Source organism: Coregonus lavaretus (assembly GCF_964263955.1).
Source record: "Coregonus lavaretus genome assembly, chromosome: 8".
NCBI lineage: Eukaryota > Metazoa > Chordata > Actinopteri > Salmoniformes > Salmonidae > Coregonus > Coregonus lavaretus.
In genome coordinates, this window is record NC_139995.1 from 53,620,868 (window position 1) to 53,727,176 (window position 106,309).

General features: G+C 42.4%; 5 protein-coding genes across 10 annotated transcripts in view; 2 read left to right on the forward strand and 3 right to left on the reverse strand.

Moving 5' to 3' along the window:
* Positions 1-2,301: 2,301 nt before the first annotated feature.
* Positions 2,302-13,966, reverse strand: LOC311133475 (mRNA (2'-O-methyladenosine-N(6)-)-methyltransferase-like). The gene is made up of 16 exons (XM_084166959.1): positions 13,900-13,966; positions 12,487-12,630; positions 11,808-11,932; positions 11,472-11,603; positions 10,841-11,001; positions 9,021-9,175; positions 8,157-8,304; positions 6,863-6,946; positions 6,287-6,386; positions 5,947-6,109; positions 5,508-5,677; positions 4,500-4,586; positions 3,974-4,158; positions 3,587-3,680; positions 3,131-3,306; positions 2,302-2,719 (listed from the first exon to the last, which is right to left on the reverse strand). The coding sequence occupies exons 2-16, from the start codon at positions 12,608-12,610 to the stop codon at positions 2,377-2,379; spliced, it is 2,247 nt and encodes a 748-aa protein (XP_084023085.1). The 5' UTR covers positions 12,611-12,630; positions 13,900-13,966; the 3' UTR covers positions 2,302-2,376.
* A 10,250-nt stretch (positions 13,967-24,216) lies between these two features.
* Positions 24,217-47,461, forward strand: LOC311133859 (phospholipid transfer protein-like). Of its 2 annotated transcripts, none has more exons than XM_084167463.1 (16): positions 24,217-24,304; positions 32,849-32,975; positions 37,329-37,428; positions 37,977-38,105; positions 38,417-38,572; positions 38,913-38,976; positions 39,283-39,346; positions 39,486-39,577; positions 39,948-40,124; positions 40,556-40,615; positions 41,143-41,307; positions 41,623-41,690; positions 41,776-41,818; positions 45,888-45,951; positions 46,115-46,191; positions 46,555-47,461. In XM_084167463.1, the coding sequence occupies exons 2-16, from the start codon at positions 32,864-32,866 to the stop codon at positions 46,648-46,650; spliced, it is 1,467 nt and encodes a 488-aa protein (XP_084023589.1). In that variant the 5' UTR covers positions 24,217-24,304; positions 32,849-32,863; the 3' UTR covers positions 46,651-47,461. The 2 variants fall into 2 exon arrangements, with proteins under 2 accessions (XP_084023589.1, XP_084023590.1); XM_084167464.1 differs by lacking the exon at positions 24,217-24,304 and adding an exon at positions 27,616-27,834.
* Positions 47,462-47,496: 35 nt separating this feature from the next.
* On the reverse strand, positions 47,497-65,516 carry ctsa (cathepsin A). The gene is made up of 15 exons (XM_084167466.1): positions 65,399-65,516; positions 65,002-65,162; positions 64,583-64,694; positions 63,757-63,807; positions 62,044-62,130; positions 61,517-61,672; positions 54,160-54,251; positions 53,858-53,942; positions 53,413-53,504; positions 51,451-51,529; positions 50,783-50,931; positions 50,238-50,313; positions 49,891-49,980; positions 49,520-49,621; positions 47,497-48,722 (listed from the first exon to the last, which is right to left on the reverse strand). The coding sequence occupies exons 2-15, from the start codon at positions 65,160-65,162 to the stop codon at positions 48,639-48,641; spliced, it is 1,416 nt and encodes a 471-aa protein (XP_084023592.1). The 5' UTR covers positions 65,399-65,516; the 3' UTR covers positions 47,497-48,638.
* A 10,127-nt stretch (positions 65,517-75,643) lies between these two features.
* Positions 75,644-87,417, forward strand: ncoa5 (nuclear receptor coactivator 5). Of its 5 annotated transcripts, none has more exons than XM_084167746.1 (11): positions 75,647-75,764; positions 79,552-79,841; positions 80,279-80,386; positions 82,084-82,150; positions 83,548-83,805; positions 83,915-84,018; positions 84,605-84,734; positions 85,092-85,294; positions 85,662-85,866; positions 86,060-86,145; positions 86,286-87,417. In XM_084167746.1, the coding sequence occupies exons 2-11, from the start codon at positions 79,670-79,672 to the stop codon at positions 86,963-86,965; spliced, it is 2,013 nt and encodes a 670-aa protein (XP_084023872.1). In that variant the 5' UTR covers positions 75,647-75,764; positions 79,552-79,669; the 3' UTR covers positions 86,966-87,417. The 5 variants fall into 5 exon arrangements, with proteins under 5 accessions (XP_084023873.1, XP_084023872.1, XP_084023871.1 ...); XM_084167745.1 differs by having other exon boundaries at positions 75,655-75,764; positions 83,915-84,024; XM_084167747.1 differs by lacking the exons at positions 79,552-79,841; positions 80,279-80,386 and having other exon boundaries at positions 75,644-75,764.
* Positions 87,418-93,687: 6,270 nt separating this feature from the next.
* LOC311134091 (solute carrier family 12 member 5-like) overlaps positions 93,688-106,309 on the reverse strand; it is a gene marked incomplete at both ends in the record, with an annotated part of 287,008 nt that continues 274,386 nt past the window's right edge. The window contains 10 exons of the mRNA XM_084167681.1: positions 93,688-93,779; positions 94,401-94,534; positions 94,860-94,874; positions 95,151-95,344; positions 96,273-96,401; positions 97,172-97,279; positions 97,754-97,885; positions 98,860-99,029; positions 99,426-99,621; positions 104,717-104,885. Of these exons, the coding sequence (XP_084023807.1) occupies positions 93,688-93,779; positions 94,401-94,534; positions 94,860-94,874; positions 95,151-95,344; positions 96,273-96,401; positions 97,172-97,279; positions 97,754-97,885; positions 98,860-99,029; positions 99,426-99,621; positions 104,717-104,885 (1,339 nt within the window). The remainder of the gene's footprint in view (positions 93,780-94,400; positions 94,535-94,859; positions 94,875-95,150; positions 95,345-96,272; positions 96,402-97,171; positions 97,280-97,753; positions 97,886-98,859; positions 99,030-99,425; positions 99,622-104,716; positions 104,886-106,309) is intronic.

Here is a 106,309-nt window from a genome sequence, read left to right on the forward strand (position 1 = left end):
TTCCAAACATAAAATCTGCTCTTACTAGAACAAAACAAACAAAAAAATGTATAAAAATAAACTCAAGGAGTAATTTTGCTGGTTACACCTTTGCCATTACTGATGCAATCATACACAAACCTACTTTTACATAGAAGATATATTTTTTTTCTTTTAATAACACTTTGGTTTAGATTAAAACAATTTCTATGTAATAAACTGTATAATACATAAACAGATATCTTAAAAAATTATGTTAAATGAACTCAAATTAAAAAATTAAAATAAAATAAAAACATGGAGAAACAAACAATACACTTATTTTTGTTTTTTCCATCAGAGCTCAATACAATTGTGTAACAGAGAAAAATAACACACTTCATACCAATTTTCTGTACAATATCTACAATTTGTTTTGCTGGTGACAGAAACATACTAGGTTCAGGGTATGCGACTGGTGCTCAATGCTCAAATGACAAAGAACGAATTGCTAGAGTTTGTATCCAGGTTCTGGGGCGCGATGCCAGACTTACTGTACTACGTATTATGTTCAAAGAGAAAGATGACCATCATATATTTGCAACAGCATAAACAGAACCTTGTCTTATCCTACAGCCTTATGCCTGCAGTCATTGTAGTTCTCTATAAAAACCTCACTACTAAGTATATACAAATGGGGCAAAGGCAAGTGATGCTATCTAGAAGAAACTGTCTAAGCTCATTGTACAAAGCATTCGGGCTATAGATGAGACCATATGCTGAGATGACATAGTAGTCAGTGTCTGATGATCATAGTTTACAAAGACAGAGAATTTGTCATACGATGGAGGAATTGTACAATAACATTTGTCTTTCATCTTATTTTTTTTATACATTAATTCTCTCCGCTCGATGACTGAGGCCGAGGTGAGGCACTTGGGCTGCGTCCGAAAGGGCACCCTATTCCCTTTATAGGGTACTTTTTTTACCAGAACCCTATGGGCCCTGGACAAAATGAGGGCACTACAGAGGGTATAGAGTGTCATGTCGGACGCAAGCCATCATGATCTTCTGTTTTGCCTTTTCAATTTTACATTCATTGTGCTGCCCAGTGATGCGTTCTAATCTCATACTGGTGTAAACATATACAAAAAATACAATTGCGATTGGAAGGATTAAAAACAACGTAACTATTCTATGTTTCTATGTCATACCACCCACTACAATGTGAAAACAACGCAACCAAGGTTGAACACAATCAATCACTGAATTACCCCCCCCAAAAAATCTATGTTTAAAGAGGGTATAATTTACATCAGATTTATTTTCATTTAGTGCTTTTCCTTATTTCAAAGAGGTTGATAGGGTTATATGCGAAGGGACGCATTTTGCTCAACAAGCCAGTTCAACTCATTTCGTAGTTTTGGACTTTGGACTTACATTTAGCGCAGGAGGAAAATAAGAATAGTTCTGCTGTTGTTCGAGCCAATGGTTTACAACATACTGCTATTGTAAGATGTATTAAAGGCCTGTATTTAATACATCTTTTGTAAGATGTATTAAAGGCCTGTATTTTGCATGTATTGATTTAAAAAAAATCTAAAATCCTTACTAACGGTTAACAGTTTGACGAGCTTTCTTCAACTGCAGATATGGAAACAGTGCATGGACTTGGTCAATATGGAAGTACTACTCTGTGGTATTTCTGACCTGTTTAACAGTAGTCCACAATGCAATGCAGCACTACAAAGCCGTGAATCGCTCTTGTTCAGTACTTACTGATGGCTGTCGTATGTACAAGGGTTGCCTCTAAACTGTTTTGTCGGCTTAAGGGGATTAGAAACATTACTGCCTTATTACCCAACAACACATCTCCATCCTGTACCTATTAAGGATTATAAGGGATTTGGACAAACATAACAATAAAACCTAAGTCTTTCAAAATACAAATTTTTCAATTCCACACAACAAAACTGACAGCAAAGCCCCGCTGCTTGGGAGCAGGTCACTATTTGTGCGTTCCAAATAGCAGCCTACTCCCAGGGTGCCATTTGGGACGCACAGTACTTCAAAAGGCCAATGAACAAGGACTAGAATTACCCGATAATTACTGACGACGACAGCACCAATAGAAAAAAGGAATCCTAGTAAACCACAACCACTAGCTACATTGATAAAAAGCAACGAGCGCTACTACAGTAAATAACGACCAGAATCATAAAAAAACCTAGTAGAACTAATATTAAATAGTCAAGAAAGTAAACCGATTTTAAGGGAGGAGGCCCTCCTTCATAGGCCACCCTAGCAGTTGAGGATCAAATCCTCACCCCCCACTCTCTCAGCACCATTTGTAGTCTTCACCCCCCACCACCACCACCAAAACGCTCCCTATCCTCACCTATGTCCCCTCCCCTGCTTTTAAACGCTGGCTGTCTCGGGAGGTGGTGTAGTCTTTTCCACAGGACTACTACTACTGCTGTTGTTGTCCTGGCTAGCGGGTGATGTGTCTAAACTGGCTGATCGCTCGGGTGCCGTCTTGGCGGCAATAGAGTCTTTGTCCCCCGACCCCCCTGCGCTGGCCGGCGTGGGCGTAGTGGGAGCGGAGGAGGGGCCTGGGGAGCCCAAGGCTCGCCTGCAAACCTGATAGGCTGCCAGCAACTCCTGGACACGCTCCGGCGTGGGCTCCCACTTGGCAAAGCCGGCAGCATTCTGCAGGAAGATGACCACCGTGCCATGGACGGCCTTGTAGTACATCTCTTCCCTGAGAGAGAGAGAGAGAGAGAGAGAGAGAGAGAGAGAGAGAGAGAGAGAGCGAGCGAGATACATTTAAACTCCCTTCATACACATTAAAATGCAACTACGCTTGTGTCCTATTTAGGGTGCATCTGGGAGCGTAATTTCCCAAAAAATACAGCAATGAGCACTTGGGCAGTCAAGTGAAAACACGAAGCACCTTACACTCGTTGGTCCTTTATGTCAAATATTGTAGGCTATAGCTTGTAAAATAAACAAATGTGACTCTGGGTGACTAAATAAGACTGTTTCAAGCATTTAGGACCATCAAGAAATTAAGTCTGCTTCCTGTTTTTTTCCCATGCCATGAGTATCACGATAATGGTATTGTGACAACCCTAGTCAGAACAATGGACTCTGCGGTGTTGGACACACTCACTTCTTGCAGATGTGCTGCGAGCCGCTGCGGTACTCGTGCTCGAAGGCGGGCACCGACATCTGGTGGCGGCGGAAGGCGCTGGTCTCCATGCGGTGGAGGGCCGGGGTCAGCGGGTCTCGCCACTCCGGGACGAAGATGATAAAGGACAGGGGCTCGCTGGACTTCTCCAGAAGTTTCTAAGAGGACACAGTACATTGTTCAATACAAACTCTCCCACGAATTCAAAAGTGAACAGTTCAGTTAAAAGTTAAGCTGGAGTTAAATGGTGCCAATTTTCCCCCATTCATGTAGGATTGAGGCCTGCGGATTTTCTCCTAATACATCTACACAGCACGTGGTATATGGACTCATACCACTTTCGAGGTATAAACACATCGGACAGACTTTGAATGAGGGGTGAACTGTCACTCTAAATGCGTTTTAACTAGCGATGAGGAAATGACTAAGGAGGAGCACCTCAAAGTGTGTCACCATGGCATCCATCAGCTCCTCACTGAAGGGAGGGTTGGCCTCAAAGGAGCCACTGGCTGGTGAGAAGTTCAGGAAGGGCCTGGGAGGCAAAGAGAACATTTTGGAACAGGCTCAAACTAGAGAACCATAGATAAACAAATGACTAAAAGTACACTGACCATGTCTGGGTGGTCTCGGTTTAGTTGTGATGGGTTAGACCAGTGTTTCTCAACCTGTTTCTTACATTGAAACTAGCATTGTAAAATTGACAAGAGTCCATGGACCGGAGGTTGAGAAACACTGTGGTAGACAACATATAATGATGTATCTTTTTTTGAATGAGAAGCAAACATTTTTTTAGTTTTTTGTGAGTCTCCCAGAACCTAAACCTACCCCCTGGATCCGAAAAAGCCATCAGTGTCGGGGAAGGCAGAGCAGAACTGCTTGAAGTAGGAGTTGAGCGGCGAGGCAAAACACTCAAAGGTCACCCCAAACTGCTTGTTGAGGGCCTCAAAGACCGGCACGGGGAGAGCCCCCTGTAAGCCCGTCCCCTCATTCACCCCGGCGCCAAACATCACCTGCATGACAAATAGTGACATCAGCACAATAAAGGATGACATCAGCACAACAAATGTCAAGACGTAGCCATACAGAAGAAATGGCGAGAAAGAGTAACGGGACAGTGGTCATCATCACGAAATGGAGGGAAAGTGGACTATAAGAACATCGCCTCCCAACAGATGGCTTCATACTTTGGCAGTGAAGACAGAGGACGAGATTTATTTATTTTATAGATAGAGCAGTGAGTCAAAAAGTCAGGGGCAGAAGGAAGGGGTGAGAGAGGTGAAGGAAGGGGTGAGAGAGGTGAAGGAAGCGGTGAGAGAGGTGAAGGGGAATCAACAGCAGGGGTCTAATTTACCTGGTATCTCTTGATAAGGCACCACACTCGTGACAGGAACTTCTGGAACCTGGGATCGTCGATGCAGCTGTATCGGTACAAGAGCTCCTGAAAGAAAGCATGGTGGGGATGGAGAAGAGAGTCATTTAGCAGAGGGAAACACCATGTGCCAGAAGGCAATGCTAGTCAATTATACCCACCACACCTTTCAGGATTACATCCTGGCAGTTTCTCAAACAGCTCAAACTTGAAGAGAACAATTCATCTCTCTGGTCATGTAGGACTTCTGATTGCATGCATTACAAACACTCAGTGGTACTGTGCAAGTATCAACGCTACTAAAAATGGTGTGTGTGTATATATACTTAATAATGTGAATGTCATGCATAACCATTGCCTTATCCCCACTACAGAGAACAAAGTTTGTGTAATATAGTAATTTCATTCAGGGCCCAACCAATGACACCTCAGTGCACCTACATACACTGAGTGTACAAAACATTAGGAACACCTTCCTAATATTGAATTGCACCCCTTTTTGCCCTCAGAACAGCCTCAATTCGTTGGGGCATGGACTCTACAAGGTGTCGAAAGCGTTCCACAGGGATGCTGGCCCATGTTGACTCCAATGCTTCCCACAGTTGTGTCAAGTTGGCTGGATGTCCTTTGGGTGGTGGACCATTCTTGATACACACAGGAAACTGTTGAGTATGAAAAACCCAGCAGCATTGCAGTTCGACACAAACCGGTGCGCCTGGCATCTATACCATAACCCGTTCAAAGGCACTTAAATCTTTTGACTTGCCCATTCACAATCCATGTCTCAATTGTCTCAAGGCTTAAAATCCTTCTTTAAACTTGTCTCCTCCCCTTCATCTACACTGATTGAAGTGGATTCAATAAGGGATCATAGATTTCACCTGGATCCACCTGGTCAGTCTGTCAAGGAATGAGCAGGTATTCCTAATGTTTTGTACACTCAGTGTATATTTGTACTTTTAATAATATACTATACAAGATATTATTCACCAGCTTGGCGAAGTAGCTGCGGTTGACCTTGACCATCTCTCCCTTGTAGCGCAGGCAGGCGATGTCGTTCTCAAAGTGCAGCTCCACGCGTGGCTGAGCCGGCGAGGGCAGGGCCAGCCGGACGGGGTAGCAGTACACCAGCCTGTCCTGCACCTCGGCTGCCTCTGGGTCTGGGAGGGATAACAGTAGAACAAAAGAGGAAGTTAGTATGTAAGAAAAACCACAACACAACCAGTCCACCATGGATATTGAACGGCTTAAATTCAGAGTAAAACCACAATATCAACGACAGAATTTGGGGATTTTCAAGTTGCATAACGATTAGAAAGGCCATCTCCATTCAGAGGCAATCGATTTCTATGGTTGTGCACCAATGTAATAAATATGGTCAATGTGGTCCTGTATGGTTCAGAGTCCGAGGCGATTTAGAACGTCTCACCCGACACGTTGCAGTCCTTCAGCAGCGCCTGGTGGGTTTGGTGAATGCGTCGCACGTACTCTGCTGATATGTGGTAGATCTTCGTACAGATCCCCTCCACAGAGTCTTTGGCCACTGCCGCTACGTGGGGACCACACTGTTTCCGCAAGTGATCCAGACGATCCTGAGAGGGGGGGGGGAAATTGTTTTGGGATCCTTTTTTTAACATATACATGTCAGTGTACATTCCATTGAGGTGAATTTATACAGCTATGGATTTTTGTTGTTGTTGGCACATATACACACAGTACACCACACTTCTAAACCACACACACTCTACTCCTTGAATATACACACACACCATGTAGTCCTCTTTACTGGCCGAGTGGTCTCTCCGTAGCCAGTTCATGGTGTCCTCCGCATTCCATTTCACAACCTTTCGGCTGTCTGGTGTGGCGTTTCTACCAGGACATAAGAGACACCGGTCATTCTCCAGCCAAGACAAAGTATTTCAAACCAAAGCACCGTTCAACTAGCCCAATCAAGCTCCCATACAAATGCTTTCTTTTCTTTCCAGTCACACAGTTGGGGAAAGAGAATGGACTGCTTTTGGTTTAGCATCCGAGTGCAAACCCGGAAACATGGCGGATTACTGAGACAATGTGTTGCTTTTTATGTTACGATCTGGACCTTGCCGTCAAAGCGGTGGTGTTAAAAAAATGCTGTGCCGTCGCTTGAGTCATAGAACTTACTGTATATATAGAATATATTCTAAATTGTCAAGGGGATTTACTGTAACGGTGTGCCAGAAGCCATCAGTAGCTGGAATTCTTAATGAGAGCTTCTATGACTTCATACTTTGAGCGATTTCAAAGAATATCAGGCCATATAAAAATAGAATATGGCCAATTAACTCTAGTGTGCCAGAAACACCTACCTCGAGTCAATCATTTTCTTGGCAGCTTCGGCATATTTGAATAAGAGCTTTCGGGCCTCCTCTTTGTACTTGATGCGGGACAACCTGGTGTAAGAAATGACAAAACAGTGGTCAATAAAACAAATCGTTGAGAGGAGCCGCTATTGTCCAAATTAACCATAAACGGGATGAATTGTTAAGACAACATTTCAGTGTGTTGACATTTCACATACTAATAAAATGCATCAGACAATAGTGATGAAAAAAATGTATTTAATTAAATCGATACAGTTACATATCGGGATATAATTTTTGATGATATATCGTATCATTTTTGACAATATCGCAATATTATTTATGCATTAGTTGGCTGTACCAGCACCAAAACTCAGTATTTTTCCTTCATAGCTTGTTCTCCATCTTATTTTTAAATAGGGAGCCAATTTGTTTTCAGCACTTTTATTTCCTTGACTGATCAAAACTTGTTTTCTCATGGCTCTCTTGGCCCTCTGCAGCAGACATATGGTGAGCAATATGTTTGGAACATCGAATCGCAAAACATTTTTAGTAACGTATCGCAATAAATATCGTATCGGCACCAAAGTATTGTGATAATATATACATTTTAGTCATTTAGCAGACGCTCTTATCCAGAGCGACTTACAGGAGCAATTAGGGTTAAGTGCCTTGCTCAAGGGCACATCAGCAGATTTTTCACCTAGTCGCCTCAGGCATTAGAACCAGCGACCTTTCGGTTACTGGCACAACGCTCTTAACCACTAAGCTACCTGCCGCCCCGGATAATATCTTATCGTGAAGTCCCTGGCAAATAACATTTGATTTGAATTCCCAGCTCTATCAGACAACATAATTCACAACGAAGAACTGAACGGAATCTAGCCACACCAACCATAGTGAATCAAGTCCATCCCAGGGTAGACTAGAATTGGTATCTAGAGATTCGACCTTGGTTCAAATAGTACATTTGAAATATTTTGAATACTTTGAGCGTTTGATTGAGCCTGCCTGGAGTGTCTGACGGGTGGGGTTTGCAGTTGTGGGACTACTGTGGTCCTCTGTAGCTCAGCTGGTAGAGCACGGCGCTTGTAACGCCAAGGTAGTGGGTTCGATCCCCGGGACCACCCATACACAAAAATGTATGCACGCATGACTGTAAGTCTCTTTGGATAAAAGCGTCTGCTAAATGGCATATTATTATTATTATTATTTATTCCATTGGTTCCTTTGCACCAGGCATGATCAATCAAGCACAGATTTAACCCTAGGACGGGTACAGATTCTCTTTCCCAGTGACCTGATGGGGATGTCGTTCATGACCTCTCTGAACATGGACGGGGAGATGATGGGGTCACACTCGCTGGGCAATAGAGGGTCGGGCCCTTTGTCCAGCACCTTGCGCTCCAGCAGCCAGCGGTTGAAGGACTCCCGTGGGGGCTCGATACCTATTAGAGGGGGAAAGATCATTGATCATCAAGGTCAGCCGAGAATATGAACCCCTGGGTTGTGTTCACTAGGGCCTGCATTAGGGAAAAAAATTTAATCCATTTCATAACGCTAAATGAGAATTTCAACACCTGGGGCCGGTTGCACCAGTTGGGCGTAAAAAAAGTTGTTCTTAAATGCTAGGTCGGGCGTAGCCACGTCTGACTTCGGGATCAGAGTTATCATGAAAGAAGATAGTCCCAATTTAACACCCTACGCCTGCTCCCTACTAGGTATAAAATATATGCCCAGGTGTAGCTCAGAGAAGGGCATCGCCCAGGTGGTGCAACAAGTAAAAATGTTAGGTCCAGCCTGCGCATTTTACGTCGGACGTAGAGTTACCGGCCCCTGGGTTGTGTTCACTAGGGCATGCATTAGGGATTTAAAAAAAAAATCAATTTCACAATGGAGAATGAGCGTTGCTTAGCGGAAAACTCCAGCTAGTCCATTGCCGTTTTAGTCTGTGCTCTTCCGTTCGGTGCCTAATGAACATGACCCTGGGCTAGAGTGAAAACCTGCTCACCCTGTTGCAGTCCACACTGGCGTAGAAAATATTGAGCAGTGACAGTCAGCGCTGTTTTCAGACAGACACTTAAAGCTCATCTAGAAAGCAAACGTCTAGCTGCCTAATAGTGCCGTTTGACTTGACACAATGGCAGTTGCATGGGTAACGTACCTTCTCGTTGGTAGCAGAGCTCGTGGTAGTGCTGCCGTAGCTTGGTGGTGAGCTGGGCGCGTTGGAGCTCCATCTCCGGGTGGGGAGGTAGATGGTTGGCGGGGGCTCGCTCTCTGATCACAGCGTTCGTCTGAATGTCCAGGTCCCAGTATATTCTACCACAGGATCCAGAGAACTGGTTATTTACCATACTTGCCATTTCAACTTGACAGAACTGTATTATCAGCTGCGGTGCTACATTACATCCAAAACAAGACTAAAAAGGAGACCCGCCTGCCCTGTATATTGCAGAGATCACACTGTAGTGAACTGTGGGTTCACTAAAGGCTATACAAATTAGGGATGTGCATCTTTCCCTTTCAAGACGATTCAATACGTATCTAGACACATGGGCTCCGATACAGTAATGATACGTTTTAGTTTGAAGCGATTAGATTTGATTAGAGAACGAATCAGTGCGATTCGGTTTGATGCACTAACATTTGTTGCATTAACACATTCATTTTCTAAATTAAAATCTGCTGCTGATGGAGCTCATTAGCTGGGCCTCTCTGAGCTGACTTCTATCAGAGCTGACTTCTATCTGAGCTGACTTCTATCTGAGCTGACTTCTATCTGAGCTGACTTCTATCTGAGCTGACTTCTATCTGAGCTGACTGTGTGTGAATGATGTATGTCTATAGTGTATACTATATAGGCACCTGATCTGAGCCATAAGGGAGACTAGGCAACTACCACTATCAGATTAGGGGGGGCAATGTAGCCTGTTTTTTTGTTTCCACTCTTTGGTTCTGAAATCACCATCACCCACTAATTAACTTGTCAGATTAAGTGTTAGAGCTAGTAATGTATCAATATTTATAATTTACAAATCAGCTACGACATAGCCAATGAATATATAGCATAACTTTGGTTTTCACCCCATCTCAAAATCGAATGGTTTTGACCGTTTAGAAGTTTAGTGAGCATCTTTTCTCCTCCCGCTTTGGCCATGCAGGGCGCCTCGCAAAAGTGATTCCTCGTTATGAAATTATCAACTTTACCCTGTATATCAAAACATCACACTGATTGTTTAAGCAAAACTATTGCTGATAGTGAACCTGAACAATCAAAAAATCCATTGTCTCCGGTAGCTTACTTTTATTCTGGTAAAACGCAATTTTCAACTGCGCATAGATAATAGCCTAGCAGATTACATCAGTTGTCACTCAACTAATGAAGCCTAATATCGAACAAGCCATTTTAGCATTTGAATGCTTAAGGTGCCGCGCAGATGTGCAAGATCAGGAACAGGCCACCCACCATGTGTTGGTCAGCATGCGAAGCTGGGCACAGTGCGCAGTTTGATTAGGCTACTGATATTCCCTAGGGTTGTTCGGCATGCAAAATGACTTGTAGCTCAACGACTGTCAACACAGTTACATGCTTAGTTCAACACTGAAGGAGAGGACGCATCAGTTGTCACAAAATATTAGGTATTTTCGAAAGGTAGAAAGAAAGTAATATGAGCAAAACATTTGAGTGAATCAGTGGTTTGTGACATTTGAATCAATTTTCTGACCAATTCATGCTACATTTGGATCGGTTTTGGGTCCTCGGACCGATGTAGTAGTATCTTAAACATCTGAATCTGGACCAATGCATATCGGTGAATAGTTACATCCCTAATTCAAATATTTACAGATATGAGCAGATCAGCATATTATGTTACAGCAGGACCCCCATTGCAACGCGTTTCGACCAATCAGGTCTTCCTCAGGCAGCGTCCATGAGATGTCTACATTTCAATTCCAGCGATTGTGAAATGTGGCTGTACTCACACGGTGGGACGGTATGGGGCCGGTGCGGGCATTGAGTGCTGCCCTGGCTTGTCCTCTGTGCCTGTGGTAGAGTTCCATGGCTTAGCCCCAGGGGTAATGGGTGAGATGGGAACTGTGGGGGTGGTTGGGGTGGTTGGGGTTACAGGTATACCAACCTCAATCTGTCAACGACACAGTCACATATCGGATTAGACTGACAATTAAGACAGTGGAAATATTCAAATAATAAATGTATGAAACAATCTACAGAGACAAGGGGCACACCATATGATTCCAGTAAAACATGACTTTCTTCATGTCAGGCAAGACAGCACTGCGTAGTCTAACAGATAAGCTCGAAAGTGAATCACTTTGGTAAAGAAGCGTGAAAATTGTCTCGCTTGTATAATTTTGTGGAATTGAAGTTGTAAGAAACGTGTTCTGCTCAATGACTCTTGAAAAAGAAAAGGAAAGCCTCACACTCTAGGAGCTCAGATGCAATAATTTAATATCCTAATAACCAACGTTTCGACAGACAAGCTGTCTTCATCAGGGTATAATCATTTTCAAGTGTTTTACTCCGTTAGCCAGCACCTCGCCTAAATAGGTGTGCGTTTCTTTCGCCTCTATATTTATCTGCTCAATGACTCACCTTGGGCCTCTTGAAGCTGTTTGGACCCCCCTGGGCGGCCTCCTCTGACAGGCGTCTCTTGCGCTGCCCGTTGCCCACGCCGGCGTCGCCTGTCCCCTCGGCTGGGGCAGCATTCAAACCCAGCGGGTCAGACTAAGAAAGACAGGAACAAATATACCAGACGCCGCGTTAGGAGCAGAACTGGAAAACAAGACAAGTGATGTTGATCAAAATAAAAAGGAGGTTCAGCCAAGCTCCATCAAGAGACAGAAAAGAGAACCTGAGGTACTTGTAACAGAACTTAGGATAATTTCCCCTCTGTCCCAAATTAAGCAGCTATACCCATTTTTCACTCACAATGACATCGTGCTGCCCCAGGACTGGCATCTCCCACAGCGACTGATTGGTGAAGCGGTTGAACCAGTAGGGCCGATTCTCCCGCTTGCTCCAGCATTTCGACCAGCCTGCCTGGACGAGCTCGTCTGCACAAACAAGAAAGGTGTCAGAAATGTCAAATCTATCTCCATTCAGTTGCATGTCGTCATAGACAGAGCCAGCAATCTTTCCTTCATCAGCACTAATTCATACCCTACATCTATCCGCATGGAAGAACTACATCTAGCTACGCAAAATGGCGTTGCGTAGCAAAACTATGGACGTTTGCAGCCCATTGATAACTTGATGCAAGAACTTAGGATCCCCATTTGGGGTAGCTTTCTTGCGTTACCTACGTAGGTTTTTAAATAATTGTATGAATGCTTGGTAAGCAGAGCTGTTAAGTGGAAAGCTGAGTTATGCCATATATCTACTGCTTGTTGTCATATCACCAGGACTATTTTCAGTGCTGGACTTGGGCAGGAGCTCAACGGAGCTGAGTACCGGCACCTCAAATGTTCTACTGCTTAGCTCCTGTTCCTCTTATAGAATATTAGCTCAAAAGTATTGTGGAGCTCCTGCACCTACATGTAAACAACACTGGCACCCAAAATGAGTACAGGCACCTATTTTAGTCCAAGTCAAGCACTGGCTATCTTACCTGGCAACTCTGGCATTGGTTTGCTGGTTGAAGGTGAAACGGGAGACCCCTGTGTGGCAGAGCCTGTGGGAGACATCACCATAGCGGTGTCCCCCTTCACTGTTGTGTGATTCTCACTTGTCATCTCTCCTCATCTGTCCTGTCCTGGAATTAAATGGTGGCAAATTAGTAAAGGGGTATTCAGTTCACTTTGCCTGGTAAAGTATATACTGTGTGTAAGCTACTTTTTTAAATGACAAGAGAACAGAACACTAACTAATTAGTATAATTTTTATATGATCAAATGTAAACATGTTCCACAATCGCCAAGGTAACCAAGTGGTGATTTGACATGCTTTCCGAAATATGAAAATCTTATCAAGCAAGTCTTGATCCTGCTGACATGTTAAGACCCAGACCCTAATAGACATTTCTGCAGTTACAGTCTGGTGTGAATGGTAGCCTACTACTACTCATTAATTCCCATTCATCCCAGACCCCTAGCGAGCGCGCTAACTGGCAAAAATAACAGTTGCTCGCGCGACATGGTTGAACATTTAACAGTGACACATTAATGAGTGCATGATTAGCCAGACTACTGTTTAGTCTACATTAGCGAGCTTGATTGTGTTGTACTTGCACAATGTGTTATTGCCAACATAGTGCAGACAAGATACCATAATATCTGGCTAGATAGTCAAGTCCCTACGAACGAGCAGAGTGAAACCAGCGGTGGTGAACATTATATTAGCTAGCAAACACGAATGTGTTATGTATGGGACATGTAGCTAGCGATACCCTATGCGTTCTAGCTACGTAGCTAGCTAGTGGTTAATGATTTATTTTTATGTGCTTTTGATTTAGATAGAACATTCCAAATTGACATCTTGGAGATGCGTTTTCTATCTTTGTCGTTGATTACACAAATTAGCTAAAGAAGGGCACGCATGCGCCTGCTACACCGCCCACCCCAGTTCGAGCCGCCCGAAAACAAACACGAAGGAGGGGAAAACGTCGGGTAGCTGCGCTACACAACAAAAGGCAACAGCATCATCTCGGAACCTAGGCGGGGGATACGTGGAATAACATATAAAATACGGTAGGATACTGTACAAAACAGGGTTAATGAGACATAAAAATGACGAGAGTTAGTAAGAGTACCCATGTATGCTGTCAAAATAGAGAACGGAGACGCAAGAGGCGTATCTGATCCCCTTTTATTTCAAACATACACAATTTTGGGCGCGCACTTGTGTTAAGACAAGATGGCGCGCGCTCTCCAGTCATAGCCACTGCACCCCTTGCAGACAATATTGTTTGTTTATTTCGTGCAATGACAATGCGTGCACATTTTGAGTGGATAATATGATACCCCGCATATTCCACCACCTGTCCATGCCCTTGCTGTAGCGCTAAAGTGATTATTCCCCTTACCTTGTAGAGGTTTGTTGAGAACCCTGTATAGGCTTTGCTCTAGTCAATCCGTACCCGCCTCCGCCTCTCCCTCCCCACCTTCTCCGCCATCTTGTATCGGGGACTCGGGCCTTGGTATTGCGCACGCGCCAGTTTAGTTGTCGTTCAAGGAAAAAGTTGTCAATGAGAAGTAGCCATATTTAGAAGGGCATTTGTAGGCAGGCATACAGAAATAGTTATTCACAACTTCGCTTGTGAAAGTAATCATGGAAAAACAAGTTTGTAAACTCGTCTGAACTGTTTAACCAGCAATAACTCCGATGGCATGTTTTGTGCAGTGCCTACTTTTCCCAATGATAGCCTCTAGCGACATGCTCAGTAGTCTATGTATTTATTCTCATATTATTATAACATTTTATTAGGCCTGTATGATATAATGTTGTTTTTACACAACACTGCACACGTCTGTTGTTTATGTATGTTGCATGTGAAGAATAATAAATGAACAACTTTCAATTCATGTTGCTGTTCTGTTTCTCTTGTTCCATTATGTGTGCACTGAATAGTAAATATTATAAAATAATATACACAGTGGTGTAAAGGACATAAGTAAAAATACTTTAAAGTACTACTTAAGTAGTTTTGGGGGGTATCTGTACTTTACTATTTATATTTTTGACTACTTTTACTTCACAACATTCCTAAAGAAAATAATGTACTTTTTACTCCATACATTTTCTTTGACACCCAAAATTACTTGTTACATTTTGAATGCTTAGCAGGACAGGAAAATGGTCCAATTCACGCACTTATCAAGAGAGCATCCCTGGTCATCCCTACTGCCTCTGATCTGGCGGACTCACTAAACACACACGCTTCGTTTGTAAATGATGTCTGAGTGTTGGAGCGTGCCCCTGGCTATCCGTAAATAAATAAACTAGAAAATGGTGCCGTCTTTGACTTTTGATACTTAAGTATATTTTAGCAATTACATTTACTTTTGATACTTACGTAAATTTAAAACCATATACCTTTAGACTTTTTCTCAAGTAGTATTTTACTGGGTGACTTTCACTTTAACTTGAGTAATTTTCTATTAAGTTATCTTGACTTTTACTCAAGTATGACAATTGTGGTCCTCTGTAGCTCAGCTGGTAGAGCACGCCGCTTGTAACGCCAAGGAAGTGGGTTCGATCCCTGGGACCACCCATACACAAAAATGTATGCATGCATGACTGTAAGTCGCTTTGGATAAAAGCATCTGCTAAATGGCATATTATTGGGTACTTTTTCCACCACTGAATATACATATTTTTTGTATATATATATATTTTGTCATTTAGCAGACGCTCTTATCCAGAGCAACTTACAGGAGCAATTAGGGTTAAGTGCCTTGCTCAAGGGCACATCGACAGATTTCCACCTAGTCGGCTCGGGGATTAGAACCAGCGACCTTTCGGTTACTGGCACAACGCTCTTAACCACTAAGCTACCTGCCGCCTTACATATTGTAAAAATAGAAACACGTTTTGGTTCTTGGTAAAATAGAAGTTACCTCTGGTTCGTTCAGCCATTCCTATGGGAGAAATGAATGGGGAAAGAATGGGGTATTGGGATAAACGCTGAGAATAAGGTTAACACAGGCTAAGGAGATCTTATACGTTTTTATTTATTTATATATTACTTTTACCCCTTTTTCTCCCCAATTTCGTGGTATCCAATTGGTAGTAACAGTATTGTCTCATCGCTGCAACTTCCCTACGGACTCCGGAGAGGCGAAGGTCGAGAGCCATGCGTCCTCCGAAACACGACCCTGCTAAACCGCACTGCTTCTTCACACACTGCTCGCTTAACCCGGAAGCCAGCCGCACCAATGTGTCTAAGGAAACACCGTGCAAGTGACGAGAAGGAGTCGCTAGAGCATGATGAGACAAGGACATCCCCTAACCCGGATGACTCTAGGCCAATTGTGCGCAGCCTCATGGGTCTCCCGGTCACGGCAGGCTGTGACACAGTCTGGGATCGAACCAGAGTCTGTAGTGATATGATCTCCTAAACCTGTGATCTCCTAAACCTGTGTTTACCACAGACCTTATTTTCGGCGTTTATCCCAAAAATATTTCCATAGGCTTTGTTCAACGAACCATGGCGGCGTTAGTGCCTTCAAAAAGACGCCATTACTATTTATCTCTATAGTCTAGATACATTTCAGAAGTTTCTAGCAACCAACGCTATCTGTTCCTTGCACATGATCTCAAGAAATCACTTTTTATGATAGTTACTGTCTCAGGTGTGACTGGGTTGTTTGAAATGTGTTGGCCTACAGGGTTACATATGACATAGCAAAGACGTCACTAGACATGGATTTGATCCCTGCGCGACCGAAATGAAGGCCCCCGCGCTGTGCTCTCCTGACTCCTAATAATTAACACTTATTATTATGAATTCAATGGCTTGTGGTCAGTAAACTCATGGAATATGGTGTCAATAATATTTTTAAAAAACCTACTAGCAAGTACAAAGTACAAGTGCATAACTATATCGTAATTTTCCATGAAGAAAAATTGTTGGGAAAAGTATTTATCATTTCGTTGCTATGTTTTCATAAACCATGTCCAATATTTGATTGGCAATAAAAAAAAAAGCCTCATGTTGATGTTGGTCCCAGTACTGCTAACTAATGTGAGCTAGTCATACTGCGCGCACTGTGCAGTTCCAAAATAATCCAAACGGTGGGAGCCTAAACCACAAATTAATGTTTTGTATGAAAAAATGTTCTCGTTACATGCAATATAGCAGGATTGGGATTTTAGACTGCCATCCTTTGGATTATGTTGGAACTGCATAAACTCACATTAGCAGTAGGTTTGTATTACAACTGTGGAGTGGGGGGGACACAATTTTTGCAGATAACATGTACAAACGCAGGCACCAAACACGCTTGAAAATCATGATTTTTATCATATTTGTGGTAACAAATCACAGATTCCAAGGTCAATTAGCTACAGGACACTATTTCTAACTAATTACACAAAAACAAATACACCCCCTCCAACACCCCTGTAGTAACAACACTTCACAATTTTACACACATGTACATACCAGCATACAATCCTTTCTCCAACTAAATATTCACAATATTTGCGAGCTATATTACACAGTACTAGGATGTTAGTCCATCCATAAAGATTAGAAATTAAACAAAATTAAACTGTAGGTGCAAACCGGTCTATGACTTCACTCTTTCCCAAGCGTGTTAGTATATCTTTGTCAATTGTCATGATGCATTCTATCTTGGGTCCTTGGGCTCCTAAGCCAGGTATGTAGATGTCTTAATGCACTGAAAGATCTCTCACAGCGGCTAACTGGGATGGTCAGCGCGGCCTGTATGATTGCCTTCAGTGATGGGAACATATCAGGGTCTAACAGTTTATACACACAGGACATGTCAGAATGGCATCTTTCTTTTTTTAGAGGTAATGTTTAGCAATAACTACTTCCTCTGGCTTGAGAGGAATATGCCATATTTGTCTTGTGTGGGCCTCCCCTCTCTCTATGTTCTCGCTCTGTCCTGTCTGCTCCCCTCTCTTCCTTGCTGTCTGATGTTCTGCTTTCCTCCTGGATCTCCTATATTATTACAGAGACGGAATAGTATCAGTGCCGTAGTAATATGGAGTATTCTGAACAGACAAACACACACATAAGCAATACATGCACTCACAAACAATATTTACATCAGGCAAATAATGTTTACCTGAATTGAGCTAAAGGTAAAACCTGGGATCATTTGTTCCTAATGATATTAGCAGTTCACTCAATCGTAAACCTGATTAACATTCAACTGTTTTAGCCTTCACTATCCACAATACCTTTGTTCTCTCTCTGTCTCTTTAGCAACAAAATCGAAATGCGTGCAACCATGGGGCAAAACAGATGAGGTTGGCTTAGATTGTTAACATGTAAGCTATATTTTGTCTCCAATGTTTAGTGAAAACAAATACATTTGCACAATTACCACTTGTTTCAAATACATCGTTACAGTTGTTGGTTAGCTAGCTAAAGTTAGCGAATTTTAGCCATATTTGCATTGACATGAAATCAGTCAAAACATGACATGGTATCAATAACATGATGAAAATTGCTGAAATTTACATTTACATTTACATCATTTAGCAGACGCTCTTATCCAGAGCAACTTACAAATTGGTGCATTCAACTTATGATAGCCAGTGGGACAACCACTTTTTTTTTTTTTTTATGGGGGGTGGGGGAAGAAGGATTACTTTATACTATTCCAGGTATTCCTTAAAGAGGTAGGGTTTCAAGTGTCTCCGGAAGGTAGTCAGTGACTCCGCTGTCCTGGCGTCGTGGGGGTTCCACCATTGGGGTGCCAGAGCAGCGAATAGCTTTGACTGGGCTGAGCGGAAACTGTGCTTCCATAGAGGTAGGGGAGCTAGCAGGCCAGAGGTGGATGAACGTAGTGCCCTCGTTTTGGGTTTAGGGTCTGATCAGAGCCTGAAGGTAAGGAGGTGCCGTTCCCCTCACAGCTCCATAGGCAAGCACCATGGTCTTGTAGTAGATGCAAGCCTCAACTGGAAGCCAGTGGAGTGTGAGGAGGAGCGGGGTGACATGAGAGAACTTGGGAAGGTTGAACACCAGACGGGCTGCAGCGTTCTGGATAAATTGAAGGGGTTTAATGGCACAGGCAGGGAGCCCAGCCAACAGCGAGTTGCAGTAATCCAGATGGGAGATGACAAGTGCCTGGATTAGGACCTGTGCCGCTTTCTGTGTAAATTAGGGTCGTACTCTGCGAATGTTGTAGAGCATGAACCTGCAGGATCGGGTCACCGCTTTGATGTTAGCGGAGAACAACAGGGTATTGTCCAGTGTCACGCCAAGGTTCTTTGCACTCTGGGAGGAGGACACAATGGAGTTGTCAACCGTGATGGCGAGATCATGGAGCAGGCAGTCCTTCCCCGGAGGAAGAGCAGCTCCGTCTTGCCGAGGTTCAGCTTGAGGTGGTGATCCGACATCCACACTGATATGTCTGCCAGACATGCAGAGATGCGATTCGCCACCTGGTTATCAGAAGGGGGAAAGGAGAAAATTAATTGTGTGTCGTCTGCGTAGCAATGATAGGAGAGACCATGTGAGGATATGACAGAGCCAAGTGACTTGGTGTATAGAGAGAATAGGAGAGGGCCTAGAACTGAGCCCTGGGGGACACCAGTGGTGAGAGCACGTGGTGCGGAGACAGATTCCCGCCATGCCACCTGGTAGGAGCGACCTGCCAGGTAGGACGCAATCCAAGAGTGAGCAGCGCCGGAGATGCCCAACTCGGAGAGGGTGAGAAGAGGAGCTGATGGTTCACCGTATCAAAGGCAGCGGATACGTCTAGAAGGATAAGAGCAGAGGAGAGAGAGTTAGCTTTAGCAGTGCGGAGAGCCTCCGTGACACAGAGAAGAGCAGTCTCAGTTGAATGACCAGTCTTGAAACCTGACTGGTTTGGATCAAGGTCATTCTGAGAGAGATAGCAGGAGAGTTGGCTAGAGACGGCACGCTCAAGAGTTTTGGAGAGAAAAGAAAGAAGGGATACTGGTCTGTAGTTGTTGACATCGGAGGGATCGAGTGTAGGTTTTTTGAGGAGGGGTGCAACTCTCGCCCTCTTGAAGACGGAAGGGACATGGCCAGCGGTCAAGGATGAATTGATGAGCGAGGTGAGGTAAGGGAGAAGGTCTCCGGAAATGGTCTGGAGAAGAGAGGAGGGGATAGGGACAAGCGGGCAGGTTGTTGGGCGGCCGGCCGTCACAAGTCGCAAGATTTCATCTGGAGAGAGAGGGGAGAAAGAAGTCAAAGCATAGGGTAGGGCAGTGTGAGCAGGACCAGCGGTGTCATTTGACTTAATAAATGAGGATCGGATGTCATCAACCTTCTTTTCAAAATGGTTGACGAAGTCATCCACAGAGAGGGATGAGGGAGGGGGAGGAGGAGGGGGATTCAGCAGGGAGGAGAAGGTGGCAAAGAGCTTCCTAGGTTAGAGGCAGAGGCTTGAAATTTAGAGTGGTAGAAAGTGGCTTTAGCAGCGGACCGCAGGGAGTCTAGTTTTCCTCCATTTCCGCTCGGCTGCCCGGAGCCCTCTTCTGTGAGCTCGCAATGAGTCGTCAAGCCACGGAGCAGGAGGGGAGGACCGAGCTGGCCGGGAGGATAGGGGACATAGAGAGTCAAAAGATGCAGAAAGGGAGGAGCGGAGGGTTGAGGAGGCAGAATCAGGAGATCGGAGGGAGAAGGATTTAGCAGAGGGAAGAGATGATAGGATGGAAGAGGAGAGAGTAGCGGGAGAGAGAGAGCGAAGGTTGCGACGGCACTTTACCATCGGAGTAGGGGCAGAGTGAGTAGTGTTGGAGGAGAGCGAGAGAGAAAAGGACACAAAGTAGTGGTCGGAGACATCGAGGGGAGTTGCAGTGAGATTAGTAGAAGAACAGCATCTAGTAAAGATGAGGTCAAGCGTATTTCCTGCCTTGTGAGTAGGGGGGGACGGTGAGAGGGTGAGGTCAAAAGAGGAAAGGAGTGGAAAGAAGGAGGCAGAGAGAAATGAGTCAAAGGCAGACGTAGGGAGGTTAAAGTCACCCAGAACTGTGAGGGGTGAGCCATCCTCAGGAAAGGAACTTATCAAGGCGTCAAGCTCATTGATGAACTCTCCAAGGGAACCTGGAGGGCGATAAATGACAAGGATGTTAAGCTTGAATGGGCTAGTGACAGTGACAGCATGTAATTCAAATGAGGAGATAGACAGATGGGTCAGGGGAAGAAAATATAAGCCACTTATGATTCCCACACATGGCAGTGTCATTCTTTCTAGCAATCTGGCCATCCAGAATCACAACAGGCTGACTTATGCCCCATGGAAGAGCCCACATCGTTTTCGTGACATTGTCAGCCAACTCTTGCAAATACAACAACCGTCTTTGTGTTTGCTGAGCTGTATCTCCAATTCCGTATGTCCATCTTCTATAAATTGGAAAAAATGTTAACAGCTACTATCCAGCTTCGTTTTTTCAACAGATAACATAACGCGCTAACGTTAGCTAGCTAATTGAGCTGACGTTACCAAAAGTAGCTAGCTATCTTTATTAGTACTTTTTAAGCATATTTGGACAGTACTTGATTAGACAGTAATTGGTTAGTTAGTGATACTTTGTCGGATGGTGAACAGAGCTCCAGCAGTTGGATTCAGTGTCCAGATAGCTCATCAATAAATGTACTGTCAAAACCCTGCTCATAAAATGTGCCTGGTTGCTAATGAAGCAGCACTGCTAGCTAGACTGGGTAGTCACTCACGTTAGTTAGTTAGCTTAACGTTATCTGTCAGTGCAGCTTTTGAATCAACATGTTGAAATGTAAGTTACTAAAATCTGGCTTACTGTGAGGTCAATAACTCTGAATAACATCAACATGGGCTAACAAAATGTGCCATAGTAATAGCAATCGAACAGAGTTCACCTTCTCCTCTTTGCGCTCTCTCCCTCAGAAAATGAACAGCCGACCCAGTGTTGCCAAATCCTCAGTAAGGAAAGTAGCTATTGGCTGTCCTAAAAGTCGCTAAATGACGTCATCGCCTAATTTGCATAATTGGACATGTGCATGTAATGTGATGAACGCTGTAGGAGAGAGGAATAACGTTGTGGGAGAGACAAAAAGTGAGTAAAAAGATGCGCGAGGACTGGGCCGCCTGTGAGTGCTTTGGGATGGGGGTGGGGCCCCCACGTGAGTGCTTTGGGACAGGGGTGGGGCCCCCACCCCCACGGCAGCACCCGCTTCTCGTTGAGAAGAGTAAGATCGATACGTGCTTTCACGTCAGAGTCTCCAATAACACCAGAAAAAGTCTCTAGATTTGTCGCTAGTCGCTTTTTTGAAAATGTGTCGCTAGAGGGGTCTGAATACTCGCTAAATATAGCGACAAAGTCGCTAAGTTGGCAACACTGAGCCGACCGTGCGCCGTAATAATTTTTTTGGGGAACGAATAAAAAATGCCTTTGGAAAACCACTTTGACTCCGCCCCCTAAAGTGCCACCGTACACAGAAATGCTGGTTTTAGGTCAGCACTAAAAAGGCAGGGCAGGCCAGGGCTCATGTTTGGAGTATTCATTGCAGTGTGTAGCCTAGCTTGTTTTACACAATTCCAGCAGGGCAAAATACTCGTGGCTGAGACAAAATCATTCAGAAAGCCCGGATCTGGTGACGTCAATGTGACATCATTCAACAGACAGGTCAGGTGAAAAGTAATGTCTAACTTGTTCACCATAAATTATGTAATCACTGACACCTGGTGATGAATGGATGATCTGTTCTACTATGGCCATTAAAGGTGTTACACCTAGAATTTCTCCCCTATGTGGAAGCTAGGTGAATTGCAACAGCACTAGGCTGCATTCACAACAAATCTCCCCCACATCCCATAACATGGCAGAGACTCGCATTTGAGCCCTTTACTTTTGGTTTTGGTCCACCATCTTCAAACAGCTTTAAAAACGATACTTTTTGTTATTTAAAAAATATATTTCACAGCGATTTAGATGGTAGAATGATTCCATACACTATTCAGTGCTTGTTTTCTCACATAAACTGAAATTGAGCGAACAGTGTAGAATTTTAGCAACCAGGAAATTACAGAGCAATTTCTACATTGGCCACTTGCTCCGATTTCCACTAAATATCACAGCCACAAAGTCAAAACAGCATTCCCATTTTGACAACACATGGCGGGTAAATAATACTTTGAAACACTATCATTACACTACTGCAGATATACTGTATTATGGCAATTTTCAGAAATTACAATGCAAAAATTCACCCATCACATTTTATGCGGTAGTCTACAATTGGTGCAGAAGCCTCACGCCATATACCTCATTTTTAAATATCCTCCCACTTCTCTGAACAGCTCTTTTATGTCAAGATATACATCAAAGAAGTGGGCTGAGCCATCATTGTGGCACAGAGTAGGGAACCACTATGATCTGTGTGGTCCAGAGACTATAATGGCACCATCTTAACGCTGTGAACCAACCCCGCCCCTGCTGCTCCCAATTTTCTCAGTGCATTCCTGCACAGTTCAGGAGTCTGTACAAAAGAACATGTGGCATGGCATAAAAGTTACCTAAATCGACATGACATAGCACAAAACGTACCTAACAATGCACCAGGGCAATAAAACTGATTTTAAAAAAAAGAAAAGAGAGATATGATATAGGCCTACAGTAGCAACCTATTTTGGGAAATTCTCACTTTTTAAAGAGTAGGCTACAATTATAGCCTACCACTGGTTTAGCCCAATCTTTCCAAGGGTTGGTACAAGCTATTTTTAGCATTTCACCTCAGTCAGAAGAATGCCAAGGCTAACCTAGTATTTAATGAACCTCGTGGCATGGAGTACCTCAAATTACCTTTGAATCATCATACTTTGAAAAAGCAAAAAGGGAATTCTAAGAAGAGAACACCCATTTATAATAGAGGTTCTCACACAAATTAAAGGACAGCCTTGCAAAAAAAGTTGTCTACTAAACAGAATCCTCATAGATGTTTCAGGTCATGAACATGAATCATGATTGTATATTTTGCATTCACACTTATTTTTCTCATGTGTATTCTGCAATTGGTATAGTATTTTACATTTTTAAATTTTTTGTCATTTAGCAGACGCTCTTATCCAGAGCGACTTACATTTTTCATACTGGCCCCCCGTGGGAATCGAACCCACAACCCTGGCGTTGCAAGCGCCATACTCTACCAATTGAGCTAAAGGAGGCCTATGAGGCCAGTATGTTGTCTGATAGTGATTCACTACTCAAGCGAAAAATAATTGTCCCTATACAATGTCAATTACTGTACATACATTTGGGTATTGAATGTTCTAGGCAGTTTACCATGATTGAAATCAGTGGTTTGGAGTTTTGAAAAAGATGCCCTGTGTCTGAAAAGTCTTGTATCACATGTTTCTATTACTGTCAAGCCTCCTTTTGGAGTGGCTTTTGACATTGCTCATCGTAATGTTATTTAAAGAAATTACCCACTGGGCACACACAGGTTGAATCAAAGTTGTTTCCACGTCATTTCAACGAAATTACATTGAACCAACGTGGAAAAGGCTACATGTTGAATTGATGTCAGTGTCCAGTGGGTACTGTCATCACAATAGCCACAAGAGTCATGTGACCTATGCAAAGAGAGTCACTCCCCTTTTCCCCCAACTTGCCTATATAGACAAAGGATGAAGAAAGATAGAGAGTTTGTGTGGATTAGAGAAAGAGAGTCACTTCATCCTCCCTCCAGTCACTGAAGCTGAACACAGGAACAACTATTTGAACCGGTGAAACCCTTGGGAGCTGAGTCAACTCATTTGCCACAGAGATATTGCCAATAACACACTGTAAGTATTGCAGTTTATTGTGTAAGCCCATTTGGGGGGAAAGGGGGGATGGGGGTATGAAAATAGATTTTAGATAATGAAAAGTCTGCACAAAGGTGGTAGACAGACCTAGCAGGCTCAGAATTCAATGTCCCCAGGATTTGATGATTTGAGTTGAGAGGACAAGGACTTTTCTTATTTCTTAGTATTGTTGCATTGTCGAGAAGGAACCTGCAAGTAAGCATTTCGTTGGAAGGTGTATCCTGTACATACGACTAATAAAACTTGAAATCTCTCTGTGTCAACTCCACAATGGCACAAGCAAAGGTGAGTGTGGGTTTGACTTTCAGGTACAGTCTACTAACAAAGACTTTAAAGAATTTAATCAAAGTTAGAAACGTATATCCTGCTGAGATTCATTTAGGTAATATGAGATGGAACAGAACACAATGCTGCACTTTTTCCAGACTAGTTTGGATTTGTGTTTTAGGATTTGGGATGACACAACAGAGCGAACTAGCAAGGCTTCACAAAAGTAAAGGGCTACAAACTGGTTGTTACCAGTCAATTCAAACAGTATTAAGTGGATGTTGAAAATACTGTTTATGTACACAGTGGTTAAGCAGTCTGTATTTAAATCCTATGGTTACTGTAATGATGTCTAAGTATGTCTTCTTGCATTGATTCCAACACTGAGATGACAGATGTTTGGTAAAATCTCAATACATTCTTCTGTGTTTCAATTTATTTTATGTGACTATGTAAGTTAAAGCTTAATTGATAAGGACCATTGATCACACCAGTGGAATTGAAGGTGCTGTGTTTGACTAATGATAAAATGCTAACTTTGAGATGGTCCATGGAAGATGTTGAAAGTAGACTGATCATTTGAAAAATAATTAAACGATACCCCGGCCCTAACCAAACACAGCAGTATTGCAGCTCATCTTTGCTCAACAAAAGTAATAATTTGACCAGCAAATTACAAAGCATAAGCCATGAATAACTTTGAAATAGCTATAGGCCTATTTTCCACCAATAAATAATCAGATCTATGCAGAAACAGAGAGCTCCTTTTACATATTCTTTTGGGATAGTCACCTGTTGAAGTGTCCTGGGTGAAGGAATGTTTTTTGAATTTTCAAGTCTCTCAGTCCAGCACCTGATTCCCTTTTTGTTCAAGCTGGGCTGAAGTGCATTTGGGTACACTTTTCCCCCATTGAAATAGGAGCTGGGGCTATGAGTCCTTACAGGGCCGGACCTAGCCTTTTGGGGTCCCTAAGCGAGATTTGGTTGCCCCCCCCCCCCCCCACCTCACTGGCAAAACATTTTAGTGGCCTCTCTTGACAACGGAGATAATTTTAGTTTAAACATTTCCTGCAATTCTTGACATTTTGCCATGGGGAGTAGAGAAGTTTAGCAATTTGATAACATATTCCAGGGCAATTCTACTCATTTAGCCATGGGGTGGAGAGAGAAATGTTTGCCGTTTTAAAGCTAATTTCCTGCAATGCTACACATTTTGCCAATACTTATGCTATGTTAATGATATCTGAATGAGAGTGACTAACAAAATCAAAGGGGGGCCCCTAGAGATCAGTGTTCCCGATCGGTGTGCCCGATCGGTGTTCGGCCATGATTACTACAAAGTTTAGATAGCTGGCTAGACTAACTTACCAATCTAAAAATTGTTAACTGATTGAGTGACTGTCAGTGACTGACATAACAAGAGAAAAACTGCTGATGCACAACCAAATTTTGAAATTGCACCTTGTGTATTCTACTATTCTAACACTCAACAGTAAATTGAGACCCTGAATGAGTTCATTAAAATATATGTTTAATTTTTTTTTGGGGGGGGGCCTAGCGGCCGGGGGCACTAAGCAACCGCTTATGTTGCCTATGCCTGGGGCCGGCCATGCATACACATCCTTATATAGTGGTGCAGCAGGTGCTGAATCAGTCAACTCTGACATGCTCTGCAGAATATCTTATTCAAGTGACGAAACTTGATGCAACACCTCAACACACTGTATAACATCACTAGTTTGCTTTGCTAGTTAGTTGACGGTATCTAGCAAGTTTGTTGTTTAGCTTCGTTTTTTGGGCTGCTCTTTCTTTGGGGGGCTGCTCTTTCTTGGGGGGCTGCTCTTTCTTGGGGGGCTGCTTTTTCTTGGGGGGCTGCTCTTTTTTTGGGGGGCTGTTCTTTCTTTGGGGGGCTGCTCTTTCTTGGGGGGCTGCTCTTTCTTGGGGGGCTGCTCTTGCCTATGTGTGCTGATTACCTGTAACTACATGAGTATGGTTAACTTTAACTAAACACAAAAGGGCATGAATACAGAACCTCTCATGAAGCACGATGTGGGTTGTTGTTTGGGTTAGGGTCTGGCACACACACGCACGCACACACACACACGCACACACACACACGTGCCCTATTCCCAGATCTCTTCACTCAGAGTTCTCTATTGGTCATTGGCCTGGATATGACCGTACACTTGTGTGTATGAACTGGAGTACCAGCACTCTCCTCCATTGCGAAACACTTGTTTCCTGTCAGCCAACATAGTTTATTGGAGGCAGATAACTGGGGGTGGGAGGAGGATATACAATAGATAACATGGTTTCAACACAATAACAGGAATCAGATGTTGGGAAAATAGCCTGTGTCAAACTGACTCTGGAACATGGACCATCTTGCCATCACCATTAATAATTCTCAAGCTTTGGCCACCAGCATTTAACCATTCATAAATGACTCAATGATTAATGCTTTTAAACACTTGGTGGTTTTATGATATGGGTGGTCACTGTTATTGTGAAGAAGACACTGTTTACGATCAGAATCACCTTTAATGCCAACTACATTTACACATACTTAGTGATATGATGCTGCTAGTGATATACAACATTTAGAGACAGAATACAGACAGGAGTTTACACATAGTTTCTCCCCCACACAAGCAACATTTCCTTCTGGGAACCCGCAATCTTTGACCCCTGTACAGATTCTGAGAAAGGGTGAGGAAATTGTAAATTGTCCTTTCAAGGGGAAAGGTCTTTAGGGAGATGAAGTGTTTGTTTAGTTTTTGTCCACTTCGATTGTTGAGAAACCGGTTCCAGCACTCCACACACATGCTGTTTTGAGCATTTGTATGAGGTTAGACTGTAGAGAGCTTAAATGAAATGGGGTTGGCAGCGGGGGTGGGTTGTCCAGCAGTCCCTCCTAAAATCTTATGGGTCAAGGAGCATCCTGCTCTCCTTCAAGCCTTTTAGTTCCTCACTGTGGGGGGTTAGTAGAACTCACCGCTGCCCCTGCGGTTTAACAGGACAAAGAGCTGTGCAGCTCCACACAAACACACACACACACACACACTCTCTTTCGCTCTTTCTGACTCACTTACTTAGCAACCATACATGCTACAGCAGGACAGGGAATCAGACTGCAGTATTTGACTTGCACACTGTGGAGATACCGTAAAGAAGACAAAACATTTAGGGGTTTTCTTTGTTTTTCTCTTTTACTTGGCTTCCACAGACCCTCAATTGTTGAGGTAAGATATTTTGGTGCAGGATTTTGTCAGGGAGGAGAAACGCATCTTTGAATTCTTGCTTGTGATGGCGAGTAAGATGGCTAAGAGCATGAGTGACGTACAAGAAGGAATAACTACATTGACATCTGACTTACTATAAAACATCTGTTAGCAAGGTTGATGATATGAATGTACAGATTAGCTTAAAATAAGATCTGTTATTGTAAATACAAGGAACACAATGAGTGTTATTGTTTGAGAGGACTTTATCACGCAGAGCAGTTCGATAGTGTGTACATTGTCCTAGTACATCTTAACTGCCTATCTTTGTAGAATTTAAGGGGGGACAATGTACATGTTTGTAAGCGACTAATAATCATGTCTGTCCATTTTGTTTTGGATTCTGTGCATTTTCACTGTTGCAGGACAATGGTGAAAGACGAACACTGAGATAGGCAGTGCAAATAGTTTCTCTAAAAGGCATTCATTACCTTTGACTTTAATATGAAATGTTGTTTGAAATGAATACCCATTTATTAGATGATATATACGTTGATGACCTGGATGACTTCTGAGTAATATTGTGTAATTCAGTCTCATGGAATAAAGTGTCAATAAGGTTAATAGGAACTGAATGAATTATGTTATCTCCCTAGTTTCGAAGGAGATTGATGCGACCCTAGAAACCTAGTAACAAACAATAAATTGCTCCTTTTATGACCGAGAGTGACCTATGGGATGTCTAGTATTGAGTCGTTTTACAAGTAAGGAAATACATACTCTGTTTGGGCTCTTTAGGTCCGAGTCTTGAAAATCGTGACTCAAGTCAGACTTGAGTCTGAGTTCTGGACTTGAGTAGTACAGAACTGGCCTGGGTTTCCTAAAAGCATCTTAGCACTAAGATCATCTTAACCCTAGAGTCGATGTCCGCTCCCCCGCGGGAATCTAATTTGAATTTTAAAAAATCCTCATAAAAATCTGTCTGTTTAAGCTACAGATATTTGTTGCATGGGCTGCGTCTCAATCCACCGCATACGCAGATGTCGGCCATTCACATCTGTGGTAAAAGGTGGCAGAGCTACAGCGGTGTTTGTCAGATGATGAGACATCCCAAAAATCGGTCTTCTCACGAAAACGTCCCACAAGCGTCACAAGACTCGCCTGAAGTCGGTACCGCCGATCTGCCAACTTCTGTCTGTAGCATCCGTACAGTTTGGGCTTGGTTGTGTTGCTCTAGGACACCCACAAGCCTCACAGGACTCGTCTGAAGGCAGCCCGGTACCAGTTTAAAAAAGGAATGGAAGCATATAGATGTAGTTTAGTGGCAAAAAAAAAAAAAGTGAAATATGTGTAAAACATTTTTAAACATAATTTCCTGACCTTTCTTATGTCTCTCAGATATAGGACAGACACTTCGAAACAAACTCCCTTTTAGATTTTTGACTAACTGTTTTTCCATGTATGAATCTGTTATTCAGTGCGTTTCTATGGGCTAATAGCGCCAAGGCCAAATTCAATGTTCCATCACAGACAGTACCAGTCAAAAGGTTGGACACACCTACTCTTTCAAGGGCTTTTCTTTATTTTTACTATTTTCTACATTGTAGAATAATAGTGAAGACATCAAAACTACGAAATGACACATATGGAATCATGTAGTAAACAAAAAGGTGTTAAACAAATCAAAATATAAATTTATTTTATATTTGAGATTCTTCAAATAGCCACCCTTTGCCTTGATGACAGCTTTGCACACTCTTGGCATTCTCTCAACCAGCTTAACCTGGAATGCTTTTCCAACACATATGCTGAGCACTTGTTGACTGCTTTTCCTTCACTCTGCGATCCAACTCATCCCAAACCATCTCAATTGGGTTGAGGTCGGGTGATTGTGGAGGCCAGGTCATCTAATGCAGCACTCCATCACTCTCCTTCTTGGTCAAATAGCCCTTGCACAGCCTGGAGGTGTGTTTTGGGTCATTGTCCTGTTGAAAAACAAATGATAGTCCCACTAAGTGCAAACCAGATGGGATGGCGTATCGCTGCAGAATGCTGTGGTAGCCATGCTGGTTAAGTGTGCCTTGAATTCTAAATAAATCACAGACAGTGTCACCAGCAAAGCACCACCACACCATCACACCTCCTCCTCCATACTTCATGGTGGGAACCACACATGCGGAGATCATCCGTTCACCTACTCTGCATTTCACAAAGACACAGCGGTTGGAACCAAAAATCTCACATTTGGACTCATCAGACCAAAGGACAGATTTCCACTGGTCTAATGTCCATTGCTCATGTTTCTTGGCCCAAGCAAGTCTCTTCTTCTTATTGGTGTCCTTTAGTAGTGGTTTCTTTGCAGAAATTCGACCATGAACGCCTGATTCACGCAGTCTCCTCTGAACAGTTGATGTTGAGATGTGTCTGTTACTTGAACTCTGTGAAGCATTTTTATGGGCTGCAATTTCTGAGGCTGGTAATTCAAATGAACTTATCCTCTGCAGCAGAGTTAAATCTGGGTCTTCCTTTCCTGTGGCGGTCCTCATGAGAGCCAGTTTCATCATAGCGCTTGATGGTTTTTGCGACTGCACTTGAAGAAACTTTCAAAGTTCATGTCTTAAAGTAATAATGGACTGTCGTTTCTCTTTGCTTATTTGAGCTGTTCTTGCCATAATATGGACTTGGTCTTTTACCAAATAGGGCTATCTTCTGTATACCACCCCTACAGTGGCTTGCGAAAGTATTCACCCCCCTTGGTATTTTTCCAATTTTGTTGCCTTACAACCTGGAATTAAAATTGATTTTTGGGGGGTTTGTATCATTTGATTTACACAACATGCCTACCACTTTGCAGATGCAAAATATGTTTTATTGTGAAACAAACAAGAAATAAGACAAAAAAACTGAACTTGACCGTGCATAACTTTTCACCCCCCCCCCCCTCTTTAAGTCATACCACAGATTCTCAATTTGATTGAGGTTTTGACTAGGCCATTCCAAGACATTTAAATGTTTTCCCTTAAACCACTCGAATTGTTGCTTTAGCAGTATGCTTAGGGTCATTGTCCTGCTGGAAGGTGAACCTACGTCCCAGTCTCAAATCTCTGGAAGACTGAAACAGGTTTCCCTCAAGAATTTCCCTGTATTTAGCGCCATCCATCATTCCTTCAATTCTGACCAGTTTCCCAGTCCCTGCCGATGAAAAACATCCCCACAGCATGATGCTGCCATCACCATGCTTCAGTGTGGGGATGGTGTTCTCGGGGTGTTGAGAGGTGTTGGGTTTGCGCCAGACATAGTGTTTTCCTTGATGGCCAAAAAGCTCCATTTTAGTCTCATCTGACCAGAGTACCTTCTTCCATATGTTTGGGGAGTCTCCCACATGCCTTATGGCGAACACCAAACATGTTTGCTTATTTTTTTCTTTAAGCAATGGCTTTTTTCTGGCCACTCTTCCATAAAGCGGGCTCCCGAGTAGCGCAGCGGTCTAAGGCACTGCATCGAAGTGCTTGAGGCGTTATTACAGACCCCCTGGTTCGATTCCAGGCTGTATCACAACCGGCCGTGATTGGGAGTCCCATAGGGCGGCGCACAATTGGCCCAGCGTCGTCCGGGTTTGGTCTTAACTGACTTGCCTAGTTAAATAAAGGTAAAAAAATAAATAAATGTTTTTATATAAATAAATAAAAAATAGCCCAGCTCTGTGGAGTGTACGGCTTAAAGTGGTCCTATGAACAGATACTCCAATCTCCGCTGTGGAGCTTTACAGCTCCTTCAGGGTTATCTTTGGTCTCTTTGTTGCCTCTCTGATGAATTCCCTCCTTGCCTGGTCCGTGAGTTTTGGTGGGCGGCCCTCTCTTGGCAGGTTTGTTGTGGTGCCATATTCTTTCCATTTATTAATAATGGATTTAATGGTGCTCCGTGGGATGTTCAAAGTTTCTGATATTTTTTTATAACCCAACCCTGATCTGTACTTCTCCACAACTTTGTCCCTGACCTGTTTGGAGAGCTCCTTGGTCTTCATGGTGTTGCTTGCTTGGTGGTGCCCCTTACTTAGTGGTGTTGCAGACTCTGGGGCCTTTCAAAACAGGTGTATATATACTGAGATCATGTGACAGATCATGTGACACTTAGATTGCACACATGTGGACTTTATTTAACAAATTATGTGACTTCTGAAGGTAATTGGTTGCACCAGATCTTATTTAGGGGCTTCATAGCAAAGGGAGTGAATACATATGCACACACCACTTTTCCGTTATTAATTTTTTAGATTTTTTTTCATTTCACTTCACCAATTTTGACTATTTTGTGTATGTCCATTACATGAAATCCAAATAAAAATCCATTTAAATTACAGGTTGTAATGCAACAAAATAGGAAAAACTTTTGCAAGGCACTGTACCTCGTCACAACACAACTGATTGGCTCAAATGCATTAAGAAGGAAATAAATTACACAAATTAACTTTTAACAAGGCACACCTGTTAATTGAAATATATTCCAGGTGATTACCTCATTAAGCTGGTTGAGAGAATGCCAAGAGTGTGCAAAGCTGTCATCAAGGCAAAGGGTGGCTATTTGAAGAATCTCAAATATAAAATATATTTTGATTTGTTTAACACTTTTTTGGTTACTACATGATTCCATATGTGTTATTTCATAGTTGTGATGTCTTCACTATTACTCTACAATGCGGAAAATAGTCAAAATAAAGAAAAACCATGGAATGAGTAGGTCTCCAAACTTTTGACTGGTACTGTACCTAAAGGGGTCCTAAAATTCTAAACCAAATAGCTAAATGATCCATGGTATGACCATCTTAAAACAATTCCATATGTTAGCTTAGTAGAACCCCACCCCACCCCCGGCTTAGACGCTACGGTGTTAATTTTTAATCCATTTGATTTCAATTTAATTATCTTAGTGCTACGATGCTTTTGGGAAACCCAGCAATAGTATTTAGTGTTTGAGCTTTGAGGTGGCTGGATCCTTTCCCACTCTCTCTTTGTCTGTCTGTTTTGACCCCCTGCAGGTTGAGTGAGTCGTGATGGCTTCCTGCAGTGTGTCTATCTACTTCCTATTACCACTCATCGCTGCCATGTCAGCAGCAGAGCCGCCAGGCTGCAGGATCCGGATCACCAACAGAGGCCTCGAAATGTGTAAGGAATTCACAACAAAAACACTCAGTGCCATCAGAAAGTATTCATGCCCCTTGACTTATTCCACATTTTGTTGTGTTACAGCCTGAATTCAAAATTGATTGAATTAATTGTTCGCAAATGTATTGAAAATGAAATACAGAAATATTTCATTTACATAAGTATTCACACCCCTGAGTCAATACATGTTAGAATGATCTTTGGCAGCGATTACAGCTGTGAGTCTTTCTGGGTAAGAGCTTTGCACACCTGGATTGTGCAACATTTGCGCATTATTCTTTTGATTCAAGTTGGTTGATGATCATTGCTAGACAGCCATTTTCAAGTCTTGCCATAGATTTTCAAGCCGATTTAAGTCAAAACCGTAACTCGGCCACTCAGGAACATTCACTGTCTTCTTGGTAAGCAACTCCAGTGTAGATTTGGCCTTGTGTTTTAGGTTATTGTCCTGCTGAAAGGTGAATTTGTCACCCAGTGTCTATTGGAAAGCAGACTGATCCAGGTTTTCCTCTAGGATTTTGCCTGTGCTTAGCTCTATTCTGTTTCTTTTTATCCTAAAAAACTCCCTAGTCCTTGCCTAAGACAAGCATACCCATAACATGATGTAGCCACCCACATGCTTGAAAATATGAAGCGTAGGACCGGATCACCGAGGTGGGACCCGGACCCTTCATTGATAAGTCTGGGAAGAGAGGCAAGCGGTGTTTAACCAAGGCAGACACAGGCGGCGGGGGGATACCCAAAGAACCTGGTCGCCCTCTCTCTTACTGCCTAAACCGAGTGAGGCTTGTTGTGACAGAAGTACCTCCAAGTGGGACTTCCAATCGGGGTACGTCACTGATTGCCGGAGCCCCCGAACCCAGAGTAGACGGGGCTTCAGGCAAACCTTGGCTCATAAACACAGTTGTGTCAACCCAAAGTTCCATAGTGTGCACGAGTGTCCAAAGTGTTGCGTCTCCCACATGTGGCTTCAATGAAAAGTGTCCCTTCTCCACATTCAGACACATGGTGGTCGTGAGTGGTGGAAAGGGAAAAATAACCAATCTCTCCCTTCCACAAGGTGGCGTCCCATCCCATCAGATGGAACTTGACGGGAGGTTCGCTGTCTGCTCCAACCAATGGTGCGCATGCGCAGTATTGCTCTGGATCAAGCAAACATTCTTTTCCAGCGCTGAGTGCTAGTCGCTCACCTCTCTCACAGCCTAAACCATTGGCTCCGGGTGTCCTCGTCAGGCCTACGGGCCCTGGCCCAGGGGTGAGATCCTCTGTTATTGTCAGGGGGCTCCCATGGTTTCAGTAGTACCCCACAGGGAGGTCACGACAGACGCATTCGCCCCGAGGGTGCGGTGCACTGTAAGATGGCAGAGCACACTGCATATCAATTACCTGGAGCTCCTAACGGTGTATCTGGTGCTCAGGCACTTCCTCCCGCCTTTGTCGGGCCGGCTTGTGCTGGTCAGAACCGGCAATATTTATGGTGGTGGTGCCATACATCAACAGACGGTGAGGGACTCAGTCTCTCTCCCTCCTAACCTTGGTTCTCCCCATTGCTGTGGAGCAGCGCTCACATGTTCTCGCTTCCTGCGACGCACGTCCCTGGTTGCCTCAACTCGGGCGCAGATCTTCTGGCCAGGTGGGCCCCTCTCTCTTAGGAGTGGTGGGTACACCCCTGGGTGGTCTCCCAGATATATGAAATGTTCGGCAGGGCCGACGTAGATCTTTGCTCATCGCAAGGAAGCACTCTTTGTTGAATGTTTCTCTCGATGAGGGACCCGAACACTTCATTGGGAACTGACGCACTGGAGCACCATTGGTCTCGGACCCTCCTTTACGCATTTCCCCCCATTGTCCACATCGACGGGGCTGTAGTGGAGCAGGTCGAGAGCTTTAAGTTCCTCGGTGTCCACCTCACTAAGGACATATCATGGTCATAACACAGCCACCCACTCAGGAGGCTGAAAAGATTTGGCATGGGACCTCAGATCCTCAAAAAAGTTATACAGCTGCAACACTAAGTACATCTTGACTGGCTGCACCACCTCTTGGTATGGCAACTGCTAGTCATCCGACCGCAAGGCGCTACAGAGGGTAGTGCGTACGGCCCAGTACATCACTGGGGCCGAGCTCCCTGCCATCCAGAACTTCTATACAAGGCGGTGTCAGAGGAAGCACCTCAAAATTGTCAAAGACTCCAGCCACCCAAGTCATAGACTGTTCTCTCTGCTACCGCATGGCAAGCGGTACCGGAACGCCCAGTCTGGGACCAAAAGGCTCCTGAACAGCTTCTACTCCCAAGCCATAAGATTTGTTAAATAGTTAACCAAATAGCTACCTGGACTATGTGCAATGACCCTTTTTACACTAACTTTTCTGACTCATCACATACGCTGCTGCTACTGTTTATTATCTGTCACTTTATTCCTAGTTATATATACATATCTACCTCAACTACTGCACATCGACTCGGTACTGGTACCCCATGTATATAGGCAAGTTATCGTTAATCATTGTGTATTTATTATTACTTTTATCATTATGTGTTTTACTTTTCTATTATTTCTCTATTTTCTTTTTTGGTTCACGGAGATAATTTGCCTTTTAGGCGGTGACCTGTGACAACTCCCGTTGTGCAGGGACCTGTTGTCCCAGGCGCACGGGCAGGTTTGGAACGCAAAGCCGGAGATTTAGTTTCTATCGGCCTGGCCCCTAAGAGGGCCAATCTGACGGCTAGAGCTAGAGGGTTACCTCCGAACGTTATTGCTACTATTCAGTCTGCAAGGGCTCCCTCCACGGGGGGCTGTATGCGTATTTAGTGGCAGGGGTTGGAGCTCTGGTGCCAAGATAAAGGGCTGGTTCCTTTTCAGTGCTATGTGAGGGACATCCTTATGTTCCTGTATGAGCTTTTCGAGCAAGGGCGGCCATTCTCCACACTAAAAGTGTACATGGCGGCTATTTCAGCATGTCATGTGGGAATTGATGGTGCCACTCCCCTGGCGGTGCGGTTCCTAAAAGGGTGTGCGCCGGCTCAGACCGGTCTCTAAACCTATTGTGCCCACTTGTGATTTAGCTTTGGTTTTGGATGCTTTGTGAGGCCCCTTTTTGAACCACAGGAGGCTGTGGATCTGCGTATCCTCTCCTACAACACCTCCTTGCTCGTGCTTTTGGCTTTGGATATGCGTGTTGGGGACCTCCACGCATTATCTGTACACCCTTCCTGTACTCAGTTCACCCCGGGCAACTCTAAGGTGACATTGCATCCAAATGCGTCCTTCCTTTTTCTAGGGGTTGATAATTTTTATGTTGTGGCAAATAAAGTCTAACATTTTAAAGTGGAAATCACTAACTTTAGAAGCCTTTATAAACCTTAATACACTACAAGGTTACGTTTCCTGCTGTGCAGGAAAATCCTTAGCAACAAACAAATTAAGATCCTACATCTCTATACGCATGTACATTGAGGGACCCGGGATATCCAGTTATGTGACCTGATTTTTGTCTGTTTTGCTAATCCAGCTCAAGGCAGGGCAGCATCTCCCGCAGGATTGTAGAGGCTATCTCCCTGTCGTATAGCAGCTAGCGGTGTATGCGCCGACTTCATTTGTGCTGCGTTGAGTTGGGCATCAACACACACTGTTGTGTGGTTTTATTGCTTGGATGTCACTGCTACCAGTGTAGCCCACAGTGTGCTTACAGCTGGGACAGAGGAAAATCACTAGGCAGCGCACCATGTGCAATACCCAGGTCAGGTCTGGGTGGTCTGCCATGGGGCGTTTTATTTAATATCCGTTGGGGTAGGCTTGGGTGGGATTCCATTTCCCCATAGTATGTTATACCGAAGTTGACTGACTGAAAGGGAACGTAACGTTATGACTATAACTACTGTTCTCTGGAGGAGGGAAACAAGGTACAGCTCCTGTTTGGCCCCACACAGCCCGTTCCTGGGCTCGGTGAAGTGCGGTATTCAATTGAAGGAATGAATCTGAGCCTCACTCTTATCACCTGTGGAAGACGGAGCTTCCAACGAGGCGCAGATTTCATTGGCTTTGTCAGGCGCGATTTTGGTTCCTTCAGCGAACAGTAGCTATAGTCATAACGTTACGTTTTCAACAGTCTCCAATGGTCTCCAACAGTACTCAATGTTCCTGGAAAGTCTTCAATGGTCAGTCTTGACCAAAGGAAGACATCACCTCCACTGCATTGCCACTATCAGGATTTTGCTCTACTTTAGCCTCTATTACCCAAACAATGCACCTTAATCCACTTAGATCCTCTTAGTTGTGTGGGCTGTCTTCGTAAGGCATTGGCTAGGTAGCTTTAGACTCTAAACTTAACTATTTCAAACCTGCCTTTCAGTGAAGTACGAGACCCAGAAGTTTGTGGTGGAGGAACTGAGCAACATCACCATGCCAGAGATGAAGGGCAATGAGGGTCGCTTCCAGTACACCATCAATGAGTAAGCCCTGGGCTGGGATCCATCCACCTTATCGATCCAATGTTGCTGCCGCTATGTTCCAATGGTTCCAGATCCTTTGATATCTGTGCCTATCAATGAACTGTGGGTAGTGTCTGTCTGGATAGATTTTCCAAGAACCTGGATTTCTAGAAGATGACCTATAAAGCTCAGCAACTGAATACTCCCTTTCAAAAGATAAAGACCAGATGGCTTCACTCACCACATGAAGTGAAAAAGAAAGGTGTGCAAAGTGATCTGTCTGGTCTACGAGGCTAGAACTTCTTCATCTTCTGTAAGAGAAAGTCCAGTAGCCAAGCTGACTTTATGGGTCATCTTCTAGAAATCCGGGTTCTTGGAAAATCAACACCAGTAGACAGCATTGCTACCCACTCACTGTTTCTGCTTTGGCCAACTTCAACCAACTGGCAACCAGGCTACAAGATTGCGGCTACTAAAAGGGAACTTCTGGTGAATTTCATGTGAATTTCTAGTGACTTTCTAGTATCAGCCCAAGCACTGATCCAAGTGTCTTCCTTCCTGTGGTTCAGGGTGAAAATAACTGAGTTGAACCTGACCTACGCTGACCTGGCCTTCCAGCCTGGTCTGGGTCTGCTCTTCGAGGTGCAGAACTCCTCCATCGCCCTCAGTTTCCAGAGACGCGTCCTATACTGGTTCTTGTAAGTCTTTCTCTCTATCCTCTATGGTCTCTCTAGTGCATTTGACAAGAAAATAATGGGTTTGTATGCAAAATAATGCCTGTGGTGAAATACTCACAATAGTATATTGTATAGCCTTGAGGAGTTCAGTCATACAGAGGTAGGCTAGATTGATGACTCATCTCCTTTGAAGTCAAACTTCAGAGATAATCGATGTCCAAGAATAGTTTCTTGGAAGTGCTTACCTTTTGATGCTACTTAATGTGGTTGAGATGATGACGTTGATGAGGATGATGATGATCTGAGAAGGTTTCTTCTTCATGGTCTTGTAGCTATGACACCGGAGCCATCAACGCCTCTGCAGAAGGCGTGAACATCCACACTGTCCTGCACATGACCAAAGATGAGTTGGGCCGTCTCAAGATCTCCAACATCACCTGTGATGCCTCCATCGCCAAAATGAAAATGAAGTTCACTGGCACCTTGGGGTAAATCCTGTTGAGAGTTTTTTGTTGTATGCTTGAGCTGCTTTCTTGATCAGTGGCCATATGTATCAAGCATCTTAGAGTAGGAGTACTGATCTAGGATCAGGTTCTCCCTGTCTATAATAATTGTATTCATTATGATCTAAAAGGCAGAGAACCTAAACTTGCGTGCAATGTGGAGCTATTAGTCGGTCTTGAATCAAGAGAGACTAATTGCAGTGATGTAGGCTAGTAGCAGTATTTTTCAGCTAGTGATTTTTTTGACATGAGTGGGTGTAATCAGAGCCATGTATTTAGATATACGTCTCTGGGTGTAATTCAACTCTGCTTTACTCCTTTGCAGGAGGGTGTATGACTTCCTGGCGACGTTCTTGACCACAGGAATGCGCTTCCTTCTGAACCAACAGGTTCTGACAGATCAGTTGATTTCATTCTAGAATGCTGGTTTACGACGACATGTCAACACCTACGACTAAATCCTCATTGGTTGAGCTGGCAAATCAGCTGTTTACTGAGCATGAATATGTATGATGACTGTCACGCCCACACTGTTCTGTTCAGAGTGAATATGGCAAATAGGGGTAGACATAAAAGCTGAATTATTATTTTTGGAAGAAAATGTATTTACCTCATCTTGTAATGAATTATAGGTCATATTTAATTGAAATGTGGAGCACTGGACTGTTACTTTAACATGTCTGCTGTTTTCATAGATCTGCCCTGCCATGAACCATGCTGGTTTGGTTTTAATCAACTCATTGTTGGAGACAATTCCAGGTAAGATAGTACAGTGGTTCATTGGCAAATGCCTTGAGAGATTGGTTATAAACATAACTAACATTTTTAAAAATAGTTTAAAATAACTTTTGCACGCAGAAAGAAAATGGTGTGCTTGTTTTGATTTCAACCCATCCAGTGCGAACTGAAGTGGACAAGTATGTGGGGATCGACTACTCTCTCCTAAGTGACCCAGTGGTGACTTCAAGGAGTCTTGACATGGATTTCAGGGTGAGTGAGATAGTCGATCGATAGCTAGCTATGCATTAGTTTCATGCATCATGGCCATATCATGTGTATATTATGTAGGTATGTTTTGGGTATTAAACCCTTTATTGGAGGGGTACCCAAGGACTTCATAACACACTCAAAACCACACATTATGCATTCATAAGCAGTACATATGACCGTGAGTTGATATTTTCGTTATGTCACAGTAATGTCACTGATACTGCAACAATTATCAACATGTGGTTGTTGACATAATTGAACTGCTTATGAATGTGTTATGAAGCCCTTATGTAGGTACCCCTCAAATAAAATGTAATCTATTTTTGCATCTCTCTCTCCCTCTCTCTCACCCCCCCCCCCCCCCCCACAGGGCATGTTCTTTGAGCTCGGGAACGAGAGCAACACCTTGGTCAACTATGCCGTCAACCCAATCGTGAGAGAGTACGACCGCATGGTGTACCTGGGTCTGTCCGAGTACTTCTTTGACAGCGGGTTGTACTCCTATTATAAAGCCGGCATATTCCAAATGAATATCGCCAACGAGCGCGTAAGTATGAGACCAGAGTCCCCCGTTATGTCTTGCAACCCTATTCCCTCCCCTGCATTTTAGCCTACACATTACTTAAGTTATTCTTAGCTCCAAGGTGTAAATTATTCCATATTGGCATATTGGCCTAAGAACTGGTGTCTGCTTCAGAGGTCGTGCCAGACATGTTGACACAGATTTTAATACGCAGTTGAGTCATCATTGGTACAGCACCTCTTTACATAATAAGGTGATCTGCCGCAAACCCAATCATTAAGCAAAAAAAAATACAAAATCTGTATAGAAAAAAGGGAGTCTGCATAGATGGAATTTCTGAGTGTTTCTTTTTTTTTTTTTTACAGCATACCAGTATTGTTCTGGTAGTAATATGACATGAATATAGTAATTTCAAATACATCCAATTGAATGCCTGTTGAATACTATGTTCTCAGATGCCAAAGGATCTGGAGCTGCTCCTCAGGACGACCTATTTTGGCACCCTTATGATGATGGTGAGGATATACACTACCAGTCAGAAGTTTGGACATACCTACTCATTCAAGGGTTTTTCTTTATTTTTACATTGTAGAATAATAGTGAAGACATCAAAACTATGAAATAACACATATCATGATGTAACCAAAAAAGTCTTAAACAAATCAAAATATATTTTATATTTGAGGTCTGAGCAAGGCCCCCCCCCCCCCAAACTGCCCCCCAAATAATAATAATTAAAACAATTATTATTATTTTTAGTGGGGAAACAGCTAACTTCCTACAATTCTACTCATTTTGCCATGGGGCAAAGAGAAACATTTGCAGTTTTATAGCTGATCTCATGCTATTCTACACATTTTGCCATGATGCTAAGGGGAAAATGCAGCTGTTTTAAAGCTAGTTTCCTGCAATTCTACACACATTATAATGCCATGGGGCAGAGGGAACAATTCACAGTTTTATAGCTAATCTCATGCTATTCTACACATTATGTTACACACGCGTGCACGTTTGTGTCTGCGTGCATGTGTGTGTATCTCAGAACCCAGCCCTGGTGGAGTACCCTATCTCCCTGCAACTGGAGTTGAACTCAGCCCCCAAGACTACCATCAAGACCTCCGGGGCCACTGTGGCCGTCACCGCCATCGTCACAGTGATGGTGCTACCGCCCGGCACGGCGCCTGTTCAGCTCAGCAGCATGACCATGGTGAGGTTTTGTCTTCTCATGTTGTTCATTTGTCAGTTACTGATATTTCTCAAAAAATAAGAAAGGAAAAAACTCCATTAGAATGGTTGATAATTAGACTAAGGATTAGTTCTGTAGGAACGGAAGGATACATATTGTTTCAAATGCATCCTTCCTTCCTCCGTTCGTTGAGGTAATCACTGATATGTAAGTGAGTGGATAGACTCATTTCACCAGTCTTAGCCTGTCAGATTAGTGATTTCCTCAAGAAAAGCAGGGAGGAAGGAAGGGTGAAGACCAACGCACTGATAAAGCTTCTCTTTCTGTTCCTTGCAGGAGGCCAAATTCAATGCCAAGGTGTCCATGAAGGGCAAGAGACTGGCTGTCCATGCAGACTTGAGGAGGTAAGCATGCGTATTCACACGCACGCACGCCATATCTCTGTAGCATCACAGGCAAATTCAGAAAGTATTCTGTTTTTATCGACAGGTTTAAAATCTTCTCCAACCAGTCTGCTTTGGAATCACTGGCGGTAAGATTCTGTGCGCCTCTCTCTCTCTCTCTCTCTCTCTCTCTCTCTCTCTCTCTCTCTCTCTCTCTCTCATATATACTGTATAGTGCCTTCAGAAAGTATTCCACATTTTGTTGTGTTACAGCCTGAATTTAAAATAGATACAAATTTTGATTTTTTTTGTCACTGGCCTACACACAATACCCCTGGCGGGTAGGAGCGTTGGGCCAGTAACCGAAAGGTTGCTGGATCGTATCCACGAGCTGACAAGGTAAAACTCTGTCATTCTGCCCCTGAACAAGGCAGTTAATCCACTGTTCCCCGGGCACCGATGACGTGGATGTCGATTAAGGCAGCCCCCCAGCACCTCTCTGATTCAGAGGGATTGGGTTAAATGCAGAAGACACATTTCAGTTGAATGCATTCAGTTGTACAACTGACTAGGTATCCCCCTTTCCCCATAATGTAAAAGTGGAATTATGTTTTTCGCCATTTTTACAAATTTATTTTAAATGACAAGCTAAAATGTCTTCAGTCAATAAGTATTCAACCCCTTTGTTATGGCAAGCCTGAGAAAGTTCAGGAGTAAAATGTGCTTAACAAATCACTTAATAAGTTGCATGGACTCACTCTGTGCAATAATAGTGTTTACATGATTTTTGAATGACTACCTCATCTCTGTACCCCACACATACAATTATCTGTAAGGTCGAGCAGTGAATTTCAACCACATAGACCAGGGAGGTTTTCCAATGCCTCGCAAAGAAGGGCACCTATTGGTAGATTGGTAAAAATGTAAAAGCAGACATTGAATATCCCTTTGAGCATGGTGAAGTTATTAATAACACTTTGGATTGTGTATCAATACACCCAGTCACTACAAAGATACAGGCCTCCTCCCTAAATCAGTTGCCGGAGAGGAAGGAAACTGCTCAGGGATTTCACCATGAGGCCAATGGTGACTTTAAAACAGTTACAGAGTTTAATGGCTGTGATAGGAGAAAACAGAGGATGGATCAACAACATTGTAGTTACTCCACAATACTAACCTAATTGACAGAGTGAAAAGAAGGAAGCCTGTACAGAATACAAATATTCCAAAACATGCATCCTGTTTGCAACAAGGCACTAAAGTAATACTGCAAAAACTTTGGCAAAGCAATTAACTTTTTGTCCTGAATACAAAGTGTTATGTTTGGGGCAAATCCAATACATCACATTACTGAGTACCACTCTCACGCTCCATATTTTCAAGCATAGTGGTGGCTGCATCATGTTATGGGTATGCTTGTAATCGGTAACATTACATTTACGCCATTTAGTGGACGCTCTTATCCAGAGCGACATACAGGAGCAATTAGGGTTAAGTGCCTTGCTCAAGGGCACATCGGCAGACTGTTCACCCTGTCAGTGACTCGAACCAGCAACCTTTCAGTTACTGGCCCAATGCTCTTAACCAGTAGGCTACCTGCCATCTGGGAGATGAATTCACCTTTCAGCAGGACAATAACCTAAAACACAAGGCCAAATCTACACTGGAGTTGCTTATCAAGAAGACAGTGAATGTTCCTGAGTGGCCAAGTGACAGTTTTGATTTAAATCTACTTGAAGATCTATGGCAAGACCTGAAAATGGTTGTCTAGCAATGATCAACAACCAATTTTACAGAGCTTGAAGAATTTTGAAAAGAATAATGCGCAAATGTTAAACAATCCAGATGTGGAAAGCTCTTAGAGACTTACCCAGAAAGCCTTACAGCTGTAATCACTGCCAAAGGTGCTTCTACAAAGTATTGACACAGGGGTGTGAATACTAATGTCAATGAGATATTTCTGTGTTTCATTTTCAATAAATGTGCTAAAATATCTAAAAACATGTTTTCACTTTGTCATTATGGGGTATTGTGTATAGATGGTTAAGAGAAAAAATATATTTAATCCATTTTGAATTTAGGCTGTAACACAACAAAATGTGGAATAAGTCAAGGGGAGTTCACTACTGCTTTAACCAATAAAACAACACCTATTTCCACAGAGAAAAGTAAAGAAGCATAAAGGGATTTTTTAAGAAATTAATTCAGAGAACATGGCTTGATAATGCAATTTTATTTTGTTTCTGTCTAGAATCAAAATGTATATATTTTGACAGGCATTTCCATGTCGTTTGGATTTACTTGGGGATGCCTTTGAAGCTCTCCTATGGCAGGGGTGTCAAACTCATTTTTGCCCCAGGGGCCGCATTCGGTCTTCAGCGAGGTCCAGAGGGCCGCACTGGAAATTGGTTATATTTCCTCGACGTCAACATTTTCTAAAAATAGTCCTGTATTTATCGTTTTTGACATTTTCGATGCTGCTTGACTATCAAGCTTTCATTTAGGTGATTATTAGCGAGCTGGACACAGTCAAGAAACTGTATGGATGTAGGTCCGTTATAATTTCTACACAGTTTCGATTTGGTTTTACCCATTTTAAAGTATATTTAAAGTTAGGTTCCCCCTCCCCTAAAAAAGTATTGTTGCTCAAACCACCCGCGGCCCAGATTGGACCCCTCGTGGGCCGCATCTGGCCTGCAGAACGTATGTTTGACACCCCTGTTCTATGGCATATAGGCCTACCCTTAAGGTGGTTCTGAGGAAAGAACACATTTTCAGGGAACAATGAGGAATTAAACTCTTTGTAGGAATAATCCAACTCAGAAATCGCCCTTTGGACATCTGGGCAGCAGTCATAATCAGCTGAAAAAAGGCCTTCCGGCAAGCCAAGGTCTGCTATCTCTTATCGTGACATGACTTACTTTAATGTATGATTGTTATTTATCGAATCACCTAACTATGTTTAATTGTCACTCAATTAAATTAATCATGTAACAATTAACTCATTAGGAATTTGGTGCACCACGGAAGAAGTTGTTTAACGAGTTACCATCTCCCGAATTAAACTCTTAGAAGATATATGTTATATATCGATAACAGTCACTTATTAAATAATTACCTCTTATCAGTCCCATTCTGAACGTCGCATAATCCTTGAACCTGCAAGAACCCTAACCTTATTGATGAATCAGCGATTCACAAATTGGCTTGATTATTTATTTACTAACTAACTAAATAATAACACAATACAAACACACCCACACCTAGGTTATTGATTACTAACTTAATACAATGAAAACAGGTCCCTAGGGGACTGGACTAGCATTAGCATGAATGCTTGGGTAGTGGGGGGGTCAGAGTGGAAGGGAGAGACAGATTCAAACTATCGTGGTTACTTTGGAAACTATGTATTTACGTGTAGCTGTTCTCGATAGTTAAGTTGATGATGTAGGACTCTGGTTTGCCCACCAGAGATCCCAATGTCCTTGGAAGAGTTTCAAGTCGTAGTGCTGGTTAGAATGAATACTTCAGATGTACCAGCGGTTGTCTGAGAGGGATTGTCCTCTATCTCATGTCTTTAGTGAAAGTTCTCTAGACGACTATACATGCCAGCTGCAGACTGAGATGATAAGGTCTTGTCTTCTTCTTCACCTCGTGTAGAGGTTGAGAGTTTCATAGTTTCTCCATTTCAAACGTGTGGACTAACGTCTCACGTTTTCTGGTCTTTCTGGTCTAACCATTTTGTAACGTGTAGCTTCAGCTTCACGCTTCTTGGGCTTATACCGTAGTATGCTTGGTCTTCCTTTTGTAACGTTTAGCTCACGCTTCACGTCTGCTGGTCTTGTAGATTGTCAACCATTTTAAGCCGTGGGCTTCCTGGTCTGGTAGAAATTCAACCATTTGCAACGTTTAGCTCACGCTTCACGTCTGCTGGTCTTCCTTTGGTAATGGAGTTGTAGTTTTAAACCATTTTGTAACGTTTAGCTCACGCTTCACGTCTGCCGGTCTGAGGTGAATTTCGGCTTTTTATGCACTCGGGGTAAAAGGGGCATTCCATCATGTTTGTGCTCATCTGGGCGTGGCCACTGACTGAGAACAAATCAATATGGAAAACAATAATCTCATCTAGAATGCTAAAATCACATTGTTATCTTCACAAAAGTATTATTATACTTAATCGTTCATTTTATACAACAATTAGATGTTCTGTCTCTTTAGCTTATTCCCCTACAAGGCCCTCTGAAGACCATGCTGCAGATCTCAGTAGTACCCATCATCAACAGTAAGTATCATTTTATAGCAGATCAGTTTAACCCCACAATACATCATCAATATACATAAATCAGGTAATTCAGGTAACAAAACCATAACCCCGTGTAATTCGTTATAAGACTGTTGACTTTAAACATTATATCTTTAATCTTTCATCCGTGATTCAATTTCAGACTGGACCAAGAGAGGTGTCTCGATCCCTCTTGCAGATGGTTTGGACTTCATAGAGGAAGTGGTGGAGTATCATAATGTAAGTCTCAAGGCTTCTGTTATGCAAGAACACCACATTCAATATAGTTCTATCAAATTGTGGCTGGTTCAATATTATCTGAAAGTAGAAATTATCATGAATAATTTTTTACAATCGTAGCCACCTACATCATCAACTTGACACCTCGGCCAATCACCAGAGCACGACGTCGTGGAACGTTCAGTTAGAAATAGGATATATTGTTTAGAACAAACCTCTCTGACATGTAGAATAAAGAATCACGTTGGCTCTATTCATAACATTTCACATCTGGAATGTTCCACAATGTTTGGCTTCTGAATGTGGCCCTGTTGATGTACAGCAGCCAATCAGCTTCTCCACCCTTGACCTTTCACCCTTCAGGGTTACCTCATCATCGGGGCAAACCTACATTTCAGCAAGGGCCTGAGGGAGATGATCGAAAGGAAAATCCAGGCTGATGCCGAGAACACCATCTAAAGAGGATTCTCCACCTGCAATAGCCAAGGATATACATCTTAGATTATAGATAACACTCCATCCAATCCTGCGTTTCAATGTCACTTCCCTGTTGAACATGTAGTGGACTTTACTGTAAGGATTCCAAACCACGCAGATCCTAAATATTTTTACAGCTCCAAGATAATACACTAGGCTACCATGTGTCCAATTTCTGAGATACAAATTGGACAATTAAAATCATGCTTATGTATTACGATCGCCATAATAATACCGCAACTTAAGTATATTTTATCCAGTTGCCATTTTGAGAAGTGCTTTAAAATATACTTTTATACTGTTGCCTATTTTTGATAGTGTATAGAGAAATCAACAAGGTTGACTTATATAGATTCAAATTGAAATTCTTGCCTCAGAATGGCACATGTGACTGCACTACTCAGAACAATACTTGACCTCTGTAATAATTGCCCATCGTCATGTCAATGCTCATTGTAATTTCATAGGAATTAATTGTGCAGCTCTGAACCATCCATTTAAAATGACGTTTAACTGTACAATATTCTCAACTTTAAAATAATTTCAAAATGTTTCTACAAACAAAACTACCTTCCTTTACCATTAGCCACAGAAGAGCTAGCTGGTAGGAAATACTGCATAAAAAAATGTAATGTTGAGTGAATGTAAAAAACAAAACCCCTTTGTAAATATGGCTTTATACCTGCAATCGGAGTATTCAATAATCAACATACTTTCCTTACATGTGTAACTACATTCAGTATGACAGTGTTTAATAAATCAGTCGACAATTAATAAAATGACAAAACAACAATTTTCTTGTCATCGCTGCAAAATCATACTCACAAGTGAACAAATTGGTCAAGTTTATTATAAAACCATGGCAGAATCAATGTGAATACAGCTAAGCATAGACATGTTCCCTTTTGTCAAAGTGATTACAAGTATTTATTTCTGTGATGAGGCACTAGTAGTAACAAACTGAAGTTATTATAATCAATGATTTACTGTACATCTAGGTGGTGTTTTCCAAAAGAAAAGAATTCCTGACCATGAACAGATCCCGACTCCATAGGCATGTATTTAAGGCAATTAAATAGGATTTGCCCCCAACTTCCACTTAACGCTGCAATATGGAACTTTTTGGGCGACCAGACCAAATTCACATAGAAATGTGCGCTATTTCTATGCTTCCCGGTCTTAAGTTTCATTTTTGCATCTTACTTCAGGTTTTGTACACCAGCTTCTAACACAGTATTTATGGTTATTGAAAATATATTTCACATAGGTTTAGATGGTACAATGACTGCTTGTTTTGTCACAAACTACATTTACACAAAACTATTCGAATTTTAGCAACCAGGAAATGGCGGAGTGATTTCTGCATATTGCATCTTCAATGGGATAATCCACTAATTCTTAAAATAACACTATATGGAGAACAATATGTGAACAAACGTTTCATTGTCATTATAATGAAAGGTTGGTAGCACCACTTAGTCATGCATTGATGTCAATGGGAGACTAAGTGAATTTTACTTGAGCAAGTTAGGATTCACCCCACCATTGCCTTGTGTACAATGGAACGCTGAATACATAACATCAACCAGTGCAAACAGCTGAAGTCAATGTGATGGTGAATAGAATTTCTCCTAAATCGACAAATACATAAAATCACACAATTGCCTTTATAATTCAATCTCAGCTGGCAGGTTACAGCAGCATGTCTTATCACAGCAGAATCAAACACCCGAAGCGGACACCATACAAAACACTAGCCCTGGTCCCAGATCAGCTTGTGCTGTATAGCCAGCCAACTCCCATGGTTGACGAAACGGCATAAACAGATCTGGGACCAGGCTAACAAAACACTTGGAGAATATGTCAGTGGTCGTTGGATACCAGCCAGTGCTTTTCACCATGAGCTAGTGCAAATCAAATGAGATGAGAAAGAGCCTTTCCTGCAGGCTTTGTTCACAGCAGGCCTCCGATCAGTAAGGCTGTTTCTTGATGAAGCGAGAGAACATGGTAAAGGCAGCGATGGGCTTGTCTGTGGGGACCATGTGGCCTGAACCCTGTTGATAAACAAAAGGAGAAAGTTGATTGGCGATCTGCCGGTGAATTGGGTCATGTTCATTAGGGAACGCAAAAGGAAAACACTTTAAAATGTTTTGCAACAGAATAATAAAGACCTCACAGTTTCAGTCCATTTTCATCCATTTGGTGTCTAATGAACACAACCCTGGTTTAAAGCACTTCCCATATTTTTCCGGACAGGACTATGAACATGTTCTCTGTAGCCCGATGCTACATGTTAAGATAAATGGGTGTCTTACCACAGTACCTGCTTCCAAGAGAGGAATGTCAGAAGCTTTTTACTGCAGTGATTGGAATGCAAGCTACAATGTACTGTATACTTGGCAGCAAAACACTTGTCTGGTCGGAAACATCTAGCAAAAATCCCCTACAATCCTCCATTCCTTTGGTCTAAGGGACAGGAGGAAGCGGTTTGGTGAATGTGACAGAGATTGTTCTGTGAACCATTGTCTTGCCTGAGATCTGAAGACTTGCCTAGCCTTTAGCTCAGTGAAGTGAGCTAATTCAAAGTCTTGTGGTGTTACAATTGCACCACCTACTGGAGCTTAGAGGAGCCTGCAAGATATTGCTGTTCACCACAGATCTGCAAACAGCCTAGGGACTAGTGGAGAGGGCAAGGGGTTATTAATTAATGACTTTAGTGTGTGTTTGTTTAGTGGAATTGTTTATGGAATTTATGTTCCAAATGATAGTCCTTGCAGCCAGAAATCTGTACATCCACAGGTAAATATGATAATGGAATACAGGTTCCAATTCTATTTGGTTGCATCGTTACCTTGACGGTGAGGAAGGCCAGGTTGGAGAACTCCTTGACGAAGCCGCCCACCTGCTGGCTCTCGCCGGTGTAGTAGACCCAAGGCCTCCTCTTCACCTGGACCTGGGGAGAGACGGGCCAGAGCCAGGGGTCAAGCCACAGCATAGAACGGAGTGGAGGGAAGTTGTTCCTGATCTTGCGTCAGTTTAGCATTTTCCCCACTAAAGGGATTGTGGGAGGGGAATCTGATCCTAGAGCTGTACTCAATGAAAACTTCACCACGGTGCACATAGAACCAGACATGACACCAGCAGCCTCATTTCTATTCAGTGTTCTGTTTTTCCATCCTTTGTCATGTAGTGTCTTGCAGAAGGTAAAAAAGGTTAATATACCTCCTGCTGGAGAGACTCCACGAACCACTCGTCCCCAAGGAAGTTGCAGGCCATGTCTACGTCTCCATTGTACACCAGCACTCTGTACTTCTACAAGACAGATGGACGACATGTCTATCACTACTGCCAAGACCACTAATCACAGTCAGACCTGGGTTCATACACACACACACACATACATACATATATATATATATACACACAAACACACCTCAAGTGTTGGAGCCTGCCTGGAGTGCCAGGTTTGGTGCAGGGTTTGCACTTTTGGGACTATTATATTGGCTCCATTATTCCATGCAAGCTTAGTCAAGCACAGCATATGGAAGGAAATACTTTAGCAAGCTCACCAGAGCTCCCAACAGCTTCAGGTACTGCTTCCTCACATCCATGTACAGCCGGTTGTAGTTCAGATTCACCTCAGCACTGTAACAGCAGAGATCAACACAACCAAACTTTTAGTCAGGATAGTTAAGACATTTACGTTGATGCAGTGATGGGGAAACAGGTCTGAACCACAAAGTGGTATCAATTAAACAATTTAACCCAACGCAAGTTTGTTGCTCTCCGAACCAATCACCTTTCATTGGCCCCATCGCTGATACCCTTTTCACACTATAGTGCCGATCCATATCACACTGGTTCCAACAACTATGGTGGACGCGTAACCAAGACAGTGCAATACAGCTCTGCCCCACTCACATTCTCGTAGGTAATCTAAAGAACGCACCAAATGACGTTGTACTAAACACCTCGTCCTGTAAAGGGGTCATTCATATTGGTCAATGTCAAGACCTGGATGTATGACCTGTATTATCTACCCACTGAACATTAGAGAGCCGTGAGTCAAGTTTCCTCATCCTTGTACCTAATAATGTAAACACCCCTCACTTACCTGCATACCACCCAGGGCAGAGCGGAGGGGGAGATGTGGAGGGCTGCTTTGACGTAGGGGTTGTTCAGGTACAGGGTAGACGGGGTCGAGTTGGTGCAGGGAGGGTCCAGCCTCACACGCTTGTACAGAGACGCCACACCCTTCAGTTTCTACGAGACCAACAGAGAGGTACACAACTAAGGCTGGATATACGGTCTACTTGACCCGGGTTAGGGTCAATTTGAAGTCAGTCAATTCAGGAAGTGATTTGAATTTTAAAATGAAAGACTTGATATGCCTTCAGAAAATATTCATACCCCTTCGAATTGGTCAACCCTGCACTACACATACTCTTCCCATACAGTGCTGTAATCATGCATCGTATAGACAGGTTCCTTACGGACATTTTGGTACATGTTTTAGGGTGCAACTATGCACGCTCTGGTAACGTTTTGCTACGGAGACTGCTTGGTGGAGTATATACACCCAGCCTTAATGAGAAATTCATACTAAAAAGGGACTGAAAAACACCAAACTAGAAATTACCATTGTGTACAACTAATACATAATTATAAAAATCAGCTAGAACGTGAAGATCCAAAGATTTTTTTTAAAACAACAACATTCAAAGCACACTTGAAAACAGGTCCTCAGCCCAATGTATTCCTCTACAATAAATTCATTTTTACCTGGTTCCACAGTTGAGTCCTTTCATGGTTGATGAAACTATTCCCCAGATCTCGAATCACCAGGTGCCCATTGTCAATGCTGCACAGAGAACAGAACACATTAACATGTCAGAGAACAGAACACATTAACACGTCAGAGAACAGAACACATTAACACGTCAGAGAACAGAACACATTAACACGTCAGAGAACAGAACACATTAACACGTCAGAGAACAGAACACATTAACACGTCAGAGAACAGAACACATTAACACGTCAGAGAACAGAACACATTAACACGTCAGAGAACAGAACACATTAACACGTCAGAGAACAGAACACATTAACACGTCAGAACAGAACACATCTGTAGTAGAAGCTACTGGCTTGACCTATGCAGAGCCCTGTACTACACACGTGGTGTGAGGAGTTATGAACTACTGTATGCAGAGCCCTGTACTACACACGTGGTGTGAGGAGTTAGGAACTACTGTATGCAGAGTCCTGTACTACACACGTGGTGTGAGGAGTTAGGAACTACTGTATGCAGAGCCCTGTACTACACACGTGGTGTGAGGAGTTAGGAACTACTGTATGCAGAGCCCTGTACTACACACGTGGTGTGAGGAGTTAGGAACTACTGTATGCAGAGTCCTGTACTACACACGTGGTGTGAGGAGTTAGGAACTACTGTATGCAGAGCCCTGTACTACACACGTGGTGTGAGGAGTTAGGAACTACTGTATGCAGAGCCCTGTACTACACACGTGGTGTGAGGAGTTAGGAACTACTGTATGCAGAGCCCTGTACTACACACGTGGTGTGAGGAGTTAGGAACTACTGTATGCAGAGCCCTGTACTACACACGTGGTGTGAGGAGTTAGGAACTACTGTATGCAGAGCCCTGTACTACACACGTGGTGTGAGGAGTTAGGAACTACTGTATGCAGAGCCCTGTACTACACACGTGGTGTGAGGAGTTAGAGGCAACTTTGGTCAGTTCAACCGGTACCAACGAAAGTGGTTCACCTTTTAAATAGGTACATTTCTATGGCAACGAATCCTTCAGAAGGAACCTAATCCCGGGCAGATCAACATCTCGGAGCCAACTCCATTTATCCTGAATGAAGTGACTGAGCCACGAGTTATATTAATATTGCGTCAGCATCCCCTTCATTTGAGGAAGATAACCAATTAAATATTTTATCAATCCAATTTGTGTTTTAAAATACAGATCACATTTAGTAATGACAATGTATTTGAAACTTCTCGCACAGTAAAACGTATCGTAGGAGTGGGGGGAAAAAGGTACTTGTGAATTGATAAGCAATGATACATTAACGATAAGTAATAAAATAAAGACGGCTCTTCTAAGAGCCTATTTTACACCATAGTCTGCTGAATTTGCAATATAGTGTTTCTTCTTTTTGATTTCGGCACAAATGAAAAATGTGGCACCGACTTGCCCATGAATTTATGTTTCAGCATCGTCTCAATGAGGAGTTACGCGTTTCACTAGCCACGTGCGACTCGCACGCACAGTTACAAGCCTGCTAGAGGTAGCGGCAGGCGGACGAGCAATAACCACCGTAGTCGTACGGATGGAGCCTGAGCTGGAATGTGAAGCTAACTGAAGCTGGCTAGCTTTAGAAAACCCAGCCTACATCTAGCCTCAAATCGTAGTGTACCCCTCAGGTCTGAGATGTTCGGTTTGATTACCATAGCTTGTGTGCTAAGCAGGTTAGGGGGTACATCCCATTTCAATCCAGTCAACGCAGGAAGTAAACTGAAAATCCAATTCCAAAATGAGGAAAATCTGGAAATGGAATTAGTTTGCTTCCCGAATTGAATTGACCGCAACTTTGGCGTTAACCCTTTGTTATTGCATTTTCATTTAGATGTTGAAGCAGTTAGAAAGATTTTCCTTGTGTGAAGACTACAGTGAAATCTGAGAAGTGGCTGGATAGTGGCTGGTCTTACCTGACTCTCTGGCCAACTCCTCCAGGACAGGGGGCGTACAGGTTGTAGATGTTCAGTCCAGAACTGTAGACAATCTCCTGCACCTCATCAATCTAGGGGTTACAAAAGACAATACCAAATAAAAAAAAGGTAGAAAAAAAAAAACACATTGGGGAAAGATTTAAAAAGTGGAAATGTGTCAGATTTACTACTGGTCATCATCTTTATTTGCCAAGTACATTTATATGTACCAGGAATTTGACCTGGTAAATTGGTGCTAACAACAATAAAACAGAATGTAGACAAGATAATTTTACACAAACTAGTCAACTACTGAATACACCTCTAGCCTTCAAATCATTACATGTACCTCGTTTCCATTGCGAGAATCAATGTGCCCGAAGAACAATGTAAATAAATCCTATAGAGCTATCAATGGAGAATCAATCATAGTAAATGGACTCACATTGCTGGAGCAGTTGGGGTTCCGATTGTTGTAGAAGTCACATTTTCCATTGTCGCAGCAATAGGCCTGCAAGTCAATCCACAACCTGCCAGGAAGACAGAACCACGTTACCAGTCCTCATTTATTCTGTACATTTGAAAAACTATAGCCTGACTGAGCGCTAGTCTGTCGGTGCTATCATGCCCAACATGCTTGGCAATGACAGAAATTAAGTTGGCAAGGGCACAAACAGATCTGGGACCAGGATATGACCACTCACAGATGACATTAGGGGAAGAAAAAAAAACACGCCATAACAGTACCTTGTCCCAAGGAGTCCATGGTAATAAGCAAAGTAGACGAGAGAGTTGTCATTCATCTCATAACTGGACATCCCATTGCCAACTGCAATACCCTGGGAGAAAAATATGTTTGTTCGTCTGATTATTTGTATTTATTAGGGATCCACTTAGTTCCTGCCAAAGCAGCAGCTACTCTACCTGGGGTCCAAACACATTAAGGCACTTACATTACACAAAACAGTACATCGTAACATTACACCACTACATATAAAATGTATAATACCACCATACAATATTACAATGTACGTGTGGGTAGTGTGTGTGCGCGCGTCTCTCTTCACATAAGGTGTATTTATCTGTTACCTGATGTGGAATAGAGTTCCATGTAGCCATGGCTCTATGTAGTACTGTGCACCTCCCATAGTCTGTTCTGGACTTGGGGATTGTGAAGAGACTTTTGGCGGCACGTCTTGTGGGGTATGCATGGGTGTCTGAGCTGTGTGCTAGTAGTTTAAAAAACAGACAGCTCGGTGCATTCAGCTTGTCAACACTTCTTACAAAAACAAAGTAGTGATGAAGTTACTCTCCTCCACTTTGAGCCATGAGAGATTGCCATGCATATTATTAATGTTATGCTATTCGTGTACATTTAAGGGCCAGCCATGCTGCCCTGTTCTGGGCCAATTGTAATTTTCCTAAGTCCCCTTTTGTGGCACCTGACCACATGACTGAACAGTAGTCCAGGTGCGACAAAACTAGGGCCTGTAGGACCTGCCTTGTTGACAGTGTTAAGACAGAGAAGCGCTTTATTATAGACAGACTTCTCCCCATTTTAGCTACTGATGTATCAACATGTTTTGACCATGACAGTTTACAATCCAGGGTTACTTGAAGCAGTTTAGTTACCTCAACTTGCTCAATTTTCACATTATTCATTACAAGATTTAGTTGAGGTTTAGTGAATGATTTGTCCGAAATAAAATGCTTTTAGTTTGAAATATTTAGGCCTAACTTATTCCTTGCCACCCATTCTGAAACTACCTGCAGCTCTATGTTAAGTGTTGCAGTCATTTCAGTCCCTGTAGTAGCTGACATGTATAGTGTTGAGTCATCCGCATACATAGACATACTAGCTTTACTCAAAGCCAGTGGCATGTCGTTAGGGTAGGACGATATATCGAATTAATTCAAATGTTTCTGCGCGATATTCCAAATGCCAGTATCGCAAGAATCAAGGTTTTGTTATTTTTGGTTTTTATGAGCGTTTGTCTGCGTGTTCTAATGTTGTATGTTCGGTCTCTTCTCCTTCGCTCTGCATCTTCCCATTTATACCAATTATCTGTATATAATGACGAGATGCACGTCTCTACCCTAACAACGGGAGTCGTTAACCCAAAGGCAGGCGACAAGCTTAGGTCCAAAATAAGCCCATAGAAACACATTGGCCTTATTTTATAAAGATTTTAAAGAGTGTGAAACCTCTCGCGTCACCTCTTCCTCTATGGTTTACACCAAGTCCCTCCCACTGCCACTCACGCCAACCTTTTTACATTTTAGTCATTTAGCAGACACTCTTATCCAGAGTGACTTACAGTTAGTGAGTGCATACATTTTTCAACAAAGTTAAGATCACATCTTCCTCTCGGACAGGCGGTTTCAACTCAGTTTGGTCCAACAGAATCGGTCATATGGACACCAAAACACATTGAGAGATTATTTGACTGTAATAGAGAAGTTAAAATTTCTAAAAAAAATACCCTTTTTAATGTCTCAACTACTCAAATAGCGCGCAGAGCAGACACTACTAAAACGAGAGTATCAATGAACATTGATTCTGAAAAATGACTGCTCAGTTTGTCGCGCCCGTGGCATTTGGGTACCACGTATCGCTAGCAGCATTTTAGCCAAAGACTGTTATACTAGCTGTCTAATGTGCAATAAGCATAAAACACAATTATACAAGGAATTGGCAACTCATTCTCATTCTGAGAAATAAGGTAGGCCACTTGATTTCAGCATCTGAACAAAGTGGACAGGCTAGGATGCTTTTCAAACAGACAGAAGGGTGTGTTCATAACAATTAAACTGTTCTACCTTGTTAGCTATCAAATAGATCCAAGTTGGCTAAACTTGAAATATAAAGATTAGCTGGCTAACCACTAGCACGTGGGCTTGTTGATGAGACCTGTGTTCATTTTCTATAGCATAATGCCTGCTACAAGAAGTTAGTGAGTGCATCATGCATGGTTCTAGTTATACATTTGTAACAAAAAGGCCATTTTTCATAGACAGACTTGAAAGCCAGATCAGTGCTCAATGCAAATTTAAAAACAGGTTAAACTATAATTACATTATTAGTGGGTCTTATGGTTGTGGAAGGCTTATATTTAGCCGAGGTATAATTTAACGAGCCCTGAATTCATCAGATTATTGCTGACTGTTTGAAATGCAGTGTATTTGACCTTTAAAATTGCTTATTTAGATACTTTTTTTCTATCTTAAAAAAAAAAAAAAAAGTTAAGGGGCCTAGACAGCTGCCCTGGTGAATGCCTGATTCTACCTGGATTTTGTTGGTGGGGCTTCCATTAAGGTAAATCTTTATCCACAATATAGTAGGGGGTGTCAAGCCATAACACATACGTTTTTCCATCAGCAGACTATGATCGATAATGTCAAAAGCCACACTGACATCTAACAAAACAGCCCCCACAATCTTGTCATCATCAATTTCTCTCAGCCAATCAGTCATGTGTAAGTGCTGTGCTTGTTGAATGTCATTCCCTATAACCGTGCTAAAGTCTGTTAATTTGTTTACTGTGATGTGAAATAGCATTGTATCTGGTCAAACAATTATTATTTCAAAAAGTTTACTAAGGGTTGGTAACAGGCTGATTGGTCGGCTATTTGAGCCTGCAAAGGGGGCTCTACTACTCTTAGGTAGCGGAATGAATTTTTGCTTCCCTCCAGGCCTAAGGGCACACACTTTCTAGTAGGCTTAAAATTTAAAATAGGAGTGGCAATATAATATAATTCTCACCTCTTCCACACTCACTTTACGGAAATTAAAATGATAATTTGGTCAGATATACAGTGCATTCCGAAAGTATTCAGACCCCTTGACTTTTTCCACATTACAGCCTTATTCTAAAAATGGATTAAATTGTTCCACCCCCCCTCCCCCAATCTACACACAAAATACCCAATAATGACAAAGCAAAAACAGGTTTTTAGAAATGTTTTAAAAACAAAAAACTGAAATATCACATTTACATAAGTATTCAGACCCTTCATGCAGTACTTTGAGGCACCTTTGGCAGCGATTACAGCCTCGAGTATTCTTGGGTATGACGCTACAAGCTTGGCACGCCTGTATTTGGAGAGTTTCTCCCATTCTTCTCTGCAGATCATCTCAAGCGCTGTCAGGTTGGATGGTGCACAGCTATTTTCAGGTCTCTCCAGAGATGTTTGATCCGGTTCAAGTCCGGGCTCTGGCTAGGCCACTCAAGGACATTGAGACTTGTCCCAAAGCCACTCCTGCGTTGTCTTGGCTGTGTGATTAGGGTTGTTGTCCTGTTGGAAGGTGAACCTTCGCCACAGCCTCAGGTCCTGAGCAGGTTGTCATCAAGGATCTCTTGTACTTTGCTCCGTTCAGCTTTCCCCTCGATCCTGACTAGTCTCGCAGTCCCTGCCACTAAAAAACATCCCCACAGCATGATGCTGCAACCATCATGCTTCACCGTAGGGATGGTGCCAGGTTTCCTCCAGACATGACGCTTGGCATTCAGGCCAAAGAGTTCAATCTTGGTTTCATCAGACCAGAGAATCTTGTTTCTCATGGTCTGAGAGTCTTTAGGTGCCTTTTGGCAAACTCCAAGCGGGCTGTCATGTGCCTTTTACTGAAGAGTGGCTTCCGTCTGGCCACTCCACCATAAAGGCCTGATTGGTGGAGTGCTGAAGAAATGGTTATCCTTCTGGAAGGTTCTCCCATCTCCACAGAGGAACTCTGGAGCTCTGTTAGAGTGACTATCAGGTTCTTGGTCACCTCCCTGACCAAGGGCCTTCTCCCTCGATTGCTCAGTTTGACCGGGCGGCCAGCTCTAGGAAGTCTTGGTGGTTCCAAACCACTTCCATTTAAGAATGATGGAGGCCACTGTGTTCTTGAGGACCTTCAATGCTGCAGAAGTTTTTGGGGTACCCTTCCCCAGATCTGTTCCTTGACACAATCCTGTCTCGGAGCTCTACGGACAATTCCTTCGACCTCATGGCTTGGTTTTTTCTCTGACATGCACTGTCAACTGTGGGACCTTACATAGACAGGTGTGTGCCTTTCCAAATAATGTCCAATCAATTGAATTTACCACAGGTGGACTCCAATCAAGTTGTAGAAACATCAAGGTTGATCAATGGAAACAGTATGCACCGGAGCTCAATTTCGAGTCTAATAGCAAAGGGTCTGAATACTTATTTATGTAATACCTTGCTAAAACCAAGTATAGAGTTTATTTGTTATAATTCATTGGTATTAGATTTAAAAGGTGATCGAATAGCTCTTGATTTGTAATGTCATTAATGCATTTATTTTGAAGCAATGTTTAAAAATTTTTTACAAGTGAATAGGTTGGTTTACTTTTAAGTTTAAGTTTCCCACGTATCTCGTTAAAGTTTTGACCAATGAGGTAACTTGTTAAGTTGTGGCCAATGGGAGAGTGGACTGGTTGCTGGGAAAGAAAAGAGAGGGAAAAGGTTGAACGAAGGGAGAGGAGAGACGTTAGTGGGGTTGGTGAAGGAAAAACTACCAAAGGAAACAATAAAGAGAAAACAAAACCATATCTACAGTTTTTTTTAAAGGGAAATCCTGATTTTATTTCTATAAGAGAGTGTTTATTATTTCGTTAAGAAAGACCTAGTAGAGACTGAAGCTGCCGTCGCATTGTGGAGACATTGACATCCTAGAGGTTAGCCTAGCATCGTGCAAGACTTGGAGAGAATTGCTTGTGACGATCAACGAGTTCGGGTTTCCAACGGATGTCTGTTGCTGCTACCGAGTACTGGCTGCATTGATAGCTGTGTTCGCTGTGGATCTTGTGAGGACACCTGCACGGAACTACTATATTTTGCTGAGGCATTATCTACAAGTAGTGAGTAACTACAAATGTGTGGTGGACTTCGGGACTTTATGTATGTCGTCATTTTTTTTTTTTTATGAGCTCCAACGCGCGCCCAGGGTTTAAGCAAGCTTGCAAATAATTTGGACATGGGTTGTGGAAAAATCATTGGGGTTTATAATTTTTATTTCTTTTGATGTGATACATTGAACATTTGATTAATATAGATCTTGAACCTTATGTCTGTTGTATTGGTGGAGTCATTTACTGTTTCAGTTTCATTTAATGCATGGGAAAGCATATCCTTATAACAATAACCAAGTCTATAATCATTCTATCTGAAGTTAATACCCTATTTGTCATTCACCCTAGCAAGTTTACAATAGGGATTCTTATTGGAGATGTCCTTCTCACCTAATATCCCATGCTGTTCAGATATTCTAAATAAGGTAATATTGTGAGAGTCAAATTCGAGCCTGGTGAGAGGGTTACATTTAAATAAGGTACCTTTTTTATTTTTAATAGAATTCACAAACATTTCTAAAAACCTGTTTTTGCTTTGTCATTGCGGGGTATAGTGTATAGATTGATGGGGACGTTTTAAAAAACAAATCAATTTTAGAATAAGGCTGTAACGTAACAAAATGTGGAAAAGGTCAAGGGGTCTGAATACTTTCCAAATGGACTGTACTTGGATGTGTAGTGTCGGCGTTTGTTGCTGGCATGTCATGACTACATTTGCTAATCTTGCCAATGAGAAAATCATTAAAATAGTTGGCAATATCAGTGTGGTTGTGATGAATGAGCCATCTGATTCAATAAATGATGGAGCCGAATTTGGCCAAAATGTCATTTCAAGGTGCTCCAAAGCTTTTTACTTTCATCTTTGTTTTATAGTATATATAGTTTCTCCTTTTTATTCCATTTAGTCACATGACCTCAATTTGCAGTACGGTTGTGCTGCCAGACCTATTTGCCTGATCCTTCTCAACCATACACATTTTCAATTCCTCATCAATCCACAGGGATTTAACAGTTTTTAACATTAATTTTCTTAAATGGGTGCATGCTTATTAGAAACTGGAATAAGCAATTTCATGAATGTGTCAAGTGCAGCGTCTGGTTGCTCCTCATTACACACAGACCAGCAAATATTCTTTACATCATCAATATAAGAATCACTAGAAAACTTCTTATATGACCTCTTATACACTATATTAGGCCCAGCCTTTGGAACTTTGGTTCTCTTAGACAAGGCTACTATTTTGTGATCACTACATCCGATGGATTTGGATACTGCTTTAAAGCAAATTTCTGCAGCATTAGTAAAGATGTGATCAATACATGTTGATTTAATTCCTGTGCTATTTGTAACCACCCTGGTAGGTTGACTGAACCAGGTTGCAGGCACTGATTACAGTTTGAAGCTTTTTCTTGAGTGGGCAGCTTGATATAAACCAGTCAATATTGAAATCACACAGAAAATATACCTCTGTTGATATCACATACATAATCAAGCATTTCAAACATAGCCAGATACTGACTGTTAGCACTTGGTGGTCTATAGCAACTTCCCACAGGAATGGGCTTTAGGTGAGGCAGATGAACCTGTAGCCATATTACTTCAACAATAGTTAACATGAGATCCTCTAAGCTTTACAGGAACGTGGTTCTGAATATAGACCGCATGATTATGAGGGCTCCTGAAAATAAATCTAGCCTACATAAGCCTGGAGGAAAAAAACATTTAACATCCATTCTTACGTGACAGGATTTAGTCAGTAGACATTTAGTAGGTGAAAAGGTACCACAACTCCAAACACTGCTCTTAAAATGCCAAACAATTTTAAATGCAGTGGTGCGCATTAGGCTAAACCAAGCAGAATGCATGTCCTCAAAGACCAGTGTTGAGTGAAAACCCCTGCAAAGCGACAACTGTCAATGGGGAGCGTGTCTGGCTAGTAGACGTTTCCAAACATACAACTCTTGATCTCTCCCTTCTACCCATGGTAACTCAACCTCCTAGATCAGGAGGAGCTGGATTGACAAGCATTACAGTGAAGGCTCAACCTATCACTCAAATAGGCCAAGTAGGTTAACCCCTATATTGATTTTGCCCATTTAATTAATTCTGATTTGGCGGGGAGTTACTGAAGGGAAGAAGAAAGTCCTACAGATGCATCCCAAATGGCACCCTAGTCCCCATTGAGTGCTCAACTTTTGACCAGGGGATAGGGTGCCTTTTGGGATGCATCTGTAGATCTCTTTCTCACCTGCAGGTTCATGCTGGCGTCCTCCATCACTCTCTCTGCCAGGGTGGGGATGTAGATGCCGCCGTAGCTCTCGCCCGTCAGGAAGAACTCATTCTTGCTGTACTCTGGGAAGGCATTGAAGAACTCCTTTAAGGCCAGGTAGTTATTCATGGCCACCTAGAGAAGAAAAGCCAATATATTACTCAATGAGCTCATGTACAGTCCCAACAACGACTCAACTCATCGGAAATGGCTGTCGGAAGGGATTGGGAGATGCATCATGCACGTCGAAAACATTTGGCTTGATGTGTCAGTCTTGATGGGTGGTCCTGTGTGGCTCAGTTGGTTAAGGGTCGTGGGCTAAATTCCCGCTGGGGTCACCAATACAAAAATGTATGCCTACACTATTATAAGTCACATTGGATAAAAGCATCTGCTAAATGGCTACGAGCGATCCCATTTAACAATTCATAAGTCAATCAAGTCCTAGGTTCCTCAACATGTCACCTAACTGGTTAAGCGGAGTGGTTCTTCAGGTAACAACTCACCTCAGTGTCATTGGTTGTGTACTTCTTATCGTCAGAGTAGGAAAATCCAACACCTGCTGGTGACTCCAGGTACAACACGTTGGCAATCTAAAAACATCACACCTGTTGTAACTCATATATATATATATATATATATACACACACACACACACACACCTCCAGTCAAAATTTCAGACACCTACTCATTCATGGGTTTTTCTTTATTTTTACTATTTTCTACATTGTAGAATAACAGTAAAGACATCAAAACTATGAAATAACACATATGGAATCATGTAGTAACAAAAAAAAAAAAAGGGTTAAACAAATCAAAATATATTTTATAATTGAGATTCTTCAAAGTAGCCACCCTTTGCCTTGATGACAGCTTTGCACTCTCTCAACCAGTATGGTTCATCCTTGGGAGCAATTTCCAAACGCCTGAAGGTACCACGTTCATCTGTACAAACAATGGTACGCAAGTATAAACACCATGGGACCACGAAGCCGTCATACCGCTCAGGAAGGAGACGCGTTCTGTCTCCTAGAGATGAACGTACTTTGGTGCGAAAAGTGCAAATCAATCCCAGAACAACAGCAAAGGACATTGTAAAGATGCTGGAGGAAACAGGTACAAAAGTATCTATATCCACAGTAAAACGAGTCCTATATTGACATAACCTGAAAGGCCGCTCAGCAAGGAAGAAGCCACTGCTCCAAAACCGCCATAAAAAAGCAAGACTATGGTTTGCAACTGCACATGGGGACAAAGATCTTACTTTTTGGAGAAATGTCCTCTGGTCTAACGAAACAAAAATAGAACTGTTTGCCCATAATGACCATCGTTATGTTTGGAGGAAAAGGTGGGGGCTTGCAAGCCGAAGAACACCATCCCAACCGTGAAGCACGGGGGTGGAAGCATCATGCTGTGGGGGTGCTTTGCTGCAGGAGGGACTGGTGCACGTCACAAAATAGATGGCATCATGAGGAAGGAAAATCATGTGGATATATTGAAGCAACATCAAGACATCAGTCAGGAAGCTTGGTCACAAATGAGTCTTCCAAATGAACAATGACCCCAAGCATACTTCCAAAGTTGTGCCAAAATGTCTTAAGGACAAAAAAGTCAAGATATTGGAGTGGCCATCACAAAGCCCTGACCTCAATCCTATAGTAAATGTGTGGGCTGAACTGACAAAGCGTGTGCGAGCAAGGAGGCCTACAAACCTAACTCAGTTACACCAGCTCTGTCAGGAGGAATGGGCCAAAATTCACCCAACTTATTGTGGGAAGCTTGTGGAAGGCTACCCAAAACATTTGACCCAAGTTAAACAATTTAAAGGCAATGCTACCAAATACTAATTGAATGTATGTAAACTTCTGATCCACTGGGAATGTTATGAAAGAAATAAAAGCTGAAATAAATAATTCTCTCTACTATTATTCTGACATTTCACATTCTTAAAATAAAGTGGTGATCCTAACTGACCTAAGACAGGGAATATTTACTAGGATTAAATGTCAGGAATTGTGAAAAACTGAGTTTAAACGTATTTGGCTAAGGTGCATGTAAACTTCCGACTTCAACTGTATTTATGCATGTATGTGTGTGCCAGTCTGTGCCATCATGCCAACTCATTGTCATACCAAACATTGGCTTGACAATAACAGCAATGGAGTTGGCATGAGCACACACAGATCTGGGTGATGAAATGCTAGATGAAAGAAACAAACCATGTTCCAGGAATAGGGGTTGTACTCCAGTGACATGCCATCGTTTTGAATCTGAAATGAGAACAGCAGACTTCGTTCAAAGATTATGCCAAGGCAGTGGTTCTGCAACACATGACAAAACATCTTAAATGGAAGACAATGTTAATTTCAGTTGTAAGATTGACCATTTACACTAGCGGGAGAATTATACTAGCAGCATTTGAAGAAAGTTGTCATCTAATCTCTCATGGACAGATTCTGTGCATAAAAACGAAGAATCTGTCACGGCGGGATTGAATTCATAGGATAACGAGCAGCAGTAGTTCCTGTGTTTGGGTTTTCATCACTGATTATTTGGACGCATCAGGATGAGGCGGCGAAGGCGATGCTTAAACTGCGACTGCTTTGCGCGTGGTGAAATTAGCGGAAGGGGTGGGGTGGTGCTTTGGCTGAGTTTCCTTTTGAGAGGATGGAGACTTCTCAAAACTCAATTTTTAAAACAGGTATGGGTTAACTGAGACTGTTGGTTTTATTTAACTAGGCAAGTCAGTTAAGAACAAATTCTTTTTTACAATGATAGCCTCCCAAAAGGTCTCCTGTGGGGATGGGATTAAAAATAAAAATGTAGGACAAAAACACATCACGACAAGACAGACACCACATAAAGAGAGACCTAAGACAACACAGCATGGCAGCAACACAACAGCAGCTGGGCAGAGACAACCGCACAAAGGGAAAGAAAGGTAGAGACAACAATACATCACACATCATTGGTGATCTAAAGTGAAAAACGTAGCTAGATAATTTCTCCCATAGACCATTGATAAATATCTTGGCTTCTCCTTACCAAGAAAGGCCCATGTTCTGTGAGTAGACCGTCAAGGGAGCTGCACCCAGGGCCACCGTTCAGCCACAGAACCACTGGGCTGCCAGCTGGATCCTTCTGAGACTCCACAAACCTGCATGATTGATTCACATGAATGGAAGTCGTGTAGGAAGTAATACCCACATGAATTCTGTTGACATAACTTGAGGAGCTGATTAAATATAAAACTACTCAAGTGATAAGCTGGCTGCGTGCCAAATTAAGCAGCGTACTGGGCACGTGGTTTGCATGAGGAAATATTCAACCCAAGACACTTCCTCATTGCTAAAGTCATGTGCCCTACACATATAATACTCCCTTTAGGTTTGAAGTAAATATGTAGCTAGTTAGTATGGCATGACTTAGTCATAATTGCTAAAAAGAGAAGGCTACCCACTCACCAGTAGTGAAGGTGTTTGTTGTCTGCCACATTGAAGTATCCCGAATACTGTTTGAAGTTAGGCTGCTTTTGAAGCCCAGGGAGGAACTTTATTTCATCTACTTCAGGTGCCCCGAGAGTCCCCAATGCTCCGAACAGCAGGGACAACACCAAATGAAACATCTGGGAGTAAAATGAGCTGAAACGTTAATCAGTTTACTAGCAATAAGCCATGACATGTCTAGACTTGAAAGACAATCTAGCTAGTTTCAGTCCGAGAAGATCCCAACAGTGATTGCAACAAGATAGCCAACATTTAAGTAACCAAGAGTATGCTGGTATTTGAGTACACTGAATGATTAATGAGCCGGATGAACGTATTTAACCGGCACTTACTTTTTTATTTAACCGGCACTTACTTTTTTCGTTGAATTAGGCCGTAAGTAGTTACAGAACAGCCACAGTACTTATGCACACAGAGATCACGGAAGGAGTAATCATGTGTTCACTTTTGCGGGTTGTAGCTCGTGATGAGCTGGTCACATGACAACGCATTAGCGCGCTTCAAACTGCGCAGTCAGTGCGCAGACGTTTGGCCTCACATGGTTGTCACTAGTTACCACAGCCACAAAGTCAGAATTGTCTATAGGGTAACAATTCATGAAAAAAAAAGTTAGGGTTAGGCATAAGGTTAGCAGTATGGTTAGGGTTAAAATCAGAAATTGTAGAAATAGGCAGGATTTGTGACTTTGACGGAAGGTCCTAGGATGATTCGGGTGATATCTCTAGAATCAGATGATGACAGAGAGCAAGGTACAGCCTTTTTTTCTCCGTTCTGTTCCGTTTTCAAAAAGTGACTAGATTGATTTTAATGGCGGAATATTATGCACTAAGGGACTGTGTGCAATCAGACAAACCTGGTGTTTACAGAAAAACGTTTTTCCTCAATTAAATGATCTACAGATCTGAACTTAATTTGTTTTTTTACCACAACAATTACATTTTAACTTGTTCATTTTTAATGGGTTTTATGTAAAAATAAGAGCTCAAACAACATAAAAAGGCCTATGATCTTTCTCACTCCTACCCAACCTCACCCAAGGTCACTGATGTCCCTAATTCATGATACACTAATAAGAATTCCCATTTTAAAATTCCCTGATTTATAACATGAATATTTCATGTCATAATGATCCTTTTTAATGGCTTCCGATCCACATGTGCTAGAGCTCTACAGATAAGTGCAGTGTGTTCCCTGACCTCTTATCAAAGCGAATTCCTCCCCTTCTTTTTTTCCCACCCCATTTTTCCTATTACAGTTGTGGTTATTAGTTCACATACAGAGCTCATTTTCTATAGCTTCCAGTCCAAATGTCATATACATCTAAACCACTTGATGTTAGCGCTCCCTCCTCCAAAATACACCCATTAGAATTGCAATTTTTTATTTAACTGATTTTACATTAATATTTCCTGTGACAGGACAAATGTTCAATATGTCACAGTCCATATGAGCTACAGCTCTACAGATACGTGTGGTGGGTTCCTTGATATCTCTTATAAAAGGTACACCTTTTATTTTTTCTAAATTCCACCCCTTTGATTTTCATAAAAAAAAAAAACAATCCTATTACGATAATAATTATCATACAGATCACATTTTCAATACTTTCCCGTTCGAATTACAAATACACTGACTGTACGAAACATTAGGAACACTTGCTCGTTCCATGAAGTAGACTGACCAGGTGAAAGCTATGATCCCTGATCCCTTGAAAGGTGCATGGCAAAAGGTGCCAGGTGCACCAGTTTGAGTGTGTCAAGAATTGCAACGCTGCTGTTTTTTCCAATGCTCAACAGTTCTAAAGTGTATCAAGAATCGTCTCAATCCCTCGCATCCGCTGATGTCGCACTTCCGTATATGAAGTGACAGAGCTAGAGCGGTGTTTGTCAGACCATGAGACATCCCGAAAATCGGTCTTGTCACAAAATCGTCCAAACGGTTCGACCTACAAACTATTATGACCCCTCTGGGGAAAGATGAGACTCTCGAACACGATGGCGTCTTGGGACTCGTCTGAAGTCGATTCAGCCGATCTGCCAACTTCTGGCTGTAGCTTCCGAACAGTTTGGGCTACACACTAATATGACCCATCTGTGGAAGGAGGAGACTCTCACGAACAGCAACATGTTTCGCTCTAGGAAACGAATGGAAGAATATATGGAGACTGTTTAGTGCCAAAAATAAGGGGTTAAATACATGTAATAAAAAAAATCCTGATATTTCTTACATCTCTCAGATATAGGACAGACACTAAAAAAAATATGTCCTTTTGATTTTTTGGGGGGGGACTATCTGTTCCATGTAGTGAATCTGTTATTCAATGCGTTTGTATGAGCTAAGAGCATTAAGGCCAAAAATACTTTTTCATTAATATTTTTATATATATTGTAGCGACCCACACAGACAGCTGTGTGTTATGCTGTTCGTTGGTTGTGTTGTACTTACCAGTACCCAGTGTTCGTGGGGTCTGACATGCCAGTCTACATGCTATCTGCCACCACGGGAATGCCTGGAATGTTCTGGTGCCGGGCATCCTGGTGGTTGTTGGAGCGGCTGGGGGGTGGAGCATCGCTAGTTTAAGACCATGCTTAGCCATTGTTCTCTCGCTTTCATCTGGTCTTAACAAGAGGTGGTCAAGGTTGTTTTATACGGGTATCCTTGATTTATTTGGCGTGGGCTACGGCCAAACAGTAGCCTGTGTTGAGTTTGGTTAATAAACCGGGAATTCGTAAACTCAAACCACTGTCTGGACAATTGTTCATTTATGATCTAGCCAGGTCATTACAATATATATACTGCTCAAAAAAATAAAGGGAACACTTAAACAACACAATGTAACTCCAAGTCAATCACACTTCTGTGAAATCAAACTGTCCACTTAGGAAGCAACACTGATTGACAATACATTTCACATGCTGTTGTGCAAATGGAATAGACAACAGGTGGAAATTATAGGCAATTAGCAAGACACCCCCAATAAAGGACTGGTTTTGCAGGTGGTGACCACAGACCACTTCTCAGTTCCTATGCTTCCTGGCTGATGTTTTGGTCACTTTTGAATGCTGGCGGTGCTTTCACTCTAGTGGTAGCATGAGACGGAGTCTACAACCCACACAAGTGGCTCAGGTAGTGCAGCTCATCCAGGATGGCACATCAATGCGAGCTGTGGCAAGAAGGTTTGCTGTGTCTGTCAGCGTAGTGTCCAGAGCATGGAGGCGCTACCAGGAGACAGGCCAGTACATCAGGAGACGTGGAGGAGGCCGTAGGAGGGCAACAACCCAGCAGCAGGACTGCTACCGCCTTTGTGCAAGGAGGAGCAGGAGGAGCCCTGCCAGAGCCCTGCAAAATGACCTCCAGCAGGCCACAAATGTGCATGTGTCTGCTCAAACGGTCAGAAACAGACTCCATGAGGGTGGTATGAGGGCCTGACGTCCACAGGTGGGGGTTGTGTTTACAGCCCAACACCGTGCAGGACGTTTGGCATTTGCCAGAGAACACCAAGATTGGCAAATTCGCCACTGGCGCCCTGTGCTCTTCACAGATGAAAGCAGGTTCACACTGAGCACATGTGACAGACGTGACAGAGTCTGGAGACGCCGTGGAGAACGTTCTGCTGCCTGCAACATCCTCCAGCATGACCGGTTTGGCGGTGGGTCAGTCATGGTGTGGGGTGGCATTTCTTTGGGGGGCCGCACAGCCCTCCATGTGCTCGCCAGAGGTAGCCTGACTGCCATTAGGTACTGAGATGAGATCCTCAGACCCCTTGTGAGACCATATGCTGGTGCGGTTGGCCCTGGGTTCCTCCTAATGCAAGACAATGCTAGACCTCATGTGGCTGGAGTGTGTCAGCAGTTCCTGCAAGAGGAAGGCATTGATGCTATGGACTGGCCCGCCCGTTCCCCAGACCTGAATCCAATTGAGCACATCTGGGACATCATGTCTTTGCTCCATCCACCAAAGCCACGTTGCACCACAGACTGTCCAGGAGTTGGCGGATGCTTTAGTCCAGGTCTGGGAGGCGATTCCTCAGGAGACCATCCGCCACCTCATCAGGAGCATGCCAAGGCGTTGTAGGGAGGTCATACAGGCACGTGGTGGCCACACATACTACTGAGCCTCATTTTGACTTGTTTTAAGGACATTACATCAAAGTTGGATCAGCCTGTAGTGTGGTTTTCCACTTTAATTTTGAGGGTGACTCCAAATCCAGACCTCCATGGGTTGATACATTTGATTTCCATTGATCATTTTTGTGTGATTTTGTTGTCAGCACATTCAACTATGTAAAGAAAAAAGTATTTAATAAGATTATTTCATTCATTCAGATTTAGGATGTGTTATTTTAATGTTCCCTTTATTTTTTTGAGCAGTGTACTTCAAGGGGTCTTAAAATTCTAAATCAAATAGCAAAAGGATCCTTGGTATAACCTTTTTTTAAACAATTCCATATAGCTTAGTATAACCCCCCTTATGGGTTAAACACTATTATTGCACACAGAGTGAGTCCAGGCAATTTATTATGTGACTTGTTAAGCGCATTTTTACTCCTGAACTTATTTTTGACTTGCCATAACAAAGGGGTTGAATGCTTTTTGACTCAAGACATTTCAGCTTTTCATTTTTAATTAATTTGTAAACATTTTGAGAAATATAATTCCACTTTAGACTGTTATTGGTTTGAAGTGCAACGCTGGAGAGATGACAGCTGCAGTCTCATGTCATGTCTGTCAGAGCAGAGGGAGAGAGATCATAGAAAGTGAATGTCATTCTATACTGAACAAAAACGCAACATGTAAAGTGTTGATCCCTGTTAGTGAGCATTTCTCCTTTGCCAAGATACTCCATCCACCTGACAGGTGCGGCATATCAAGAAGCTGATTAAACAGCGTGATCATTACACAGGTGCACCTTGTGCTGGGGACAATAAAAGGCCACTCTAAAATGTGCAATTTTGTCACACAACACAACGTCACAGATGTCTCAAGTTTTGAGGGAGCGTGCAATTGGCATGCTGACTGCTGGAATGTCCACAAGAGCTGTTACCAGATAATTTAATGTTAATTGCTCTACCATAAGCTGCCTCCAAAGTTGTTTTAAAGAAATTGGCAGTACGTCCAACCGGTCTCACAACCCCAGACCACATGTAAGCACGCCCGCCCAGGGCCTCCACATCCGGCTTCTTCACCTGCAGGACCGTCTGAGACCAGCCACACGGACAGCTGATGAAACTGAGGAGTGTTTCTGTCTGTAATAACACCCTTTTGTGGGGAAAAACTCATTCTGATTGGCTGGGCCTGGCTCCCCAGTGGGTGGGCTTTGCTCCCAAGTGGGCAGGCCTATGCCCACCCATGGCTGCGCCCCTGCCCAGTCGTGTGAAATCCATAGATTAGGGCCTAATTAATTAATTTCAATGGACTGATTTCCTTATATGTTCTGTGAGATACAGGCACTCTTCTCTCTCTCACCACAGCAATGGCCACACACTGTTCTATAGGTTACAATGTTGCGCAAACCATAAACCCGGCCGGCCCAACACTAATCAATTCTTAGAATATCAGGGAACTTTTCACGAGGTTTTTTACGGGTTAGGAGAATTACAGAGGAGGCGACTTGAATGAACTCTGATAGCTTTTATTCTAATTTTTTACATTGCAAACAGTGAAAATATTTTTTCATGCCATGAGAGGTACTGGGTTCCGGAACGAAAGAGTCCAAAACGGAGGTGCCAGATCCTGTTCCGGCAGGAGACTGAAACGATTTGGCATGGGTCCTCAGATCCTCAAAAAATTATACAACTGCAACATCGAGAGCATCCTGACTGGTTGCATCACCGCCTGGTATGGCAACTGCTCGGCCTCCGACCGCAAGGCACTACAGAGGGGTAGTGCGTACGGCCCAGTAGATCACTGGGGCCAAGCTTCCTGCCATCCAGGACCTCTATACCAGGCGGTGTCAGAGGAAGGCCCTAAAATTGTCAAAGACTCCAGCCACCCTAGTCATAGACTGTTCTCTCTGCTACCGCACGGCAAGCGGTACCTGAGTGCCAAGTCTAGGTCCAAAAGACTTCTCAACAGCTTCTACCCCCAAGCCAGACTCCTGAACAGCTAATCATGGCTACCCGGACTATTTGCACTGCCCCCCCACCCCATCTTTTTACGCTGCTGCTACTCTGTTAATTATTTATGCATAGTCACTTTAACTCTACCCACATGTACATATTACCTCAACTATCTCAACTAGCCAGTGCCCCCGCACATTGACTCTGCACCGGTACCCTCCCTGTATATATAGCCTCCCTACTGTTATTTTATTTTACTTCTGCTCTTTTTTTCTCAATACTTTTTTGTTGTTTTATTTTACTTTTTTATTAAAAAATAAATGCATTGTTGGTTAAGGGCTGTAAGTAAGCATTTCACTGTAATGTCTACACCTGTTGTATTCGGCACATGTGGCCAATAACATTTGATTTGATTTAATTAAGCACTGTTAAGTGCATGACTTTGTTAAGTGTATGACTTTGTAACAACAAGTCCCAACCACTGAGGTATAATATGAAGTAGACTGCCTCCAAGATGGCTGACCATTGTTTTCAACTGTAATCTACTCAAGGTGGCATAAACCGATTAATGGGGGCTGACATCTAGCTAGGTCCGGTTTCAGGAGACCAACGCTTCGAACACACCAACAGTGTAGGTACAAAATGGTTTGCAGCATCATCTGGATATGTGTGCAACAAAAACTAAACATTCACCTTCTGCTACTATTTCTGTCAAACTGTCTACGCATACAATTTGATGCATACGTTCGATAAATCCAAAGTATTTAAATTGCCATGAATCCAATGTATTCAAATTGCCAAATGCAAGGACACTGTCGGTGTGATCAAGCCTTAAGAGCAGGCTCTTAGTTTTGCAGTAGTGGGGGAGGGGAAATCTGCAAGCACTGGAAACATGAAGAACATTTTGTGTATGCAAGTAAATTATTCAGGACTAAGAGGACTGTGCTCTAGCTTGCTCTCTATGTGCACTTCAGGAGACCAATGTATGCTATTTTATGTTTAACACAACGCAATCACGACTTGTTTCAAAATGAAGTTATTGAAAACGTTACTAAAAACGTATGCAATTATGATATACCTATTAACAAACCAAGTTTTTAATTCGAGCTGTGTCCCAATTAATCAGTCTAGCAATCAGTAGTCACCTTGTATAATACAATTCGCAAAGATATAGACATATCCAATTTGTAAGTCACTCTGGATAAGAGCGTCTGCTAAATTACTTAAATGTAAATATACAATATTTGATAAAAGCTTTTTGTACAGATTATCAACTCCACCAGGATTCTATAAAACACTCACAACAACATTATGTATAGCCACTGCCATTGTCAATGTGATGAGGTGATGTCGAAAGAGTCAGGCGCAGGAGGGTATATCACAGAATAACAGGCTTTATTTTGCAAATACAGAGTTACGCAGAAATGCGTCAAACACTCAAACGCGCACTGGAAATTACAAGGCACACGGTGAAATATCCCGGCGATACAAAATACACGGCGCTCCGCCGAGTTCAGCTATCCTCCACAATCACACACAAAGACAAGGGGGCAGAGTGAACACTTATACAGGTACTGATGAGGGGATATGAATCAGGTGTGTGTAAAAACAAGACAAAACAAATGGAATGATGAGATGAGGAGCGGCAGTGGCTAGAAGGCCGGTGACGACGAACGCCGAAGCCTGCCCGAACAAGGAGAGGAGGCAGCTTCAGAGGAAGTCGTGACAGTCAGTGATGTCAAACCAATACTAGGAGTGATGTCTGACATACCAGAAAGTTGGTTGGCCCTCTTTGATGTCACGTAGGTTGATACCTTGCTATGTTGTTTTAATTTATAAAGCCCTTTTAGAAAAAGTCCCACTGTACCTAACATCATTACTACATTTTAGACATATGAGTTACCACACCCGGTCTCAGGAATGGCTAACTCTGGAAACCTTTGGCCTCTACTGAGTTAGGTAAATCAGCTTTTAGTTTCCTTACACCTTATTTGTGGAACAATCTTCAAAATGTTCTTCAATTTGATGTTCTGGTGCCTCTACAACAATTCAGAAAGCTGACTGAGGATCTTATTACTGATGAATGTGTTTGTTTTTTATGACTGTGTTTTTCTTTCTTTCTGCTTGCATTCTGTATTTATATGTTGATGTGTGTATTTTCTGTAATTTATGTAATTCAGGGCTCATCTGTAAAACAGACCTTTGTCTCAGTATGACTCCCTGATAAAATAAAGGTTAAATAAAAATAAAAAAACGTTTTTCTGTGGCTACAGGGGGACCATCCTTTCTAACGCCCGCCAGATCTCTTCAACCTGTCTCTTCAATATGAGTACAGGATGAGTTACTTTATGTCCTGCTATTCAGAACAATCAACAATTGCTTAATCAGTAAGATTCCGTCATCGTCACAGCTGTGTATATTCCCCCTCAAGCCGATACCACGACAGCTCTCAAGGCACTACACTGGACTTTGTGCAAACTGTAAACCGCATATCCTGAGGCCGCATTTATTGTAGCTGGGGACTTTAACAAAGCAAATCTGAGGAAAACGCTACCGAAGTTCTGTCAACACATTGCCTGTAGTATTCGTGCTTCAAAAACTCTCGACCATTGTTACTCTCCCTTCCGGGATGGCTACAAGGCCCTCCCCCGGCAAATCAGATCATGACTCCATTCTGCTCCTCCCTTCCTATAGGTAGAAACTCAAACAGGAAGTACCCGTGCTAAGGTCTATTCAACGCTGGTCTGACCAATCGGAATCCATGCTTCAAGATTGTTTTGATCACGAGGACTGGGATATGTTCCGGGTTGCCGCTGAGAATAACATTGACGTATACACTGACACGGTGACTGAGTTCATCAGGAAGTGTATTGGGGATGTTGTTCCCACTGTGACGATTAAAACCTATCCAAACCAAAAAACGTGGATAGATGGCAGCATTTGTGCAAAACTGAAAGCGCGAACCACCACATTTAACCACGGCAAGGTGACTGGGAATATGGTTGAATACAAACAGTCCAGTTATGCCCTCCGTAAGGCAATCAAACAGGCAAAATGTCAGTACAGAGACAAAGTTGAGTCGCAATTCAACGAGGTCCTGGGCTGGAGTGGTTACACGTGGTCTGCGGTTGTGAGGCCGGTTGGATGTACTGCCAAATTCTCTAAAACGACGTTGGAGGTGGCTTATGGTAGAGCAATTAACATTCAATTCAAAGTCAACAGCTCTGGTGGACATTCCTGCATTCAGCATGCCAATCTCCCCCCCCCCCTCCCTAAAACTTGAGACATCTGTGGCATTGTGTTTTGTGACAAAATGGCACATTTTAGAGTGGCCTTTTATTGTCCCCAGCACAAGGTGCACCTATGTAATGATCATGCTGTTTAATTAGCTTCTTGATATGCCACACCTGTCAGGTGGATGGATTATCTTGGCAAAGGAGAAATGCTCACTAACAGGGATGTAAACAAATTTGTGCACAAAATTTGAGAGAAATAAGCTGTTTGTGTGTATGGAACATTTCTGGGATCTTTTATTTCACCTCATGAAACATGGGACCAACACTTTACATGTTGCATTTATATATTTGTTTAGTATAAATGGAGAATTTTTTTTGGGAACATCCCGCATCCTCACATAAAACATATAGTCCTGGTCTATGATGTGCTTCTCCCTCTATATTAACTCTTTAAGACTATGGTGGATGGCATGTAAAAAATATATATATCATTGCCCCAAGGGGTGAAATAAACTCAGTAACGCAGATATAGGCCAGGGCTATTATGTTTCATGTGAGGATGGCTTACCCAGTGCCCTCCCAAACCCTGAACAAATGTTATGAGCACATTTTGTCTATTTAGGAGGCCTCCCAGGCCTTCACCGGCACCCTGGGGTGATGCAGGAGAAGACAAGGGAGCTTCAGTGGGCCCTCCTGATAGGCGAGTAGGACATACAGGACATACAGGAGGAGTGGTATAGGGATGAGGGAGTTCTGGGGTACGTGGACATGGGCGTTGGGATGGAGCAGTCTGAGCTACTGCTGTTGGCCAGGGACATCGTCACACTCATTCGATTCCCACGGGGGGCCAGTATGAAAAATGTATGCACTCACTAACTGTAAGTCGCTCTGGATAAGAGCGTCTGCTAAATGACTAAAATGTAAATGTTGCTGTAAACTATAGGTAACATTTACATTTATTATTTTATATTTGTTATCTGTAAATAGTTCACTAAAGTTTTCTGCTTGTACTGGCTGCCTACTTGTTTTCTTTCTTGTTCTACACAAAATACCATCAAGACCTCCAGTGGTGTCAGGTTACATACTGACTGCTGCTGGTCCACTGTCCATCAATTCAACTTCGGCTTATAAGAGAATGGAGTTTGACGTTTAACATTGTAGCACTGAGGGAATAAAATAGGTGTGTATTGTATTATTATGCATAAAAACTTCAATTGACAATGCAACTAGCCCTCCTATACAGCAGATGGCAGTGTTGACATAACACAAACACGAGGCACGAGCCCATTGCTTAAAAACCACACAAGAAGAAGCCGAACGGCCATTGTTGTGTGGCGAAGAAGAAGAAGAAGCTGGTGCGGGCGGCCTGAAGAATTTACTGGAGGACATCAAAGCACTGCAGCTTTTTGGAAACCTTAATGTTGAAGGTAGGAGTACATTGTTGATTACAATAAACTACATCGTGTTCGTTAGTGACTAGATATAGCCAGCTAGCTAGTTACCGTTTATCTCCCGGCCCTAAGCTGACCTAGCTAGCCAACATGGCGTCCCTTCGCAGAACCATCTTTGGTCCCGTGTTACCATCTTCTTGGATAGTGGGCCATGATATGTAGCTAGTTAGGCCTACGCCCGCCGTCATTCATTCAGGCGCTGTAAAGTAGCTAGCTAACGTTAGTCAGTCGAGCTAGGCTTGTTAACGCGGAACTAGCTAGTTAACGTTACTATTTTAGCTAATGAGCTAGCGAAACCTGCTTTGGGTGCAGTGATTCGTTAAGTGTAGTTATTAACTACAGTAGCTAGCTAACGTTTACAAAGTTATCTGTCGTTATCCAACATTAGCCAGGGCATGACGACTAGCTTGCTGTAGCCTCCCGCCAACAGAGAACAAGAGTAATGGCGTCTTTTTGTAAGCGCTAACGGAGACTAACTCCGCCATGGCTCGTTGGTCAAAGCCTGTGTGGGTTTTGGATGGTTTTTGGATTAACACAGTCTTAACACATATATATTATACGTTTTATTCGATGATATAATCGTCATCAGTTAACGTTACTCTGTGGATATTGAAGGGCTGAGCGGCCCAGATATATCACGATATATTTCACATTTGATGGTATTTTATGTTTTTGAAAAAATGGTTATAATTTGCTTTTTGTTGTGCATGATCCTAGGGTGGCAACCAATGATTTATATATATATATATACACTAGATGACCGACGGGGAGCTGTTTTGAAGCCTCCGCACCTCCATCTTGGCACTCTCCCACGTTGCAAAAAATATTTTGGAAGCTTTAGAAATGAATTTACTAATGTCAATTTAAAAAATGCCACGTTTATTCGATTAGACACCTTAATGCATACTATTATATTATGTGAGCTACACATAAAATAAACATTTTCCTTCAAGTTAATTTTTTTGATAGTACTAATGTAACTGACCCCACTAAAACAACAAAAAATACTTACATACTTGTCCTTTTGTCATTGAAACATTTAAATAAAATACTGTGGAATTCCATTCATTCCCAGATGGAGGACTGCTTTTCTGAAGAGTGCCAATATGGCCGACCTGTGGCTTCAAAGCCTCTCCATGGTCAAAACAAAGCATCTGCAATCCAGGGTTTATACACGTCATTGGTATCAACACATACTGTACATTCAAAGTGATTTCAAGGGGGCTTTCTCCATTCTGATTGTTTATACTGTTCAATCAAACTTCAACCAAAAGTTGAGAATTTCCACACTGCCATATAGGGCTGCATGATATGGGCAAAAAGTCTAGGCCTTATTTTTAACCAAATATTGCATTGTGATTTGACTTGGGGTTCAGATCAGGTTACATACTGACTGCTGCTGGTCCACTGTCCATCAATTGAACCTCGGCTTATAAGATAATGGAGTTTGACGTTTAACATTGTAGCACTGAGGGAATTCAGATCAGAAATAAAATAGGTGTTTATTGTATTATTAGATTAAAACACTTGGGTGAGCTGTTGGAATCATGGAAATAGAATGATTATTCTAATTTTTCACGTAATAGTGGGCACTTTGAATACAATGTTTGACCTGACGACAAATTAAAAACCCAGGGCGGTGTTGATAGAATTAGGAAAATAATACTAATAGAATCTCTATGGAGGTGTTATTGTGACAGGTAGGAACCAAAGTGTTGGTCAGTGTTTCCCAGGGGAGTGGGACACTAATCTTTGGCTACATTAAATGTTTTTTCTCTTACTTCATGTAGCTAACTTTCATGCTTCACCTATACCTCTCTGATTTAGAAGATACTGTTTCACAAACATGCTGATTTAGGCCTACACCTTCACTGTTATCAGGCTGTATTAGCTAGCTACGTTAGCATTAACGGCAAACACAATTTATTTTAGCCACAACTTTCTAAGAAAAGACAAACTAGCAGTTTGCAGTCAGTAAGATGCACAAACTAATAGTGTAATTATAGAACGCTTGTGGATTTATAATAAGAAGCAAAGTGGAAACAGCATCGTCATCAACATATTGATGCATCTGCTTCATTGACCGTGCTGACTAAAGAGTGAACATCGGCAAATGATCTCGTCAAGCAACGACTGCGCTCCTTGAGTGACGGGGTGAGACTTGGTGAGAGAGGAAGAGACGACTCAAGTAGCGTTGGCGGAGGAAACTATTTAAACAGAGTGGCTTATCGCATTTAACAAACCAAACATTGAAATACCGCTATAGAAGGTAAAGTAAAAACCCCAACCAGTCTGTGCATCTATACCGGTGTAGATAGTAAAAAATACCTAGCCCTATTTTGAAGCTTTTATGTAATCAAAACGAGTACATAAAGACTTCATAATTCATAAAGGTCATGGTAACAGACTGATTATCTCAGAACAAAACATAGAAGATCTCCTAAGCCTGTTTTAACCTTATTTTTGGCGATTATCCCAAAACCCCATTCATTTCCCCCATAGGAATGGCTGAACGAACCAGAGGTAACTCATTTCTGGTTTTAAGAACTACAAACAGGTCGAGCTTTATTAGCTGCTTTTAGTCATGCTGGTGTATTTACACACTAACGTTGCTTGTAATTGGGCTGCAAAAAAACTGAGCAGTCCATGGGATGCCAGAGGTTAAATCAAATTCAATTTCAAATTGGTCCCCCACAAGTTATTCCTCCTTTGCACATATGAGGCACATGCAGGACTTTTATTTTGACATGAGGTAAGCAGAGTGGAAATGGGTCTACAACAGACCCATGTTTGGAGTCTGAACAATACGTTCCTTTACCTATTTTGTCTAAAATTCCCCCCCGCCAATTTCGGTGTAATAAACAGTAGCGGTAATGTAGAACCAGTAGATATAAAGAAGTAGGCCTACATGAAACCAATACAGGGAATTATTTGGCTGAAATACAAACCAGTTGTTCCGGAGGAATAAGAGTGCAGGTGTAACCTAGGGTTGCTAGGACTGAAAGATGCTAGGCAGAGCCCAATCATGACTTGCCAACACACACATTGCATTCAAAGGGTGTACAAGCCCTAGTTTCTGGCCCTTTTAACAATGCAAGAAAACACTACAGTAACCTTTCCTACCTGTGTCCCCCCCCCCCAAATCTGGTGGAAAATCCCTCCAGTCTAGGCCTATGCTTTTAAATCCCTGTAGTGAATTTTGCTATTGTAGATACCATGGGCTAGCTATAACATAGACTGCTTAATCGAAAATTTCTAGATGGTGACATTCCATTGCTAAGAACAAAAAACGGACTAGAGACGGCCTTGTATCTGCCCTAACATTTCTGTAATGGAATTGACTGTTTTGATTTACAGCCTGCTGTTGTCATTGTATTTAAAATGGATGAATGTCTTACGTTTTTCAGTGGTGATACAGAACATATACTTAATTTTCCCAATAATCAGTCTGAAAGACTGGCAACTTCTTTGTCATCAAAGAAGATTAACCTAAAATACAATTAGGGTCAAACTTGACCCTTCATTTATTCAACAGTTTATATCAACAGAGCTTCTCAAAGTAACAGTTGTGATCATGAAAACCAAATGCAACAAAGAGTGCATTGAGTGACTGTCATGTCCTAATTTTGTTGAATTTCGTAGGAATTTGTTTTCTCTTCCTTAGAGTGCAACCTAGGCGTAACTATTTGGGGCTCTGCTGTGCTGAGACATTTGATCCATGGGATTTCTCTTCTCTTTTTCTTTACCACGCTGACATTTTTAGGACCTTGGATAACAACTTTCGAGCACACGCGCAAAAAAAAAGGAAATTGAACAGTACACCAAAAAAAATTCCGTCAAAGAAAAGAGCCGCTAAGGTTGGGATCTAGCCGAGTAGCGCCATGTCTCACAGAAGAAGCCGCAGTGGATCGCCGTCTGGCCCTGTTCGCTCATGCACCAACAGCCAAAATCCCCGCGATATGGAGAGGAGGATTTTTGTGGGGAATTTGCCGACGTCACTGATGGACAGGAAGGACATGGAGGATCTGTTCAGTCCCTACGGGAAGATTCATGGTTAGTACTTAGGCTACCTACTAGGAAGGAACACACATTTCATCCTCAATTTTTGAGCATCATTCGTCTTATTGAATTTAAGAAGTCATAATTTTTTTAAATTAGCTCTTATCTAGCCAAATTACGATTTGTATTGTTTTTGGTTACAATGCAGTAGCCTAGTATTAAACTTGCCCAAGATAAAGCTGTGATCAATTCAAATGTAGATTCAGCTTAAAGAATCACAACATTTTGGGGATAAAGTTTTGTAACCTTGAACCTAATTCTGAACATTGTACATTTTCTATTTCAATGCATAACTTAACTTTTTATAATCTCACTTAAACTACCCCTTTGCTTTAACTTTCATACTTCGAGGAGCAATTAAAAAAAAAAAAAAAAAAACTGGCCCTTTTTTCCTTATATGAAATCAAAACAACAAATGTTCCTTTTTCCAGCCTTGTCCATGTTCCAAGGGTACGGATTTGTGCAGTTTGAACGTGTTGAGGATGCAGAGGCTGCAAAGGCGGGACAAAATGGTCGCCCTTATAAAGGTTATAAAATAGGTAAGAGTTCACTGTATTAGATGTGACTGTCCAGCTAAGAGGAGCAATTTTGTCATGGCGTTCCTGTCACTGGAATGCAGAGAATGCGCTGTACGATATTAGAAGGATTAACTCATCCCAGATCATTTGATAAGATCCGAGTGAAATCTTAAGGTTGGCGGCGAGGACCTGTCCTGTCATTGCTCGTGCAGTGTGACAAGTAATGTGTTCAAATTCCCTAAAAAAAAAATACTGCACTAGCCAATAGAAACGCATGGTGAGCGGATGACCTGGTCAGCTACAAAGACTTGTGCAGTAGAGGGAAACAACAAACACAGCTTTACCAAGTTAAAAAAATGTAATGACAGACTAGAACTATTCTGTTTGTCCAACACTGTCAATATTTGCTATAATAAGGGGTTTGCCCATCTCTTTGAAATCACATAGCATATATCAGTTTAATATTACAGTAATCTCGGTTAACCCAGAACTGAAGTCTTGCGTAATTGGTCAGATGCTTGATTTTTAAGTTCTGGGTCCAAGAGATTTGGAACCGTAACGTTGAGCTCCACCCTCTCGTCGCAAGTTACGGGCAAATCTATGGGCCAAATGCCCCATCCCCTTCTGAAATTTGAAAGATGCTAACACCTGCAAAATCATGATTTGTCCAAGGCAGCAGAACTAATGCCTGCTCGATATCTCACGCATCCTGTTGTTATAACAGATCTACGGTACCATTTTGTTTACGTAGTCTCTCCACGAGAGATTAAACATAGTTAAACTGTAGGCCTATGTTGTGCAGTGTGGGGTCTTCCACCACGCAGCATGTATACTCTTCTGAAAGTGTTATGTCAAGGTTTAATCGCTGTAATAACAATCAGTGGCTTATTTAGACATTAGGATTTTAAATTGCTCAATGTATTCCCGGCAGAAGCCCCAGACTACAATTTAGCAGCTTTGCTTAAGTTATAAAACTGTAGTTTTGTGATTTAATTATGAATGTCTAGCAAGTGGGGCAATATAAGTTAATTTATCATTTTTAGTCTGCTACACCCACTTGCGCCTTAGCCAATAACATTTTTGTTGTATACATTACGTTTGAACTCCGCATTTGCAATGACATTTAAACAAAATAAATGATTTAAAACTTGAAATTGTTACAATGTCTTTGAATACCGAAGGATACACTTAATTGTTTTGAACAGTTGGAAGAAATATTGCGAGTTTGAACAGACTTCAGACCGAACACACAGTGCTTCTTAAGAATGGAAGATTAATGTGTTTGCCTTTATGTGTCATCAGTGTAGTATTAATGTTCTCACTATAATGTTCTCACTGACATAACAGTTGATTTCCTTTTGAACGTTTCATCTCAACTTGATTTATTGTAGTAGCTGAGTCAAAGCATCCCAGATGATTCTCATTCTCAACTAAAATGGAAAGCATCCTCTTCTTCAAAAGCCCCATCAAACCTTTTCATGCAATATAACAAGGGAAGCCATGTAAAGACAACTTGGAACCTGGAACATTTCGACTTCTCGTCCAATTTGAATTTTTTTTGAGCAATCAATTTGGATTTTCATGCTTGGAAATCTGGAACTCAATTTATGGATCGGGAAAGTGAGCGCGGGGTTACATTTCATGGCACTTAACCTTTCGCTTCATTGAGTTAATATCTGTAATTGTCATGTTGAACGTTTTGATTGGTTTATTTTCAGCTATAAATATGGCAGCGGAGCGACAACGACAGAATAAAGCTCAATCCCGGCCGAGCCCTCCAAGAAGGTAAAGTAACGCTAAGGGGGTATGAAGAAGTACCAACGTTTCAGCTGCTCTGGTAAAATTATATTTTTCTCATGTCATTTGCCACGAAGCACATTGGCAAAAACAGCTCGTTAAGAGTTTCTCAGCGTTGTGTTCAGTTAGCGGCAACATATTTCACGTTACACAAAGAATTTCATGAAATAAAACAAGATTCTGAATTTAGTTCTGTGTCTTTGTCTCCTAAAGATGTCTGTTTCGCAATTTCCCTGTTCTGATTAGCCCGTACTTCAAATTAACTAGACAAAGCCGTGAAAATGGTGTCCCGTTCATGTCAAAGGAAGTTGCTTAAAAGCTCTTCAGCATAAAATGCCACCGGTACGTGCGGCGCCATCTTGCTTCACCGGACCATTGAACAAATGCTACGCCTTGCCTCACCCTTGTGCTCGGCTGTGTTGTCAGCAGCATGGCAATAAAGTAAACATAAATATCGATTCCTGTTTGCGATGGGAAACAATCGGTCTCAATACATTGACAGCCTGAATTATGGTTTGAGCACAAAGATTTGCTTCTGCATAGTTAATCAATGTTCATAATTGGAAAACGGTTGACTGATACGCAATATCGACATCGACAATATCAAAATATTGCTTTGATCAGTAATATTCTGTTTTAGTACACGTCTTTCATCACTTCATTTCAATCTAGTTAGCCCGTTTTCGAAAAACATTTGAAAGTCGTTGCCAGTTAACAAAATTCTGTATAGACAATAAAGAATATTTTAATGTGTGGTAATTTTTTGTCTCAAGTGTTTCCTGTTGTGTTTTGCGTAAGCTGATTTTCATTGCCGATTTGCTTGGTAGGAAGTCTTGAGATTGCTTGATACTCGAGTATTAATGCATTTCTAGAAATTATTTTAAACCTCCGAAAACAGGACATTTTAATCAAACACATTTTTAATATGGAGCGTGTGTACGTTTTCATGTGATATCACTTCTCAAATTCGAGCAAACCCGATGTCTGAATTTTAAAAAGGTTTTCATTTGCGTTAAATATTACGTTGAACTCCCTGGAAGTTTTTACGAAGACTTATGTTAATGGTAAGGACAATTTCTCTGCTGTGACTTGGAATTGTTAGCATTTGAACGTCACCGCCCATCAGTTCATTGTGATAAATGTTAGTTGGTGTGTTTTTGCTGGAGTCATGGAATCACACTTGTGCCAATGTCAAGGGGAAGTGATGCGTTTTAATTCGTGGAGTCCTTGAGAAGAGCAGGTTCACCACTTTTTTTATTCTGTGCACATTCTAAATAGTTCACCAATTCCATTGATTCTAATGTTGACATTAAAACAAACCATTATGTTAAAATAACCCAATCGTTACCTGCCACTTTTCACTAAGGCTTTGTTTGTTCTTCCAGGGATCCGTATGGAGGTTATGGAGAAGGCAGGGAGCCCCGTCCTCGCTCTCGCTCGCCTATGCACGGGCGCGACTCTCGTGCACATAGGGGTAGCCGAGAGCACTCGCGAGAGCCTGGCCGTGAGCCTCGGCACACTCACCCTCGTGACCATCACGAACCGCGAGACCCCAACTATGACCGCTACCGCACATCCGAGGGCAGGGAAAAGGATCTCAGAGGTGAACCTCGAGGTGAACCTCGCGGAGACCCCACATTCAGGTGACCACCGGTCTGGCAAAGGGCCATCCTGAAGGAACATTCTCTGCCCTGTTCCAAGCAACATTCATACGCAATTGTTAACCAACGATTGGTCACTTGTGTATTACAGAGAGGAGGGCTATGATCGATATTACCGTGGTGGCGCAGATGAGCACCACCGCAAGAAGGAGGACCCGTACAGGGATCCATGGAATGGCCGGCGAGAACCTGAAGGTAAAGGTAGTAATGCAATACTCTTAAACGCATATAAACTGCATCAGTTTTTGCTCATACTGAAAGTGCGCTATCTTGACAACTTGACTGCTGACATGCACACTTTTTTATGGTATTAAGAGATTTTGGCAATTCAGCCTATTTTCTACTTACCCTAGAGTCAGATGAACTGATGGATACCATTTTATCTTGTATTATTTTGTATCTGCATGCAGTTTGAAGAAAGTTGAATGTAGTTTCTGGAGTGATTGCTAACTAGCTAACAATCACTGGAAGTCTATGGGATCAGCTAGCTGATTGCGTTAATGCTAGCTGATTTCATCGACTTCCAGTGATTGTGCCAATGCTACTTAGCAATTGCTCCAAAAATACCTTCAACTTCCTTCAAACCGCATGCGGAGACATAAAAATCTATCCGTGACTGGGTAAGTAAACTGCTTTGCTGCCGAAGTCTCAAGCTTTCCTTTTTAACAGCAGACAATTGAACAAAATACTAATAGAGACTTTCTGATTGAACTATCCCTTTTAACCTGTACACACATTGAACTGTCAGTGGTAAAAGAAGCTAAAGACTCGTCTTTTTCAGATGACCGCGTGCGGGTAGAGGAGAGGCGACGCAACGAGCTCTACCGCCAATACTACGAGGAGGTCCAGAGACAGTATGACAGGGAGCGTCCGGTTGACTGCTCAGTCATTGTCGTCAACAAGGCACAAAAGTAAGTCCATGATTTTAAATCCTCCACATTACCACTCGGATTAAGTGTGAATTGAGTCTGTGTATTTGATTGGAGATTATGCATACAGCAGGGGTGGCCACAGATGGCCCACGGGCCAATTTAATGTGGCCCGCCAAGGTTGTCTTTGTAAAAAATCTAGTCAATTTCTGAAACCAGCCCCCTTGACAAATGAGTTGTGTACCTTTTGGCATGCAGCCTAATTCTCACACAAGACATTCCATAGTAATAATCTTATCAAATGATTGTTGCCATCTTATTGTAAACATGAGTGGATAAGCTACCTGGGCATGTGGCGTGTTTCCTGTGGTATCCACTTTGCCTGCTTTGTCCTTGCAGTAGGGAGTATGCGGAGACGGTGGGGCGGAAGGTGCGTGACCTGGGTATGGTGGTGGACCTCATCTTCCTCAACACGGAGGTGTCCCTGACCCAGGCGCTGGAGGACGTGGGCCGGGCGCGCACCCCTTTCGCCATAATCATCACTCAGCAGCACCAGGTGCACCGCTCCTGCACCGTCAACATCCTCTTCGGCACACCCCAAGGTAGGACCACTGGCTTCTGCTGCCAGGACTGACTGGGATGAGTCCAGCTTCTTAATCCTGGTTCGGGGGGAATGACGGGTGGACATTTTTGTTCAGTGCTCAACTTGAGCTTTAAAGGGATGTGATATTTGTTTAAGATTATTCTTTGAGACTTGGTCAAATTCGTATCTACCTGAATTCCTAGCGTTGAGGCAGTAATTAATTTAAATCCAAAACCCAGGGTTGTTTTTCTAACGTGTCGTAGGTAAATGTTTTATTGTTGCTGCTTTGCACTTGCTCTTAGCTGTAGTCACAGCCCTGCCATTTCTTAGGCCGACATCTTAAATCACTAACTTATTTTCTTCGCCCCTTTTTTAAAAACTCGTAGAACATCGCAACATGCCCATGGAGGACGCCATGGTCCTGGTGGGCCACAACTATGACTCCTTCAAGGTGGAACATCGCGAGAAGGAGCGTGAGGAGATCGCTCAGAAGGCTGCCAAGATGGCTGATGACGTGCTGATGAGGGAGCATGAGAGGGAGGGTCACCCAGTCACCCTGCTTCCTGCCATCACTCTGCTGTCTGAGGGCAGGTCAGTCAGTCTGCTTACGCACTCTCCTTATTTCAATACTGTGTATATTTTACTGTCTTAACAGCCGCTCTCTCTCTCTCCATTTCACTTTTATCTGTCTAAATTTCTCCCACTGCGTTTTAATTGTCATAGTGGGCTTTGAAGCTGTTCATGTGTCTGACGTGAAGTGCGCCTTCTGTCTTTGACGTCCTAGGTTCTTGACTCCAGAGGAGCTGGACAGTCTTATAGAGTATTTGAGGGTCAAGAGGGAACGCATCGTAAGAGCCGACCCACTTGCGGGTAAGGCTTTCTCAAATTGGGTTCAAAAGAGGTCCCCTAAGCCTGTGCTGGGGTTTGCTCCATTTACAGTAGTATGTTCTATTCTTGAACTTGAATTGAACTCATAACAGCAGAACACTGACTGTTTTCTTCCTCTGCAGCAGCACATCCTCCTGCGACGGCTGCCACCCACGAGCCTCCTCTCCAGGCCCAGACGATGCCCTCTGCAGCCCATTCCAGTCACGGCGCTCATCCTGCCCACGCACCACCCCCCCACAGTGCTCACTCGACCCACATGAGCATGCCGCCGGCCCCCAACGCCACCACCAACAACCAGCAGGAGCTGCAGGCTAAGATCCTTAGCCTGTTCAACAGCGGTGCCGGGGCATCGGCCTCCGCGGCCATCCCTGCCATGGCCCCCCAGTCCTACGGCTCCACCATGGGCAGCCAGTCCACAGGCCTCCCCATGTCGTCAGCCTCTCCTGTCCCTAAAATGGCCCCCACACCTTCCCAAGTTCCCAACATGATGGGTGCCCGGCCCCCCATGCGCCCGGGCCCAGTGCCCCCCGGCGCCCACCTAGGCTATGGGTCGCCCACAGGCCGCATGGCTGCCCCTCAGGGGGGGCAGAGACCCCCTGTCTCAGGGGGAGCAGGCATCAACTTCGACAACCCCAGCGTCCAGAAGGCCCTGGACACGCTCATTCAAAGCGGACCCTCTCTCAACCACCTGGTAAATGCTGGGAATTCTGCATCCCCCAGACCAAGCCATGGCATGGGCCAGGGCATGGGCCAAGGCATGGGTCAGCCTCCGCCCATGGCAATGTACCCTCGCCATTACTGATGATTCCCCTCATAATGTGACCACACACCCCCGAGTCTGCAAAGCAGCTTTTGTTAAATTAATAATTTACCACAGTTGAAATGTGTAGATGTAGACTGATATTTTCTGTTTCTTTTTTTTTGCATTTGTAAATGCTTTTAGAGGACCTTTTTTACCCTAGGTATTGTAATGACAGACCTCGGTTATTTGTTAAGACTATTTGAAAGTCCAACATTTTCGGTTGTAACCAGTCTCTCCATTTTCTGGTTAGTGTGTGAATTGTTGTAAAAAGTTAATTGCATGTCCGAAGATATTCAGGATTGTGCTGAAACTTGTTGTTCTCGGCTCAACCACAATGTTTGATGGCTAGATCTGGTGTCGGTGTGGGCCAGTTCTACACAGCAAAACTTTTATACAACTTCCTGTGTGATTGTACTAGCAGTGCTCCTGAAATAAACAATTTTTGAATGTGACATTGTATGGTTATTTGCGTACTCCTTGAGTAGTTTCAAACATCAAGGCCGGGATTCAATCAGATTGCGTGTTGTAGGCTGTGGCTTTTAAAGGCAATTTCCGATTGAGCTGACAGAGTGAATGGGATCTCCGTGAATGGGGAACGTTCCCTTTTTATAACCCGAGAACGTATTGAAACCCGGCCCAAGATCATTATTCCAATGACGACTCGCAATCAGAAACCCGGCCCAAGATGATTATTCCAATGATGACTCGCAATCAGAAACCCGGCCCAAGATCATTATTCCAATGACGACTCGCAATCAGAAACCTGGCCCAAGATCATTATTCCAATGACGACTCGCAAGCAAAGCTGTAATAAAATGGTATTGGTTTATTGCATTTTGTGCTGACAAATCTATAAAATGGAACAGGTATCGCCAGAAGCTATAGATGTAAGCATTTGAAATGTAAGATAAAACTACTTTTTTTTTTTTTCCCGTCTTAATATACCATGAAACACAATAGAGAATACATTTATTTAAAATATTTAACACTGACACAAAATATACACTGACACTAACTGTTTTGGATTCATGTACAGATGACCCCCCCCCCCCAGTGTTTACAAGTGCACATATTTACACACACACACACGTGAAAACACAGGAACATTACTACTCTACCAGAATACTTGTACAGTACCAAGGAAGAGGACTAAAAGGTTTTGAAGGAAAAACATGTTCACTTTGTGATTTAAGAGTTGTGTGTGTATATATCCTTTATCTACATCCATTCCTTTTCCAAACATTCATACAAAAATGTATGCACAACAAACCCAAAATGTCTTTAATGCTTATTTTTATGTTGATCTGAGTTGGTGGAATTGTTCTGTTTTGTAATTGGTTTCAAAGGGACTTCTATAAAACAGGAACATTCATGCTAAAGATTGACACCCTAACCATAGCAGAAGCTTATGGGTCAGACTTGTGTACTGTGAACTAGACCATTAAAAGAACATGGAGAAGGCTGCTCATTGGATGTTTGTAGTATTTGGATAAATACATGATCATTGTCTTTACATTTTTGGTTGACAATCTCAAAATATCTGTTTTTGAAATAATTATGTATTTCTATATTAGGGGGGGGGTTATAGCTGCCAATTTCTGAAACACCACAGGAGCCCTCAGTGTGTGGAATCAAGGCAAAAATATGATTTGTCATCTAAATAATTGTGATTTTGCATTTAATTCATTAGTGTGGTATATAACAATTTCACACAAAAACATTTTGTTAAATGGATTACCAAAGTATATTTCAGTTATCTGCAGATGTAGATTATATATGAAACAATTTATATAATACGTGGAGAGACCTCTTCGACAAAGTGAATAAAAATAGAATCCTGTAACTGATATATTAATTTATCCTAGATGCACTGATTGACCAGTTTAAAGAAAATATACCAAACAATCGTGATTCATTCAGTCTAAAGAAAGGGGTAGATCTAACTAAAACAATATGAACAGAACACAGTATACCACAAACACTTCAATATATTCAGTAATACACCTTGTTCAGGATAATGTGCATGCATTGAGTTACACAACAGACCTGGAGTGGGGCTCTGCTTGCACAGCATGGACACTATCATCACCAATTTCAATTGTATAAACACGTTTGGTTCAGGATAAGTAGCTGACAGACTTGAGGTTGTGGCGCAGATCTCAGTTCAGTCTTGTCGACTAAAACCACAGTTATGGCGAGCCACTACACGCCAACACTCCAATTTGTGGTTTCTTTGTTTCATCGGTTTTTTTTTGTGTCCGAGTGTCCCCTCGAAAGGACAACCTTTTTAACACAGGAGCAGATATGTTTCGGAGCCCTTAATATCCATTTGATGATGGAGAATAATTCACAATGATCACCAACCGATTCGTCTCATGCTACAATTGTGCAGGCAAACGGTCAGATTTAGGAGTGTTTCGTGTATCTACACCTAGATGAGATAGCTATATCAGTGTTGGTGCTTCCGAGTTACCCTTAAGCCGTCCAAGCAGAGCCAGTACCAGAAGTGGAAGCGCTTGTTTTCTATTCTTTGATTCAATATTCAGAATTATACTGCAATCACATACGTATAAGTACAGGGTTGGGGGGAGGCTCAACCACACAGATTTAGTGACACAGATTTAAATCGAACATCTACTGTGATTCTTTCAAGATGTTTTTCTAATATATATATTTTTTTTACTGCATGCCAGAACTGTCCTCGCATATACTTAACGTCATAGGACGAAAATAAAATTAACAGGTAGTATATATTTGCAGTGAAAAACTGCAGAGTAATGGCGAAATCTGATCAATGGAACCCATCTCTCACAGATGTACGCCAACTGGCTGCAGTACTCACTTATACCACAGGAGGAAGCTATGAATCAGTGCTTAAACTGGGCAAGTTTGTTTCTTTTAACCACTGATTAGGTCCTCAAACTTTCAATCACAATAAATGTTTTTCTGTCGCAGCCACCACAGAGGAGATGAACACAAGATAACTTTATGGTCCATAAGACCTGGTTCTAAACATTCTGATGAGCAGAACGCCAACTTGTCAGTTGTTAATGTGTTCTAATGAAAAGCGATTATCCAAGTAAAAACAATATTGCACATCATTTTACAAAACGCTAAGACTTTGTCCACAGTGATAAAACAGTGTACAACAAAGGACAACATCGTAGGCTACAGTGTCTTTGACTGCAGCGTTATATACAAAGCAAAAGGAACATCTCTAAGGCCCATCCATTCAACTAATAAGGTCTCCTATTACGTTAACCAACATTAATTTAGCAAGATTGAAATATGACAAGTAACAATATTGTGAACTCAAACTTTTTTGCAAAATACTTGTTTTCAATGTTTAACTAGCTATGTAACCATGAGGAAATCATGAGGAAATCACATAAGACAATTCAAACAAACTAATTTCCCATGAATCCTTTTTTAACCAACATCTAAAATATTTTCTTTATAGATAGAATTGAAGAGTTTATTTCCATTACGCTACATCCACCAATTTTTCACATTTGTGTTTTTTTATCAGAAATGATTTCTTATGGGTACCTTCATGTGTGTGGGAAATATTATTGTTCTCAGATTTGTAATTCATAGATTTTACATGTGTATGAAAATGTGTTTATTTTTGCCAAATGCAATACAGTATAACCATATAGCTGGAATGGAATGTTTATATCCTGTATATTTGACTGTGATATGTGGTTGTCTCACCTAGTGTCTATTAATCAAATTGTGTAATAATAGGAGAAAATCATACATCATATTAAGGGAATGTATTGTCCATTTGTAAAAAAAAATATATGTGAATATAAGAGGATGGGATAATCAAGAGTGCCATTCCATTTGTGAAAAGAGGGGGAAAATACAGGGGGGGGGGGGAACTTCCCCCGGACCCCCCTATCAAATTGCACCCTAATGGTCTAATTATTGCCTCAAAATATTGTATAATATCATCAGGAGAGTTCTCCTCCAAAGCGGACAATGACTCCTGTCCAGAAAGACTCTCAGGCCAATAGTTAATATGTAAAGTCGGGTCATGTCTGGGAGGAGACAAACCACCAGCACTGATATGTATTTCTATATATGCTTACCCTTTTTCTGATATATTTTGTATATATGTTCCTTTAGACATGTTTATTTACAATTCAAATAAATCTAATAATATTATCAGCATTCACAACATATGAGTCTGACTTTCAAACGACACTTTAAACATAAATACTGGGTTCAATATCTCTATAAACTAGTTTCGTCAATTGTTTTATTCCCTCTATTGTATATATGTATATATATTTATATTCATAGTTCTAATACAAGTGCAAGTGACCAAAAACAGTGTCTTTCACAACACAAAATGAAAACATGATGATAGCTGTCCTTGGTCAGTGTGAGATGATATTAATAAATCTACATAAAATAGGAGTAAAAAAATAACATGAATATGTAAGACCAAATTTCAGCTATTGCACATTCCTTTCAAAATGCACTTTATACGTTTTTATTCTAATTAGCTAATAATCCATTCATTGTCAGGGACATAAATATTGGCTCACATCGGTGCCAATTCTGTGGATACAAAATCACATATTTGGATTCTACTGCATAGAGTTCAGTGTTATGGATGGGGTGAGTTTCATAGCTGTGGAACCCTTTTTCCATTCCATCACTTTACATCTATTACTAGTCAATTGCACGCTAACCCATCAACCTAATGTACAATTTGTACTCTGTAATTTAATCAATATTTCACTTTCATAGATCTATTTTTCATTTTAAAATACTTTTTATATGGCACATGTAAACATATCTAAATTTGGCAAAACAACATAATATATTTCTGAGCGATAATTTAAATGATATCTGTATTATATAAATATGTTTAACTTTTGTCTATAAACATAAACAACATTTTGTTTTCTAGATGGAAAAATAACATGTTCATTTAATGAACCTGTGAATTTTTTAAAGCACTTGTTGAACAGTGGTGGACAGTGCAGTGCAGTACTCGTCAAGGATACAGCGAAAGTTACCATAGTGATAGGAGCCTAAGCCATCCAAAAGCAGTTTTGAGCCGACCCTTTGAGAGAAGGAACATTTTCTCCACTAGAAGCTTTTTAGTAAGTCACAAAAATACTAAACTCATACTTAACAATACGTCAGAGCTTGTACACTATTTACAGTGATCCACACTGGGATCAGGTGTCTGTCAAAGATGATGCCACTGCTTATAATCACTCCCATGCTCTTTTTCAATGGTCTTTCCTCAATTCCTTCTCTGTCCAAGGAGGCGAGGAAACACAAGGAATCGAGGAAAGAGGACAGCAGGAATTGAGGAAAGACAATTGAGAAAGAGCCCCTGCTCTTCTGTCAGCGACCTTTCCACTAAGAACGCTCCTCACAGTTCAACGACGTGTCAAATATCTAAAACCAAGCTTGCCTTGTTGTTTTTGGCACTAACAGTGGCTGGAGCTAAAAAGGACACATAGCCACTTAGAAAGGGGAAAAGGGACAAGTATAAATATGATGACAGTGCGTGAGCAAAAACAAATATGTTGCGGAGTGCTCAAGGTGAGGTCAAAGTTCATCGAGCGCGATCTATGTCGTCACGGAAGGCTTGTTTGTTTCTCTCCCATCTTCCTCCAACCGTGGTTCTTTCCTTCACGACTGACCCGGATTCAAATAATGACCATGTTCTCTTCTAACCACCGACCATGACCGTGGGTAGCAGTTTTTCTCGACGGTGGTCATCTCCGCACGTGATGAACAGGGTTTGCCGCAGAAGCTTTTCAATATTCTCTCTTCGCCGTGGTTTCGCAGGGTGATATACACGACTAGCTACACAACGTCAACATCCTCAATCCTCCACTGTTCAGTCTTGGAAGTTTACTCCATGTTGACAGGTAGGTGACTCCAAATCGATGGCACTCTAAAACATCCCCTCGTAAAAACAAACCACAATCGGATGAATGTGACACATAAACACACAGGCACAAACATCACACTGAACAACCCCAGCTCACCTAACCGTCTGTATCCTTTGACTCCATAGCCGAGTGACTAGTGGATTGACCAAAAGGCAGATATGAATAACACAAAGGGGGTGGAGCTGGGCAGTGATGTCTAGCTGCAAAATATTCAGCAGAAGGTGCAATCTCACGCTATTTCATTTCACAGTATTGACTGATAATCTTGCTGGCTGAATTGGAAGTGGACTGAACCTTTCCTTTATAAGTTATTTGGGCCACGAAGAGGGGGAGGACAAGTCTCTGAGAATCTGTTATATTGGATATGAGGCTAAAAGCAGCTACCTCTGACATCATATAGGGCCGGAAAAAGCCTGGAAGAGTAAGGTGTAGCTCTAAATCCAGTGAGCACAACCCAAAATACGTATTTTCAGCATCTTTTTGACCCAAAAGACGTATTTTCAGCGTTTCTTAAACCAAAAATACGTATTTTCAGCTTTTCTTCTGCCCAAAATACGTCTTTTCAACTTCTTGTGCTCATAGGGAAGTGTATGGGGCGAACTTATTTAAACCGTGTGTGTGTTAGGCAAACAGAAGATAACTTAAGAGAGAGGCGAGGTGAGCTGGTCTATTGCTTGGGTGTGAGGGGAGTGTCTTAGAAAAACAAATGGAAGGGGGGTGTTCTTTCTAGATGTGGAGTTTGAGAGATGTGGGGTTCGGGAGATGAAGGGGTTCGGGGGGGGGAGGTCTGCTCTCTCAAGAGTAGATTGTGATGACCTCACGACCGCCACCGCGAACCAGGAGGACCCTGTTGAGACCCTCCGTCAGGACCTCCAGGAACTCCATGTCTGAGAGAGAGCGTTAAGGAAAACAACTAACAGGTGCACCTCTAGCACCATACTATCTTTTACTAGTAGACAGATACTTACTTGTAATGGCATGTGACACAGCTTCTATGGGCACATCGGCTGTGTGAAAATGATGCAACGCAGTGGTTCCCAACCAGGGGTACTAGGACCCCTAGGGGTGAGAAGACTCATGAAACCATAGGCCTACTGGTAAAATGCACGAGGGGTACTTCAGGGGTACTCCGGGCAGAGCAAAATTCAGTTGGTGGTACAGTAACCGAAAAAGGTTGGGAACCACTGACGTAACACGTTCTCTATTCTGTAAACATACCATGGGAGTGCTAACTTCATTAAAGTGATGGTCATTTGGTGTGAAAGCAACGTTTAGTTATTACCCCATACAGTGTAAAATTGGACGTCAAGTCCAACTTCAGACACTAACAACAAATACGATTTTGTCCATTCACCCAAACCCCTTACCTAAACCCTAACATGAGAACAAACAGATTGTATGCCTGTGATAATACATTTTTGTCTGTTCTAAGACGACCACTGCTGGAAAGAGAGACAGAGAGAGAGAGAGAGAGAGAGAGAGAGAGAGAGATGGAGAAAGAAGGATACAGTTCTCGTCGCCAGAACGGTTTTTGGGCGGCCCGGGCATGTTGAGGAGCACCAGCTTGGCCTCTGAGGATTTCTTCACGATGACACCATTCAGCCTCAGTGCCGTGTGCATGCGCCTCACATTGGACTGGTTTCTGGTGGGAAAAAACAAGATGGTCTCTACTAAGCTCCAAACCAAAGGTTAATTTGTTCATAATGCAGTATTATTTTTAGGCGTTCAGCAAAACAAACTGTGGAACAGCAACCTCTTCAGGCTACTAATTCACAAACAGCTAAAACAAATGGTCACTCTTTCACTCATTCATTCTATCACTTATGCATTCACTTTTTCATTCAGAACACTCAAGACATAATCAACTTGTGCTATGCTGAGTTGATCCATGAAATTCTAGAGGAAATGTATAGGTATATGTACCAGACCACAGTTTTATGTAAAGTTTGCGCTACGGAAATACTTACAGGTTTTCCCACTCCCTGCAGCATGGCAAGGAGAGAAACACAAGATTAAAGGAGAGAATCCAAAACGCACAGCTTTTCTGTACTGACAGTGCTCTATCGTGAAAACTTGACTGTTGACATGCACACTAAAAGTTGTTTTGAGTGAACTATCACTTTAAGATGTTGAATTTAAACTGCTGCCATTTTGACACCAAATGTCCCAAGATGAGAAGAATGCCAATCAGAATGTTACTCTTCAGGAACTTTCTGTTCCAACATGGGAGTATACCAGTTTTGCCAAACCACACTCACGGCTTCATGTTGAAGATGTCTTTGATGCCCTCCGGCGTGGAGGTGCCAGGAGGCTTGGCCGGCTCGCCGTCAGCCTTTTCTGTCCAGGTCATCTGGACCTGTGCAGACCCTGGGGTCTGGGCCCCCCCCTCGGTGGCTGGAGACAGGGGGGTGGCGGGACTGGTCGGGGTGGTGCTGTCGTGGATGAGCTGGACCTGAGTGGGAGGGGACACAGCGACAGAGGCAGACTGAGACCACGAGACAGGGGGGGAGAGACGAGGTGAGATGAGGCGAGTTGGAACCACAGAGTGAGTGTGAGGGTCAGAGGAGGGAGAGAGAGAGAGACATTATCAAGAAGGCCTTACATTTGGAGGTCAGTCATACAGTTGGGCTGATTAAAAAGTATGTCTGGAAAGGAATGTTTGAACCAACACATCTGTAGCCTACTCACCTTACTATGACTTTTAATGGAAGGCCAGAAACTCACAGGCAGACAATACTTTTTCTGTCTTTTTCCCTAATGTTACACATACGAACAACACAGGCCTACGATGCATTTCCTGGTATCCCATGAAACACTGTGACTAGTCGAGAGCCTGTGTGAGTCTTGCCTGTGCAAAATAAATTGTTCCTCAGACTTATCCAGTCACTTCACAATAAGTCTGGTACTTTCTTGCAAGTGGTTGACCTCCCAGGTCAACACCATCAGTTCACAACCCCAGACCTTTAACCATTCCCTGAATGCCTCACAGCAAAAAATTTAATAAAAAAACATTTAAAAAACACTGGTAGAGTGAGTTGGAAGTTTAAAAATCCACTACTTCAGGGTCGCTGACCTCAATGTCAACACCAGCGGTTCACAACCCCAGCCCCTTAGCCATTCCTAGACCATGCCTGATTGCATTTTTCCTCATAGCATAAAAAATTAAGGAAGTCTGAAAAACAACTACACCACGGTCAAAACCACTGACGACCTAATATTTCAACACCTCACATAACAACCACTCACAAGTCAACTGACTGCTCTGCTCTCCAAGTCTTTGCTGGCGCAGGCACTGGCCTCGTAGCAGGAATTCTTAATTATACAGTATACGCTGGTTAGAGTGAATGTGGCTCGGTTGACCGGACAGTATCAGTACCAACCTCTTCCTCGGGTTTCTCCACCTTGCTGCTCGCCCCGGGCTGTTCTTCGGTCACACTCAGTTGGGTGGTCACCACCGCCGGGTTCTTACGCCGGATGGATCCGCGGGATGAGTCTGTGATGCTCTGGATCTGCGAAAGGAAGACAAAGGGCTGAATGAAGCAGCTAGTATCCTTTTCACAATACTGAGCCAAACTGAGCCAAGCTGTACTGAGCTGGCCTGGTTACGCATCCATCGTAGTTGCTGGAACCATGCTGGAGAGGACAATGAGAGTTGGGTTTGGGTCGGCCCTACTGTGTGAATCAGGCATAGGAGTGCTAATATCATCACAATATGATTGATACGTTGTTTTGTATCGTCTGCATGGAGACAAAACAAGGTTATGAACGTTGACGTTTTCAAAACACTGTCTGTCAATGTAGACAATTCAATCACTTTCGGGTGAAGCAATACTGTTTGATGTGTTCCCTTTCGTTCTTATGTCTTAGTTGTAATTAAAGTCATAGTTAGTTAGTGGAACTACGTCACTGCCTACGTCACTGCCTTGTCCGTTTGTTGCCCACATCTCCAGGACACAAACTAGCAGCTAGCAAGATGGAGATCAGAGGTTATCTTTAATGGCTAGTTTTCTTCAACTACCTTCACTAAAACCACTGCAGGTTTTGCCTGAAAACTTTGGTTTTGAATTGCGACGTTCTGGCATGTCTGCCTCGTGATATGTTAGGATTTTTTTAAATTTTTTATCCCAGACCTTAGTCACTGCTGTTGGGTCTGGGATTCTAATTCAGACATGGCATTGTGTTGTGGAGTAAGATGGAGTAGCGGTGTGGTAAATGTAAAACCATAGAACTAGAATTATGGCCTTTTGCCGTTCTAGTAATTATATTTCTAAAGCGGAACCTCTCTCTCTCGCTCGGTCTTGGTCAGGTTGATCTGCTTGAGGATCTGCGATCGCTGTTCCATCACCAGGGTCTTCTCATAGGTGTAGGCTGAGATGTCACTGTCGTGCTGAGAGAGGAGAGGCCTGGGTTAGTGCAACATCGAGGATGGACAGATACCAAAGAGGTTAGGTAGTATGGACAACTTGTTTTTTTATAGAGGTTTAGTCAGTCTATGGGTTGGACAGCAGCACTGCATGGAAATTACATGGAAGATGCACTTTTTTTAACAACAGCTTCATGCATAAGGATAGCATGAATGCACTAATTGTAAATCGCCTCTGGATAAGAACATCTGCTAAATGACTAAAATGTAAATAAAAAAATATATTTGTACTGTATATTTAAACAGATTTGTAACTATGAGAAACAGTATTATGGATTAAACCAACTCAGTGTACCAACTATATGTTCAATGGCTTGTCTAAGCAAGCTTCACCTGTAGGTCCGTGCAGCAACCCCTTTAGGTACATACTGTATATCTGTTATTACACACTGGACTTCATCCCACCTGAAGCAGCTATGGACAGACATGGAGCCTTACCATTTCCACCACTTCAACTTCGGCATCGATACGCAGGTGATACAGGAAGGTGGTCAGGTCTTTCTTCATCTGGATGCTGTTGTCGTCCATCTGGGCCACGGTGAAGATGCGCATCCTGCACTTCCTCCACACCTGTCGGCAGGAAAGAGCATTGTAATCTGCTCATCTATAACCTGTTTTACGGTAATCTGGTTAGAACCTTCATGATTAGGTACACTATAGAAACTGCCATAGCATGCGTATCAGTGGAGGCTGGTGGGAGGAGCTATAGGATAACAGGCTCATTGTAATGAATGGAATTGGATAATTTGAACAGAGTCAAACGTGGTTTCCATATGTTTGATACCGTTGCATTTATTCCATTCCAGCCATTACAGTGAGCCTGTCCTCCTATAGCTCCTCCCACCAGTCTCCTCTGATGCATATTGATTAGTTAATGCGCTGACGAATGCTCTGCACCATAGTTTTTTATCTGTACATTGCACTTTACTATATAACGGAGTGCATGACTAGTTATACACTGAGTATAGAAAACATTAAGAACACTTGCTCTTTCCATGAAATAGACTGACCAGTGACCAGGTGAATCCAGGTGAACGCTACGATCCCTTATTGATGTCATTTGTTAAATCCACTTTAATTAGTGTAGATGAAGGGGAGGAGAAAGGTTAAAGAAGGATTTTTAAGCCTTGAGACAATTGAGACATTGTGTATTTGTGCCATTCAGAGATTGAATGGGCAAGACAAAATATTGAAGTGCCTTTGAATGGGGTATGGTAGTAGGTGCCAGGTGCACCGGTTTGTGTCAAGAACTTCAACGCTGCAGGGTTTTTCACACTCAACAGTTTCCTGTGTGTATCAAGAATGGTCCACCACCCTAAAGGACATCCAGCCAACTTGACACAACTGTGGGAAGCATTGGAGTCAACATGAACCAGCATCCCTGTGGAACGCTTTCGACACCTTGTAGAGTCCATGACCCGACGCATTGAGGCTGTTCTGAGGGCAAAAGGGGGTGGGGTGGTTCAACTCAATATTAGGAAGATAAAACATGCTCAAAGCAATGCGACCCATGTCTCAGGGAGGGCGTGTGGTGGGCAGCCTACCTTGTGCTGGCGCAGGAGGAAAGGCAGCAGCATCAGCATGCCTCCATCGTGGACGATCCACCACACATCAATGTGGCCCTCGGAGAAGCGCTCTCCATTGGACGGGAAGGCAGCGATGTTCTTGGGCACTAGCAGGGCTAGGTGGGCGGCCGTGGTCTCCCGAACCAGCTCTACAGGACAGGGGGGAGGGGGGAGGGGTTCATCTCATTTGAGTCTGATCATCACTCAAGAACCTTTATGGAAAATCTACTTCATCCTGTATAGGTGGTATATGGATTATAGTGATCATATTGATATTGTGGACAGAAATTAAAAAAATAAGCATTATTTCTGATGATATGTCAACAACCTCCCCCAAAGATCCTGATTTTTTCAATCAAACAGACAGATCTGATTCTTCATTTTACGGTACCAAAATTACTCAGAATTTACTTAGAAAGGTAAAATGGTAATTATACAGTAATAACCTAGATCAATAACGCTCACTTTTGTTTTTCCTATCACTCTAACTTCCTGTACCCCCCATTTCAATTGACCATTCATTGTTGACCCCCTCTGTGACCCACCAATGAAATCCCTCCAGGTCTGGACGTCATCGGCTTGCTTCCAGTTGCGCGGCCAGCTGACCAGCACCGTGTTGTGCATGAGGCCGCCCAGCCCACTAGCCTGGAGCAGGTGGGAGGTGGCGTCACGCATGTTGGACGAGATGGTGACCTGGCAGAAGCCTTTCACCTTCTCTGTCTCCATCAGCTTACGCATAGACTGGAGGAGGGAGGGGGGGTGGAGAGGGAGATGGGGGTGAGAGAGAGAAAGAAGGGAGGTAGAGAGAGTGAGTGGGAGGGGAAGGGAGGAGAGAGTAAGGTTTCTGGAACCAACTAAGCCACAGACATCTCAATAAAATCAAATTGTATTAGTCACGTGCATATATTTTGCAGATGTTATCGCAGGTGTAGCGAAATGCTTATGTTTCTAGCTCCAACAGTGCAGTAATACCTAACAATACAAAAACAATACACAGAAATCCCAAAAATGTTTAGTAAGAAATATCCGAACGAGCACTGTCAGAGTATATTAGTGCCTTCAGAAAGTATTCATACCCCTTGACTTATTCCACATTTTGTTGTGTTACAGCCTGAATTCAACATGTATTAAATACATTTTTTTCTCATCCATCTACTCACAATACCCCATAATGACAAAGTGAAAACATGTTTTTAGAAATGTTTGCCAATTTATTGAAAATGAAATACAGAAATATCTAATACATGTTAGAACCACCTTTTGCAGAGATTACAGCTGTGAGTCTTCCTGGGTAAGTCTAAGAGCTTTGGACACCTGGATTGTACAATATTTGCTCATTTTATTATTTTTTATTCTTCAAACTCTGTCAAATTGGTTGTTGATCATTGATAGACAGCCATTTTAAAGTCTTGCCATAGATTTTCAAGACAATTTATGTCAAAACTGTAACTAGACCACTCAGGAACATTCAATGTCGTCTTGGTAAGCAACTCCAGTGTATATCTTGCATTTTGTTTTAGGTTATTGTCCTGCTGAAAGGTGAATATTTGTCTCCCAGTGTCTATTGGAAAGCAGACTGAACCAGGTTTTCCTGTAGGATTTTGCCTGTGCTTAGCTCTATTCCGTTTATTTTTGTCCTAAAAAAAAACATAGTCCTTGCCGATGACAAGCATACCCATAACATGATGCCACCACCATGTTTGAAAATATGAAGAGTGGTACTCAGTGAGGTATTGTATTGTATTTGCCTCAAACATAACGCTTTCTATTCAGGACATAAAATGAATTTCTTTACCAATTTTTTTGCAGTTTTACTTTAGTGCCTTATTGCAAACAGGATGCATGTTTTGGAATATTTGTATTCTGTACATGCTTCCTTCTTTTCACTCTGTCATTTAGGTTAGTATTTTGGAGTAACTACAACGTTGTTGATCCATCCTCAGTTTTCTCCTATAAACTCTGTAACTGTTTTAAAGTCACCATTGGCCTCATGGTGAAATCCCTGAGTGGTTTCCTTACTCTCTGGCAACTGAGTAAGGAAAGACGCTTGTATCTTTGTAGTGACTGGGTGTATTGATATACCATCCAAAGTGTAATGAATAACTTCACCATGCTCAAAGGGATATTCAATGTCTGCTTTTTTTCTTTTTACCCATCTACCAATAGGTGCCCTTCTTTGCGAGTCATTGGAAAACCTCCCTGGTCTTTATGGTTGAATCTGTGTTTGAAATTCACTGCTCGACTGAGGGACCTTACAGATAATTGTATGTGTGGGGTACAGAGATGGGGTAGTCATGAAAAAATCATGTTAAACACTATTATTGCACACAGAGTGAGTCCATGCAACTTAATATGAGAATTGTTAAGCACATTGTTACTCCTAAACTTATTTAGGCTTGCCATAACAAAGGTGTTGAATTCTTATTGACTGAATTTAAACCCTTTTAAATTAAGGCTGTAACACAACAAAATGTGAAAAAAGTAAAGGGATTTGAATACTTTCTGAAGGCACTATATATATATATATATATATATATATATATATATATATATATATATATATATATATCCTGAACAAAAATATTAATGCAACATGTAAAATGTTGGTCCAATGTTTCATGAGCTGAAATATAAGATCCCAGAAATGTCCCATACACACAAAAAGCTTATTTCTCTAAAATGTTGTGTACAAATTTGTTTACATCCCTGTTAGTGAGCATTTCTGCTTTGCCAATATACTCCATCCACCAGACAGGTGTGTTATATATAAAGAAGTTGATTAAACAGCATGATCATTACACATGTGCATCTTGTGCTGGGGACAATAAAAGGCCACTCTAAAATGTGCAGTTTTGTCACACAACACAATGCCACAGATGTCTCAAGTTTTTAGGGAGTGCACAATTGGCATGCTGACCGCAGGAATGTCCACTAGAGCTGTTGCCAGAGAATTGAATGTTCATGTCTCTACCATAAGCCGCGCCAACGTTGTTTTAGAGAATTTGGCCAGACGTTCACCCGGCCTCACAACCACAGACCACGTGTAACCACGCCAGCCTAGGACCTCCACATCCGTCTCAGGGAAGCTCATCTGCGTGCTCGTCATCCTCACCAGTTTGGCGTCATAACCAATTTCAGTGGGCAAATGCTCACCTTCGATGGCTACTGGCATGCTGGAGAAGTGTGCTCTTCACAGATGAATCCCAGTATCAACTGTACCAGGCAGATGGCAGGGACTCATTAATTTATTTAAATTGACTGATTTCCTTATATGAACTGTAATTCAGTAAAATCTTTGAAATTGTTGCATGTTTAATTTATATTTTTCTTCAGTGTGTATATAAACGCTTTATATAATGGTGTGTATAGACAGTATATTAATAGAGAAGGTATATCTCACTGGTCATCCCCAAAGCCAACACCTCCTTTGGCCGCCATTCCTTCCAGTTCTCTGCTGCTAATGACTGGAACGAACTGCAAAAATCTCTGAAGCTGGAGACTCTAATCTCCCTCATTAACTTTAAGCATCAGTTGTCAGAGCAGCTTACCGATCACTGCACCTGTACACAGCCACTCTGTAATTAGCCCACCCAACTACCTCATCCCCATATTGTTATTTATTTTGCTCATTTGCCCCCAAGTATCTCTTTTTGCACATCATCTTCTGCACATCTATCACTCCAGTGTTAATACTAAATTGTAATTATTTTGCACTATGGCCTATTTATTGCCTTACCTCCATAATTTACTACATTTGCACACAATGTATATAGATTTTCTATTGTGTTATTGACTGTATGTTTTGTTTATTCCATATGTAACTCTGTGTTGTTGTTGGTTTTATCGCTCTGCTTTGCTTTATCTTGGCCAGGTCGCAGTTGTAAATGAGAACTTGTTCTCAACTGGCCTACCTGGTTAAATAAAATAAATAAATAAAGGTGTGCACAGCAGTAGTTTAATAGGATGAGCCTTGACTAGAATACAGTATATACAGTGGGGGAAAAAAGTATTTAGTCAGCCACCAATTGTGCAAGTTCTCCCACTTAAAAAGACGAGAGAGGCCTGTAATTTTCATTATAGGTAAACGTCAACTATGACAGACAAATTGAGAAGAAAAAAATCCAGAAAATCACATTGTAGGATTTTTAATGAATTTATTTGCAAATTATGGTGGAAAATAAGTATTTGGTCACCTACAAACAAGCAAGATTTCTGGCTCTCACAGACCTGTAACTTCTTCTTTAAGAGGCTCCTCTGTCCTCCACTCGTTACCTGTATTAATGGCACCTGTTTGAACTTGTTATCAGTATAAAAGACACCTGTCCACAACCTCAAACAGTCACACTCCAAACTCCACTATGGCCAAGACCAAAGAGCTGTCAAAGGACACCAGAAACAAAATTGTAGACCTGCACCAGGCTGGGAAGACTGAATCTGCAATAGGTAAGCAGCTTGGTTTGAAGAAATCAACTGTGGGAGCAATTATTAGGAAATGGAAGACATACAAGACCACTGATAATCTCCCTCGATCTGGGGCTCCACGCAAGTTCTCACCCCGTGGGGTCAAAATGATCACAAGAACGGTGAGCAAAAATCCCAGAACCACACGGGGGGACCTAGTGAATGACCTGCAGAGAGCTGGGACCAAAGTAACAAAGCCTACCATCAGTAACACACTACGCCGCCAGGGACTCAAATCCTGCAGTGCCAGGCGTGTCCCCCTGCTTAAGCCAGTACATGTCCAGGCCCGTCTGAAGTTTGCTAGAGTGCATTTGGATGATCCAGAAGAGGATTGGGAGAATGTCATATGGTCAGATGAAACCAAAATATAACTTTTTGGTAAAAACTCACTCGTCGTGTTTGGAGGACAAAGAATGCTGAGTTGCATCCAAAGAACACCATACCTACTGTGAAGCATGGGGGTGGAAACATCATGCTTTGGGGAGGTTTTTCTGCAAAGGGACCAGGACGACTGATCCGTGTAAAGGAAAGAATGAATGGGGCCATGTATTGTGAGATTTTGAGTGAAAACCTCCTTCCATCAGCAAGGGCATTGAAGATGAAACGTGGCTGGGTCTTTCAGCATGACAATGATCCCAAACACAACACGTAAGAAGCATTTCAAGGTCCTGGAGTGGCCTAGCCAGTCTCCAGATCTCAACCCCATAGAAAATCTTTGGAGGGAGTTGAAAGTCCGTGTTGCCCAGCGACAGCCCCAAAACATCACTGCTCTAGAGGAGATCTGCATGGAGGAATGGGCCAAAATAACAGCAACAGTGTGTGAAAACCTTGTGAAGACTTACAGAAAACGTTTGACCTGTGTCATTGCCAACAAAGGGTATATAACAAAGTATTGAGAAACTTTTGTTATTGACCAAATACTTATTTTTCCACCATAATTTGCAAATAAATTCATTAAAAATCCTACAATGTGATTTTCTGGATTATCTTTTCTCATTTTGTCTGTCATAGTTGACGTGTACTTATGATGAAAATTACAGGCCTCTCTCATCTTTTTAAGTGGGAGAACGTGCACAATTGGTGGCTGACTCAATACTTTTTTCCCCCACTGTACATATGAAGTAGGTAAAACAGTATGTCAATGTTATCAATAAGGGTTTAAAGGGTCAACGACTTGCCCATGAGGTGAAGGGTGAGATAAAGGTGAAATAGACAGTGGTAACACTGACTGTAAGTACGGCTTCATTCTAAGTGCTACGCTAGTGTGAATCTTAGAACAGCGCCACAGGATCAAGTCTGAATTAGTCCAGATCGGAGAGTAGTGCTGTTTGTGTGATATGCAGTGGGATGCCATGGGATCTGCCTGGTATCTAACCTGCTCTGCCCGCTGGGCCTGGGGGTGGTTCTCCAGATAGGTGCCCACTAAGGCGGTGCCCACGATGGTCAGCCCTTTGCCTGCTTTCAGCTGGTTAGTCAGCGAGAGCAGACGAGGCTGCTCCACGTTCTGCTCCACGTCTGTACTGACCAACACCAGCAGCTGAGGCCTGGAGGGAGAGAGAAGGAAAGGAAAGGTAGGAGGGAGGGAAGGAGGGAATAGGAGAAAAGGTTTCAACGTGTTGCTTTGGCAATATACAAATATATATATATATATATACAGCTGGGTCAGAAGTTTACAAACACTCAATTAGTATTTGGTAGCATTGCCTTTAAATTGTTTAACTTGGGTCAAATGTTTCGGGTAGCCTTCCACAAGCTTCCCACAATAAGTTGGGTGATTTTGGCCCATTCCTCCTGACAGAGCTGGTGTAACTGAGTCCGGTTTGTAGGCCTCCTTGCTCGCACACGCTTTTTCAGTTCTGGCCACACATCTTCTATAGGATTGAGGTCAGGGCTTTGTGATGGCCACTCCAATACCTTGACTTTGTTGTCCTTAAGCCATTTTGCCACAACTTTGGAAGTATGCTTGGGGTCATTGTCCATTTGGAAGACCCATTTGCGACCAAGCTTTAACTTCCTGACTGATGTCTTGAGATGTTGCTTCAAGATGCCATCTAATTTCTGAAGTGCACCAGTCCCTCCTGCAGCAAAGCACCCCCACAGCATGATGCTGCCACCCCCGTGCTTGTGTTGGGATGGTGTTCTTCGGCTTGCAAGCAACCCCCTTTTTCCTCCAAACATAACGATGGTCATTATGGGCAAACAGTTCTATTTTTGTTTCGTCAGACCAGAGGACATTTCTCCAAAAAGTACGATCTTTGGCCCCATGTGCAGTTGCAAACGTAGTCTGGCTTTTTTATGGCGGTTTTGGAGCAGTGGCTTCTTCCTTGCTGAGCGGCCTTTCAGGTTATGTCGATATAGGACTCGTTTTACTGTGGATATAGATACTTTTGTACCTGTTTCCTCCAGCATCTTCACAAGGTCCTTTGCTGTTGTTCTGGGATTGTTTGCACCAAAGTACGTTCATCTCTAGGCGACAGAACGCGTCTCCTTCCTGAGCGGTATGACGGCTGTGTGGTCCCATGGTGTTTATACTTGCGTACTGTTGTTTGTACAGTTGAACGTGGTACCTTCAGGCGTTTGGAAATTGCTCCCAAGGATGAACCAGACTTGTGGAGGTCTACAATTTTTCTTCTGGGGTCTTGGCTGATTTCTTTTGATTTTCCCATGATGTCAAGCAAAGAGGCACTGAGTTTGAAGGTAGGCCTTGAAATACATCCACAGGTACACCTCCAATTGACTCAAATGATGTCAATTAGCCTATCAGAAGCTTCTAAAGCCATGACATAATTTTCTTGAATTTTCCAAGCTGTTTAAAAGCACAGTCAACTTAGTGTATGTAAACTTCTGACCCACTGGAATTGTGATACAGTGAATTATAAGTGAAATAATCTGTTTGTAAACAATTGTTGGAAAAATTACTTGTGTCATGCACAAAGTAGATGTCCTAACCGACTTGCCAAAACGATAA

Coding starts and splice junctions, on each gene's coding strand:
- LOC311133859 (XM_084167463.1), top strand. CDS start 32,864: ATGGCTTCCTGCAGTGTGTCTATCTACTTCCTATTACCACTCATCGCT. Junction 37,429..37,976: donor TTCCAGTACACCATCAATGA/GTAAGCCCTGGG, acceptor CCTGTGGTTCAG/GGTGAAAATAACTGAGTTGA. Junction 41,691..41,775: donor GTCCATGCAGACTTGAGGAG/GTAAGCATGCGT, acceptor TTTTATCGACAG/GTTTAAAATCTTCTCCAACC.
- LOC311133475 (XM_084166959.1), bottom strand. CDS start 12,610: ATGACAAGTGAGAATCACACAACAGTGAAGGGGGACACCGCTATGGTG. Junction 11,933..12,486: donor ACCAATGCCAGAGTTGCCAG/GTAAGATAGCCA, acceptor TTGTTTGTGCAG/ACGAGCTCGTCCAGGCAGGC. Junction 3,307..3,586: donor CCATGGTGACACACTTTGAG/GTGCTCCTCCTT, acceptor GTGTCCTCTTAG/AAACTTCTGGAGAAGTCCAG.
- ncoa5 (XM_084167745.1), top strand. CDS start 79,670: ATGTCTCACAGAAGAAGCCGCAGTGGATCGCCGTCTGGCCCTGTTCGC. Junction 80,387..82,083: donor TTATAAAGGTTATAAAATAG/GTAAGAGTTCAC, acceptor GTTTATTTTCAG/CTATAAATATGGCAGCGGAG. Junction 84,025..84,604: donor GCGAGAACCTGAAGGTAAAG/GTAGTAATGCAA, acceptor CGTCTTTTTCAG/ATGACCGCGTGCGGGTAGAG.
- ctsa (XM_084167466.1), bottom strand. CDS start 65,162: ATGTTTCATTTGGTGTTGTCCCTGCTGTTCGGAGCATTGGGGACTCTC. Junction 50,314..50,782: donor CTGCCCTGGGTGGTATGCAG/GTAAGTGAGGGG, acceptor CTGCTGTTACAG/TGCTGAGGTGAATCTGAACT. Junction 49,981..50,237: donor TGAAGCTGTTGGGAGCTCTG/GTGAGCTTGCTA, acceptor TCTGTCTTGTAG/AAGTACAGAGTGCTGGTGTA.